Below are 142,756 nucleotides of genomic sequence, written 5' to 3'. Positions count from 1 at the left end.
ATGCAAAAGGAAGAAAAAATGCTTCAAAGAGAAGGTATATATGTTTTTTAAATATCAGAGAAAACTGGATTGCTGAATTCTGATAAGATTAACAGATTTTAAAAGTAAATACAAATGTAAAAATTCATGGTATGATATAAACTACTGCATTCAGCAATCTAGCAAGAGAACAATCCGCTGGTTTATTAGGATTGACCTCAGGAACATAAGAATCATTTACTATGAGGCAGTCCAATGATGTAATATGGCATTTCAATGTCAATTTTTATTTTTATGTTTTGTAGAGATAAAGTCTCACTATATTGCCCAGGCTGGTCTCAAACTCCTGGGCTCAAGTGATCTGCCCATCTTGGCCTAAAATATTTTAATTAACTTATGTTTGATAACAATTATTCAATGAATTTAAACATATTCTGAATTCAAATCTCAGAAAATTAAGAAAAAAATATATGTATAAAAAAATATTTCTAACATGGCAAAGAATATCTCTCTCGGCCAAGCATGGTGGCTCACGCCTGTTATCCCCGCATTTTGGGAGGCTGAGGCAGGTAGATCACAAGGTCAAGAGATTGAGACCCTCCTTGCCAACATGGTGAAACCCCGTCTCTACTAAAAATACAAAAATTAGCCTGGCGTGGCGGCACATGCCTGTAGTCCCAGCTGCTCAGGAGGCTGAGGCAGGAGAATCACTTGAACCTGGGAGGCAGAGGTTGCAGTGACCCATTGCGCCACTGCACTCCAGCCTGGCGACAGAGTGAGACTCCGTCTCAAAAAAACAACAACAACAGCAACAACAACAAAAGAATATCTCTCTCAAACCAACAGCCAAATTAAACCATTAAAATCAGCTCTAATAGTAATAATAACTGCCGTTTAATTAATCCCTGCTAAGTGGCAGGTGTTCAATAGGTACTATAGAGATTTTATTTAACCCTACAGCAGTGCAGCGAAGCCAACGCATTTGACAGATGAGGAAACTGAGACCGATAAGGACCATTGGACAACAATCACAGATCTTTGTAAAGAGCCTGATATGAGTGGAGGGTGTACTCAGCTCCTAAAAGGACCTCTAATTGACCTCCTACTGTGTGCCAGTCGCAGGCATTCTGGGATGACAGCAGCAGCAACCAAGACAATAGGAGCCAAGCTGGAGTGCCAGAGGGGCCATGCATGGAGAGTGTTCAGCACCCAGGGAGGACTGTGTACCCAGGAGGCACCAGAGGGGCCATGCATGGAGACTGTTCAGCACCCAGGGAGGACTGTGTACCCAGGAGGCTTTTGGGAGCCAATAGGGGTTTCTGAGGTGGGAGTGGTGGTCAGAGTAGTTAAACAGTGGACAACATTGACAATATTTTAAAATCTCTAGTTAAATGGTAAAACGTTGTCGGGGGTGAGAATGACAGGCTCGGAGGTGCAAGTATATCAGTAAAGGTTGGTATAGTCAGGGGAGGGCACCCAGAACAAGTGGGACAGGAACTCAAGACTGGAAGGGAGACCCAGGTTGGGAGGTAGAGAGGCCGGCGTCACAGCAGTTCTCTGCAGTTCATAAACCTGAAAAGTAGAAGGAAGTGGACGGGCCATCTGTAGAGAGTGGTGCTGCCTTCATATATAGGTTGGGGCAAACGTAATTGTGGTTTTTGCCGTTAAAAGTCATGGCAAATACTTTAGCACTAACCTAATACAACACTCTATAGATTTTTTTTTAATGTGGCAACAAATACAGAGCAGTGTCTTAAATTGAGCCATGTGAAATCGCCATTTGGTAGATTATAAAGCACTGGCATGTCAGCAATTGCAAATTGTTCGATCTAACAGATAGTATGATTTCTTTCTTATTTTATTTTCTAATTTTTGTATTTTAGAAACAGGGTCTTGCTATGTTGCCCAGGCTAGTCTTGAAATCCTGGCCTCAAGCAGTCCTCCTGCCTCAGTCTCACAAGTAGCTGGGATTGCAGGCTCATTCTTGTTTTCAAAAAAGGAAAAGGCAATTGTGCATATTCATAGGCATCTATGGGATAATAGCAGGAAAGGACTGGAGTGGGGATGGAATGGGGGTGAGCTGAGGAGGTAAATTTATTTTCATTTGAACAATACACTTCTATATGGAAGAAAGGAAGAAAGAAACCAGCAGGTCTGGGAAGATGCGTTTGACCCGTCTCTTCCCAGGTAACTCTGATGATCAGCCAGGTATGGGAATCAAACCTCTGGCCTCAAGGTTCCATAATCCTCTGGCTCTAACATTATTCCATGTCGGTTGTCTTCATCTTTCCCTCTTTAACCAACTTTATCTCCAATCCAATAAGATATCCAAGTCCATATGACAGAAAAGTCTTAAAAATCCTTCTAGCACCCAATCCTCCCAGCAAGGAAGGACTGAAACCAGGGCAAAAAAACATATATTTTAATGTTCAAATGCTTCAAATAGATTAAGCATTTGGTTTTACTTGGATTATTATTTTTTCTACGAATATAAACCATTTTGCATTTTGGAATCCTTCTGCAAACAGAGCAGTTTGTCTTTGTGTTTGCTCATTTAAAAACAAATATTTGCCTGCCAAGCAAATACTGTCTCTTAGGATGTGCTATTAATAGGATAATTAGGCAGCCGGTAATGAAAAGGATTGCTGGTAATTATGGCAAGATTTGTTTTGGCATTTGAAGGCAGCGATGGAGGCTGGAGTGCTAAAATCTACCTTAGAGTTAATTAGTACAATTAGAACACACCTGAAAAAATAGCCCAGCTAATGAACACTTCACTTTACTTTTAAAGTGACAGCACTCAGAGCTTCCCAGGCTGCTTGGGCAGTCCCAGCCCTAGCATTTCTAATGTGACAGAGAGTCGCGAACGAAACAACTTGAATTCGCCTAACCTCCGTTTTCAAAAGCGCTTGTTCTCTGTAAGCGCTTTCCTCTTTCCTCTCCACACCACCCCTACCCATCTCACCAGTTTGAAAGCAATTTCTCCTCTATGTTCTCCTTGGAACCTCATGATAAGCCTTCGAGATGGATAAGCAAGGTTTAGTTCTTTTCTCATTTTTCAGATAGGAAAGTTGAAGAGGACCAGAGATGCCCAGGGGTTGCCCAAGGACACAGATGAAGAGGTCATAGATGAGGTCAGCAGTCGCAGCCTAGGCCTTGGGAACGTTGGAGAACGATTCAGAGAAAAGTAGCTTTCTGATTCGTTTAGGGGTCCCTGTGTCTGCAAGAAATGCTGGGCTTGCCGAGTCACTCCATAAAGTGGGTCTTCACGGCCCACCAACCTGTGGCCCTGCTTGACTTTATTGGTGGTAACATGACCTGAGCCTGAAATAACAAAAATCATCCAGTTTGGAAAACATTCTCAAACTTAGCCTTTTTTCCCTCTTTTCTGTTGGACGTCTCCTTTCTGCGGCTCATCCTCAGGAAGGTTTTCCACTGTGAGCAGGCACTGGCAGGGCAGGCTGGGCATTGATGGACCAAAGCAGACGTGTGACATTCCTGCCGGGATGCATATGGCAGCATGAGTGCTTGGGGGGATGTGTGTGTTAGCATATATGGGGACTTGAGTAGGAGGTACACACACACACACACACACACACACACACACACACCAGAGGGAAGACATTAGAGGAATGAGGAGAGGGAGGAAAAAGGTAGTCAATCTAAGGGAAGCTCTGCAGTGTAAGGCAGGCCATTCAATCTTTCAATTCTTAGTTTCCTTATTTTAAAAATGGGGATAGAATTGGTACCGACAAACCTACGTCGTAGGTTTGTCATTAAGGATACAGTGAGACAAAGTCCACAGCATGCCTGGCCCATCCTCATCCCTATTCTTATCACCACAATTATTATTATTATTATTATTATTATTATTATTATTGTCGTCTTTATGGATATTGTTATAAAATGTGTTTTCCCCCTGACCCTTTGCATGGCCAACACTTGAGGTATCCTCCTTCAGACCTGTTCCCTTGTTCCTGCCCCAGGGTTCTTTTCAAGGCACCACCCTGCTCACGTCTGCACCAAGAAACTCCCTCTGCCTCCATGACTCCTAACTCCATGTTTTACAGTTTGGAGGTGCCATTGGGGCCCTTGGAAATCACAGAATGTGCCCTTTTGTGATAATATATCCAACGTAAGAGAGTGAGAGTGTGTGTGTGTGTGTGTGTGTGTGTGTGTGTGTGTGTGTGTGTGTAGGTTGGTGGGACAATGAGGAAAGGAGGTCTGAAAAATCCGGGGAGACCACACCCCTCCTGGATTCATGAACTCTGTTCTCTATACAAGGCAAATACTAATACACAAGTCAGAAGAAAGCAGGAGACTCAGGCCTGAGATTATTGACTATCTCTTCCTGCACTGAACCTTCGAAAACCTTTGTCTTCAATTGCAAACAATAATAATAGTCACCAATGCACCAGATGCCATGCTATGCACTTTCAAACATGGTATTTAATCTCCACAGTAACCCCAGGAGGCAGGTCTCATCATCTTATTAAGAATGAGGAAATTGGGGCCCAGAGTGGTTAGGTAACATGTCCTAGGCCTCACATCCAGGATCAAAGCTGACCTGACTGGCCCTAAGCTCAGATTCTTTCCATTGTCCACGGCTCAAAATCTCCTGCTGAGAACTCAAGGACTTGGGGCCATGACAGGCACATTATTGGAAACTGTTAAACCTCTTGATCACCCAATGAACATTAACACTAGGAATCACGGGAACAGAACTTGCATTTGTGAACTGAACTCAAAGAAGAAAACCTCTCACATAAAAACTGAAACCGATGTCCCCCACAGTAGCTGGATTTGCACTGATTAATTAGAAAATTGCATTTATATAACCCTTTAATCTGTATTTATGTGTTGCTAAGGATGCAGCGAGCTGGACAGGGAATTACATCCAGATTAGCCTTGATCCATAAGCAGCCTGAATTGGAGCTGCTTTCTGTACTGAAAGGAGAGAATCAAAAGGATTTGGGACAGGGATCCTCAATGAAGACTCGCTCTCTCTCTCTCCTTCCTTGGACTCAAGGAGTCTGAGACTTTCCAGGGCTACCCAAGGAATCCTGCCTGGTCTGCTTGGTCAAAATAAGGGGTAAGATTACCCAAAGAGCTAATTTCCAGCTGAGTGTGGCACTTGGTTTCCTAAACAAAATTGGTTTTATTCTCCTCAACATGTGTTCAGCAAGATTAAAGATCCATCAACTGCACAGCTTAATATGAGCTACGCTGGAAGCAGCCCATGTTCTCCTGGAGTAAGGGTAGGAAAGAGGGAGGGGGCAGAGCCTGAAATCCTGTTTACTGAATCAGAAAGACCATTAATGGATAGAGGGTATTGGAGTAGGGATGGCAATGCTTTGTGATATTTCAGGGAAAGAGATTTGGTCACACACACACACACACACACACACACAAAACACACACAATGTTTTAAAGTATTTCCGTTTTTTCTTTTTTTTCTTTTTTTTTTTAAGTTGGATTAACAGATAAGCATGGGTGGGGGAGATGTGGCTGGGAGTGTCAGTTCGATTCTTCAGCATGAAAGGCAGTTTGACTCTGGAGCCATGTGGGTGTGAGACTCAATGAACAATGCTCGGTCCAGGCTGCCAGGTGGGCCAAGTGGGGCCAAGTTGAGTCTGGAGGTGAAGGAGGGGGAGAGACAACAAGGCTGGAGTTTGACTCAGGGCAGGGAGACACTGGCTATTCCCATCATTGTCAGGAAGTTCAATTTCATTGAGTGTAGTATGGCTGAACGTTGTTGACCTTGGCCAGTCTGTTGCCCTACCTGGCCTCTCCTACATCAGTTATAATGGAGTAGACTGAATGACTGAGGAAGCTTTTTCCAGCTCTAATATTCTGCTTTTATGACCATCTCTATGGATGTCAGAGCCAATCAAAGCAGCATTTTCCACATCTCTCTAATACTACCTAGCAGTGGTACAGCATTGTGGCTTAAAAGTGCAGGTTCCACAGTCAGCCTGCTGGAGTGACATCCATCCTGGCTCTACTGCTTATGGGTCCCACGGCCTTGGACAAGCCCTTTAACCTTTCTTTGCTTTGTTGTCCTCCTCTATAATATTGCAGTGACAGTGACAGCACCTATATGACAGAGCTGATGTGAGAACTAGATGAGTGAATATGTGCAAAGCTGCTAGAACAGTCCCTGAAGACCAGCAGCTATTTCATAATGGTAGATCGAATTATATTCACCCTTATTCCTGCAAACCACAGCACCCTCACCACCGGGTATGACTCATCTGGGCCTCAGAACACATACCTTGGACAGCTCCTGGGTTGTCCTTCAACCTGACATGTGTATGGACCGTGCTCCTGGAGCACACAGCAGGCTCTCACAAAGGAGGTGAGTGAGCCATTGGCAGCCTCTGCTTCATAAGCTGCATCTCAGTTTCTATCGTGGGATAGATAGACCTCACTCCCTCTGGTCTGGTCCTAGATGTAAACAAATACCAAATGTCTTTCCTCACTCAGCATTCTTGATCGCATTCATACTCTCCCTTACTTTGGATATTTTGCCAAGAAAGTGCACATTCTCTTATTTCCAAGGGGCCCAATGGCACCTCCAAATTGTAAAACAACCCGCACTTTCATGGAAGCAGAGTGTCTTGCGGCAGATGTGAGCAGGTCGGTGCTTTGGAAAGAGACCCAGGGCAGGGGCAAGGAATGGGTCTCTGCTCCACCTGACTTTCCTTGCTGGGCCTCCCTGCCCCCATCTGTGAAATCAGGGCATGACATTCAATTGCTGTGTCCCTCCATGTGTTCACGGGGACACTGGTCCCAAAAACACTGTCAAAGGAAAAAAATGGCCCAAAAAATTGGGGAAATGTGGCTGCTATATCCCCTTACTGATAACAAGCAACATATTGAAGGCTCTGAGAGGCCCTGCAGTTTAAAAACAAAATTACTGAGTTTCACGTTAGCCTGGGGTTTCTAAGAGTGTCTACCAGTAGAGTCCTCCCTTCCTGTAACCTCTCATTGGCCTCCTATGGAACTGGATGGCAATCTCTCATCACTTCCAATTCCAACGGACTGTGTCTCCTCCCCCAGGAAACAATAAATAAACTTGTAAGATTCTGTCATCCCAAGAAGAAGTAGTTCAGTGTCCTCATTTCTTGGCCTGCAGGAGAAAGAAGAGAAGAGAAAACCAGAACCATGTGGCCAGCTTTACACACAGTCAGAAAAGGAACCCGTGACCCCCCGACCCAGGGCAGCAGGGACAGAGGTGAAAGGCTGTCTAAAGAAGATTCAGGAAGCCCAGCATGAGCTGCCTGACATAAATAAATAAATCAGGAGGCCACCCTGCAAAGCAGGTTGTATTGCATTATTTGAGCAAGGCTGCTAGACATCTGGACGTTTCTGTTAGCCCCCATCCCTCCTGTTGCCATAAATTTAAGCTAATCCTATGGGGCCCAGGATCATAAGAATAATCCTCACATCTGTGTGGGCTTTTCAGCTTTCAAAAGCTCATTCACAGAATTATCTCATTAGTTCCACTCAATGCCTATGGGAGGGACTCAGGACGATCATCGCCATTTGGCAGATAAATGTTAAAACCCAGAGAAGGAAAGTGACTTTCTCAAGGTCACACAGGAAGGCAGTGGAGAATTAAGATAAATGCACCAGGTCTCCTGATCCCCAGCCCAGGACTCTCCCATGAGAATACTACTGCCTTACAAAAATAGCCCTGAGACCCAGACATCTATCCCACAGCCACCCAGGGCTATGTCTGGTCCCAGAGAAATCACTTGTTCACTCTCTTACTGCTGTATGGGAATGGAACATTGTCAGGAAGTGGTAGTGGAAAGACCATAGGCTTCACAGTTGAATTGTCCAGGTTCAAATCCCATCTTCTTGGTCATCAAACCTCAGACCATGTGGTGAAGGCCTGAGGTCCCTGAATTTGCTCTTCACCTTGAAAGGTGGGAATGATAATTTTGCAGTGAGTGTCACTTGCTTTATCTGCTCTCCATCTCACCTTCTGACAATGACTCCCCACCTTCTGGGAACTGTTCCTCCTCCAACTCCAACCAGGTGGCTCTGAATGAAGCTTCCCATCACAGCATCCCTACCTGCCTGGCTACAGGAGCAGGCATGTGGCCCCAGCCAGGCCAGTCAGAGGCCTTCCCTGAGATTTCTCTCAAAATGAAATAGAGAGCCCCTTCCTTTCTAAGGGTGAAGCTGAGTAGCTGTGACTCCAGCCTCATGGAGAAAGGTGGCCTGAGATATCAAAGCTGGTGTGCAGAGAAAAGCAGAAGAGAGGTGGGGAGAGAGTCCTGGAGGCATCCAAGGCCTAGGATGCAATCAGCCCTGGGGCCCTGATGCCCCTGCCCTGCCCGTGGGTGGGTAACATAAGCCTGTGAATCATCTGGGCAGCCCCTTCTGAGTGCCTTCCTGAGTACCCAGGCTGTCCTTAATGTGTAGCAAACAGGAATGATCACCCCTGCCACTCACTTTGAGGAGCCCCACCAGCACAAATGCCAGGAAAGCAGGCAGTGGTCCAGGAGACCCCTTAAATAGGCTCCATATGACAAACAAAGACCCAGGTCTCCCCAGCTTTCCGAGACTCCTGGAAATTCAGAGCTTATAGGGGTTTAACGACTGGAGTCCAGGCGGGTGGATCACTTGAGGTCAGGAGTTCGAGACCAGCCTGTGCAATATGGTGAAACCCCGTCTCATTTGAACATAAGGGTGAGAGAGTCCGTTTCATGTTCCTGAATGTTGAACCATAAGAGAACTTACCTAGTTAGAAAGTCTCAGGCAGCAGAATCCCTGGTCTAGGCTCTTGGTCTGGGTGCTGTTTGGGCTGCCTTTCCCTATCTTAGAAGACAAAAAGGAAGAAGATGCTAGTGGGTGCCCTGGACAATGGGAATGCACCTGGATCCTCTGCTTTTCTCAAAAAGGGATATGAAGATCAAGCCCAGTTATATACTATGTAGGCATAAAAGGACCTGTCAAAGTCTAAATACTGTCTAAAATCAAGACATTATTGTTATTATGAAATTATGAGCTCCAGACTCCCTTGACACAAAGCCTGACTTTCTCCAGTGAAATAATGGAAAGCCAGTGTGTGTGCAGGAATTGGATGAGAGGTAGTTAGAAAACTAAGCCAAAATCATTTCCCAGTGAATCCTGGCCAGGCAGCCAACAACTGAGCCCCCTGCCTCCCCATGCCCCCTACCTACTGCCCTCTAGTTGCATAAACTTGGGGAATCAGGTGACCAGCCGACCGTCCTGGTTTGTCCGGTGGGCATGGAACCACCCCTCTGCATGCTCCTTCACAATGCCTGTCATCACATAGTATGTGGGAGAAATGGCTGAGGATCAGGCTCTGGAACAGGAGGGAGTGTAGCATTTCGTCTCCCTCATAGGGTGGCCAGCTCTCCTGTTTGTCTGGGACTGAGGGCTTCCTGAGTTAATAGGTGCCTGGCTAGACTCACTAGCACCATGTCAGGGGCATCTTCCTCTACACATCTGTCTTGTGCTGTACCCCTAAGCTACTGTTCTCATTGTTACCCCAGGGCCTGTCATATCCATAGCTTGACTCAAATACTGCCGCATCCTGTGCCTCTGTCCATGGTTCTGAACCGTTCTTTATGCACTGGGGTGAGGCTAATTCTCCTAATGTGAGATACTCGTTGGTTCATCAAGGTATTCATTCAATAAATATCTTTATAATTTAGCTTTGCCTATATAACAAACCACCCCAAAACATAGTGGCTTAAAGTTTTTTTTTAATTATCAGTTCTTATAATTATATGGGTCACCTGGACCATTTTGGTCTGGACAAATCCTGCTGATCTGTAGTCAGCTGGTGGTTTGGCTGGGGCTGGGTTATCTAGGATGGCCTCACACATATGTCTGGTAATTGATAATCTGTTGGCTGGGGCACCTCAGTTATCCTTCATACAGTCTTTCCATCACATTAGCTCAAGCTAATTTGAATGGTGGACACAGGGTCCACCATTGGAGCTTGCAATAGAAGGCAAGCTCCAATACTCAAGTTCCTTTGATAAGTCTACATCACATTTTCTACCATTCTGTTGTCCAAAGCAAATTGCATGGATAAGCCTAGAGTCAGTGTTGGAGGCACTGGGCACAGGTAGGAGAATGATTGTAGCCATTTTTTATAACAGTTTACCACTTCTCCAAATCTCCTGCATCCCCAAAGCACTATAACGCTGCAAATAATGGGATGACCCTCTGGTGAACCTGCAGAGAAATGACTTTACCCATAGAGCTGTTTTAAACTCAGAGTCCACTTGGCCTCTGCCAAAATCACTTTCATAATTGTATCAGGAGCAGTTGAAAGTCTCTTCGAACCCTCCTTCACAACATTCAGAGGCACACTTCGAGATCTTGCTGAACCACAAAACTAATTGTTTTGCTTCTAAATGAACAAAAACCCTCCTGAATTGTAAGCCTTTTTGACAATCTTCAGCAATAATTTTTTGAGTTGTGCATGACTGGACAATAAACCTCTAGTTACCTTCCTGGGTGAAGGCAGAAGAGCTCCAGAGTACAGTAGAATTCCTGAGTCCCCCACTTCTCTGAAGGGAGAAGATTTTAGAGAGCATCTCCTAGGGTCCAGACCCTTCCGTAAATTTTCCCTCAATACTCACAACACTCCTTGAGAGTGGTGTTGTCTCTGTTTTATGGAGAAAGAAGCTGAGGCTGGGGAGATTAAGTATCTTGGTCAAAGTCACAGAGATGGCAAGTTGCACGGCAAGAATTCAAACTCAAGCATTTGGACCTCAAAGTCAGAGCTCTTTCCACTACACCTCATCATGTCAGAGCTGCAGAGCATTTAGACTTGGGTGTGGGGCACAGGGTTTTGATCCTAGCTCTGCCCCCATTTCTGTAGCACCTTGAGACACTCACTTGTTCTCGCTAAGCTTCTGTTGTCTCATATGCAATAGGAACATTACCTGCACCTAATCCAGGCTCAATCAAGGTGAGTGCAAACATGCTTATCCCTGAGCTGTAGAGAGGACAGACAACTGGTATTTTGGGAGGGTGATTTTGACAGCATCTTTCAAAATTTTAATGTGTGTGTTCTTTCATCTGGCGGTTCTACTTCTAGGAATTCATGTTGAAGCAACATATTCACATGTGAGTAAGAATGCACGTAAAAAGATGTTTATTTTGGCATTGTTTATAATAGCAAAAAAATGGAAATCATATAAAGGCCCAAACAAATTATGTATATCCATGATACAAAATGCTATTTATCATTGAAAAGGATCTACTGATGCAAAAATGTCCAAGACATATTACTTTAAAATAATAAAGCAGATTTCTATATGATGGCACAGGAAGATCACAGGAACATATTTTAAGTGAAAAAAATAAATTTTAAGATGATCAATAAACGTACATATGCTTATTTGTGTTTATATATAGAGAAAAAAATCATTTCTAAGGAAACACACCAAACTATTTACAAAGGCTTCCTCTATCAGCAATAAGAAGATGATGACTTCATTTTTTGATTGTTTATATTTACTTTCTGTATTGTTGAAAATGTTCACAAGTATGTATTCCATTTGCAATGCCAAGAAAGAGAGAATTCTAGTGCTGGAAGAAACTTTGAAGATCACCACGGCCCAGAGAGAGAAGCCAATTTCTCTCTGTCATGCAGCCAGTCATTGGCTCTCAGGCTGAAACCCTCTTGATGCCCAGTCCAGGCCGTCTTCAGCATCAGGGCAAGCTCTTTGGAAATCACAGAAGCCACAGAAGGTTGAGGAATTGATGATATAACACAAAGGAAACTGCCCCCATCAGAGAGCAGAGACCAGCATGTGGGCCTGGCTCGGCCACTTTCCTTCTGGCCTGGGCTTGAAGCAGGGGTAAGACCTTTCCCAGCCCTTGTAATACCCAAAGGAATGCCACCCTGAGGTCTCAGGTCAGGCCTCTGCTCAACACATGACCATCATGCTCCCCAGCAAGTCCCCTTCGTTCCCCTCAGCCCCCGCCTTTACTCTCCTCCTTGAGTGCCTGGGACACAGCAGATGCACAATACAGGCAGCCTCGAATTCTACCAGGGAGGCCAGGAATGGCTGAGGGGCCTGTCCTCATGACCTGCCAGCAGCTGGATTGGAAGAGAGGACTTCTGGGCTCTGCAACTGACGCCACAGGGGCATGACTTTGCATTACCTGCAGCCAGTTTTTCCCTCCAGAAAATGGGTATAAGGGTGACCCATTCAAGCCATCAAAAATAACGTACCACTTACAAAGCCAACCTTTCTAACTGTCCTGGGCTCACGTGACATTTTGTCAAAAGCCCATCATGTCCTCAGTGTGTGTGGGTCCCTGAGGGACAATCTCACTCCACTCCCCTTCCAGTCACCCCGCACTGTCTCCTCCTAGAGCTGTGACCACCTGGGAAAACAGGACATGAACGCATGAAGCCATGGTGAGTCAGCAGATGGCGTGTCGTTCTGTCTGAGCATGGCAGGAGGTCAGAGAAGGGAAAGCCCCAAAGATGCCAGAATGCAGAGCCCTGGCCTCTACCTCCCAGCAAGAGCCGGACCCAGCCTGCAAGCATGAGCAGCATGATTTCTGACGAAGCTCCCAACAGCAGTGGCTTTCCAGGTTCAGGTATTTGCATTAAGGAAGAGGTAGGGAGGTATGTGAAGCAGTAAACGGAGATGCCAAAAGTTCTAAGTGTATAAAGTAAACATAAAGGAAATGTATATTTGGGAGAAAAGGTGAAATAGCTCTCTGAGTTTTCCTCTGATGTGAAGCCTTTGCTTGAATTTTTAGACATGGTCTTTGTGTTTGTGTCGCATGTTCTCAGGAGGACTTGCTGCTGTGTTTCTGTAGACATTCTTGCCCTACCCCGACAATAGGGAGCTGGACACCCCATGTGCCCTTGTTACACCAACTGGGGTCTGTGGACCAGCAGAATAGGCATCTCCTGGGACCTTGTCAGAAACAGCGAATCTCAGGCCCCACCCGGACCTACTGAATTCGATTTGCATTTTTGCAAGGTCTCCAGGTGTTTCCGGTACACAGTCATGCTTGAGAAGCGGCCTGGCTCCAGGACGCAGGTTTCCCCTGGGGGTGTGCACTCATGCAACAGCGGGCATGTACCCTGACTTTAGGTGGTACAAGAGTGAACATTTACTATTTTCATGGGTTTTAAATTTAATGCCCATTTATAGTAAATAGCGTATCATGTACAGAAATGGTAAGTTGACATAAATGGTATGTTTTAAAAGTGAATCAATTTAAAGAAAATATTCACTCACTAATAGTCTGGAGTTCTGAGAAATGACACCTTCAAAGGTGAGACAAGAATGACTATTTCCAGAAGTGATGATCCAGTTTAGGCCCCTCAAGGAGGTAGGAATGAAGGGGCTGCTGCAGAGAGATGGGGGCTTGTCCAAGGCCAACAGTGGGATTGTGGTGACAGAAACAGACTGGAACTCAGCCCCATCCAGGTCCGCAGTGCCCCTTCCTCCCTCTGCCCTGGTTGCACCGCTCGGCCTGAGGTTGGATCTGCAGCCACGGTGACGTCGGGAACTGGGACATCTGCAGGTGACACCATGCACATCCACAGTGTGCATGGCTGTTACTACAAACAAAGGGAATGTGTGGTCAGTGGAGCCCAAGGCTGAGCCATTTGGAGATGAACTGTCTCCCCTCCACCCAGGAACCACGGGGCATCCAACTCTTCCTTCATGAACAAACATTGTAAGCTGCTCTGTGCAGGCTGAGAAGTCTAATGTTTTCTAGGTTTTCTAGGCATTGGTGAGGTTTTGCAAATAGGAAATCTGAGGTTAGAAAGGAATTGGTCATTTATCTTTCCGGCCATCTCATGGACTTTGCTCAAATCTCTTAGATGGAGTCATTCACACACACACACACACACACACACACACACACACACAACTTCATGATACGTTTAGGTTTTCCCTAAAGTTTTCTCAGCTGTGTTTGTACTCCCTGTGGTTTAGGGCTGTCAGTGTCTGTTTTTTCACTTCTTCTACAGCACAGAATCAAGTGGTAAATTCTCTAGTCTCCTGTCCCCTTCCCATTGTCTTGTGCGTAGCTACTTATCCTGGCATTTGAGGCTGCCATGGTTATGGCCTCAGTCTAACTTTCCAGGCTGTTTCCCATTGGTACCCTCTGCACACCATGTTCCAACCAAAATATCCCATGAACCACATGTTAAGTTCAAGACCAGCCTGGGCAACAGGTCAAGACTCAGTCTCTATTAAAAAATAAAAATAAAAAAAGAGTAAACCACATGTGGTCAAACCACGCCCACGCTCTGCAACCTTCACACCTAGCTTTCCACAAAAGCTGTGCCTTTGCCTAGAATTCCCCTCCACCTTTGCAATTCTTCTCCCTTAGAGCCCTTCTTAAATGCCCTCTCCTCCATGAAGCCTCTGAATTGTCCCCAAGCCCTTGAAACTGCCATAGCCCTCTATTGCTACCTTGTTGTGACATTTAGAACAGACCTTGAGTTTCAGCCTCCACGGCTGTGGGAGAGTATTCCCTTATCTCTGTGTTCCAGGCTGCCCGGTCCAGGACCTGACTCATAGAAATCTCACCAGGTAAAAGACTTTGGCCCTAGGTAAGTCCTGAGTTTGATTCCCAGCTCTGTTGGGACTACTAGTCAGGGTTGATGCTGGGTAAATTACCTAACCTATTTACTCAGCTATAAAATAGAAATATGAATCATGCCTTCATAGGGAAGGCACGATAGTAAAATGAGGCAACATGTACTATATGCTTAACATTCTGCCTGGCACCTATTAAGTGTTTAATATATTATAGCTCTTATTAGTGTTATGGATAATAATAAAAGCAAACATTAAGTGGATTGAAAGATAAAGCCATAAAATCTAGAACTGGATGGCCTCTGCAGGTGTCTGGGCCACTGGCCCATTCTGCCCACCTGCCCACAGGCCCCTTTGCCCTGCTGTGCCTCCCTCACATTCTAGCCCCAAAGTGGTTCCTCCTGGCTGCTCCCTGCAACCAGGCCTGCCAGAAACCCTCTCCTTTTCCTTTACCCTGTGTCCTCAGGAGAGATCACAGGCATGTTAGGGGTCTGCAGTCTTCTTTGGGTTAAGAAGCAATGATCTGGTGCTAGCTCTCATTTTATGGGGAAGGAACCTGACCTGGAGGGAAGGAGGTGTTTGCAATGGAGGGGGTGCTCACCAGGAGGTGTCTGGGAGAGCTCATCAGGGAGGAGGTGCTCACCAGGAGGGGGTGGTCCCCAGGGAGGGGGTGCTCACCAAGGAGGAGGTGCTCATCAGGGAGGGGTGCTCACCAGGGAGGAGGTGCTCACCAGGGAGGAGGTGCTCACCAGGGAGGGGTACTCACCAGGAGAGGTGCCCACCAGGAGGAGTGCCCCACCAGGAGGGGTGGTCCCCAGAGGGGGTGGAATGGTGGAGGTAGCCAATTAGGGAGGAAAACAATGGGAGGAAGCCCAGGGAAGCCACCAGGGAGGGAGGGAATGGGGGGGGACCAGGGAGGGTGTTAGGGGGGAAACAGGAAGGGGGAAATGAAGGGAAATGAGGAGGAAATGGAGGGGGGGAAACACAGGGATAATGGAAGAGGGGGGGGGAATGGAGGGGTGGAATGGACCATTCCAGAGTGGCATTTCCCCTTCTAGGTCGGGCACAGATGTAGCTGCTGAGAGGCTGCCTCACTTATTTCTCTGTTTTCAAACAACAATGACCCTTTCCTCATCCATATCTTTCTTAACAAATGTACTTGTCTGACAGAAGCATAACTTCCAAGTCTTCCTTCCCTGAATTGGGAGGAGACTCAGGGAGAGCAAACTTTCCAAGGACCAGCCCCAGGGGCGACCCTCAAATAGAATTCCCAGCAGGCAGTCAGCCCCTTCCTTTCCATGGAGGGATCAAAGCCTGCTCAGGACTATGCTCACAGGAGCTCCTCTGGGAATGAGCAGGGCACTTCCCCTCCTAGGTGTTGGGATGACCTCACAGATGGGCGGGAGAGGGTTGGAGGCAGCTAAGACACTGGACAGGTGTGTCAGGCTGGAGTCAACCCTGAGGAGCAGAGGCAGGGTGGGACACCCTGAGCCAGACACCAGGGACAAAAGAGGAGCTGATGTGAGCCAGCCTCCTCTGAAAGCGAGGAAGCAGGGGGACAGGTCAGTTGACAGCTATAGGAATATAATAGATGGTCGGATTTTTCAAGAGCTCGCAGTGAGCACCAGCTCCTCTAACCCCTGGAGCACCCCTAGGAGGGAGACTCCCCTATCATCCCCACTCCACTGTTGCAGTCAAGGCAAGACACTGGTTCCATTTCAAATACCACTCAGCTCCACTTGGGAAAGACAAATACTAAGTCTGAAAAAACGAAAAGCTGCCCAGTGTTTGCTTGAGAGTGGGACAGGAGATGGGGTTTGGGGACCAGGAACGTCTGCACAAGTCCAGCCTGAAATGCTTACCCCTAGAGTCACTCCTTTGGGTTAAAGTGATGCAAGGATAATTCAAGGAGGTAAATGGGAGAGGGAAAGCAAGCTCTTCTAGTTGCTTACCAGGAAAGTGATGACCAGATAAGCTGCCTGCCCTTCCCCAGCAGAGCTCTGGGACCCCCAGTTTAGGTGCGGGAACAAAAGGCAGGGTCTGGCTCAACAGAGTAGAGACTTCAGGAAAAACCTAGAGAGGATTCCCAATAGGGAGGACCTGGGTAGGTTTTCTTGTAAGCCAGTCAACCATCTGGCTTTTTTAACATACCAAGGAATGCCCTTTATGAGCTTAGGATCAGCAGACAGGGTGAAGGTTAGAGCTGTCAGTTTACACGGTCCCCACAGGCTTTTACCGTGTATTGTACTATTTCAGCAGTACCACAATACAGGCAAAAGTTAATAAAGAAGCCAGATTTGAAGGGCAACCTTTTCCTCTGCTATGGCAGGCTGCATTTGAAGAAGTCTTGATCTTAGTATGGTAGATTGACTGCTTGAATGGCCCTGACAGTTTGCACACATCCACCCCATATCCGCAGCCATTGCCCCGGGACTTTGCAGTTCCTCTCACTAAAAGGGGGGAGACTACTTTCCCACCCTTAAGTCTGGATTAGGCCAATAGAATGTTACAGAAGTGACATGACAGTGAGTCATTTTCCAGTCCAAGTTTCAGGGACATGTGCCTCTGTAACCAGCGTGAGAAGCTGCCCAAGGTAGGCTGCTGAGGATGAGGAGCAGAATCCACTTGCCCCACTGCCCAGGTGGGGCCACGTTAGCTCAGCTGACAGCCAGTCAACCCCAGGTGTGTTCAAGAACCCAGCCTAGAGGAGCAAAGCTGCTGGCCTACCTGCAGCTGAGCCCGCTCATGCAAGCCATAGACAGTTATTATGTGCCTTTGAGGTCACGTGGTTGTTTGGAATGCAGCATTATGGTGGCAATAGGTAACATACGGTTAGTCCACTTATTTTCCTCTGATAGTTGACCATGAGTAGTTGTGTCCCTGACTCTCTTCCATCCCAAGTACGGATTTCTAAGAAAATGTAGCCAAAAAGTACTTGGAGAGAAAAAGCTATTTGTTGGCTTCTGAATTTTAAATTAAGGCTAAGATACATTTTCCCCATTCAGAGAAAATATATGACCTAAAGAATCAATTATTACACTCATTAAACATTCTTAAAATAAATCAATTGGACTTCCAGCTCATCTTTGCTCTCTCAAAACCTTTACTTAAATTATAGTCAGGAAGTTTAAAGAAAGATAAACTCCAAAAAAAGAGATTGGGAGAATAAAAAAGAAGATGGCAAATGAGGTTTGAAGAAAAGTTTGGAAAATAAGAAACAGAGGGACAACTGATGAATGACTTCCATTTCAGCTTTGTCTCTCTACAAGTACCGGTAAGAGCTAAACTAGAAGAAGCAAGCCAATTTAGGCATCAAAATTCTAGAAAGTCTCCGGAGTTGGAAACACCAGGCACTCCTGAAGGCAACAGTGCTGGGAGAAGCTGAAAATGTAGATTTGGTGGGAAGTTGTGTTCAACCACAGTAATAGAGTAAACCAAGAGAGAGGAAAGATGGTGTCCAAGAAATGGGAACTCAAACGCAGGAGAGAGGCCCTCAAAATAAACAAACAAAAACCGCCAGGACGATGCTGGAGGGAGACCTACGATGATAGCCATGTATACAGTGGACTCGAAGAGCACCAGTCCAGATTGGGGCAGAAGATCAAGAGCTCTAGAAGGGATGTCTTCATAGAAAAAACAAGACTGACCCACTATCTAATGTCTTTATATATATATAAAGACATTATATATGTATGTAATGTCTCTGAGTAGATGAAATATTTATTTTTTATATATATATAAAATATTATATATATATAAATAGTCTCACTCTGTCGCCCAGGCTGGAGTGCAGTGGCACAATCTCAGCTCACTAATTTTTTGTATTTCTAGTAGAGGCGGGTTTTCACCTTGTTAGGCAAGATGATCTCGATCTCCTGACCTCGTGATCCGCCCGCCTCAGCCTCCCAAAGAGCTGGGATTACAGGAGTGAGCCACCGCGCCCGGCCTTTAGTCATGTTTAGAAGAGTTTGACAATTCCTCTGAAGAATGTAGAGAGAAATTCCTGATAAAAGGCAATTATTAGTTGCAGGAAAAATTGAAATTGTAAAGGAAAGGAAATATAATTATAATACATTGCGTGACTCAGCTGCAAACCATATTCAAATTGTCATAATGGCATAAACACCAAATATTGATGTTACCAAAGCTTGTGGTAGAACTATATTGGGAAGGTAGGGGGAGAAGAGTGTGTGTGTGTGTGTGTGTGTGTGTGTGTGTGTGTAAGCTAAATTCTAATATGTGAAGCCAATAGATGATATATAAAATTGAAAAAAAGTCAGAAAACAGAGGCAAAATTGTATTAATCAAAATATGGATGTGCATGTTCCACCCATGTATCCCAGAACTTAAAGTAAAATAAAATATATATATATAGAACTGAAAATTAGAGAAAAAAAGTAGTGAAAATGATTGCCTAAAGGAAGCAGGACTGGAGGCTGGGGAAGAGGATGGCAGGGAACTGCTTTCTTCCCCTGGAAGTATCGTAATATCAGTGAGCTTTGTAGACAATATGCACATATACAGATAAACACACAGTGTATTTTATTTTATGTATGTATATATAACTGTGACAAAATCTTACATTGTAAAAATCAATGGAGGTTCACATGTGCTAAAATTACGGAACGTAGTATATATTTATTAGGCGAATATTTACTAGCCACCTGCAGAAACAGTGGAGCGGGACACCTTTCCCACCTCCACAGCTCACCACCTGGTTAGGAAAACGGGCCTACTAAGTGACCATGTCTGTGTAGCACACATGAGTGTTCTGACAGGGCAGGGACGGTGTGTGGTAATGGCACTGAGCAGAGAAAGCTCCACAGAGACAGTGATGGTACTCCTGGGTTTGTTTTTTTTTTTTCTTCTACTTACCTGCCTCTTAACAACAGAGAACTTAAGATCTTCTTTCCAGCAGCATCGCCTTCTTAACACATCTTGTACAGAAGTAAGGGATGATTCTCATTCTCATCATTGTCACAGTGTCTCCGCGTCAACAGGCTAAACAGCTCTCTAACACTAAGAAGCATTCAAAAGTGGAGAGCTAGTGAGCTCCCAGGCACTGGGGTGTTCAGACTGAGCCTCTGAGGTCAGCAGATATTTATCATGAAGCCTAGGAAAAGGAGGGTGGTGGGTACTTCCTGGATGAGAGACTGAACTCATGGACCCCAGGGGCCTCCCGTGGACGGCGGGGAGCCCACGCAGCACACAGATCAGCCTGCGCTCTGCCATCCCTGACAGCCCCAGCAGGATCACAGGGTGAGACAGCAGCTCCTGCCCAGCAGCCCTGACCCGGAACAATGGCAGGTCTGGTTCAACATCCCAAAGCTGTCCTCTGGTTCATTTTGAAATCAGACATCCTCCAATCGATCCCTCCTGGAGAGCTGTCAGGCTGGCTGTTTCCTGGTGTCAGCTGAGAGGAGGGAAGCAATTCATTTGTTGGGTCTGACTGCGGCTAAATGAAATCAAAGACAGAGAGGGCACCTTCTGCCAGAGAAGGAAGCCTTTAACTCAGGGCAGCCACAAAGAACCACAGACAAAAGGTGGCATGGAGGTGGGAGGGCAGTGAAGGAAGATTGGGACTCGGGAATTCTCAAAGCTATCCCTCCTCATTTCACAGATGGGGAAACCAAGGCACAGAGAGAGCAGTCCATCTCCTCAAGTTCACACAGTGGTTTAGGGAAAGTCTGCAACCTACAGTGACAAGACCTTGCATTTATAGAGGGCTGATAGTGCACTAAGCATTTAATATTCATCACTTCACATAACCTTTCCAAAACTATGAGGTAAGGATCCTCATCTATTACACGAGATATGCATTTTATTTTTTTTTTTTATTTTTATTTTTATTTTTATTTTTTTTTTCTTTCTTTGTCGCCCAGGCTGGAGTGCAGTGGCGCGATCTCGGCTCACTGCAAGCTCCACCTCCCGGGCTCACGCCATTCTCCCGCCTCAGCCTCCGAGTAGCTGGGACTACAGGCGCCCGCCACCGCGCCCGGCTAGTTTTTTGTATTTTTAGTAGAGACGGGGTTTCACCATGTTAGCCAGGATGGTCTCGATCTCCTGACCTCGTGATCCACCCGCCTCGGCCTCCCAAAGTGCTGGGATTACAGGCTTGAGCCACCGCGCCCGACCTGAGATATGCATTTTAAAGATGAAGAAACTGAGTTAGTAGTCCAATACCACAAACCTTTAAAATGTGGGAGGCTGCGACTTGAACTCCATCTAATTTCTAAGCTCTGAATCTTAACCACTGAGCAACACTACCCCTTGCAGATAAAACTAGGTAGGGTCCCTGTTCCAGACCAGAGCCTGGCCCACTGCTTTTCGATGCACAATTGCGCCCAAACCCTGCCGGTGCCCTCCTGCTGTGGGGTTTATCTGTTTTCCCTTCACCTGCCTCTCTTTCTCTATATATTTCCTTCTCTGAGGGTGTCAGCATCTCCATCTCTGTCTCTCCCTATGTCTTTTTATCGCTGTTTCTCTGTGGCTATGGAAGTGCTTATCTTTACTCTGGTGTGCATGTCTCTGAGTGTGAATGTGTATCTGTCTGTTGCTCTCTGAATAGCTGAGGAATGAAATTCCACAGTGGGTGGAAGGATGGATGGATGGATGATGGATGAATGGGGGACAGCCTCCATCCACAAACGACAGACATGGTAATGAGCAAGCATCTCCCAGCCCAAGTACCTCTGGCAGCCAAGTCTCCCAGAGCCATTGATCTGTCTCCCCCTCTAATGCCCTCTCTCCCCAAGGCCTGCATATTCCATTTCCATCTTAACCCAAAGCTGTTTCCCCAGGGCTTGGTGGCTTGTATCCAGTTTTATTGTTGATACAGATCTTTAACTGCCCTGGGCTTATAACTGACATTTAAATTACTCTGCAAGCAATGAATCAATATTTATGGATTCCTGGACCAATGCATTTGCCAAACCTGGTGTCCTGAGTTTCTTCCAGGCCAAAGGGGCATATGAGTCAAGGTCAAGGCTTCTTCTAGTTAAAAAATGGGGAAACCAGGTCTGTCTCTAAGCAAAGGTCTCTGATTAAAATAGAGCTGTGTACCCCCCAGACTATCTAACTGGACCAAGGTAATTCCCCATTGAAAATTCAAATCACTTCATTCACACTTAGGAGGCATTTCTATGTATGCAGAGCACCATGTTAAGCCTGTATGAGCAACAAGGATGAATCAAATCAGGTCCCCATCTTTGAAGGGTTCTCACAGTAGGAGGAGACAGAGGCACACATAGGCAACGATGAGCAATCCAAACACAGTCTGTGACGATAAAAAGAAGGGAAAACTAATTCTAACAAATGGAACTTCTTAGAGGGCTCCCTAGAGGAGAAAGTACATTCCAGGAGGGGAAGACAGCCAGGACCAACAAGGACCTGGAGATACTGAACAGGTTTTTAGGGGTGGGAAAAAAGGTTCATGGGAAAATGTCATAAAAAAGTAAACTGAGCCCTGATCCTGGAAAGTCCTGGATAATGAAGCTGGGGCATGTGGCTTTCCTTCTGCAGGCAAAGGGGTGGCACCAAAGGTCTTTGAGATAGGGAGGCACCCCAACAGAGCTGTGGTCTCCAGAGCTCTTTGGAAGCAGTGGGAAGTGGGGCCTTATGCTGATAATGGTCAGGGGTTGGCCACTGGGGCACATTAACATGGAATTCCAGCATTCCAAGCCTCACCACCCCCCCAGGGCCCAGCAGGAGGGCTGGACCAGTTTTTTCTCCATCCTTTAAGTGTGGCCCTCGCCTGCCTCAAGACAAACAACGAAAACGAGACTGATGTTTCTGGGGCCTCTTTGGTGCTCTGAGTTATGGAGGTAGCCTTAATAGTGGAGGCCAAACCATTTATCACGCCGATGAATTTAAGCTCTGGTTCCAGGAAAAAAGACAAGCAATCTCTTGTCCCTGCGTCAGCACCGACACACATTCCCAGGCAGCCAATTTATTTGTCCAGCTGCCCTCAGCAGCTCGACTTTAAAGCTAGGTGAGCTAAAGCCTCCCCAGTGGCATGTCTCCCGGTGCCGGGCTCAGTCTGGGAGTTTGGTGAGGGAGGATGAGCTCCTGGAATTTTGGGAGGTCATTGCAGGATCTGGAGGAGTGACAAGGTACTTCTGGAGGGAATGCTCCCCAGGAGGGCTGATCTATTCTTTAGGCACAGTCAGCACAGTGCCCAGGGCCACCACGCATTCAGGGATCTGTGAAAATGTTTTCATTGCTCTAAAATCAGAAGATAATGAATATAATCTAGCTTGGATTAGGTTTATCTTTATACCAGTGCAGATATACATATATGGAGGAAGGGGCCCGTGAAGGCAAAAGGCCCAGAGCCCATGACCCAGGCACTCAGTATCAAGGTCTCTCAGTGAGGAGAGAAAAAGCCAGGCAGAGCTAGGGCCAAATCCTGCTTCCATTATGCACTGGTTCTAATTCCCTGTCTGCACCTCAGTTTCCTCTGCTATGAAATGGGCTAGTGCTCTGACACTTACAGGCAGGTAGAGAAGGCTGTAAGCATGCACAGTGCCTGGCAGAAAAGCAGTAGTATCCAAAATTATTACCCATTTGTCCAGTTCAGTCAATGTTCCCTCCTCCCTGGGAAGTTTCCTGACCATGCCAAGCCTCCTGTTACCTCCTCCTGAATGTCTGAGATTGTCAGTGGTAAGGAGACCCCAGGAGCCTCAGCTTATCTCTGCACTTCCCTGCTAGGCTAGATCCAGGTCCCACCCACAAGGTGCTGGGTGTGGAGAGGCCATCCATGCCAAAGCAGGCTGTCACCAGGGTGAGGCCAGGGGCCACACGCGCATCATTCTGTTACCCATAGCATTTGGCTCAGAGCTACACCCAGGAGCTACTCAGTGACCATTAGTTGGTTGAAAATCCCTAAATTTGGAGTTGAGATTCCTTGTGGTTTTCTGTGTTTGCCTGTGCTTTAAACTCTAACAACTGATGTTCATTCGTTCATTTAAACTCCCCATGGCTGCATGCTGGGGTCCTGCTAAACTTGCCAAGCTCACCTTGCCCCACTCTCCCTCCTTCTCCTTGCTAAGACCACACATGAACCTCTGGGCCCTGGCACATGCTGTCCTCTGCTCCAGGAATGTCCCTCCACCCTGTGTTTGCATGGCAGATTCCTCATCCTTCAGGAGTCATTTAGACATCACCTGCACAGGGAGGCCTTCCCTGACGACCTTCTTACAGTAGGTCCTTCCACTGTCTCTTTTATCACTGAAACTGACCAATTTCTTCATGGCACTTAACATAAGTTTTCTTGTCTCATCTCTCAACCCACGTAAGTCCCTTGAGAACCTTGGCCAATTTAAATCATTACTGTGTTACGTAACACCTAGCACGGGGCCAGACACTCCAAAATACTTGTTAAATGAATACATGAGTGGATGAATAAATGAATGATCTTATTTAAAAGATATCACGTGCTCACTCTGTACTGCATAGGCACTGAGGGGCCGTTGGAGGTTTCTGTCCCCGAATCCACACCGTGTGTTAGCCAGGTGCCTCCTACTGCCTGTGCTTGAGGAGCTGGGATGGCCAGTGCAGGAGACTGCGGCCACCCAACGTGCCTTATTCAAGGAGCTGCTCGTGCAGGAGGGGATGTCAGTTATGTTGAGAGTCACCTGGACGGCCTTGTGACCTCCTCTGATTTGCTACTGCACCCTGCTCACACAGGGCAGGGGTGGCGGGAGCACAGGAGGCCAGGGTAGGGGGCTGTGGGGAGGAGGGGATCGGGTGGAAAACCCCTGGCACAACACCTGGGCCTTAGAAACCAATGCAGCACTTGGCTACTGCGCCTTCTGCCTACATGGGCTATCAGCTAGTGTGTGTGTGCGTGTGGGTGTATGTGTATGTGTGTGAATATTCGTGCAAATATAAACGTGTGAGTGGGAATGTGTGTTTGTGGGTGGCTATGTGTGAATAAATGTGTGTGAATGTGTCGGCGAGTGTGTGAATGGATACATGGGCTGTGCATGTGCAGACGGACCGTGTGAATGTGTGTGAGTGTGCGAGTGTGAGTGTGACAGAGTGAGTGTGAATGTGCACTCGACTGGCCCCAGCTGGGCCCCTCCCTCCCTCTCTCCCTTCCTCTCTCCCTGCCTCTCTCCCTCCCTCTCTCCCTCCTCTCTGGAAGGAAGCTGCGGGGAAGGGGCCAGATGGTCTCCCCTGACCTGCTATTTATCATCCCGGCAAAAGCTTATTCAGTTTAATGCTGTTGGGCAATTCATTTAAGGGCTCTGTTTGTTTCTGCTGATGAGGACTGTTAATTTGCACAGCGGTCTCATTAGGCCTAAACCACCAATTAATTCCTTTTGTTCTCATTAAATGGCTGATTCCTAAACATTTCGTGGGCAACAATAGGCTACCCAGCCAAGCCACCACCCCAGGCAGCAGCGGGTGGGGAGTAGGGGGGAAGGTGTGGATTGGGGGTATGGCATGGGGCAGGTATCCATGGGGGCTCTCTTGGCCCCCAGACCCCTGGCATGACCACCCCAGCCACACGCTGCAAACTGCTCTGCAAACCCTTGGGACCCGCCAGTCATAGCTCGGCCCAAAATCCAGACCCCGAACACCATTGCCCAGGAGGGTCTAGGCAGCCCATCAGAACAGGTCCCCAGTGTGAAGCTCTGAGCACCTGCCTTGCAGGCAGGCTGAGGCTCAGGGCCTGCTCTCCCTGCCGGGTGTGCTGGGCAGGCCCTTGGGGAGCCCTTGATGCTTCTCAGCAGTTGAGCCAAGTGCCTTTGCCTGATGGAGATGCCAGGCCAGCCCACTGCTTCCTTAGACGCAGGTGCCATGGAGTCCCGGGGAGCAGAGAATATGGGAGTGGGAAGTGGTCCTCAGGCTTCACAAAACTGAGAGCTGGAGACCCCACGGCCCTAGCAAGCATGTCACCCCTACTCAACCCCTCCTAGAGCTCAGCTTTCTCTTCTGGAAAAGGAGGGAGTTGGGTCACCAGCAAGATGCTTATTTTGAAAGGTACCGAGCGGTTTATTCAAGTGCAGCATGTCACAGATGCCCAGTACAAACCGTGCATAAAAGCAGAGGTACTCCAGCTGGAGTCCTGTGCATTTTCAGTCTCCACTTGCAAGGTTCCCTCAAAGAGGGACACCTCAGCTCCCATAAGGACACCTGGGTGTAGGGTGTGGACACCTCTGGACTAGCTGTCCTCTGAGAGTGGGGGGTCCCTGCTTTTAAGGCACTTGCCTGGGCCTCCGCACACTCTCTCCTCTGTTTAGGGTAACTCCATGATTGTTGGCCCTGCCCATTGTCACCATCATCATAGGAAGATGGAGAGAATGAGATAAGGCCCAGGAAGGCCCATGAAAAATTCCAATGAGGTACAGCCTGGCCTACACCAGGGTTTGCATCCGACTCCACCACTGCCTGGCTGTTTCTTAACTTTTGGATTTCCTCATCAGTGAAATGGGAATAATACAAGCACCTCCCTCCTAGTGATGGCGTGAGAATTAAGTGAGTCAATACTGAAGTGCTTGACAGAGTTCCCAGCACATGGTAATTGCTCCAATAACTGTTGGATAATAGATACTCCTAATCAGTATTAAGCAAACAATGCCTTGCCCTTCCTCCTTTCCCAGCCTTACCCCCACACCCCTTCCGAACACCCCTCCTCACTCACTCCAGCTTGCCAACCTATATTCAGCTCCCCCTCCCGTGGACTTCTCTAGTGAGTTCCTCATGCCTGGAATGCCCTCACCCCCCACATAAAGTTACCAGATTTAGCAAATAAAAATACAGGAGGCTAGGTGAATTTGAATTTCAGATAAACTACAAATAGTTTCTTAGTGTAAGTATGCTCCAAATACTACATGAACTATACTTACACTAAAATTATACCTAGTTTACCTAAAATTGAAATTTAGACTGGGTGCGGTGGCTCACGCCCATAATCCCAACACTTTGGGAGGCCAAGGTAGATGGATCACTTGAGGTCAGGAGTTCAAGACTAGCCTGGGCAACATGGTGAAACCCCGTCTCTACCAAAAATACAAATATTAGCCAGGCATGGTGGCATGCGCCTGTAGTACCAGCTATTCAGGAGACTGGGCCAGGAGCATTGCTTAAACCCAGGAGGCAGAGGCTGCAGTGAGCTAAGATCGCACCACTGCGCTCCAGCCTGGGCAACAGAGTGAGGTTACATCTCAAAAAACAAAAAGAAAAGAAAAGAAAAAGAAATTTAACTGAGCATTCTGTATTTTATCTGGTAGCCCTACTCCAAACCCATGAGTCGGTGAAGTTGTACTCATCCTTCCAGACTCAAGTTAAACATCGTCTCCTCCAGGAAGCCTTCCCTAATCCCCAGTTAATGTAGCCATCCCTTGTCAGTGCACCTTCAACTTCCTAGGCTGGCTGACCTCAACCTAGCTCTGATCACTACTTTTCCCCATGCTTTGTGATTCATGACCCACATGCCCATCCATCCATGTAGCTTTTGAGCCCCCGGGGTGGAACAGAGGGTGTTTTATTTGGCTGAGAGTGGGTAAGGCAACTAGTGCACCCTTCCCTAAACTTGGTTACCATGGGGCCTCCTCTCCCCTTCTTCATCCTCAGCAGGTGCTGTGCTCAGATGAGGAACTCTTTCCTGTCTCTACCACGCGACTAGGAACAACAGCAGGAGGTGGGGACTGGGACAGAGATTGCTAGTTGCCACCCATCAGGTTCCTTCTCCCTTCTTCAGTAGTAACAAAGCCCTGCCTGGGACAGCTTTGCACTGTGCCTAAAGACTACATTGTCTTGGCTGGGCGTGGTGGCTCACATCTGTAATCCTAGCAGTTTGGGAGGCCAAGATGGGTGGATTACTTCAGGTCAAGTCTTCGAGACCAGCCTCGGCAACATGGTGAAACCCTGTCTCTACCAAAAATACAAAAAAAATGAGCTAGGTGTGGTGGCACATACCTGTAATCCCAGCTATTCCAGAGACTGAGGCAGGAGAATAGCTTGAACCTGGGAAATGGAGGTTGCAGTGAGCCAAGATAACTCCACTGCACTCCAGCCTGGGCGACAGAGTGAGACTTCAAAAAAATAAAAATAAAAATAAAAAGACTACATTTCCAAGCTAGGCAAGGCCAAATAATAAAGTGATGGCCAGTGAGAGGCATATGGAGTATTGTGTGGAAATCCAGGAGGTCTGGGAGATGTTGCCTTTGTCCTTCCTCTTTCCTCTTTTCTGCTGCTGGGAATACAGATGTGCTGACTGGAGCTCTGGCAGCCATCTTGGACCATGAACTAATCTTGAGAATGGTAAAGCAAAAGAAACCTGGCCTAGATTACTTTGTGGAGTCAGCATGTCAGCCCTTTACTGTATAGTGTCAAGAACTGTGAAAGGTCTGAAATTTTACCCTACTTGCAAGTTAACAAGTTAACCTGCCAGAGTGTCATGCATACTAGCAGAAGACATGAGACTGCTGGTCAGAGACCATGGACTTTATCACTCACGATACAGCAAGCGGCATGAAGTTCATGTTCATGTCAGTTTGCATTGGTTCCTCTTGTCCCCAGGTCCCTTGGGGCAATGCAAAGCAGTCCAGGTAGATGCTGCAAATGCAGGAGGTTTAGGTCACAGCTGAGGAACCCAAGCTTGGGAAGTCCCAATCCTTTATAACAGGGCTGGTAATGAACCTTCCCCACCCGTGCCCTGAGCAAGACATTATCTTTATCATACTGGACAGCAAGCAAATCCACCCTTTGACACAGAGAATGACACTATCTGTATGTTCTGAGCCTATAAAATATCTTTGCAAAGACGACCTGGAACAAAAGCCACCCATGGCTCTGCTTATAAGACAAGTGAAAATGTGGGAGACTTATGGAGCATCGTCCCCCAGGATATGCTTCCAAACTTCTGAGTAAGACACAACCCCAGTGCGTTTAAGACATTATTATTCAATGTTATATGCAGCTGAACCTGGTGCTAAGTGATACAATAATACGGCTTGTTCTTTGTTCCTCATGTCAGGTAAAGCATGTGTTCTCTATGTAAAGAGGCCCTTAGAGGAGAATAGTCCGCCCCAACTTTGTCCTCAGAAACAGAATATTTGTCTTTAACAACTCTGAAATAAAAAATCAACCTCATTCATTCTGTAAAAATTAATTTTTTCCCCAAGTTGAATCATTAAAGACATAAAACTACTGAGATGGACTTCAGGGCAGCAGGAGGAGGTGAGGACATGACTGGGCCGGCGTAGTGAGCTACATTTCGGTTGGCATGGATAACCGACTCATGGATGGAGTTTGAATTCATGTTGGGCTTTAAGGAAGAGTAGAAATAACTCAAGAAATCCCCATTATGACTTCCATGGCCCCACAGGGTAACAGCAGTGTTGTCTGCCCACTGCTTTTCACCTTTGTGGCGACAGCACTCTCACTTCTTTTGGGAGCTGTCCCTTCCCTTCATCCACCCACCAGTGAGGTTACAGAGGAGACAGTGTACAGAGGAGACAGTGAACCAGTGCACCCATGGCCGGCCACGGCACTGGGGTGGGAGATGTGACTCAAGCTGGGCCTGCAGAGCCCTCCCTAGGGATTTTTCAATTGGGAACTAAGGAAAGAGGGTCTTTTCCCCTTGTTGGCAAAACCAGAAATCTATGGTTGGGAATTATGAGCAGTCCGGTGCTCAGTCTCAGAGAGGGATGCTGACATGGGAGAAAGACTCTGAGAGCCACATTGGTGATGGCAGCTGACGGAGCCCATTGCCCCTGCTCCTTCTGTAGGTGAATCCCACAGCTCAGTGAATCTCCCCTTTTGCCTGATTGATTTGAAGTGGATGCCAGAACTGTAACTGAGAATCCAAACTACTATCTCCAAATTGAGTCTGGCGACCTTAGACAGAGGCTGGCCTCCTATGTGCGCATTCTGTGACAGCATTTGGGGAAAGACAAAAAAAACAAACAAACAATGAAACAAAACAATCAGCCTGGCTTATCTGAACATGCGCAACACTGTAGAGACGGCGCCAGTGGAGGCATGCCTCAGACCATGCCATTAACAGAGGACCCAAAAGTTCTCAGCCCCGTCTCCATCCCACGGCACAGAACTGCACCAGCAGAGTGAGCCAGCCAGGGAGGCCTCGGCTGACCTCTGCTACCTGCTGGTGTGTACACAATATCAACTCAAGCCCCCTCAAAGCCCGCGTGAGAAAGCAGGTGCTGCCTGCCTGCTCCATATTATTAGAATTCATTTCCATATGTTCCTTTCATCTTCTCTCCAGGATAATTGTTCTTCTGGGGCTCAGGGCGTGGGAGGGCAGGAGGTGCACACTCCTGTTTATCAACTCACTAAATGCCTGCTTTAAATTAAAACCCACACCACATGCTGGCTCACACAGGAATAATATTAAGACCAACTGTTTTCCTGTCTCCTGCTATCAATGCCAAACTGATTTAAACCCACGTTTCCTTTCCATCTAGGGACATTTATTCTGGAAGTATCTAGCAATAACCTAGTTCCTACAGCTCCCAATCATTTTTTTTTTTCTTTTCTCTTCTTTTTTTTTTCTCTTTTGAGAGACCCTCTGCATTTAAGAGGACACACAGCCTGAAAGATCCTTTTATACCCTTTACCGTCAGCCAAACCCTAGTCCAAACAGTGTGTCTGTTTAATCAGTCAACAAGCCATTATTGTACCTTCTCAGTGCCAGGACCAGTGCTAAGTCCTTCATATGCATAGTCTCATCTAATCTGATCTAATCCTCCCAATAAACCTGAGAGAGGTATTATCATCCCTTTCCAGAGGAGAAGCAGAAGTCCAGAGAGGAAGAGTGACCTGCTCAAGGTTAGGTGGCTGCAGGCGGTGGAGCTGGCAGCCCTGCCCACGCTATCTCACATTGGAGCCCCGCCCTCTGCCCAGCGGCTGGCCGCCAATCTGTTCTCTCTTATCCCAGCTGCTCCTCTCACCCGACCTGTGGCCAATAGGCCTGGATCATTGCCTGTACTGTCTGCACACTGGATCCAGACTGCACTGGCAGTTATTCACCTAGAATGATTTGATCAACAGGAAGGATTCTGCTGCTGCTGCAAAATCCACTTCAACGGCCTTCCTTTGACTGAGGCGAGCCCACTAATCCTTTGGGTTAAAACATATGGTCCTGTTCTATAGTGAGTAGGTCTATGCAAACCTAGCCCCAAAGCCTGAGGAAGCTGAGAGGCCAAAGAAAGAGGCCAAGAAACCCAGGTTCTCAGAAAGAAACATTTAATAGGGACTCACGAACAACCTATGTCTTGGGCGGCTGCAAGGCGCAATGGTGGACACCCACACTGCTAGCCGCAGACCCAGGGCTCATATACCATAGGGAATTTGCCTAAGGGCAGGATTTATAGTAAGCATGTGTTTATGGTAACATGAAGGTTGTTTTGATCTAAGGGCAGGATTTACAGCAAGTACATGTAAGTTTAGAGATCTTAGAGGCTTTCCTGAGCTGGGGTTACTCAGAAGTCAGCGTGACACATTCACATCCAAGATAGAGTCACTTCAGCCTCCACAGGTCCTCAGACATCTCCTTTAAAATGCACCTGCTCTCAGTGTAGTCAGTGCAAAACAAACAGCCCCAACATTTAGTAGCTTCAAACAACCACCATTCTATTTCCTCATTCTTCTGTGGGTCAGCAGTTTGGGCTGGGCTCTTCTGGGCGGGTCTTCTGCTGGTCTTGTCTGGAGTCACTCATGCAGCTGCACTCATCTGGCAGCTCGCCCATGACTGTTCCTCATTGCTGCCAGGGGTTCCAAGGGAACAACAGTGGAAGCTGCAGGACCTCTTGAGGCCTGGGCTCAGAAGCTCCATGACATCACTTCCTCCGCATTCAATTGGTCAGTGCAAGTCCCAAGAGGCAGAGAAATCCACTTCACCTCTTACTGGGGTAAAGGGTGTACATACTGGGGTCGGGGGGAATTTGTGCCCCTTTTTTTGCAGTCAGCCACACTTGGGAAGGTTGGTGAATTAAGGTGTCTCTAAACCAGGTTTTCTCAGTCTTGGCACTGCCGACGTGTTGGGACGGATTATTCAGGTGATTCCTGGTTTGGGAGCTGCTCTGTGTAATGCAGGTTTAGCAGCACCCCTGGCCTCTACTAGCTGTCAATAGCACTGCCCCAATTGAGACACACAAAAATGTCTCCAGACATCACCTAATGCCTCCATGGAATGGGAACATTGTATCTGTTTGCTGATGGCTGCTCTAAAGCAAGGGCCCCAGAGAAGTTGCTTCCCAAGCCTCTTGCAGTGGCTCCCCTGGGCCCCGTGATGGGCTCTCCTCAGTGCAGACCAGCCCGGGCAGAGGGGGCTTTGAGAGTGAGAGGCAGGAGGTACAGTTTAGAAACACAGCCCCTGTGTTTTGCCAGCCCTACTCAGCACAGCACTCATAGGCAGGCCAGGGCCAGGGGAGCGTGTCTCAGTCCCACCAGCCCACGGGGGAAGGGGCCCTGCTGAGGCGGGTCCAACTCTGGACTCTGTTCACATCATCCCTGACTTCCTGCCAATCTCCACCCCCACTGTGTGCTCCCCAAACTTCAGCCACCTTTCCACGGGGCTGCCTCACCAGCTCACACAGCAAGGCCAGGAGTGAGTCCAGCTCTGACAGCCTGGGCCTCACACTTGCCAGCTCCTGCCAGCTCTCTCCCTAGGCAATCGGGGGCTCCTGAGTGGACTGACCACTGGAACCACAGGCCTGCAGGCCACCTGGCCATGGGCAGCAACACTGCCTGAGAACCCTCGGCCCGTCTGCTGGCAAACACAGCCAGATCCACTTTCCATCCAGATCCAGAATCTGACCACCTCCCACTTCTCCCAGCCTGGCACCAGCCACCAGCACCTCTCACCTACATGCTCCCAGCAGTCTCCCACCTCGCCTCCCCATTCTATACTTGACCCTACAGCCTAGGCTCCACCCAGTGGCTACCAGATTCTGCTAAAGCTTCAGTGTGATTGTGCTACATCTCTGTAACTCTGAGAATGGTTGCCATTTTCTCAGAGGTAAAGCCCAAATCTCCACTGTGTACAACTGATGAGGCTCTGCCTGACCAGGCCTATTGCTGCTCACCCCACCTCCTATGGCTTCTGCCTCCCTCACTCTGACCCGGCCACACTGCCCCTCACTCCTCCAACACGCCACACATCCACCCACCTCAGGGCCTTGGTCTTTGCCCCTTTGTCTAGAATGTTCTTCCTCCACATGTTCACATGCTCCCCTCTTCACTTTCTCCAGGTCTCTCCTCAAAGTCATCATTTCAAAGAGGCTCTGTCTTAGCTGAGGCTGCTGTAATGACACACCACAGACTGGGTGGCTTAAACCACAGACATGTATTTTCCCCAGTTCTAGAAGCTGAGAAGGCCAAGGTCAAGGCACCTGGCTTGCAGATGGCCACCTTCTTACTGTGTCCTCACATGGTGAAGAGAGAGAGAGCTCTGGTGTCTCATCGCCTCCTTACAGGAACACTAATCCCATCATGGTTGGGGGCAGGGGCACACACATGACCTCATCTAAATCTGATTATCTGCGTCCCAAAGTTCCCACCTCCAGATATGATCACGCTGGGGGTTAGGGCTTCAACATGTGAATTTTAGGTGATGCATCCATCCATCCTCATTTCACCTGCCCTGGCAACTCTTTTGAAAATGTCAACCCTGGACACTCATATTTCTTTTATCTGCTTTATTCTCTCCATAGCACTCATCCACTGTAGCATATAATCCATTCTACTTTCTCTTACCTATGATCTGTCTCCTGCACTAGAATGGAACTCCACATGGACAGGGATTTTCTTTCTTCCATCCACTACTGTGTCCCAGTACCTAGAACAGTGCTAGTTAAATGGAAGGGGATCAATAAAAATGTATTGAATACAAATGATTGATTGAACGAATAAATAAATCCTATGCAGGACAGGGACACCTGTAGGAGGTGGAACTAGTTTGAGTTCTTCAAGCCTCACTGTGCATGGTGTTCAGGTGGCTTGGAGGATCCCTTCCAGCCTGAAGTATTTTGCCCCAGCCCCAGCCAGGCCTCCCAGAATCAGTTTCCACCTCTCATTTCCCCTCCCCTTCCATCCTCCCCTCTCCCTCCTGCTGAGAGCCCTGATGCCTGTTCAGCTCTGCCTGCCCTGAGACAGCAGGCCTCAGTGGGGCTCCATCTGGGTGCTCTGAGCCACCTGTTACTGGGAAGAGAGAAGAAGCAAGAAGAGCCAGGCTAGGCGGTGGGGGCAATGCTGCAGATCAAAGGCTGGGAACAGAGGACACATCACCACAAGGCCAAGGCAAGGGCTTGCACCCTAGCATCTCCAGACACATTTTCACAGGTGCAAACATGCCCATAACACACCCCAGCCAGCACTGGCTCTGGCCTCCCTCTCCAGGGGCTCCCACTCTTTTAGTAGCATGAGAAGTGCTCAGGGTGCCAGTTGCCCAGGCCCAGGCAAGACAACGGGAGCCTCACAGTCTCAGCCCTTCCTGGGTGTGAGTCTCCCCCACTTGATGGGCAGAACAACTGACACTCAGAAGGACTCTGGCTTCTGGACCATGTGCTCATTTGCCCTATCTGAACATTGCCACACAAGCATTGATTTACTTTTGAAATCAGAAAGAAAACTAGTTAAATATTAAATAAATGATTGTTGGATAAAAGAATAACCCAGTTTTTTGGCCAGGCACAGTGGCTCACACCTGAAATCCCAGCACTTTGGGAGGCTGAGGTGGGCTGATCGTTTGAGGTCAGGAGTTTGGGACCAGCCTGGACAACATAGCAAAACCCTGTCTCTACAAAAAACACAAAAAATTAGCCAGGCGTCACAGCAGGTGTCTGTAGTCCAAGCTATTCAGGAGGCTGAGGTGGGAGGATGGCTTGAGCCCAGGAGGCAGAGGTTGCAGTGAACCGAGATCACACCACTGCCCTCCAGCCTGGGTGACAGAGTGAGACCCTGTCTCAAGAAAGAAAAAAAAAGAATAACCCAGTTTTTCAAACAGAAGAAAGGGAGACAGACAGATAGGAAGAGAGCAAGAGAGAGAGGAAAGAAGGAAGGGAGGGAGGAAAGAGACAGGGGGAGGGAGGAAGAGGAAAGGAGGAAGGCAAGAAGGGAGTGAGGGAAGAAGGGAGGGAGAAAGAGAGGGAAGATGGCTATCGTTTTTCCACAAGAGAATGGATACTTCCCACCCTCAACACTGATCACATATAAACACTGAAAATGATTACTTCTGCTGGTATTGCCATGTTCATACAAATTAATTCAACAGACCAAAAATATATGAAGGTGGTCATGCTCACCAACCTCCCTCAGCCCCAGCCAATCCCCCAGGGAAAATTTCCTCATTCTCCATTCAGTTACCCCCTTTTTCCCCCTCCTGGCATTGTTGGGGGAGGGAGAGAACTAACTCTATACATAATATAAGGCTGAGAGAGAGGGAAGAGGAAGAGGAGGAAAGAAGGCCCCCTGGCCTGGGGGAAGAGGGAGGTTTAGGGGATTTGAGGGAAGGGGGTTAATACATGTAGTTGTGGACTGTGTATTTGAATCCCTTTTAACATCTTTGAGAAATTTAAGTAAAAAATACATTTAAAAAAAAATTACTTGGGATTGTGTAACTCTGCCTCCTACATGTCACGCTCACTGAGGCTCATAACAGCTATCTGGGTATTTAAACAGCACCTTCCTATTGACCAAAGACTTCGCATAATCACTTCACAGCCACAGCAAACAGTGAAGCAGAGGGCATCTTTACTCCCATTTTTCAAGTCAGGAAACTGAGCTTCAGAGCAGGACAACTAGAATCAGATGGTTAAACAAGAATAAGAGGTAAACCTGGGCTATGATGCAAAGTCCCACTGCCTCCCATGTCCCACACTGCCTCCCTCTAACCTGTGCACTCAGAGAAGTGGCCCTTGGTGGTAGGTACATCATAGCCACCTGGGGAGTCTGCAGAAATGCATATTCCCTGCTTCCTGCCCCTGGAGATCCCAATTCAGTGTGTCTGAGGGAGGGCCTGGGAAACTTAATTTTTATCAATTAAAAATCTAATGTTGGTTGGCCCATGGATCAAACTTCAAGAACCACTGGGATAAGGTATGAGGATAATATGTCCTCTACAATGGGTCAGGTCACTCCTCTGATGATGAGAGGTGAATTCACACAGAAAGGGTCAGTGTGGAGCAGGCAGGGCTGGTGGTCTGGATGGACAGTGTGGGTCATTCACTGTGCCCAGACCACTGCCTATCCAGGGAGCTCAGGGCAAAGGGCAGGCCCCAGGACATCATTTGAACAGGAGATAGGGGCTTGTGGTGTCAGGAGAGACTGAGACCATCGAGATGTCACACAGATGCATCAGGAGCACAGGGATATGGGCCTCAGGACTGGGAAGCAGAGGGAGCAGAGCCAAATTTCAGCAGACATGGTGGTCATGCCTTTGGGCCTAAGGCTGTTGTTTTTAGAGGGTCCACACGGGGTGGCCCCGCCATCCACTTTTAGTCTCAGTTCCCTCTTGGTTCTTGCAAGGGTTTAGTAAAGTTCCTTTTGACAATTCCTTTTATCAATTTCTCTGGGAGGCACCATCACAAGGGCATTCAATTGAATTAAATAATCAATTGTTGTGTGGGAAAGTGTCAATTTGCTCACCCACGACGTATTCCCACCTCTTCCTCTGAGTGGCTCTTCCTGGAGAGCTACAACTTGTGCACACTGACTCCCTTGCAGCTAGGGTTCCACATTGATTTGGGTTCTGCTAATGGATGGACTCACATGAAACTGAAATTCAGAACTGAGCCAAGAGAGAAGAGAGGCAGCATGAAGCTTCCACCTTGATGCAGAGGAATAAGATTCTAGAACATGCAGCTGTGGAAGTAACAGCATTGGGGCCTAAAAAGAGGCGATTAGGTCTGAATGCAACTTTCATATGAGTGGATTGATGTTGTTATGGTGGGAGTGAGCTAGTCATCACCAGAATGGTCTTGTTATAAAAGCAAATTGGGCTCCTTATTGCTCCCTCTCGTGCTCTCTTGCCCTTCTGCCTTCTGGAATAGGACAATGCAAGGCCACTCGACCTTCGACCTCCCAGCCTCCAGAACTGTAAGAAACAAATTTCTGTTCTTTATAAATCACACAATCTCAAGTATTCTGTAATAGCAGCACAAAACAAACTAAGACACTTTGGGAGGCCGAGGCAGGCAGATCACTTGAGGTTGGGAGCTCGAGACCAGCCTGGCCAAGATAGCCAAACCATGTCTCTGCCAAAAGTACAAAAATTAGCTGGGCATGCTGGCAGGTGCCTGTAATCCCAGCTACTCGGGAGGCTGAGGCAGGAGAATCACTTGAACCCAGGAGGTGGAGGTTGCAGTGAGCCAAGATCGTGCCTCTGCACTTCAGCCTGGGCGACAGAGTAAGACTGTCTCAAAAACAAACAAACAAACAAACAAAAACAGACTAAGACAGGAACATTCTCAGTGGCTTGGCTGTTAAGAGTCACTCCCAGACGCTCAGCCTAATGCTCTTTTCTCCAGACTTCCCTGGGATTCTGAAGGCCATTGAATACTCTATGATGAACCCCTTTCTGCATAAATAACCAAAGTGGATTCAGTTCTTGGTAGCTGCATCCTGCCTGACTCAGTCATTTAACGCCAGTGTCTCCATGAGGGCAGAGGCCACAGCTCTCTTGTTCACCATTGAAACCCCAGTCACTATCTGGAGCCTGGCACGTAGTAAATGCCCAAGAAACATTTGAGACATATTACCTAGGAGAATGAATTCCCAGACTACTTTACTGCTGCAGAGATAAATCTGGAGAAAAAGGCTGCTTCTACTCTGGGTCAGGAGACAACCCTCTGGACTGGAGGGGGCAGCTTGGCAGCCAGCCCTTCCCACCTGCTATTTTATGTTTTGGGTTTTTTTTCCCCCTACACACCCAGTAGTGCTCGGGTGAGCTCGGGGGTGTAGAAAAGGAGAGCAACCAGTTGCCCCTCTGTGCCCGGTCCCTGCTCCTCCGGCCATCCATGAGTGATGGTTTGAAGTATGTTTGATTTCACCTCACCTAAATTTTCCTTCACACAGTGAGTCATTTGGGACCCCCATCACCTCACAACAAAACAAACCCAACCAGTGTACAAATTGGTTCTATTGATTTGCAATTAGAAAAAAAATATTACAACAGTTTCTAATCCCTGCCGTAAAAATCACTCCAATTGAAAGCTCCTGAGTGGTCAGGTCCCTCCCTGGGCTTCAGAACTGCCCTGTCTCCCCCTATAGCCATTGTACTCAGAGACCACCAAGGCTAGGAGAAAGGAGCTGGGGCCTGAGAGGGTGCAAGCTCCCTTCTGGGCCAGCCTCTAGGCCCGCCTCCTCTGGTCCCATGAATGATAACACAGCATCAGCACAACTCACCATTCTCACTCCCACCCGGTAAGGCACGACCCCAGCCCTCAAAGAGGTCCCCAAGTGTTTCTGAGCATTTCCAGAAGGAATCTCACAGGTGCTCATGAACAAGCCCTGTTGGGACCCACAGCAAACCCCCTGGTCCAGGTTTTGGTAAGGACTCTTCTTTCTCCCTGTCCTGGCCCTGGGCCCTGGAGCAGCTCTGTTGGGCTATTCGTGTGGAGGGAAATGAGGGCTGCACTTCCAGCGAGCTCTGAAGCAGAACCGCTAGGCACCAGGGTTGATCTGGATTGACTTATGGTGGGCCTTGCCATTCACCCCAACGGGGTCAGCCATGAGTCCCTGGGAACTGGGCTAAGAGAGAAACCAAGTGACAGGTTCTAGAACATTAGGAATGCCCATTTCCTCCCAAAAGCTAAGACTTGGGCATTTACTGGGTGAGGACCCTAGCGTAAGGATCTCCCAGGAGGCACTTCTGCCCGCCCTGCACATGTATTTCATGTCTGCTTCGCCTGCTCATCATTGCCACATCCTGACCCTCATAGTTGACACAATTTAGGTTCTAATTAGGGTCCTTAAAAGAATAACACCAGCACTTACATTTGCTCAGAACTTTACCATTTAAAGAAGACTCCTACCTGCACAGGTTCTACAGAGATACTGTTGGCCACATATAACAGAAAACCTGACTCAGATTGGCTGAACAGTAATGCAAATGTATTATCCGCCTCCAGAAGAGGTTGGGGATGAGGTGAGCAGCTCCAGCTATGATTAATTCAGCATCTCCACAATGCCATCGAGGACCCAGTCACTCTCGGTTCTTTCTCCCTGCCATCCCCTGTAGGTTGGCATTGGTCTTCAGGTACATCCCTTCATGCTTGTGAGAAGCTTGTGAGATGCTGCTGCAGCTCCCAGCATCACACTCTCACATAGCAGTGTCCAGAAGTAGGAAGCAAGATGTCCCTTCTTGGTGTAACTTTTTAGGAGCAAGAGGAATTTTCCAGAAGCCCCAGTAGGCTCTCTGCCTTCTGGCCACAATGGCATCATATGGCCTCTCCTGACCCACCACTGGCCAGCTTGCACTGAGCACCTTTTACTCTCTAGGCTGGAGAGGGGCCGTGCACTGTCCTGCAGGACCTGACACCCCAGCCTGGGTTCTGCTAGCAAAGAAGGAGCAGAGGGGATGGGTACTTGGATAGGAAATGTCTGCCTCTGGCCTCATAGTGCCTTGGGGAGGCAGGGCACAGGCTTGTACTAATTTTCGGTGGGAAGTTGCCAAGAGGGTGGGTGTCTGGCCCAAGGTCACACAGATACAGCAGAGCAGGGTCAGCTCTTGACCTCTGACTGTATCTCCTGCTCTATCCTAATATGTCCTTCTGGTAATATGTCCTAGGGCACACAGCCAGGGCAGGAAGCAAGACCCCAGCCCTGCCACCCAGGGGTAGGGCCCCCAAAGCAAGGTGGGGAATAACCATGTTCCTCCCAGACACCCCTGACAGGTGGAGAAATCCTTTCTAAGAAACACAGACATTACCTTGTTAATAAAATTCTGCCAATTAACCTTAGGTCCATGCTCCACCCTCCTTGCATTTATTCCCTGCCCTCCTTGCATTTATGCCCCACCCTCCCTGCATCCATGCCCCACCTGCACTGGCCTGGAATCCGTTTCAGCTCTGGCTGCAGCAAGCAGGACAGTGTAAATTGTCCCCCGTTACATTAACATCCGACCAAGCAGTCATTAAGAGAGTCACAATCAATTTTTCCAGAATGATTGCTATTGCGCAGGGAACTTAATGGAATCACACAGTCATTTGAAAAGAAAGATGGGGGGAAGGGTGGTGGTAGCAAAAGGAGGAAGGTTGCCCCTCCCGTGGCGACTGCCAAGCGCCGGATGGGATCTCATGGTATTCTGACTGGTTAATCACCCAGCAGAATGGAGACTGAGGCTTATTAGGCAAATGAAACATGATGGATGTTTTATTTCAACAGTGGAATTGGGAGGGGAGGCAGGCAGGGTCTTGCAGCGAATGCTGGGTAAGCCTGGTCAGGAGGAGCCAGGTTCTGGCATGTGGGCAAGTGGGGACGGCCACTGGGGGACCCCAACATGTAGGAAAAACAGGTTTAGGGAGTTGTTTGAAGCAGAATTGCAGGCTTAACCGACCACAGATTAAACTGGAAACCTGTCCAAAATTACTTTGTGCCCACTGAGACCATGTCCCCAGAAGGCAAGACCTAAAGCAGATTGGGGCCAGCACACACTTTCTGCGTCTCCAGGGAATATGGGGCTCTTTACTCTGCAGAAGGGAGCACCTGCTGGATGTGTATAGCAGAAGGAAGGCAGCTGTGGGCTGCAGTGAGCTGGGTGGACAAGGGGCACGGGTGCTGTGACCATGGTCTCTCTAGTCTCGCTCTCCCTGGAGCCTAGGAGGAAGCTATGACTCGAAGGCTTTGCAGAGAGGAGGCTCAGCAGTAGCTTGCAAGATCCTGTTCTGGGCACTGGGGAATTCCTCATGGGTGACTGGAGGAGCCCATTTTCCCATGCTCGGGAGAAGGTGGCAGGAAGTCCCTGGGAAAAAGAAGTTGGTTAGTTCAGCTCCAGCTGTCCTTGAGTGCTACAGGCCCTGGGTCCCCTCACCAAATTTGCCCCCAAGACCCTGCCAAGTACGGTGGCTATATGAGGCAGAATTGTTATTACCCTCATTCACAGGGATGATGAAACTCAGGCTCAAGCAGGTCAGGGACTGGCTTAGGGTCCGCTTGTAAGTGGGCTTGGACAGAGTCAGAAACGGGCCCAACTCAGCTTGACTTCATCTTGGGTGCAGATGGCAGGGCACCTTGGGAGGCTCCTAGGGGGACAGTTCTCATCGAGTTCACCGTTTTTTCTCCAAGTCTCCTTGAGGAGCTGCTTGCCCGTCCAAGAGGATTCCATGTCTTTTGCTCATGGCTGCCGTCGTTCATTCAGTGGACCTTCACTGGGCAAGGGGGGTGTGTTCAGGTCTCTGAGGGACAACACTGAACCAGACACAGGCTCTCGGGAGCCTTGGGGATCTGACCACCTAGGAGGCCTGCAGAGGAGGCCACTGTCAGGTCTGCAGTCAGAGGTCAGGGCTTGAGTCTGGGCCGTGCTGTGTACCTGCCATGGCATCCGGGACATGTTCTTTAACTCCTCCAAGCCTAAGTGCCTCTATCTATACAATGGGAACAAAGGGCATTTACTTTTCAGGATTATTGGAAGAACTGAAAGAGAGAGCTTAGGACAATAATAACTTATTGAAATTCCTTGAGACCAGAAGTGTTTCAGGATTTAGAATACTTTTTGGATTTCAGAAATGAAATATGGCGGATGTGCCACAATTTTGTCACCCCTGCATGATCTGGGACAGTGCCCTGTAATCAAACTCACTAACACTTCTGCAGGGAAACTAATGAATATTCACAGTCCATGGGATAAATAAAGACTTAAAATAGTTGCCAAATGAATTTTCAAAAAGCTCTCTGTGTTCAGAGTGTTTGGGATCTCAGGATTGTGGATAAAGGCTCTGGATAGTAATGATAATAGTAGTGACTATTTGCTGAGCATTTACTGATTTACATGCATTTGCTCATTGAATCCTCACAGCAACTCCATGAGAGCAGAGACTGTCATTATCCCTGTTTTGTAGCAGAGGCTGAGGGCCTAGAGAGGTTAATTCACTTGCCTGTAATCATACAGTTGCTCAGTAGCAGAGCTGAGATTGGACCCAGGCAGTCAGGCTTCAGCATCTGTGTCTTTGTTCAGGTTAGAAATTCAGGATGATGGTGGGGCTGCTGGCAGGACCTCAGAGAGCACCTAGCTAGCCTTCCTGATGCAACAGAGTGCGACGAGGAAGTGTGACTCTCCAAGTCCCCTGCCTTCTTTGCACCAGAGCCTGGGAATACAGCCATGTTCCTAGGCTCCCAATCTAGTGTGCTATCACACACGCACACACGCACACACACACAACCTCTCAGCCTCCACGCCCCCAGCACTACCAGAAGCCAGAAAAACATGCTTGGCCAGACTGAGGTGCTGGGAAGGAGAGCTTGACATTCACAGCACTCAGCCTCCTTCTGCCTCTTCTTCCCCCTGAGTGACACCCCCTCCTCTCCTGAGGCCCTCAGCACCCTCCTTCTGAGCGAGGGGGCAGTAGCTTCATGGGGATGTCCCTGGGCAGTAGAGCCCTCTTGGGTTGCACTTAATCATGAATACACAGATTGAGGCTAGGGAAGGCCCCAGAACACTAGACTTGGAGTCAGATAGGTCTGGATTTCAATTTCTCCTTCTTTTCTCATGGGGCAAATGGTCTTCAACAAGTGATTCCAGTTCCCTGAGGCCAGCAAAGTAACAGGTGCTTGGTAGTTAACATGAGACCTGATGGGTGCCCAAGGGCAGCTTCCCTCCAGACTCCAGGTAGAGTGAGGCTGGCGGGCCTAGACCAGGGCCACAGCTCCTGTGGCTCCCCTAGTTCACGGCAGCCCACTGCCCTCCCTGCTGAAAAGATGAGCACCCCCGGCATGGCAGGGCTCCCTTCTATGGAGGAAATAGCTCCACGAGGAAGGGCTTCCTGGGGAAACAGAAGTGTGTGGTGTCCCCAGACTGCTTTAAGTCTTGCCACGTGGAGACATGGATGTGATGGGCACTGTCATTTTCCTCATCCACAAGCCTTTTTTGCAGGACCTCTCAGGCAACTGACCAACTGGTGCTCCCCCGAAAGCTGAGCAGCTGGGCCTTGGGGCCATTCCACCCACATTCTCTCATGGGGTGGGGGACACTCAGGGCATGAAGCCCTGGGAAGTGGGGTTCTAGTCTTCTATCTGTCAAGAGAAAGATCACTCCCTGGCAGGATGATGTGACTCATGGCACAGATTCATGAGTCAGGAACCTGAATCTGACCTTTAATCCCACCATTTCTAGCTTGGCGACCCTGTTTATCTCTCTGAATCTTCATTTCTTCATCTGTAAAATGAAGATGATAATATCTGTTACTTCAAAGGGCTGTTGTGAGCATTAAACCAGGTAGCTAATTCACACAAGGATTAGCTGAGCCCATGGCTCAGCTAAGTGCTTTCAGGGGAGTCCGGAGCAGACAGACATGGCCCTGGCCTCACAGGCCTTACAGTCTGGTAGGTGAGTTGATGATCAATGTGGAAAATAAAACAAAATATAAGGTCTTGGCTTAAACAATAGTTCTTATCATCCTCCGTTGAGTGTGGCTATGCTTAATTAACATGAATGTGTTAAAGCATTACCATGTATCAGTATTTATTATTTATTTGTGGGCTATTAAGAGACATGTAAATAGAGAGATTTTATGTAAATAAACATAATGCATATGTATAGATGCAGAGCCTCAATGGACCCTCATAAAGATTCTATGTAGCAGGTATTTTCCCCATTCCTCAGGTAACGAGAGCAAGGCTTAGGAAGGTGAAGTGATTCGCCCGTGGCTCCACAGCAAGGAAGGCGTGGAAGAGAGACGTGAACCTGAGTTAGTGTGCCCCAAGGACCCGTGTTCTTATTCACAGGGTCTCTGCCTCCCTGTTAGCTCAGAGGCCATGGGGTATGTGAAATGGCTGCTTGCAAATTACAAGGGCCAGGCAAGTATAAGGGATTATTATGGCTCCGTTCCCTGCATCACATCTGGTCCCTTGAACATGGGCAACTGAGCCTAGGATGGGAGCCAGGGAGACAAGGACATGGGGATTCCAGAGGAGGAACTGGCTCCCCTTACCATTTGGGGGACACTTGGTGAGTAGAGGTGGCATCCCCCTGGTTGATGCTTCTTTGGGGTTTCTTGGAGCTGCTCAGCCCAAAGGGAACCATCTCTGGAGAGCTTATATTGTCCTCGAGAGGACCGTTAGCAGGTCACTGTCTCCATTGTGCAAGGTCAGCGCCATTCCAGAGAATCCCCTAAGCCCTGGATCTGCCATCTGGGAGGCCTGGGCTTTAGTGACAGACATACTTGGTCCTGAATTCCAGCTCAGTGTTTCCTAATTATGTGACCTCAGGCAAGCCATCCAAACTCTCAGAGGCTCCACTGCCTTATCTGCAAGGTAGGGAAAAAGTCCTGTCCGCAGAGCTGTCTTCAGAATTGAAGAGAATGTCTGCAAAGCACCCAGGATGGTGCTGGCTCAGAATTGACCCTCCATAGATGGTAGGAGATGAAGAAGAGGGGCCCGGTGGGCACCGGCAGAGAGAAGTCATGCCTGGTAATGCCTATCCGTGCTGCAAGAAGCAGGATGACATTGAATCCAGTCAATTAGGAGAATTTCCCATAAAAATTTAATTCTTCTATAAAATAATAGTGCAAAGTGAAATAGGTGAAGCATTTTTAAACTGTAAATTAATGATCTATAGTTACAGCCATAATAATAATAATAGCTACCAATTACAGAATACGGAAGGCCAAATCTGGGCCAGGAGCTAAACACGTTGCAAGCTCCCCGCTTTCTGAGACAAAGATGCTTTGCTGCATTTTGCAGGCCAGGAGACCGGGGTCCAGCAAGGCCAGTGGTGTGCCCAGCACCCCACAGACACTGGGTGGCAAAGCTACAGCTTCTCACTCCTGTGTCATCCTCTCTCCTGTGTTCAGGCCTTTTCAAATACACTTACAGCAAATGTAAAGAAAAAATCGGAACAAGAGCCACCTCTCTTTCAGTGTATCTGTCTCCGATTCGAGGTTAAATGGAATTTAATCTTCCCTCTCCAGACTTCTGTTTCCTGGTGCCAGCTCTGCTTCCAGGCCAGGAACACCTTATGAGCCAGGCATACCCTCAGGCACCTGTCTGCAGCCCTTTGAGAAAGGCAATTAAAGCCCCCCAGGTTTTTCTCCTGCATCTTTGCATGGTGAGAAACTGATAACTCAGGCTTCCCATCTGTTCCCCTCAAGACTTCCCTGTCCTCAGAGCCAGTCTGCTCTCAGGCAACCCTTTGGAGCCTTCTCTAAAGTCACCCCCACTGCTACTGACTCCTCTTCAGGGTTAGAAACAGATAAGATGCTGCAGTCTGGAGTGTAGTTGAATTAGTGAGCACTGGAGTCAGGCTACCAGGTTCAAACCCTGACTTGGCAGTTACTGTGTGGCCTTGGGAGAGGCACTCAACCTCTCATTTATAAAATGAGGTTGATAATAATATCACCTACCTTCTAGGATTTTTGTGAGATTAAACAAATTAACACATGCAAAACACTTAGAGCACTGTCTAGCACTTAGTAACTACTCAAGAGCTATTAGCTACTACTGTTATTTTCTATGCCCTAAATGTTCATTTCCCATCCATGGCCATAATGATTTCTGCTCAATAATAAAGATAAGAAGCAGGATAGCTCTCATGTAGAAAGCTGTACACAGCAATAAACTCTTTCAATGCACCAGCTCCTAAAAGTGCAAAGCACAGTGATCGGCACATAGTAGGTGCTCAGTAAATGTCAAGATCCTTAAGCACCCAAATCACCCAAATTACTTTTTTACTCACTTAACTTTTAACCCCTCTTTGTCTTTTAAGCATATATGTATATATATATATATGCTTGTATATAGACAGAGTCTCTAATACATATCTAATATGTTGCCCAGGCTAATCTCGAATTCCTATGCTCAAGGACCCTTTCCTACCTCAACCTCCCAAAACACTGTGATTATAGGCTAGAGTAACCTTTCCCAGACTAATTGTAATTCAAATTGCCCTCAACAGTGTGCTTCTTAAAGAAAACAAATTTTTTTCCTGTGTATATTAAAATGGACAGAATCATTTTACAGGTCACTCAATGATGGACTGCCATCTTCCTGGGTTGCCTTTCTTTGTGGTACCTCCCCTTGCCATTATTCCAAACCTCAATGCTCACATGCCCCATATCCAGCCAGCCCCCAAATCCTGTTGATTTTCCTTAAATGGCTCTCTTTCCCAGGCCTTGCTCATGGTTCCTGTTCAGCATTTTTGTTACTCCTGAACTGTGACAGCTCCCTCTAGATCCTCCCCTTCCCAGCCAACCCCATGTCATAAATCTCCCCTTTCTAGGGATCCATCATGGGCGACCCCTCTGCTGCCCCACCCTGTTCCTGGCCCGGTCAGGCTGTCTTTCCGACACAACCTTATTCTGGGCAGCTTTTCTTGCTTGCCCAGCTCAGTTGAAAACTCTTGAAGGAGACATCACATTGTAGGTACTCCATGGATTTTCCAGTACATTCACATCTAACATAGGGTGAGCACAAAAAGAGGCCTGCAACACACACTTCCCGGTGACCAATGGAGTGGTTAGAGCCATGCTTTCAAATCCAGTTGAGCTGGCCCTGTTTTTAGTTTGAGAAATATTCTGGGGCCTGATTTGCCAGTCTGAGTAACTAGGTGTGGCACCAAGTGTCGGCAGCTAATTACTTTTAACCATTATTAATAGGTCTGCACTAATTATCTCTTGCACAGAGGCAAGATTTTACAGATGAGAGAGGGAGGGAGAGGAGGAGGAAAGGGATGTGCCCAAGGCTAAGAGATGAGTGGATTGTCAGCATGGGGGCTAGAACCCAGGGATTTGGGGTCCTAGGTCAGGGGATACCCCCTGCCTCCAGGTAGGGGTGGAGTGGAGAGGGTTGGTTTGGGGGCTGCAGGGCTGGGACCAGGGAGAACAGCTTTGTGCACGCAGGTTGGTGAAGCTACCATCTTGCCTTCCCCCTCTCCCCACTCCCGGAATGCAATCTACCGAAACCTCTTATTAAAAGTATTCTGGGGGTGATAAAAGTGTCACTAAAGATTTGTTCATTTTCTAAACTGTCATTAAAAAGAAATTTATGGTCAGGGGAAATATAGGCAGTGGAGGATGGAGGGTGGGCAGGGAGAGAGGGAGGATGATTTAAAATCAGTCCCTTAATAAATTAAAGATGCTCACTTGCAAGAGGGGCTTGGAAAAGGAAATTGCTAGAAAGTCATGGCTTTCTCCATTCCAGCTGGCCGGTGTCCTCCTCCTGTACTCTTCATCTCAACTACACTCCCATTCACATCCCCCCTCCCCTCCTGACTAATCCACAGGGAAAATGCTTCCTCCGTGCAGGCCCACGCCATCCCCTGTCCTCCTCCAGGAAGGCCTCCAGCTCCCGTCCCCAAGGCTTCGGCAGCCCCATTGTCTGAATATTAAATAGACTATGTCTCACTCCTACTATACTGTAAGATCTTTGAAGGCAGGAGTCCTGCCTCAAACTATTGCATGAATCTTAATCAAGGAAGGTGAAGTGATCTCATTCCTTTAAATTAGGAAATGTTAACCGAGAAAAGGGAATGAAGAACCCAAGGAGTTCAGTCCTCATTTCACACGCGAGGAGCCTGAAGCTCAGAGGGGAAATGGAACTCACCCCAGGTCACAGGGGAGCTGCCAGAACCCGCCTCTCCTGGGGTCCAGCAGTGTGCCCAGAGCTTACACTCAGAGTCCAACCGTGCCCTCCCCACTCACTAGCTTGGGGGACCTTGAGAAAGTCACCAAGCCTCCTGTGCCTCAGGCACCAGAGTTGTTGTGGGTGTCAGCTGTGATACTGTTGGTGCTTTGCTCAGCGATATTTTTATTTTACATCACCTTGTCATTGGCATCATGATGGCAGGAAGGAAGGCAGTGCAGCTCGAAGCTGTCAGGGCTTCAGTCTTTCACCTGGACCCTCTTCACCTGCTCAGCAATGGTCCAAGCATTCACTAAGTGCCAAGTCCCAGGCTGGGCTTGGGAGATACAGAGACCAGCAGAAATGGCCGCAGCCTTAGAGACACTCCATTCTGGTGGGGAAACTACTGCTGGGAATGTGGGAGTCCCTGATGGCCTGGCTCTCACTCCTTCTGGCTGGGTAGTGGGTTCACATTTCTCCCCCCACTGGACTTTGAGTGGCCCTGCATCTGGCTTTGGCCAAGCAGGACCAGCCCAGAAGGAGGCCTCTGGGGAAAGGAAGAGGGTGTGCCTGGCAGGGGTGGGAACAAGGGTGTGGGGAGCTCAGCAGGTGCTGACCACTGAGAAAGGGAAGTGAGAGAGCAGGTTCGGGCCAGTGGGGATGAGGCTCTCAGGTCTGAGCCAGGCCCGCAAGGTGGAATAACCCCGCCTCCCGCTAACGCAGGTGCTCAGCTCTTGTCCTGAGTGAGGTTCAGGAAGAGAGGCTGGAGGCAGGAGGCAGCCTGTGACAAAAGGCTGAGAGCTGAGCCTGCCTCAGACCCACTCTGCTACCTCCGTAAGCTGCCTGCGTGGGCCTCCTTCTCCCGTTGGGTAGGCACAATGCTGTCCTCCACTTCCTACCCTCCAAAATGAGGATCAGCTGAAGGCGGTCAAGGAATGAGCACTCTCTGAACGAAAATAGCACATTTCAGAACCTCATGGAAGCTTTTTAGTGCACATGCCGTGAGGCCTGGGTGGAGAGGGGAGGGAAGAGGAAAGGGAAGAGAATTTGACATCTAGAAAGAGGGAACAGAGAACTTTTGTGCATGGCATTTAGAACACAAACACTGCATAACCGAGCCATGAGGCTGCCATGCAGACAAAAGAAGCCTGGAGAAATCCCTGGGGGCCACGGTCCCGGTGGGCTTCTTGGAGGAGGGGAAGGCTGGTTTGGGCTTCGCAGGTTTGGTGCACACAGGTAGAGGAGAGGAAGGAAGGCACAGGCCACAGCAGGAGGGCTTGGGACCATGGGGGCCCTGCAGGCCTGGCCAGGCCATGAGCAGAGGAGGGGTTGGGGGGCTTCCAGTCTCTAAGGGGCCTGAGGACCCAGGTCTCCGCAGCCCTCCTGACCCCCAGGGAGCCCCTCCAGCCTGTTTGGTGGGTTGTTTGCCAGTCTCTGCCCGGGAGCCTTGGCCTTCCATCTAGACATCAGGCCAGCCTCCACGTGGAGGCAAAGGACGGTAGATCAAGGATGGGCTGACGGGCGGGGGGCGGCCTCAGTGGAAAGTTCCGCCTGCACAACAGCACACTGATACCTCTGGGGCCAGCCGTGTCCTGCTGCGCTCATGCTTTCTCCCAGCCTGGCTCGGCCTCTGCTTCACTCCGACACTCTATTTTTATGCCTCGATACCTCACTTTGCATCTGTCGCTCTCTCTCTCTCTCTCTCTCTCCCCCTCTCTCCCTCTCCCTCTCTCTCTGTCTCTCTCTCTCTCTTTCCCCCTCCCTCCCTCCCTCTCTCTCTCTCATCTCTCTTCTCTGCCTCGCTCTGAACACCTATGTCTGGTTCGCTGTGTCTTGCTTTCCCTGTGTGTCTCTCTCCATCTCTGTCCCTCTCTCTCTCCCTCTCTCTCAGGACCTCCTGACCTGCTCTGTGTGACTCTGCCCATCTGTGACCCGCCCTCTGTACTACAGCATTAGCTGACAGACGCTGAGATTCCAGGCTGGAGAAGATTTTCGGGTTCCATGTAGGCCTCCTGGAGACTTTAGCCTGCAGGGAGTGCAGCTCCTTTTGCTTTAATCTGGGGGGGAATCTGATGTTGGCTTCTTTGACCTACTCTGCCTTTGATCTTTATCTTTGAAACCCTGTGTTGTTAGAATGCGATTGACTTCAGATGTTCTCATCCTCCCCAGAAACCTGAGGGAACACAGTGCAGGGGTCTGGCTGGGTGATACCCCAACATCGCATGGGCAAAGATCCTTCAAGGGCTCCGGGCTTCAGGCTGGACACCTCCAGCAGGCTAAGCGAGAGGCTGTTCGTGAAGCCTGCAAGCTCTCGTACAGTGGAGAGCCATGTGGTACATGGGAACACCCGGGGCGTCAGGAGACAGACCTTCCTGGGTTCTAACCCCAGCCCTGCCATTGCTGCCTGAGTGACTCGGGACAGGTCGTAAGTCTGAGTTTCTGTTTTCTCTTCTGGGATTTCCATTTTCTCATTTCATGGGGGTAAAACTGAGCATGAGAACTTGATGCACTGATACGTGAAAGTGCCCCATGGATTACTTAGTATGTAGTCAGTGCTCCAAAATGTTCCATTTCCTCTACCTTTCTCGTTCCTCTCTCTAAGACTTAATTCACGTCCAGGCTTCACTGGAGCAACAGAACATCCCTGTAATAATTACAGGGCCTTGCTCATCATCCCTGCTTAGTAGGGCACAAAGACATTGATAGATACACCACTCTCACCCCACATCTTGTGCATGACCAGCATGTGGCTATTTTTACAGCATCTCCAGGGCTTATCAGCCCTCCAGCTCTCTACTCGCATTCATTCACTGAGGCATCAGGTCATAGCAGGACCCACAGAGTGTAAATGACAAGCACAAAACCAACAATAACAATAAAGTAACCAACTTATACAGCGCCTTTGTGTCTGCGAAGTCTTCCTCCAGACAGACTTTGTTGCTTTTCAGGAGGCTCCTCAAGAGGTTACAGATAAGAGGCCAGACCCCTCAACAGTGACCTAGCAAGTCAGGGACAGAGCTAGGACTCAAGCCCTGGTCTTCTGACTCTCAGACTAGCCCAACGTGTGTCACCAGGAGGCTTCAAGATAGCCTTTAGAGACTGCAACTCAGCTGGTGTGTGCTGGGGCCTGTGAATCTGCATTTTAGTAAGCTCTCAAGAATTCTCACGTAGGTGGTCTCCTCCAATCTGAGAAACATCCCACCCCAACACGTGGAGGAAAGAAAATGATTCTTGCTCAGGTCTCTCCCTAAGGCGGCAGCAGAGGTTTGGCTGGTGGTGATGCAACTCTGCCCCTTGCTGTGGGCAGTTAGGGTCAAGGGTTGATTAGACAAGCTGAAGGGAGACTGGCTGGGCCTGGAAACGTGAGTTCTGTATCTGGTGCTGGAGTGCCTCTCTGTAATTCACTCTATGGGGCTCCTTCCTGGGTGAGGAAATAAATTGGGGGTCACTGGTTCTCAACCTCGGCTGCACATCGAAGTCACCTAGGGGCTTTAAAAAATGTTGGTGTCTGGAAGCAGCCTGTAGAGACTGTGATGCAATGAGTCTGGGGTGTGGTCTGAGCATGTGGGATTTTCAGAAGCTCCCAGAGGATTCTAAGTGGAGTCATGTTTGAGGATCACTGAACCAGGACACTGAGGTCAGTTCTACAAAATTCCAGCCTGTGACTGAGAGCAGATGTGGCACAAGAAATGTTGTCTTCATATGTCTGTGTGTCTGTGGGTATGTGTATAAGTGTGTCCCTGCTTGTGTCTGTGAATGTGCCTGTGTGTATGTTTGTGTGTGTCTGCATGTGTTGTCTGTGTATGTTTCTGTGAATGCACCTGTGCGTGTGAGTCTGTGTGTGTGACGGAGAGACCTAGAGGGCAGGGCAGAGGGGATAGGAGGGGCTGTAGAGGTGAAGAAGGGTTCTCTGGGGACACGAGCACCCTCTTTTTACAGATAGAGCTCAGAGAGGGTAAATGACCAAGCCTGGACCCTAGGCCTCCGCAGCACCATATCCACAACCCAAGGTCTAAGATAAGAGGCAGAAAGGAAAATCAGAGCTGGTGTATGGCTCCAGGTTTTGCTGGCTGACATGAATGTTGTGTTTGTTTGTTTCTGAGATGGAGTCTCACTCTGTTGCCCAGGCTGGAGTGCAGTGGTGTGATCTTGGCTCACTGCAACCTCCGCCTCCCACGTTCAAGCAATTCTCCTGCCTCAGCCTCCTGAGTAGATGCCACCATGCCCTGCTAATTTTTGTATTTTTAGTAGAGACGGGGTTTCACCAGAGACAGTTGGCCAGGCTGGTCTCAAACTCCTGATCCACCTGCAGTGATCCACCTGCCTTGACCTCCCAAAGTGTTGGGATTATAGGCATGAGCCACCGTGTTTGGCTGACATGAACTTTTGCTTTGCTTCTTTACCTGCTGCAAAATGCTGGGCTCAGGCCAGTTCAGCCAGATGTGCTGCCATGAGAGGGCTGGGCCAACCTCTCTGAGAACCACCAGCTCCCTGAAGCTGCTCCCCAACCAGTAAACCCTGCTTTCTCCCCCACAAATATTTCATGCATACAGGCTATGCCAGTGTGAGAAAGAGCCAAGTCCAGGCCCCTCACCAGGGAGCAAACATTCCAAATGACACTCCAACATCTTGGGGCTGAAGGCTTTTGGACAGAGTGCTTGCCCCAATGCTACCTAGAGAAAGCCCCTGGGGAACTGAAAGTGCTCAGGACTGGGGCTGAAGAACCTTCCTCTTACCAGCTCTGTGATCTTAGGCACTGGCAAGCCCTGGTTTCTGCATCTGGCAGATGGGCATGCAACACCTGCCCAGCCTCCTGAACAGGGGAGCTGGAGGCACAAGCAGGGGAATGCAGGTGAAGGCACTCAGCAAATTAGGCAGGATCCACTTGTGCAAGAGGTTATTTCCAGGCATGACCTGAGGACTGCCCCAGCTACTCTTCAGCCTAGATGTCCTCCTCAACTGCCTGCTGATCCCTGCCATTTTTATCCTTAGATCTAGCCTCTGGGTTAAGGATATTCAGAAGATTCTGCTGATTTACAACCAAGGATTCTGACAGAAGCAGAGGCAGGGGTGATGGTACACTTCGCACCATTCATGATGCTAGTGTGACTTGTAAGCAGGTCAGCGTCAGGAGGTGGCACAAGCTAGGAGGGAGGAGGCTCCTGCAGGGATGGACCCAGAGGGCCTTTCCAGGAAAGGCCAAGGGAGAAGGCCGCTGGTTGCTCTGAGGCTTCCTGGGCAGAGAGGGTGAGCTGCTGACTTAAGTGCCCTAGGGACCTGGGAGTGACTGGTGGGGAAAAGAGGCTTGGGAAGCCAGAGGGGACCCAGGAAGGCCATACCAGCTTGACTTACCGCAGCCTGGCCCAGTGTCAAGGACTTGGGGCCTGGAACCTGGCAGGTCGAGCTCTGCACAACTGTGTGGCATATTTCTGAACCTCTCTAAATATCATTTTGTCATTTATAAAATGGAGATAAGAACAATTCCTTTTGGGAGCCTTTTATATACATAAAAGCAGACTAGCTGTTATTATTACTTACAGTTTCGCTGAGACCTTAGCACAGGCAGAGTGTGTGTGTGTGTGTGTGTGTGTGTGTGTGTTCTGCCCCCTATCTGAGTGTTCACCCCATCTTTGCTGTATTATCTCTCTCCAGACTGAATGGAGTGCAGTAGAAAGGAGAAGAGTCAGGAGTCAGAAGACCTGGATTCAAATTCTGCCTTTGTACTGGATGAAGAACTGTAGACAAGTCCTCACTGTCGCTCAGAGTCTCACATATAAGGACAATAGATGGGATGATAATCACTACACCATGAGGTTGCTGTGAGAATTATATAAAATAATCTATCAACAATAATAGCCCACGTTTGCCCCACACTTACCAGTGTGCCAGGCACCGTTAAGGGCTTCACATGCATAATTTCAACCACTACAACCTTTTAATTATTCTTCTGTAGATGTCCCTACTTCTATAGATGAGAAAACTAAGGCTCAGAGAGGTTAAGCAATGTGGCCAAAGGTCACACAGCTTGTATGTGGCAGAGCATGAGTCTGAATCCAAATGGTGACTACTTCACTACTTTACTAGGCACAGGATCCCAGCACATCCAAGTTGGAAGATACCTTAAAAGCACACCAGGTCCAACCTGCTGCTGACTGCTGAGGAGCCTGAGAGCCCTGCTCCCAAATAGCATCACGAATCAAATTTCCTTTTCACCCTGACCTGCATCGTAACTTCCCAGATGATTCTCTGCATCTGAAGGCCTTCACCAGCCACATGGCATCCATAGAGCGAGTATGGTTCCATTCAGAGGAGGGCATTGACACCCAAAGAAGTCAAGTAATCTGCCCAGGACCACACAGCAAGTCTGAGGCTGAGCTGGGAGTCCAGCCTCCTCCTGCAGGCTTTTTTGCTGCAAAGCCTTGTATTACATGTACTTGGTGGGGCTGGGGGCATTTGATGCTGGAGAGAGGGTAGTGTTTCTGAGACCTCTGAGTCCTTAAAAGCATCTAGGTATGACCCTTGATGCCTTGTGATCTAGATTCTGATGAGACGTGGGCAATAATTTCTCCTCTTCTCCCTGAGATCCAGCCCAGTGTGGAGCTTTGTATCCAGTACGGCTGCATTCCTGCTGTGCCCATCCCAGTGTCAGCTACAGCCTGGGTGGCCCATGGAGTGGCTCACACTGCTGGTTGTCTACTCAATATTCATTCCGATTTTTGTATCAATGTGATATCAGCATGCCCAGCCTCAAGTGATGAAATGTGATGGGTCTAAATCCATCATGGTAATCCGTTTCCTCTTTGCCAGTGATGGGCTTGTGAGTTGCTGAATGACACAGTTCCAATTAACAAGATGGGAAGGAAGTAAATGGGAACCTCCAGGAAAGATTTTCCTCCTGAATGAAGACACATATGAGAAAAGAACCCTGGGTCCTCTCTCTCCCACTCCCCCTTCCTTCCTACTGGTGATGCTTTTGGGAAGGATATAATGCCTGGAACCAGGGTGACTGCCTTGTGACCATGGGGCAACACCTGCTGAGGATGTCACAGCAGGAGGATAGAGAGAGCCTGGGCCCTCGCTGACATTGTTGAGTTGCTGCACCAGCCTTGGAACCACCTGTCTTGTCAACTAAGATCACATATATATGTACAGGTTATGCCATTATCTGTTTGGTATTGTTACTTGCAGTCAGCATGTCCTAACCAATAAAAGGGATAATAAAGGAACTGAGCGTGGTGGCTCATACCTGTAATCCCAGCACTTTGGAAGGCCAAGGAGGGGTGTATCATCTGAAGTCAGGAGTTCAAGACCAGCCTGGAAAACATACCGAAACCTGTCTCTACTAAAAATACAAAAATTAGCTGGGTGTGGTGGTGGGCACCTATAATCTCAGCTACTTGGGAGGCTGAGGCAGGAGAATCACTTAAATCCAGGAGGTGGAGGTTGCAGTGAGCCAAAATTGCACCACTACACTCCAGTCTGGGTGACAGAGCGAGACTCTGTCTCAATAATAATAATAATAATAATAATAATAATAATAATAAGGGGATCTACTTTATGAAGTCAACACTCTGATATCTGTTTTACATTTAAAAAAAGCTAAGTTTTGGAGAGGACACTGTGATGCAGGGCAGGTAAGCCTCGCAGAGCAGGGATACTCTGGGCACACTGCCCATGGGGTAGCCCTGCTCTGCAAGAAGCAGTACCTCTGCTGCTGCTGTCCACTGCTACATGGATTTAAAAATGCTGTCTAACACCCCAGCTTGCCTTTGAATTCTTTCCTGGGCAAAGCCAAGAACCCTCCTGGGCTAAGCCCCAATTTTGGGGCTCACCTGCTCTGCCTCAACTCAACTTTCCCACTTTATCCACCCCTCCCTAGCTAGTAGAGACAAAGGGATTTAGACCTCGTTCCATCTGACTCTCAGGTCTGTGTGCCAAACCACCACACAGAGAGGGCTGGCTCCTGCTGTAAGGATATCAGATAAAAAGCTGATTTCTCCTCCTCTCCTAGATCTGTCTCTAAATTACCCTATGTCCAAGTACCCAGTGAACATCCCTGTTGGAAAACGTCCTGTCAGACAGATGATGTGTTTCGGAGTTGAGAAAAAATAGAGATGAATGGATGGGGTCTGTGTAGGATGAAATGAGTCCTGCCCGTCAAAGCCTTGTGCTAGCTTTGGGGACCCAGGACACTCACCTGGGAAGAAGCAGTGAAAAACACCAGGGAGAACACATTTTCCACTCTCTCCTGTCTGGATCCTTCAAGGCTAGTTCAAGTGACCTTTCTTCTAAGAAGTCTGCCCTGACTGTGCCAAACAGAACTGGGCTCCCAGGGCATATGTTTGCACACTTCTTATAATGGGCAGATTTTAAAAGTTATTTATGTGCCTATGTACCCCTTCTCATAACTGAGTGCGAGCTCCTGGAAGGTCAGACTGTGTCTTAGCCCATGAGGGTTCTTGTCTTCACCCAGGAAAGAATTCAAGGGCAAGTGGGTGGTGGGATAGAAGAAAACAGCTTTCTTGAAGCAGCAGTGTTATGCTGGCATAGGCAGAGAGTAGCAGCTCAGGGCAGTCCTGCAGTCATATATATATACCTACTTTTAATTGTATGCAGATTAAAGGGTGGTCAATGCAGAAATTTCAAAGGGTATTTCTGAGTCATCAGGTCATTGCTATGGGAAGGGGTGGTAACTCCTGGGTGTTGCCATGGCAATGGTAAACTGACATGACACACTGGTGGGCATGTCTTATGAAAGCTGCTTCCACCTGATCTCTCTCTTAGCTAGTCCTCAATTTGGTCCAGTGTCTGAGCCCTGCCTCTGGAGACAAGTCCCACCTCCTACCTCAGCAGTGCAGGAAATGCTTTCTGGTTTAACATGACAACATTCAGTGCTAACCACACACCCTGTAAGGGCAGCTCCCTCAGGTTGGGTTCATCCCCTGTTGTGACACACACACAACCCCAGGGCTCAATACAAATCCTTGTCCACCAAAGGGAGCTTCTTCCATCAAAATGTGGGGTGTTTGTTACGGGACACGCCGAGAAGCACAGTGATCACGTAAACCTCGGGGAACCCAAGACATCAAACAGTCATCACAAAAGACAGCCGAGAATCTTGGTCTTGGCTGAGGTCCAGGCAAGAGTGAGAGGTGGAGGGAGCAGTGAGGGGTGGGGTGGGGGGGTGCTGGTGGGGGGTGGCGATTCCTTGAGAGGAGCCCAGTAGGAACCACATGTGTGGACCTACGGGACAGCTGGGGCTGGCTTCAGAGAGCACCAGGCACCATAGAAATGGCAGCTTCACAGCTTCTTTCCTTGCTTCCACCAGGCACCCCTGCCTTGGCCCAGGCCTGCGGAATGTTCCAGAAGCTGGCAATGCCCTTTGTCTGGGCCTTACCCTTCCCTAGAACACAATGGCTTGTTCTTGAAGGGCTCAGGGTTTGTGATTCCTCAAGTAAGCCAAAGAATCAACAGCTTCCGGGGGCTGCCCCTCAGCAGCTCCTATCCACGGTTATTTTTAGTCACATTTAATTTGGCAGCTAGGAGCACTTTTGATTTCACAATGATTAGTTAGAGCTTGTGTGTGCGCTGTTTTTCTTCTTACCACCCGCCTGTCTCCCCCAAGGGGACTGGGTGTTGTTTTGACTTTTATGTGTTACAATAAAAACTTTCATTGTAGCAAAATGTTTGCTCGTCAAAATTAGCTTGGTTAATTCCAAAGAATTGTTTCATCTTGGCTCCACAGACACCAGGGATCTTTTTTACAAGAGGAATTGGCCACCAGCCAGCTATCTCCGGGACAATTCCTCTACAGTGTTCATCCCCCTGGAATTTACCTTTAAAGAGGAAAGACCTGCCTTCGCTTTCCAGAGGAAAGCCGAATGCGTCCCCGGGTTCATGTGCTCCACAGCAGGGCAGGGAAAGCCGGCGACGAGTGTAGATTTGGTTGTGTTGATTTTAGAATCACAGGCCTGAAGGAAATCCCCACAAAGAGAAAGACACATGTGAGGGTGTACACAGACACAGCTCACACAAGCACACACCCACAGGTGTCACACTCATGGCATGAATACACACACGTTCACAAACCCATAGACCCGCCAGGGCAGCGCAGCTGACTCTGCACACACAGGAAGAGAGAGACGCAGAGGCCTGAGCTCCACGCCAGTCCAGGTAGAAACGCTTGAGCCACCTCACCTGCATTTGCAGGGCTCAGCAGGCAAGCCCAGCCTCACCCCTCTGAGACCCACCCACGTAAGCAAGGGTTGGGGCGCCACCTCCAAACAGTCTCAGTTATCCTGGGGCCTGGGCTCAATGCTCCCTTGCATGACTGACCTCCCACTCCTCGGGGAAGCTGACACTCCTGAGCCCGAACCCAGGCCAAGCGGACCCCGCTGACAGCTCTACCACATGCCACCACCACTCCCTTGCCACAAGCTGAGATCGTTGTTAAACAAGAAGGCACAGAAAACTCACAGATGTCCATGACAGTCAGCAGACCAACGTTAAATGGAGTCGTTGCACAAACTGTTGGGGAGGCTCAGATGAGAGGCTCACCACAGCAGGGATGGAGGGACAGGCAAAGTCACATAGAGTTGGAAAGTTGTCTGACCTGCGTCTACACCTCTGGGATAAAAAGGGGTTGGGGGAGATATCATTGCCAGACAGACTCGCTGGTAACACCGCTCCTTCTCTCCCCTGTGCCTCTCCACACCCCATCACAACTCTCCTTACTTGGAGAAAAGGGACAGTCAACATCTAAACATCTAAAGGGGAAATTGGTCTCTAGACCATGTAAGCATTCCTTAAATTTTTATCAGGTGCCTACCCTGGGCCAGGAACTGGAGATGTAACAGAGTACAAAAGCCATGCCTTGTGGGCACTGGTAGGGAGAGAAGCAACCAAGGGCTACGGAGCAACATGCAGCACCGACCAAGGTGATGAAGAAGAAACACACCACCCACCCCACGGGTGACGGCAAGTGGTGAAGGAACAGGCCCATCATGCAGGAGGTCTGGAGGCACCAAAGGGATTGGGGAGAGGAAGAATGTGAGTGGGAGCCGAGTGGGTGTCTGGGAAGGGCAATTCCAAGCCAGTCAATCAGAGCTGATGAAGCTCCAAGGCTGGGCAGGCTGGGTAGGCTTTAGGAAGTCGATGTGGCAGTGCTGAGAGAGCGGAGAGGAGAGCGGAGTAGGGGCAATGAGCCTGGAGAAGTAGCTGGAAGCCAGGTCTTGTAAGGTTTCGTGGACACGGTGAGGGCTTTCGAGGTCAGCCTTCATCTCTAAGCACCAGAAACCAGGCAGCCTGGCGGCAGCTTGCAAAACTCTGACCCACCCTTCAGCTGCTGGTGCTCTTCAATCTAGAGGTTTCCGTGGCCAGAACTTTCAGTTCCCAGGCTTAGAGACTAAGCCCTCCTTCTTAGTCCCCGTTAGGGAAGGGACATGCCGAAGCTGCTGGAAAACTCTTCCTTCCCTGCTGTGTGCCAGCCAGGGTTGAGGACTGTGGCAAGGACCTGGCTTCAGAACCCAGCTGAGTAGAGGGGCAAGAGCAAGCTGTGGATGGCGTCCTGTGTATGGCTTCCCTTGCCCAACTGTGTGGCCTTGAGTAACTCACTCGCCCTCTCTGAGTCTCAGGTTCCATCGTTGTCAAATAGAGATACTTCACTACAGAGCCACAAGGGTCAAATGAGCAGCAGAAGTCATTGTAAAATGTGAGAATCCCTTACATCTGTAAGTTTTTACTTTAAAACTGTTTCTCCCCTGCAGGCTCAGGACGGGATGCTGGCTGCTGTGTAGGGAAAGCAGAAGGCTTCTCTGATGAGGGACCTGTGCCTCCCTCCCCTGCCCCAGCCCCCATTCTCCCTGCTCTACAACTAAGTGGTTTCAACTAAAGGCTGAGGCCAACTTAGAGATCCTGCACAGCCCTCTGGTATCCAGTTTCTCACCCAAGATTTCTGCCCAGGCGTGGGTTTCTTGTTCCTTTCAGACCCAGAGCCACAGCCCAAAGAGCAAACCAGCTGTGCTCTCTGACTGGCAGCTGGAAGAGCCCTGAGGAGCCCAGGTCCAGCCTATGTCCAGGATTCAGAAACGGGAGGATGAGGCCACCAGGGTTCTTCCCATGTCCCCCAGTAGCCAATAGCCTGATTGCAGCTTTAGGGCCGGCTTCCTCTCTGCATTCCTTAATTACTTTTTTAAAAAGTCGATGATTCTTAAAATTGATGCTGCTAAATCACCTCATTTTTAGATCCTAAGGATGTGTATCAATGGGTAAGTGGGTAAAATACAAGAAAACATGAGGGGATGCTGAGGGAATAACTAATACAGATAATCAAGGAATTCTGCAGACCTAAAATTCATTACGCCTCAAAGAGACAAGACTTGGGTGGAGAGCGAGCGAGAGTGTAGGGACAGTCACACCTGGGGACTTGTGGCTGGGCACATGAGCAAGAATCTGCTTTTAAAGAGTGCTGGGGAGTGGGACAGGGGCCCACCAGGCTCTGGGCGCCCAACCTGATACCTTTCAGTCTCCTGCCTTCATTCTGAACCACCTGAGCTCCAGCTGGTGCTTCTCCACTCACCACAACTCCACCAGCCTTTCCTGGAAGCGCTGGCCGCTCAGAGGAGCAGCAAGGTTCAGGGAAGTCAAGGTAACACAAAACCGTGAATCTGCCTGGGCCCCATGCCCGATGTGGCATAAGCCCCTGCTGAGCAAAGACAATACACTGAGAAGCCAAATCCCCAGCAAGAGATCAGCAGTCCTCACCTTTCCTTCCCTGCCCAGCTGGTGTCCCCAGACCCTGCACTGGGCACTGGAGGTACAAGATGAACAAGACCCCATCTCTGCCTTCAAGAAGGTCAGTGTCCCTCTCTGAAAACCAAGTGTCTGGACCCCAGTGGCTGGAGAGAGAAGAGGACTGCATCGTCGGGGAGGGAGGGATGACAGAGGGAGGCTGGCCTTCCCAATCCCTGAACGATTTGAGGTTCTTTTCTCATAACCAGGAGGTCCTTCAGGGCCCTGTGGATGAGCCTCAGACAAAGCACCTGCCTCCATGTTTTCTCCTCTTAATTATTTACTAAGCAGTTACGTGCCAGACAGTGTGCCAAGTGCTTTACACATATGAATTCATCTAATTCTCCCAATAATTCCATGGGAAAGGTGTTATTGTGTATCTATCTCTATTGGACAGGTGAGGAAGATGGAGCACAGAGAGGTGAAGTAACTGGCTCAAGGTCACACAGCTATTAGATGCTGGAACTATACTAGACACAGCAGCCAGGTCCAGGGCTGCACTTTCACTGACTGTGGTAATGGCTTCTCTAACAGCGATGGCATGAATAGCACAGGTGACCACAAAGTGTCAGTGTTGGGAATCTTCCTAACATGCCTTTTGCTCTATTTTATACTTGAGAAGTTAAGCTGCTAGTATAATAATCCTTAATATTCATTGATTCATTTGTAGGTGCCAAGAACTGCTCAAAATACTTTATATACTTTAACTAACTCGATCCTCACACCAACTCCATGGGGTGGACACTATTATTACCTCTATTTTACAAAGGAAGAAACTGAGGCAGAGAGGGGTTAGGCATCTTTATCAGTCAAGAGTTTTCCAGAGAAACACAGAACCAATAGGATAGATTGATTGTTTGATAAATCGATAGATAGATTGATTATAGGAACTGACTCACGCAATTACGGAAGCTAAGAAGTCCCACTATCTGTCATCCGCAAGCTAGAGAACCAGGAAGACTGGTGGTGTAATTCAGTCTGAGTCCAAGTTCAAAGGCCTAAGAGCGGGTGGGTGGGGTGGGGATGGGGGCCTAAGTTCTCGTCCGAGGCCCAAGGCCTGAGAATCAGGAGTGCCAATGTCCACAGGCAGGAGAAGATGAATGTCCCAGCTCAAACAGAAAATAAATTCTCCCTCTCTCCTGCCTTTTCATTCTATTCAGGCCCTCAGTGGACTGGATGGTGCCCACCTGCACTGGTGAGGGTGGTCTTCTCACTCACTTGATTGATTCAAATGCTGGCCTCTTCTGGAAACACCCTCACAGATACACGTGGACATAGTTTTACCAGCTCTCTGGGCATTCCTTAGCCCAGTCAAGCTGACACATAAAATCAACCATCACAGCACCTGGGTGATGCCCCAGGTGATCACTGGCAAAGCTACCATTTGAACCCAGGCAGTCTGGCTCTAGAATCTGTGTTCACAGCCACTCCACTCCACTGCCTATAAATGTGGAAAGTTAGTGAAGAGAAGAGCCACAGCTCAAAGCCAGGTCTGTAGACTACCTGTGCCTGAGCTTAGCCATTATGCCGTGATACCTGCTCTGCCCTATCTGTGACACTTTTCCAGGTTAGGGATTCCAAGCAGAACCCCAAGCCTCTAGTTCTCTACCTGCCAAGGCAGCGAGTCCATTCTTCCTGGGCTTCTCTTCCTCCAAACAGGCTAGAAGCCTTTCAGGGTTTCTCCCACCTGCCTTGCTTACCTGGGCCCGCGCTGTCCTGAAGCTTACCTGTCCTCCCAGCCTTCTGGTCAGATATGAGCTCCTGCTAGACCCCTGGGTTGTGAATCTCTGACTGTGGAGCCATCCATAGTTCATTTGGGGAGTTCTGGACCCTTTCCCAGGTTTGTGCCCATAGACAGAATCCGAGCTCTTTTTTCTTGGTCCAGCTCCTAAAATCAGGAGGCCTTTTCTACTGACAAGGGTCTGGCTTTCCCTCTCTTCTGAAGCTTCTGGGCCACTTTTTCCCTTGCCCTACCCCTGCTTTACTTCACCCACCAGTTTCTCCTAAGGTCACATAATCAGGCTGAACCATGGTGCCCTGGTCACTCCTCACCCTCCTGAGTGAAGCTGTGGGTGGCATCAAGCCCACTGGGAAAGAGGCCACGTCGAATGGAAGCAGCTGTGGCAGCTGCCTCCTGTGCCTCATCCTGCGCAGCTGGGCCCAGGTCAGCCTGACCCAGAGTGGTACTGTGGCTTAGCTGAGCACTTGACGGCCAAGGGTATCCTGGCAGAGTCAGACAAGAGGAGGCTTCCCCAGCATCCTCTAGAGGCAGCACAAAGGAGGGGCCAGACAGATGGCACTCTCCAGGCCTCAGATCCTGCTCCATGATCTTGGGCATGACCTAATCTATGTTCCAGTTTCGTCTTCTGAAAAATGGGGGACATGATAAACACCTCCAGGGCAGCTGTGAAGATTAAGTCCTGACTGCTTGGCAGAAGGTGAAAGGACTCTTGGAGGTCTCTTTCAGCTCCACCAGCTAAGCATTCTGTGAAAACCAGGGAGGGAGTCTGTGGTCAGGCTGCATAATGTAGGCATCACATTTCCTGAAAACCCAAAAGACAAGAGGTCACTTACCATTGCCATTTGCGACACTCTTCAAGAGGAAGTTCTAGCTTCTTCCCAAAATACCTCTGTGCAGGAGTCGGGGGTGCCACTGCAGAGCCTGCCCTGGAGTTAAGCATTGTCCTGTCTAGGCATCTCGTTTGAAAAGAAATGTGTCCTGTCTTAGGAGAGGCAGCAACACAGCAATGGGGGCACCTATGTGGGAGGGAGGCACAGGACTGAAAGTCAGGATAAAGCACAAAGCGGGGCTGAGCTCAACTTGGAAGACAAACCTCACCAACTCCCATGGCGGCTGAGGGCCAGCTTGGGGTGGCCACACACCTAAGTTCCTCGTCCTTCCTTCGGGCAGTACTTGACGGTTCACAAAGCCCCTTTTGACCTATGCACTCCTCAAACCTTGTAACCCTAGGAGATAGCTTTATTTAGGCCCACTTCACAGATGAGGACACTCAGAACCAGACAAACTGACTCCCCTGTTGTCAACAGTGTATTAGGGGCAGATCCGGGTCTTGGACACAGCTCTGACTCCAAGCCCAATACTCTGCCCCCTACACTGCTCACTGCCTGGACCTACCAAGAAGAAGCCGTGTCCGGCTGCCCAATCCCAGTGCCATTGCATCCCCTATGGGGAAAACTTGTATGAGTCCAAAGGTAGTAGGCCAGCAATCATGTGTCTACAGCACAACTAGTTAGGATTCTTCAGGTCCAGTTAGAGGCCTACATCCAAAATTCTGGGTGCCAATGAGAGAAATAAAAACTGCAGTGAGTGGTCAAGCTCCAGCCACCTCCTTTTCCCTCTGTCTTTCCCCTCAGGAGACCTCAGATAGTTTCCAAGAGAAGAGTAACGAATGAACACCTTCTAAGACAGTGGATTACGCCAGGCTGTCAGGATAACACTGGCAGCAGGGCTAGAGGAAGAGCCCATAATGAAGTCAACCAAGTCACTAGAAAGGATATAGGGACATAGGAGACTGCCAGCCTCACCCCAATCAGGGGTCCTCCTTGGCTCATGGGAATGGCCACCTCCTTCTTCCTCCCTCCTTTCTGTATTGCTGGCCTATGCTGAACACCCTACAGCAGAACCTACACCCCACACCCTACGTATTCCTGACACCCTACAGCAGAAGCCCCAGAGGCTGGGGGCCAGCGTGCTGTGTCTAGAGTATGGGGACTGAAGGAAAGGTAAGACCTGCTCCCCAGCCCTGGAGAAAGCAGCAGCAGCTCCAGAGGGCAGGCCTGACGCTGGGGATGGAAGGAGGTGACTGGCCAAGCACTACGACCTGACATCTTCTGGGCCAGCAGTGGCTTATATGAGCTCCCTGCATTGTGGGTCTGTCTGTGGCATCCATCTGTAAGAGGAGGGTCTTAGTCTCTAGGAGTTGCACAGCTTTGGGATCCATGTGATCTTCCTAAGGCAGGGGAGAAGAATCCCTCCCCTTCAGGTTAAAGGCCTTGCCTTGCCAGTGAAGTCCAGATGGACAAGTCCAGTACCGGGCAGTGCACAGTGGAGAGGGCAACCACTATGCTGCAGGGATTAGTGATGTCGTGGCTATGGCCACACATGTGTGGGGTGTGTCTGCAGGGGTGATGCATGGGGATAGGTCAACTGTCCAGGAAAACCCCTAAGTGTGTAAAGAATGGGGCTGTGTGGGCCGGGCGCGGTGGCTCAAGCCTGTAATCCCAGCACTTTGGGAGGCCGAGACGGGCGGATCACGAGGTCAGGAGATGGAGACCATCCTGGCTAATACGGTGAAACCCCGTCTCTACTAAAAATACAAAAAACTAGCCGGGCGAGGTGGCGGGCGCCTGTAATCCCAGCTACTCGGGAGGCTGAGGCAGGAGAATGGCGTAAACCCGGGAGGCGGAGCTTGCAGTGAGCTGAGATCCGGCCACTGCATTCCAGCCTGGGTGACAGAGCGAGACTCCGTCTCAAAAAAAAAAAAAAAAAAAAAAGAATGGGGCTGTGTGTGTCTCGTTCATCCCCCAGTGCCAACCACAGTGCATGGGAAGCATTAGGCTGCACCATCGCCTAGCTGTGTGACCCTGGGCAAGTTACTTACCCTCTCTTGCTTCAGATTCCTCTTCTGTAAAACGCAGCTGGTGCTGGGGTTGTGGGGAGGATTTGATGAGACAGTGAGAGGGCCCAGTATGCTTTCCTTACCAATGTCCCTTGTGCCCACAGAGCATCAGGAAACATGGAGCCTGACACCTGGGGTCCCACTGGGAGAGAAGGGACTTTTGATCCTAGAAACCAGAACCGTCGTCAAAAGAGAAGGCCAAAGGCACTGGAAACCTGAAACCTGGAGAATGCTGTTTACTGAGAACACTTCACAAAAGTCATCATTGTTTTCTCTGAGAAGCAGTTCTCTAAAGGGCCCTTGAAATACCTTACCAAGAAATACTCCAAGAAGAACAATCATTGCAACTTCCTTGGAGAGCTGCCTCAAACAAGAAGACTCACAAATCACCTTCCATCTAGATGCGGAGAGCTGAAGGTGGGTCGGAGGCAGAGGGCTGAGTTGAGTTCTGCTGGAGAGCTTGGCTTTAAAAACGCAGGATTGAAGGCACTGAAACATCTATTTATAAAGGGCTTTTACTTTGTTGGTGTTGAAAAGGACTGTACTCTGTCACAAAAGAAAATAAACTTAGCACAGAAGCATTAAGCCTAACACATACTAAGTGCTCAATAAATGCCACGTGTAATCACAATTATGTGCATTATAAAATATTACTATTATTTATAGACATAAGTATTTGTATATAAGTATACACAATATGTATATTGATAATAACAATACTATTGTCACTCAATAAAAAATAAACGCTGCTATCTGGAAGAGTGGGAGAAACAATCAGGCGACCTTGAAATTTATTATTTTAGAACAGAGAATCAGTGCTCAGAGGAGAAATCTGGCAGGATGAGACCGGCCAAGGTGGTGCAGACAGTCAGGCTGGAGCTGGGAGAAGCCCTGTCTGCTGTCCACCATACTCCAGCCCTGCCCCAGGACCACAGCCTGCAAAGGGATCAGCACCCCCAACCCCGACCCGATGGTGTCTCTGGGCCAGGGCGACTGCTGTTGGTCTCACTAGCACCTCCCTCTGCCCTTGCTCGGGGAGCCTCTCTGGAGGTTAATCTGTGTCAGCTCAGCCCTGCAGCCACACCAGCTGCTGGCCCACCCTCCTGGGACCCCAACACCACCAGAGCTGGCAGACCACCCCAGAAGGCTCCCCTTACCCTTCACTTACAGATGGGCAGTGTCTTGCCTAGGGCCCCCCAAATCATAAGGGGCAGCAGCTCAAAGGGCCATGGGAACCAGGGACAGTCCTATCCAGAGATGCCACAGGGGACTTGGTGGCTACTCTCCTGAAATAGGCAAACCTAGTCCCACCACTCCCTCTCCCTGGATGGACACTATCATGTTGTAATGAAAAAGAACACTACAGTTTGAAAGACAATTTTGCTTTTATCCTGGGCACCAGGGGACTGGGGAAAGCATAGAGAAGGGTGTTCAAAATTTATTTTATTTGCATACTTCGCAGGGGGCCAACAGACTCAGTCCCCCCACCGGGTTTGAAGCAGGGCAGCCCACTTGCTGGCTGCTTGTGTTTGGGAGGTCCATTGAGCTCCCTGGGCCTCAGTTGCCTCCTCTGTAAAATGGGAGTAATTGGGAGTCACTTCCCAGATTAGCCTCTGGAAGTCAACTGAGGCTAGACTTGTAGCAAGGCACTGGGCACAGACGCACAGGGACAGGTGCGGGAAGCAGCGGCTGTCATTCCATTGGCATGGTGAAACGTCTGAAAGAATATTCACCAAAATGTAAAGTAGGAGGGCAGGGAGGTTATCGCCGAGCGGCAGGATTTCGGTGATGCTCATTCTTTTTCTTCTTTTCCTTTTCTTTTGGTTTATCTGAATTTCCCAAATATTCCACAATGTTCCTGAATGCATTGTGTCATTTGAAAATGATAATAAGGGAAAAACAAGCACTAAGCCCTGCTGTGATGTGTGGCCGCCTCCAGGCTGGGGGAAGGGAGCCCAGGGCAGTGGCAAAGCCCAGGACCAGCGCCCCAGGCGCGGGGGAAGGCGACGCCCCCTCCCCGGGGCAGGGAGGACCCCCTACCCCAGCGGGCGGGCGGGCCCAGCGCCGCTAGCTCGCTCCGGCTGCGCCTGGCTCAGACAATGCGAACACACAATCATTCATTATAACTCAATTACAGTGATTAAAGCTGGTGGCATGCAGAGGCAGGAGGGAGTGTTGCCAACAAAATTTACACTCCGTGTCATCAGCGAGAGATAACAGCAGCTGACGCGGCCGATCGCCTCCTCTGCCATCTGCTCAGTGCGGGGGCCGCCCGAGGGGCGAGGGCCGCTGCGCGCTAATGGTGGACCGTGGAGCAGAGAGCGGCGGAGATGGGCTGCCTCGGGCTGGGACTGGGATAGCAGCAGCGCTGGCTAGGGAAGCCAGCCGCGACCCCTCCCTGCAGACTTGGCCGCCCCCGGAAACTCGGCATCTGGAATGGGGGTGTGGGAAGGCCAAGGTGCTACTGTTCTGGGTTGGGCCCACCATGGCAGAGGCTGGGATTCTGACGTCTGATTTCCATCCCCCTGTTTCAGATGAGGAAACTGAGGCATAGATGTGCAAAGAATCACACCCTGTCATCCTGGGGCACAGCCTAAATTCAGGCCTGCTCTGGGAATGGCGCAGAGAGGGAGGCAGGGAGCTGAGGACACTCTGGACTACAGGGGAAGGGAAGTTGGTCAGGGTGAGGCCTGAGACCCTGGGGGCCCAGAAGGCATCAAGGGTGGTGGCAGGAGGGCCCACGGGGCAATGCAAGGAGCACTAGGCACAGGGCAGGGCTGCTGGGGGAATGTCGTGGGTTGGGGAGAGACGGTTGGCCTGTGTCAGGTGGGCTCTGGCCGCAGTGACCAAGAGAAACTCATGGGGCAGGGTTGGAGGCAGAAGCCCACAGCTGACATCTGTGCTACCACAAGGTAGAAGGTTGAGGAGGGTAAGCTGCCTTTCAAGGGGTAGCAATGACGCAGGCCATCCCAGAACACTAGGCTTCCAGCTTTGTCAGCCGCAGGAAACAGGGCACCTGTTCAATGGACCAGCAGATGTAGTTGGTCTCCCATCTAGGAGAGTCTCCCTTCTGAGCCCTGTTGAGCAGCAGTGGGACATGGGAGGTGAAGGATGGGTTCAGGCCCCTCTTCCCCTGGTTATGCACTGGGTACATTTTTCTGGCTGTGGCATGCTCTGAGGCTACCATCACCATGCTAGTGTCCATGCTGCCAGCTGCCTGGCGCTCTCCTCTCTGCCTCACCCTGTCTGACTCCACAAGTAGACCTTGTTTCCCAATGGCAGAATTCCACCCAGAGTCTCCTTGTTATACTGTCGGAGGCTCCTTGGTTCCCCCAGAGTCCATCTCAGTCCTCAGCATTCTCCTGTCACCCTCACCGTCCCTCAGGAGCCTCTGCACATGCCACACTGCCCCTCCTCCATGGCCTTCCTCATCCCCCTCATCCTTCAGAGCCCAGCTCAGACCTTACCTCTTCCAGGAAGCCATCCTGGCCCTGGGGGCCCGTGGGTGCCTATCCTTTGGACTTCCATACCCCTGTGTCAGTTCGTGCCCTGGGAGCGCTGATCATGGAACATTGGGGTCATCTGGGGATGGAGCCGTTCCCCACCCCCAATCCTGGCAGCAGCTTGCGGGCAGGGGCTGTGTCTTGTTCATCTCTGAAGTCTGGGGCCCAAGCCGAGTGGGTCTCCGGAAATGTCTGTTGGCTGGATAGAGTCTGAATGAGTATGTGCCAGGGTGGCTAGACAGGACCTGACACACGGACTGTCTCACGAGGCCTGGCTCAGGACAGTGCAGAACAGAGCCCACAGATGGGAGCAGAGATCAGTGTCCTCAGAGTGAAAAGCAAGGGCAGGAAGCTCAAGGGACAGGAGCCACCCTCCTGCCGGCTCGGGCCTCTCCTCACATCTATTTGAAGCCCCTCAGTTCCTGCCCATACAACCCCACTCTGTGCTCACCAGCTCTCCCACCCTAGGTGGCAGGGCAGGGCTGTTGGCTCAGAATGGACCCTCAGAGCTGCTGACTGTGGAGGCCGGAAGAAAGAGGGAAGAGGGAGGCAGTTGCCCTCTCTCTCCCGCTGCACATCACAGGTCTGGCCACCTAGAGACCAGGACATAACCAGCTGGGGACAGCATAGAAAGAATGAGATCCAGGCAGGGCCACACAGCCCTGCTCAAGATGCACAATCCCCTGAATTCCCCAAGAAGAACTGAAAGAGGAAGCTGAGGAGGGGTGGTGGAGGCTGGGGATGGGGTGAGAAGCTCTGGGACACAGAAACACTCAAGAGTCAAGAAGCCTGGGTTTTCGTTTCAGTCTTGACTGGAGGTTGTGTGAAGTTACCCATTCCTTCGTTCTGCACACGGTGCAAGGCATGTGCACTGATGATACCAGAGGGACTGAGCCTGACAGAGGTCCTGCTTCCATGAAACTTTCTATTCCAAGTCTCTGTGCTCTCTGGACCGCAGTGTCCCCATCTGTAACAAAGATATTGGACTAGATCTGGCTTTCCCAAGCTGTGGCACGGAGGAGAGTTTTGTAAGAAAGATGACAAGGCATTGAAAACCATGGGCTGCAGAGCAGGAAATTATTCTCTTCCCAATTCTCATTCAATCGTTTCTGATTTGGACAAGGAGCAAGTTTCACTTGGGTGCGAATGGGTCCAGCGCAGCTCTCAAACACTGGGTCATCTCCCTCTTTTAAAAAGGAAGGAGTGAGAAGAACTTGAGGCACAGCTATTTAGATTTATTTTCTTTGCATTTACAAGTATGCAGGCTTTTAAATTTAAGGTAAGGAATATTGGTATTTTATTTATGATAATATATAAAATTTCCTTTTAAAATACTTACATTTAGGCTTTAAAAAGGAAATTTATTTTTAAAAACCTATCAGGTAAATCATAGGCAAATATCATTAGATGACTGTGATTCTTTGATTGAGTAGATCTAGGTAGCTCTGCCCATGTTGGTGGGCAGGACTTAGCGTCCTGAACACCTGCGCCTCCTGGAACTGAGCCAGCAGGGCCAGAGGAGGGTGCCTCACACTGATAGAAAGGTGATGGTGAGTCAAGAAGCACTCTTGGGTAACATCTGTCCTTAGGGCTTCCTGGAGACTAGGGAGTGTGTCCCCAAACAAGCTTGAATGCAAATTACTTTCGTCGACAAACAAGCTGATCTACATAGTGCATGCACAGCAGTTGGCAGCAGTTTCCAAATAGTGCCCTGCACAGAGGGATGGCCTCTCTGCGGTGTTCAGCAAAGTGATTCAGTACTGTGGGCTTCCTCCCTCCTCTCTTCCTCCCTCCCTCCACCTGCTGACCCTCCTGGGAGGCACTAGAGGTTCTCTAAGGAGTAGCTCCAGCTCTAGCACAAGGAATCTACAAACTCTTCAGGCTCATCCAAGGACAAACTAGCTCAGAACTGCAGAGAGGTAAGCAGTTCAGGGACTGGCATGTTTAAAATGCCTTTCCCTCTCTAAACCTACAACTCCGATGCACCCTTAAACACCGAGTCAAATGTGACCTCCTCTGGAAAGCCTTCATGAATACTTGCCCTTTTTTACCCTTCTGAGAGTTGCCTCTTTCCCCCTGATGAGGATCCCCACAATATGCTGTCCAGGCCACTAATTATTAATTAGTAGTATTTGTTTTTTTCACTAACAAGTGCATCCTGCAAGGGTATAGATCACTTATCTCTATATTTCATGCCCCTAGCCTCCAACACCGGGTCTGCTCTGTCTATATTTATTGAATTAACGCATGGGTGTATGGGTCGATATGCTTGGCTTACAATCCTGAGCTAATTTTCAGATTCTATTCACTCTACTTCTCCTTTTAAGGAAAGGAAACTTTTCATTGAAAGCATTCTTTTGGGCATTTAGTAACTATTTACCAAACACCTATCACATGACAGGTACTCCATTAGGAACTGGGAATAGAGAAGTGAACCAAACTTGATCTCTGCCCTCAAGAAATTCACGGTTGGTTGGAAAAATGAGGCAAGCAGCAAATGAATAGCAACAAGGGAGGGATTTGAAATTCATCTTCACTTAGATGTAAACCACTCAGAATTTAATCTACTTAGCAAGGAGATACAGATAGCAGATCAATGAGGTTAAGTAAAAAACCCTGTAACCCTGAATTTGAATTAGAAGCCTCAGTAGACCTCATGGTGTTAACAAATATATAAATACGCACATATGCATTTCTCAGCTTTGCTACTGAAAAGGCCTAGAAACGATGATCATTTCATTAGCATCAAGCACCCAGATTATGGTCTCTGAATACCATTTTCCACTAAAAAGAACCAAGGTTCATTGGAAAAATGGCCAATTCCACATCCAGGATGGAAAATGTACAAGATAAGCCAGGGACATTGTCTTTTACCAGAAAGCATGGAAGCTCTCAAAGACTAGTATGGTCATATTATAAAGACTCAGGAGGCATCTTCAAGAGGATCCCCAAAGAGGATGATTTCAGAAGCAATAAAGATAACTCCACTTGCCTCAAACATATCAAATATGTTTAAATTCACACATTCATAATGTTTTAAAAAAGAATACCTCATTGGTCAATTGTTGAGGATACTAAAGAATTAACTTATTATTTTGAAAATTGGCAAATAAAACAAATGAATCAAGCATTCATCTTGCCTTTCCTGTACGAACTGTACTTCAAGGTAAACAAATGGTTGGTGAGGGGCAGTTTCTCTTTATAGCAATATTCAAGCAAATATTGCAATTCGAATCATCCTTATGCAGCCCCAAATGAGTTAATGAATCTACACAATGGTCATCAGTGACCGCTAACATACAAAAGGAGAAATATCTAGCTACTATGTGTTTCCTAATGAATCTATGAAGAATTCTGCCTCCCTCCAAAATCAAGCCTGGATCTAATCAAGCTCCAAGATCTAACTACAATTTAGCAATCAGCAAAATTCAGATTATGTGAAGCTCTAAGGACAATTTTTTTTTTTCCCAGTAAATAAATGTGTGTATGGTTGTGGTATGAGAGACAGAATGTGGTATGAAGGAGGAATCTAAAAGACATATCAATTGTGCTTGCTCTGCGTGGATCTTATTTGGATTCTAATTCAAATAAATATACTTTGTAAAAAGACTTATGAGACAATTGGGGATCTCTGAATACAGATTGGATATTTGATGATATGAGAAGTTATTTTTTAGGTTTAGTGGTATTTGGTTACATTTTCAAAACAGGTCTTACCTTTTGGAAATAGTAAAATATGTGCTAATTTAATGATGAAATGTCTGGAATTAGATGCATAACACTCCAGCGGTGGTGACTGGTGGAGATGAGTGGGGTATAGATAAAAGAAGATTAGCCCTGAGTTGATAACTATTGAAGCTGGTTGATGGGCACATGGAGATTCATTATTCTGTTCTCTCTACTTCTCTATCTGTTTGGCATTTTTCATAATGAAAAGCTAAACAAGTCTAATCCATGCTGTCTCTGCATGAGAGCACTGCCCCTGCACACACACAAAATCATTAGAACCACAAAACAGCCACGCTGGAGAGGACCCAGGGATTGATTATTCACCTGCCTTCAAGCAACACATAAAGGATGAGAAGATCAAGGACCGGAGAGATCCTGTGTTGTGACTAAGGTGATGTGGTGAGCCCGGGGCTTTCCTCTCTGCCACTGGGCTTGGGCACCCCCACCCAAGGCCCCCTTTGAGTCACCAGAAACTATAACGGGGGCGAGTTCTTTTTGGCTTTTTAAAAAAATCTTTAATTATGAAATATTTCAAGCATCGCAAAGTACAGAAAATAACACGACACTTCTAAAGCCACCACGCAGATTTTTAAAATGTGAACATTTTAACATTCTCTACAGAGTTTCTAAAAAGTAATAAAATGTGATAGGTACAGCTGGACTCTCACTGACCCTTCCCTTTCTTCCCTCCCCACAGATAACCATTATCCTGGTGGTGTGGGGTGCTCTTTCTACTCATATATATATACATACACATATTACTCATATATATATATATATGCTCAAATATAGAATTGTTTTGTGGATTTCTATTTTATATAAATAGTATCACATCATGTATTTCCTTCCACAACTTGCTCTTTTCACACAACATTGTGTTTTTGAGATTTATCCAAACTGATACAGAAAGATCTAGCTTATGCATTTTAATGCCTATGTACAATTTTATTATAGGAAAATGCATAGATCTTTTAAAATCCATTTATCCATTAATGGACAGGTTGTTTCTAATTATTTTTGCTCAAACAAGGAGGCAATGAAGATTCTGTACATATCTCTTCATGGAGTTGTTGACGAGTTTCTCCAGGGTGCATACCTGGAAGTAGATTTGGTGGGTCACAGGGTTGTGCTGTTCCTCCTTCATGATTGCCAAATTGCTTGGCAAGGGTAACATATTAGTAATAGTAATAGTTGTTTGGCAACCACAAAGTGGTTGAACCAATTTATGCTCCCAAAGTGTTTGACAATACTAGTCATTCACCACCCTCGTGGAAGCTTCATATGATCAAACTCGAAAACTTGCCAGTCTAATGGGAACAGGTCGTTCCATTTCATTTTGTTTTGTAAATTTGCATTTCCCTGCTAGCTGGTGAGATGAGGCATTTTCACGTGTTTATTGAGCATTTCTGCTTCCTCTCCTGTGAATCACCTGTTTCTGTCCCCTACCCATTTTCCTCTCGAGTTGTTGGCTTTCAGTGTACTGATTTGGAATAATTCATTATCTATTCCAGACACCACTTTCTTCGGTCAGTTATAGGTATTGTGTTTATGTTTTTTCATGTTTTGTTACTTTATAGTATCTCTTGTTGTACAGGTATTTTAAAATTTAATATCATCAAATTGATCTCTCTTTATTTTATTATAGCTTTTGCTTACTGTCTTGTTCAATAATTTTTCCCATCCTCTGAGTCCTCAGGTTGTTCTCCAATATTCTGTACTATAAGCTTAAAAACCTTAATCCTTTGAGAATTTATTTTTGTGTACTGTGTGAGGTAGGGATCCATTTTCCCACCATGAAGATGGCCTGTTGCTCCAGAACTTTTTGCTGAATAGTGCTTTTCTCCACTGATGCATAATACCATCTATGTGATAGTCACATTCTCACCTATACAGCAGTCTACTTATGGACTCTCTATTCAGCTCCATTGGTCTATTTGTCTACACACGCAGCAAGAGCACACTTTCCTGCCTACTGTAGCTTTACAGTAAGTCTTGATATCTGGCAGGCCAAGTCCTCCTCCCTTATTTCTTTTCAAAATTATATTTGCTATTCTTGGTCCCTTACTCTTCATATAAATTTTGGTATCAGATTATCAAATTACACAGAAAACATTCCATTTGGATTTGTTTAACATTGTATTTATAAATAGCTGTAAAAGACAGCTTCTTAAATGAAAAAACTCATAAATGACTTTCTTATAAATTACTATGGCATAATTTGTGATCTACAGAGGTCTTTTTACATTTAAATCTTTAATATAATTTTGTATTTTTATCCTTAAAGATCTTACATAGCTTTACTTGGATTGACTCATAGGTAGCATTTATTGCTATTATAAATGCATTTTTCTTCACATTTTCTAATTGGTTGCTGCTTATGAATAGGAATGCTATTGATTAATGAAATTTGATCTGGGATCCAGCAACTTGACTAAACTCTCTTATTAAACAGTTTTATATTCTGTTTATATCTAGTCACATTATCTGCAATTAATTACAACTTTTTTTCTTTTGCTTCAATCATGATACTTTTATTTATTCTTTTTTTTTTATGTTATCCTATTGCATTGGCTAGATCCTCCAGCACAACGTTGAACAGAAGCAGTAATAATGAATAATCTTGTGTTTAAAAAAATTTTTTTAGAGATGGGATCTTGCTACATTGCCCAGGGTAGTCTCAAACTCCTGGGCTCAGGTGATCCTCCTGCCTCAGACTCCCACGTAGCTAGAACAACAGGTACACACTGCTGTCCTGGCTTATTGTTTTTATGACCTTAATATGATGCTTCTGAAACTTCACTGTTATCTATTATTTGGCTGCAGGTCTGATATAGCTCTCCATTGTCAGACTAAAGTTTTCTTTGATTCCTGGTTTGTAACTTTAAGGGAGTCATGAATGGGTGTTAAATTTTGTAAAATGCTCTATCTGCTTCTTTTTACTGGTAAAACTTCCCAAGACTTCCAGGTGTTCTAGAAAATAATTTGTGGCCTCCAATAGTTGCTTGTAGGGTTCTATGTCTCAAGCTTGTTAATTATGTTGTTCATATCTTTTATAACCTTATAAATTTCTCTCAGCTTGATCTACCGGTTCCTCTTAGTGGTATGATAAAACTTCCCATTCCTCCTTGTAATTCTGTCCATTTTTGCTTTATGTAGTTTTTCGGTATTGTTCTGAGCTAGGGATCCCCACTCTGCCTTTAAAGTCTTTTATTTATCATATTAAATGATTCCCTTTTCTTTCATGTAGGCTAGCAAAATTGTTTTATTTTAATTGTATACAATATGTCTGTGTTCACATGGTCAAAGGGAATCCTTATTAGCTTGCTGTTTCATTTTTCTGAATTGGAAATTCTAGGCCCAATCTTTTCATCTTCCAACCTGTTGCCACCAAACACTTGCACAGGGCAGCTTCCATCTGTGATACCCTGGAGAGACAAGGCCACAGCCCCCTCCTCACTCCCTCTCTTGCCTCAGCAGTCAGCAGCTCCCAAGGGCCCACTTCTGACCTGTCTGAGAGGGGCACTGAGTCCGGGTCAGGTTGAGCACACGTAGGGTTTTCTGGGCATTCACAGAGGTACTCAAATGGATGTAAGGAAGGTCTGATCTAGGCAGGGGAGCTTCTGTCTCTTGGCTTTTCTTCCCATACTCTTCCACTTAAGATCACTGATCTCCTCTGCCCGTGGGATCAGTTCTGTCCAAGCTTCTGATCCAGTCCTCATGAGGCAGGCAGTCCACCAGTCATCCTCCACTCACCCACCAATCCTCTCATCCACTCATCCATCTTATCTACTCTATCTTATTTATTGATTATTTCTACCTAATGTATCTATTTGTCTATCTTATTCTACTATCTATTTTATCTATCTTATCTATTTTACTTATCTATCTATCTACTTATTTATCTATCTATCTATCTATCTATTTCATTTATTTTATCTATCTATTTATATCGATCGACGACATCTATCTATCTATCTATCTATCGACTATCTATCTACTTCTATCTATCTATCTATCTACTTAATGACGACATCTACTGGACATCTATCTATCTATCTTATCCATCCATCCATCCATCCATCCATCCATCCATCCAGCAGCAGTGTCATAGAAACCTTACAAGTCGTGTGACTTTGGGGAACTTGAACTTCGGTTCTCTCATCCATAAAATGAGTATAATAATAGCAATGACCTCATAAGTCAGTTATGAGAATTAAATTAAACAATATTTATGAAGCACTGATTGACATGCACTAGCACCTAGAAATATTAGTGTATTATCTTCATCACACACTCACTGATTCACCCAACTAACATTTTCCTGAGTACCTACAATGCACTAAGCACTGGAAATACAAGACAAAGTCGCTGTTCTGAGAGTCCACTGTGTGGTGGGAGGGTCAGTTGGGCATCAGGAGACAACATATCATTAAAGTAATACAGATGGTCTTTGACTTACAGTGGGGTTATGTCCCAATAAACCCATTGTAAGTTGAAAAAATTCTAAGTCAAAAATGCATTTAACGTCTGTAATTTGGGAGGCTGAGGCAGGTGGATCATGAGGTCAGGAGTTCGAGACAAGCCTGGCCAAGATGGTGAAACCCCATCTCTACTAAAAAATACAAAAATTAGCCGTGTACGGTGGCGGGCACTGTAATCCCAGCTACTCGGGAGGCTAAGGCAGGAGAATCTCTTGAACTCGGGAGGTGAAATTTGCAGTGAGCCAAGATTGTGCCACTGCACTCTAGCCTGGGCGACAAAGCAAGACTCCATCTCAAAAAAAAAAAAAAAAGCATTTAATACCCAATAAACCCATCATAAAATCGAAAGTCCTAAGTAGAACCATCTGTAGTCATACTAACATTGTGCTTGGTATGTGCTACCTAAAGTTGGGAGAGAACACTCTGAGAGCACCAAGGAGTAGGGAAGTGGGCAGTCAGGGAAGGCTTCCTGGAAGAAGTGACATTAAGGCCTACTCCTGAAGAATGAGCAGAAATTCAAAGAAGGATGCACCGCATTCCAAGCTGAAAGAGAAGCACATGCAAAACCTAAAATGGGAGAGCATTGCTTTTCAGGGCATTGGAAGTACTGTGCTGCTGGTGTGTGAAGGGAAACAAGATAAGTGGGGAGGGATGACTTTAAAGATACAGAGCCCACACCTGGATGAGTTAAGGGTGAGTTGTGCTGTGCAGAGGGCCAGTGAGGGGCTCCGAGCCGGGCAATGATGGGGCCAGATGTGCAGTTTATAAAGGTAACTGTGTGAGCGTGGTGAGAGCTTAGAATAGGTATATTACCCAAGTAAGGAACTGATCATACACCATGATCCAGTCACAGATCCCCGGGTCTTCTAATGCCAATTGTGTTAGGGACTCAGAGCCCTGGGGCATTATCATGGGCATTCTCAGACATGGAATTTCAGCCTCCCTCCATCTTCTCCCCATTCCGCTGCCTCTTCCGGTTCAGGCTGGAACTGTGGTCTCTGCCCAGCTCCCTCCTCTGGTTTCACCTGCCTGCTCAGCAAGAATCCTAGCCCAGCTTCTGGCCTGGAGGATACTGGTGGGGGTGAGGGGTGGGGAAGTTGCAGCAAGAACTGGGACGTAAGAAGGCTGGATGGAGCTGGAGGGAGGAGCAAGAACTACATGGGTTAGGTAGGGATGCATTGTTGGGACCGTGCTCTCTTTTACCCCAGGCCTTAGCACATGCTGTTCCTTCTACCTGGAACACTTTTCTTTGAACTTTTCATTGCCATGCCCATGGTATTCTTCACTTCTGTTTAACTCTTGGTCCTTCCAGGACCCTCTTGCTCTGCCCTTCCATACTCAAGTCAATGCTTCAGCTATGTGTGGTGGCATCTGGTTTGCACCTTCACGTATCTCATAGAGTGGGAATTGTCAGTTTCTATGTTTTCTCCCAGTTGGCTGAGAGCTCTGAGGGCAGGCACTATTTTTGCATCTTAGCATCGAGAACCATGCCAGGTACATATTAGATTCTCACGATATAAACATTGGTAGGATGGATGGGTGAATAGGATGGCAGATGGATGGAAGAGTGAATGAAGGGGTGTATGGATAAATGTGCAGGTAGGTAATAGATGGGTGGATAAATAGATGGATAGAAGGCTGGGCAAGATGGGTGGGTGGGTGAGTTCTAGGAAGTTCTTGAGGCAGGAGGCTGGTTTCCATGACTGTTCTGGGCCATCTCCTTTCCATGAGTCATTTCCTTACCAGTCCTGTTGGTAGAGCAGCAGGAAGACTCATTCCCTGGATATTTATCCTCCAAGCAACATCGAGTCCTATAAGCTGGGCAGCTCCCTCCCAGCTTTCTGTCCTCCAAATGAGTGTGCTAAGGGTTTAGGGGAGGGGGATGTGTTTCATCATAATGTTGGCTTGGACTCTGTGAGTCATGGTAAGTCACTTGCTCATGGTAAGTCACTTGCCCTCTCTGGGACTTAATTGCCCCATCTATAAAATTGGGCTTAGTATAGATGTCTCTTCAAATATGAAAGGTCCAATTTTGGTATAATGTTTTAAAATGCTCCATTAATCATACAATTTTTTTAAAAGTTCAGATTTGTTTGCTTTATATTAAAAATGATGCTCATTTGTAAACACTGAATAAGTTATCGGGGGAAAAAATTACACTTGTATCATCATGGGCTATTTGACGGCCAGTATCTAACATTCAGCAGGTTTGCTAAGGACTCTTCTCACTCCAGCATCCAGATCTCTGTGTCTCCATACCTTCTCAGAGACCCTACAAGTTACATAATTACTGCCCACGCTGGGGTTGGGGCCACCTGGGGGCAGGGAACAGTGCTGTGACTCAGAGGGAAGCTAGAAAGGGTGGCTTTTTCAGCTCTTGCCAGAGATGACCCAAATATTTTTTTTGAGACAGTCGTGCTCTGTCACCTAGACTGAAGTACAATGGCATGATCTGGGTTCACTGCAACCTCTGTCTCCCGAGTTCAAGTGATTCTCCTGCGTCAGCCTCCTGAGTAGCTGGGATTACAGGCGCCTGCCACCAGGCCCAGCTGATTTTCATTTTTTCAGTAGAGATGGGGTTTCACCATGTTGGCCAGGCTAGTCTCAAACTCCTGACCTCAGGTGATCTGCCCACCTCGGCCTCCCAAAGTGCTGGGATTACAGGAACAAGCTACCTCGCCCAGCCCATTTGTTTATAATTTGATGGGAACTAAAACCATTAAACCTGGCCTCTGACAACTATGGTCCTCCATTTTTAAAAAAACATATATTGCTTTGAGCAAAAACAGCACAATAGAATTGAAAACACTCCAGACATCATTTCCCTTCTCTGGGCTCCAGTTACTGAGCATCCGATGCCCTGGGTATCACACCAGACACTGCGAATTAGGATAATCTCAAACTGGTGAAAGCTCATCATTCACTAGCACTGCCCTGGGCTGATAAGGTCCTGTGCACTGCCCTCCAGGGAAGCTAGTCTAGGTGGGAAGAGACAAGCAAATAGGTGCAGGGACCATGTTGTCAATGCTATGGTTGCTACAAGCCTGGATTTCTGCATAAGAGGAAAGGAACCCTTAGAGGGTGACAAAGAAAGGCTAGAAAAATGGCATCAAGGCCTCCTGTCATCGTGTTAAGTAAAAAGGGGGTAACGTGGGGGGATTAAGTATGGAAATAACTTTACCATGGAGTGGGCCCCTACTCTTAGACTGGAATGCTTCCCAAATACTGATGTGCACAGGAATCGCGGCAGCGTGTTAAAATGTAGATTCTGCTTCGGTAGGACTGAGGGAGCTCATTCTAGATTTCTAACCAGCTCCCAGATGTGGTTTGTGCCGCCAGCTAGGGTTGGGTGGAAAGCAATGGAGGGGTGGTGGGTGGGGAGAGGCAGCAGGAGGAAGCATGTGCAGTGAGAGGTTCAGTGCAGGGGAGGCGCAGTGTGCTGGCATTAAGGACAGCAGCAGTGGGAACACAGGTCAAATGAAGGAAGGGGCTGTACTGTCTCCCCCATCTCGAACTGTGAGCTTCTATGGCAGGGACTGAATCTTGGTCATCTCTCCATCCTTGACTGTGCCCAGGAAATCTCAGTGAACAGCCTTGCAGAGGTTCAGTCTCTCCTCAAAGAGTAACACTGGTCTTGCTTTCTAGTAGGACAAGCCTAGAGAGCGAGTATTCCCTGAGGGACATTTTCCTCTTCTCCCAAACCTGGGCCTGCAAGCCCCAATTCCACCCTGATCTTGGCACCCATGGGTAACCTCATGCTCTTGACAAACACACAGTCTTATTCTGGCCAGAGCCTGCTCCCAGCCCCCCAGCCCTCTTGCATTGCCCAGAGATGGACACAGAGAAAGGTATGGTCCATGGTGCACCGTTTTCCTCACATCCTTGCAACCAGTTGAGGCAGAGCTGTAACCCACTGCAGCCTCAGTCCGGTCCCTTCTACCTGCTGGCTTTGTCTCCTCCATAAGCCTGAGAGGACCTCCCTCTCCAGCTAAATGACCCCTCTGTGTGGAGAGAGGCCAGCTGTCCTTTCTAGTCATAAAGACTGGGCTGTATGCTGAGATTGTCATTCCTCTTTTTTTTTTAATGCTAGATTCCCTTTCTTGTATGAAATGACAGCAGGCAATTGTGCTGATTGAGAATGACTCTGACAAAATAAGGAGTTGGAAATCATGTTAATCTCCAGTGCCCTGAGCGCGTTCGCTAATGGGTGCACGAAATCCAAGCGCCTGGGTACCGCCCCTGGGAATGGGCACCAGCATTCTCCTCTTCCCTCCCAGCCCCCAACTCCCTCCCTGGGGACAATGACCTGCATTTCTGGGTCTGCCCCTTCTGCAAATGCTTCCTTCTGAATCATCCAAAAACACGCCTTTGTGAACTAGAGATCGAAGATCTCCTTGTCCCACCTAAACATGTTAAGTTTAAAATAAAATGGTGCAGGTTTCCAGGGTCCAGATGCTCACAGACACTTTGCAGTTTCGCTTCAAGTTCATTACATTTAATTTTTTTCCAAAAAAGTTTTGCATTGACAGCTGTACAATACTTTGGTGTTAACCTGTGGTCTTCCTTCCCCTCAGTGAACTCTGCCCTGTCCATCTGCCCAGAGGAAGTCTTAGCTCCTACCCCACACCCTCCCTGGCGCTTGGATGGGAGGTGACGCAGTGTGGGATTGTGAAACCCCCGCTGCGCTGTTGGGTAACTGGGGGGCGGGGGGAGCAGCGCGTGGGAATGCTGTGAGATAAGAAGAGCTCACATGGACGGGAAATGGCCCAGGCTCCAGAATGTGAGAGCGACATTGGCCTGGCTGTTTTCCTGCGGTGGGGACTGACAAACTGGGGGGAGAGGCAATTAAGACGCAACAATCAAACCAACCTTTAAATAGTAACTTTTAAAAATATAAAAACAGTTCAGTACAATGACTTTTCATTCTTTTTTTCTTCAGGAATAACTTTCTTCTACCCTCACCCTCCCTTCTGGCTAGAGCCTTAGCAAGAGGTGGCAGACGGACATCTGAGGCCCAGAGAGACTCCGGATGCCCCACGCGCCCAGCCTTGGAGAGGCACAGGGTGTGGCGCCAGCCTCCACATCCCATGCCCGGTGCGCTCAGCTGGGGAGCAACCTCACTGAAGGTGGGTGGCGTTCCCTGGAGCCCCTCCCTCCTCCTCAGCAGACGGAATCACGCATTACAAAATAATCCATAAAAATGCGGTATAAAAATTATCTTCGATATGCTACATCCATGGAGAGCCCGCCACCAGGACTCACAGCGGCCTTTAGCTTTTCTTTAAAAGAAGAATAAGAAAAAAAGACCAAAAGGAAAAGAAACAAGAAAACAACCCAAATCCTAACACCTCAGAACATGGTACCGAAAGGTGGCACCTGCCAGAGGCAATAGTCTACCTAACCTGTTTGGGCCACGAGAGACTGCAATCTGCAAGAAATATCCACAGTGTGCCAGATCTGTGTCCCCCTCTCCCAGCCCCCAACCCCCACTGCCCTGCCCAGGGCGGGGGTGAGGGAGATCCTCCTTTCAAACTCACAACCCTGTAGGTTTAAACACTTTCCCCCCTCTAAGGGGAGACGAAGAGGCTGTAGGCAGGAAGGGGGAGAAGGCATTTTATAAAAGGACATCACTTCTAATTCTTTTTATTCAAATTAAAAAAAAAAAAAAAGCACCCACATCAGTTGCTATTTTTCTCTGGTAGCTCCCTGAGCTGAGTTGCTATGCTGTCTTCTAACTTTTTGTCCTTTTTAGGCTGTGTCCCAAGATTCAGAAGAGCTGGAGAGGGAGTTCCTTTGAACTTCCATTGCTCATAACAATAACTAAGTGTGCACCAAAGAGAAAGACCAGGCTGAGGAGGAGAGAGGGAAAGACCAAGAAAGAGAGACACAGAGAGGGCAAGAGGCAGCCAGAGTGCAAGAGATCACAGAAAGCTCTGTTTCTGCAGGCGTCTGCCCGAACAGGCCCCCATCTCAGTGCCTTCCATCCCTCAGTCTGGCCGGCTGGTGCTCAGTCCAGATGCCCAGACCCGTGTGGACGGACAGGCATTCCAGCAGGTACCTTGCGGCCAACCTGGTTGCCTTTTCCACAATCTAAGACTTTTCTCCTCATTCTTCAATTGGTTCCTCTCCCTGTCTCCTCTTCCCAGGTGAGAACATCTGTTTATTTAAAAAAAAAAAAAAAAAAAAGCCACCACCACGAGTGGATTACAAATACAGCAGGCGAAACACACGGTCAGAGTTTCCGGTGGGAAGGGGCCTCTCCCACTGGTCAGTCCGCAATAGGAGTCTGTTATTTACATTTTTCACAAAACTTGTGCACTGCACAATCGGCAAAAAGAGACCCCCTCCCCCAGCACAACAATGTGGTCCACTCCAGCATCCCCGACCCAAGGTGGGGCACAGGGCAAAAGAAAGGGGAAGAACAAAGAGACTCATGAGCGGGTCTGTGGGGAACCGGAGCCATAAGCCTCCAATAAATCTATTTGTAGCAACTGCCAGCATTGTTCAGGGGGAGGAGGAGGAGCAGAACCCATCCGAGTCTGTGAGACACATCAATCTAGGCCCAGAAGTCCAGATCGTGATGGGGCACGCGCCCTCTCAGCCGGCCGGAGCGCAGCCCCGAACGCGCGGCTGCCTGCGGCCCATCCTCCGCCATCCTCAGGGCCCCTCGCCTGGGGGTCTCCCTGTCAGAGCCGAGTCGGTTTCTCCCAGAGTTTGACAGCCCTGCTGGAGTTCTTGTTTAGTAGATGACCTCATAAACTGTGGCCTTCTTGTCACCAGAGCCTGTTACAATGTATTTGTCATCCGCCGAAATGTCACAACTCAAGACAGACGAGGATTCTTTAGACTGGAGGAGGAAGACGAGGAGAAGCAGCAGGAAGGCGTGGGGTGCGGGGAGAAAAAAGACAGGAATTCATTTTCCAGTGCTCAACACCATCTCGGTTCTCTTGGAAACAATCGCCCTCCTCTGCCCCTCTCTGATGCTCCAACCTGGAGCACAGTGCAGTGAAGAGGAGGTGGGGAGGCTTTAAACCACCCATGAAGCATTTTCAGGTAGAGCTCCCCTCCCACCTGCTTTTCCACAATGAAAAGCTCAGCAACAGTCTCCCATGTGATCTTTACAGTAAGTCATAATGATCACAACAGGACGCTTTAGCACGAGCTTCTCTGAGTTTACAAATAGGAAGAAGCATTTCCGAGCTAGGAGCTGGCGTCAGCAGCTCAGGCCCACAGCCTGATGAGTTAGGAAAAGGATTGGCACCTGATGTTTGAAGCATGTGCTGTAACTAAAGACCCTAACAATGAGGTTTGACATGCTAGACACCAGACATTTCAGTCTGAGTCCAGAAAGTGGTATGTTGGCTGAGGGAGCGAGAGAGAACACAAGTGTGTGTGTGTGTGCGCGCGCGCGAGAGAGAGAGAGAGGAAGAAAGTGTGTGTGGGAGACTGAGTGTGCATGAGTAAATGAGTGTGAGTTTGATGTGTGGGAAAGAGTGCACGTGTGTGTGTGCATACGTGTGTATGCCAAAGTGCAGTATGGCAGGCCCCAGATCCTGGTAGATTATAAAAAGCCTCTTCCTTTCCTCCTCTCTTTCCTGTCCATGTCCCTGCTGGTGCTGAATGGAGGTGGAAACACTCACTCGAGGAGGGAAGCTGCCCAGCGCACCTCCTGCAGGTGCTCAGCATCCAGCCCAGAGCAGAAACATTTATGCTACTCCTCGCTCTCCAAATCCGACAAGCGCCCCTGCTTAAAAGCCCTTGCCCTCGGGGGTCAGAAGCCATTAGTAGCAGATGGTATGTCTTGCTGGAGTCCCCAGGTCCTTGGGAGAACCCATCTTGCTCCCCCATCAGGTAGGGGTGGGGAGGGGACCAGGGCAGGTCTGATCCTGGCTCCAGGCTCCTCCTGTTCTTCCTCCTGCTATCCTCACTCCCATCACCACCGCCAAGTTTCAACTCTGGGTGGAACCCAGAGGAGGGCTCAGATGGTGGGCAGTACCTGGAATATGCTGGCTCCATAAGGCGTCCTCCAGGCGTTGAGAAGGTTATCTTTCCCAGTGCTCACGAACCACTTGCCTGCAGGTGGGATGCAAAGGCATGATCAGGTTGTAGCTCACTGCCCTCTAAAGCAAGACCAGCCCCAGACATGACCAGCTGCCATAGAAAAGCAGTGAGAACTGCTAACTAGTATGACTCTTCAATTTCGAGAGGCATTTTGCAAATGACACGTGGATACCTGGAGAAGGCCTTTCTTTGAAATCCAGGGAGAGGGCTGGGCGGGGCTAGGGTGGGAAAAGGTAGGATTTGAAGTTAATTGCAGTGATAACACTGCCCCGAAAGACTCTTGTTAAAGCCACTAAGGTTGACTGGCCTTTCTAAATTCTACTACTGGAAGGTGGCGGGAAATACCGAAAATATCCAAGCCCTGGGAGACTGGAGACCTGGCTGAAGACAGCAGTCAGTGGGCGCCCTTCCTCCAAGCAGGCACTCGGCCAGGGCTCTACATGTGTTAAAGCTCTGTTGCTCCCTGAAAGCCATGAACACCATGCTATTCCCGACCTCAGAGGAAAATCCACTAGAGTACAGAGAGGGTGAGATGTCCAAGACTGCACAGCTTGTCAGTGGAGGAGCAGACATTCCCATCCAAGGCTATCAGATGTCAAAGCCAGTGGTTGTAACCACCAAGAGGAACTACCTGCACTGCTACTGTCCTGTTCCTTTGCCCCAAGCCTGCAAGAACTGGCTCTGGCCTAGTGTCCTGAGAGTTATCAATAACTCATGGTGACATCTGCATCCAAGAAACAAGGATGGGGAACAAGATCACTAAAGGGTGCTGAAGGGGCACCAGCCCAGGGGTTAGGAGGCCTGGTTCTGGGGCCTGGCTCATTCTATAAGCTTTAGGCCCCTCTTCTGTCCTGTTGGGTCAGGCTGCCCTGGGCTCCCCACCCTACTCCATCAGGCCTGGGCCCATCCCAGGCTCACCGCAGTAGGCGAACTTGAGGGAGAGCACGCAGCTCTCGTGCAGGTGCAGCTGGTACTTGTCAGGCTTGGTGTGGTGCAGCACCTCCACGTTGCTGCTCTCCATGCCCACGGCCAGCCACTCCCCAGTGGGGCAGTAGCCCAGCGAGAAGATCTGCAGGCAGTGGGAGGGGAGACGGACTGAGCTCAGCATTCTTTGCCCTCAAGAGGAGGGCGGCTCCCAAAGGTGCTGCTCAGGTCCTCTGAGGCTCAGGGTCCCTCCCTACCCACCCAATAACCCAGGAGTATGGGAGGTCATTTTCCATCCCATTTTATAGGTGAGAAAGCACAGACATTTTGCATTCAAAGTTACTCTGTCTCTGTGACTTTCGTCTTTCCTTAAGAAAAAATTGAGTTAAAAAAAAAGGCCTACTAAAATATTAAACATTTAAGATTAAAATATTAAAGTGGGGAATGCAAATAAGAAATAATAATCCCTGGCATTTACTGAATGCTTTCTGTGAGTCGGGTTTATGGCTACGGTGCCGAGGACAAAGTGCTCAACAGCAGCGGAGAAAGAAATCGAATTCCTACAGTTGGGCCAAAAGTGTCCAACCCCAGGATCATCTCTGTCTGTTTCATTGCTGCTTCCTCCCAGAAGCCTTCCCAGATGGCTCAGGTTGGTCCCGAGTCCCTTGGCAATGGCCACTCTGTGAGGATCCCTTTGTCCCTGACCCAGCCACTGGGGCCCTGGAGGGAGGGAACACACTGCTCTTTGGGAAGGGAGGAGTCTTGGGCCGCACACCTGGGAAGTGAAGTCATGCTGCTGTAGCTGCCGGCCCTCCCGCAGGTCCCAGGAGCGCACCGTGTTGTCCAGGCCCCCTGTCCACAGTTTGGTGCCATCGTGGGAGATGTCTATGCAGCTGGCCCCGTCCGTGTGGCCCTGGAACTGCCTATGAAAGTCAAGCAGAGAGGAGGATGAGCCCCGGGAACCACAGACTGCCAGGTGGCAGCCATCCCAGGGGCAGTCTGAGCAGAAGAGGAAACTGAGGCCCAGAAGAGTGCACTATGCACATGGTCCCTTAGTGAGCTTGCAGCAAAGCTAGCTCTGGCCTCTTTCCAGTTCCACAGAAGGGTTTGCCCCGGGACAAGTCCCATGGGAAATGGGGGGTGAAAAGGGGACCTCACACCAGGCTTCTGAGACTGAATCCCTCCAGGGTGGGCCTCTGGAGAAGGTGGAGCTGGAGGCTCAGGAAGGCCCTGGGGAAGCCATGTGTGAGATGACTGATAAAGAGAATGCAGGGCCTCACTGCCTTTAGGACACAGCTCCTTAGCCCGCACTCCATGTGCCCTCAATTTACCCTCTTAATCTATCTCTTCACCCTGCATGAACTATGGGGCTGAGGCCATCCATGAACACGTTGAATAACACACACAGCCCATGTATAAGAGTCAGCTGGGCCAGGCACCCCGTCTGCTTTTGCACTGTAGCACAGTCAGAGGCAGATGCTCCATTGTCACTGTTTTACACAGGAAGAAACTGAGCCGCAGGGGTTCAGCAACTTGCACTAGGTCATAGTGGAGGCAGGATTCAAACCCAGCAGTTTTGTCCTGAGGCTTGTCTAGACACCACATGATATGGCTTCCCAGTCAGGTCTCCCCAATCTGGTCTCTGGGCCTCTGCTCCCAGCCTCTCTGCTTGCTCCACTAATCTGACCTCCACTTTCCCAGACATGCTCTAGCTCCACTTTCTTCCCAGAGCCCTCTCCAAGCTCCTGGGCCCAACGGCCCTCCCTCCTCTGTCCCTCGCATAAGGCAGGCAGAGCTGTCTTTTCACCTGTGCATCCCTCATCCCAACGATTATGGCCACCCCATGGCACCTCAGACAAGGCCAAGGTCACAGCAAACAAGACCAGGCAGGGTGGGTAAAAACTTCCCCAGGACGAGGCACTAATGCTCCCTCCTGACGGCTCACCTGACCAGGGTCTGGTTGTGCAGGTCCCAGACAGCTATGTTCCCGTCGCTGCAGCAGGAGAAGCAGACTTTGGCATCAGGGCTGATGGCCAGGGCATAACAGGCGGGAGCCGAGGACGTCAGCTCGGCCTTGATGCGGGGCGTGGGCGAGGCCAGGTCCCAGATGGTGAGCGTGCTGGCCTCGCCGCCCACGATGAGCGTGCGCCCGTCAGGAAGCAGCTTGCAGGAGCGGATGTAATTGTCCCTGTTCTGGAGGGAGAAGGGGCAGGGCTGAGTGCTGCCTACTTCCCCTCGTGGGCACCAGAAGAGTCCTGTCCAGCAATACTGAGCACCCTCACCAGCCCTGCTTACAGCCTCCCCTATACCCAGCAACTGCCTGGCTGTCCCCATTCCTCAAATTCACAAGCCTTTGATCTTTCATGAATACCAGGTGGTCAGTATCAGCCCCATACACAGAAGGCACAACTGGGGCTCAGAGAGGTTAGTCAGCTTGCCTAAAGTTGCTCAGCCAATATGATGCTGAGCCGGGCCCTGGGGCTCTCCCCCGTGGCCCAGGCTACCCCATCCTCCTACACCAGCTGGAGGAGGTGCGGCGGCCCTGGGATTCTCACCAGGCAGTCCAGCTGGGAGATGGGGCTCTTGCTGCCTGGCTGGCTGATGTCCCAGATCTTCACGCAGCCCTTGCCACCTGTGTAGACGTGCCTCGTGGGGTTGCTGATGGTCACGGCACACACCACCTCCCCGTGGCTGAGTGTGTTAATCTGCCGGGCGTGCCTCGGGATGCCGGGGCCTGCCAGGGCGTCGTGGGGGAAGGGCACGGGCTGCATCTGCCCATCAGCGCTCACATGGAATGAGTACGCTCTGAAAAGGTGAGAACCGTCACTGCTGCCATCCACCCCGGCCCCTCAGAGTTCCCACAGGCCTGGCCCAGGTCACCTGCACCGCCCCCGACTGGCTGCCCTGCCTCCAGGCCCCTCTGCTCTGAAACCTTTCGAACCCAGTAACCCCATGTACTGGGAGGGCTCCACCAGGGTGGAGAGTGCTTAACAGACCAGCTTTGATTTTTACACCCGGTTATATATCCTTGCTCCAAATCAGACCAGAAACCCACAGATGTCCTGAAATGCCCTTTCCCACGATCCATACATTCCCCCAACAAGCCAGCCCTGGAAAGGGCATGGTTGAAATGCCACCTCTTGCTTTAGGAGCCGGCGGTATTAGGGAAGGGATCTGCTTGCCCCTCAATAGCAAATGGGAAAGTCCGTGTCAGAGTTGGTGGGGGCCAGCCTGGCCTGCCTGCTGTTTCCGGCTCTGGTGGGCGCCCTCTCAATCAGCATCTAGATTCTCGGGACAATTAGAGGACTGTGTCAGGCAGTGTCTCCGCATTATCTATAGGCTCAATCTTTTAGTTTCCTAGCAACCCGAGGAAGTGAAGGGCTGGGGAGAGTGTGCCCTCCAGGGGAGGAAAGCACTGCTGACAGGGAAGGGCCTGCGACCAGCGGCACTGGGGCCTTCCCAGCAGGTAGAGCCCAAAGGAGTCGGCAAGGCCCACCGCAGCTCCAGGTGACTCGGTGAGGAGTGTTCCTTGTCTCCCAGCCCAGGGGCCATGTACTTAGCTAACCCCATGGCTCCTCTGTTGGAGGGAGCTTCTTCTGTGGGTGCTGAGAAGCATGGCTTGGCTATAGTTTTCTGGGGTTGCAACCAGGCCTCGGTGCCTCCAGAGGGACAGATACCTTTCCAAAGGGACATGCACCAGGGCAAATTCGTCGTCAGGGGATGACGTGTGTTGTTGGAAGGAGGGGTAGAGTGCTCTCTCCTCCCCACCCTACAAAGCATGCAGTAAGTATAGCCAAAGCTTACGGTTTTCCTCCAGGAATGGAGGCCAGGCTTGAGGGGAGGCCTGTGGCCCGCATGGGGGGGTGAGGGTCAAAACCAACCTGTAAAGCAAGGCAAGACAGCCCTCCATCAGCCGTGTTGCCACACACCCCCACCCCTGCCTCCTCCACCACGCACCCGGGGTCCTACCTGCATGGCTCTGCCACTTTATAACCCAAGAGACAAGCTGAGCAGAGCAGAGCCCATTGATTCAGAGGAGACACAGGCCCAGGAAGACCCGTGGCAGGGAGCGGGTGACAGTGTGTAGACCCCACTCTGAACCAGCATCCTCCCTGTTCTGCAAGGCAGAGCTGGCCCTGCCCTACTTCTTTCCTCTCCTGTGGTCCTAGTGGGCCTGCCAGTGGAGAGAAGGCCACCCAAGGTCCAGGAGGTAAAAAGGAAAACTATCTCCTGAAAAAGGGCCCCTCTCTCCGCCAACCCTAACTTTTCTTTTTCTTTTTATTTTTTGAGATGGAGTCTTGCTCTGTCGCCCAAGCTGGAGTACAGTAGCGCAATCTTGGCTCTCTGCAACCTCCGCCTCCCGGGTTCAAGGGATTCTTCTGCCTCTACCTCCCGAATAGCGCCTGCCACCACACCCAGCTAATTTTTGTATTTTTAGTAGAGACAGGCTTTCACCATGTTGGCTGGCCAGGCTGGTCTCGATCTCCTGACCTCAGGTGATCCACCCGCCTTGGCCTCCCAAAGTACTGGGATTACTGAGCCACCATGCCAGGCCCCTAACTCTTATTATTCATTCACCACAATAGAAAGTCTTGTAACGACCAGTCCCATCTACGAGACCCCTGCTCCATGAACGTCACCTGACTCGCCTGGGATTCCCACCCCCCAGAGCTGGGAAAGGCAGGGTCAGCCCCGTTTCGCAGACTGAAAGGGAGGCTGCCTAGCGTGAGGTCACAGGGCAGTTTGTAGGCCAGTGGGGGATGGAACCCAGGTCTGCTGGCCCCAAAGCATGTGCCCTTCCAGCTAAGTCTCAATTGTTTCCGATACACGTTCTCTCCACAGGGTCAGCTGCCTGGCCTCGAGACCCTGAGGGGCCCCCAGGCCCCCTTTGGCATGTGGAGAGCACCCCTCCAACCCCCACCAGCTCCCCACACCGCGCCCAGTCCCCAAGAAAGGAGCCAAAAGGTCTACGTACAGCTCCAAAGCTCACCATTGGTGATCGGCCGTAGGCAGCGGCTGCAGCGGCGGCGGCGGCACTCATCTGGGGTGGGATGTTGTGCAGGCTGGCGTAGGCGCCAGGACTGGTGAGGGAGCCGTTCATCTCGTGGTGGCTCATCATGGCGAAGGGCGCTGCATAGGAGCTGGTGATGGAGATGGGCGTGCGCAGAGCCGAGGCTGCGAGGGGGTGAGCATCAGGGAGGTGGGCCTTAGGGGGATTGGGACATGGCCACGGCCGCCTCACCCAGCAATAACCCTCCCTGCATTCTCAAGCTGCCTGCTCCTCAGACTGAACCCACCCAACTGGGATCCCTGCCTTCAGAGCCAAAGAAACTTAGAGCTTGGCAGATGCACCCACCTGTTTTTACAGAGCAGGATATGGAGGCCCAAACGGGCTTGCATAGAGCCTCACTGGACTAATGACAGGGGTGGGAACAGATCTTGGGAGCCCTGACCTGTCTGATGCTGTTTTCATATGTCTGGCCCAGCAGGGGCCCCAGAGGCCTTGGTGTCACCTCCTCCTCAAATCTGACCATGAAGTCCCCAAGGGCAGGCCCTGGGAGACACTGCCTGTGCTCTATCCCATGGGTGTGTGTGACCCCTGCCCTGGCCAGGGGCAGACCCCCTCCCCCCAATCAGATCAACCCAGCCCATGGTGCCTACCCATTATACCTATCGGGTCCATGCCCGGAGGTTTACCCGGCATCGACCTGAGCCCTGGGGTCGTGCTGGTGCCTGGAGTTGGGGCGTCGTTCCTTGGGGTTGGTGTGTTGGACTTGAGCCCAGGGGTAGAGGATTTGTCGTTCTGAAGAGGGGAGATGCACAACAAGGGAGGCCATGAGGCTTCCATTCTCCTAGGAGCCGGGCACAACTGGTGCCAGTCCCAACATGAAGCCCAGAGCCAGCCCCGTAGGAAGCTTCTGCCGAACAGCCTCTCAATCCTTACCCAACCTTGTTTGGCAGGGACTGGGGTGATCACTCCCATTATACAGATGTAGCAACCAAGGCTCAGAAAATGTTAACTCATTAGCACAGGCCCAGCAGGCACAGGAGGTAAACCTGGGCCAATCACCCATCCAGCTTCTTCCACTCCACCCCTCTGCCCGCCAATTGGCACCATCCCAGCTCTGGTCCCTGCTGCTCCCTTTCCATTCCCTTCCACCCAGACCCCACATACATGACCAAGGTCTTTGGTCTTGGAGGAAGGTGTGCTACTGGAAGAGGCCACCGAGGCGGGGCTGGTGGGGGCATCCTTTTTCAGGCTACGGGCCTTATCCAGCCCATTTTCAGGAGGGGAGTGTGCCGGGCTGACCCGGGGCGTTGCGGGGTCCTGAAAACACAAGCGATGCAGAGATGCACTGAAAGCAACAGCCAGCCTTGAGGCTTCCCTGCTCTGGGAGTGAGAAGGGAAAGGGCATGGGTGTGGGAAGAAGAGCTTGGCTCAAAGACTGGGGGTCCCACAGTGAGGGGAAACTAACTCTTAACCATCTGGTCCGACTGAGGCCTGGGGAGGGTGGAAGGGTGATCTGCCCAATGTCAAACACAAGTTCAGGACTTCAATCAGCCTGCCTGGGTTTGGCCGAGTGTGGATGCTCTCCAGCTCCTCCTCCTCAGGCCCCTGAGGCTGAGCCCCTGGGGGGGATGGAGGATCACTCACGGGGAATAGAAGATGGCCCCTATCTGGGATCTTTGGGGGTGTCTCTCTGGAGACGCATTGCAGGAGGCCCTCCGGGCCCATAAATGCCTGGACACCATGCAGCAAAGCCCTGCCCTGCTCCTCTTGGCCCCCTGAGACCTCAAGACTGGAGGCCTTGTCTCCCTGCTCAGGCTGCCAGCAATATTAGAACAGACAGAACAGATCCCACCCTGGGGAGGAACAATCCCAAACCATCCCCAACCAAGAGCCCCCTTCAACCGGGCCTGCCCATACCTCATTGGAAACATCCACCACCAGATCATCACTCTTGTCCCCATCACTGTCCTGCAACCAAGAGAGAAGCCAAATGGTAAGAGGCCACACTTTCCCCACCCCTGACCGGGCCCAAACCACCCTATCCTTCTACTGGCCAGGACCTGACGCCGGGCCAAACTCCAAAGTCCATGCTTTCTACTCCAGCCCTGCCCTTCCACAGGCTCCACTCCACCTCAACACGGTCCCCCTGTGAGGCTGTCCCCTACCCCAGCCCCTAGGTTACTCCACTCCTGTGCCCACTGGGCAGCCACACTGACACCCACCCCATCATAACAGTTCTAAGCCCCTGCCCCCACAGCCTGCCCTTCTGCTTCTCTCTGAAGCCAGAACCTTCTTCCCAGCTGGTTTTACATTCACCATCCTTCACAGTCAGTGTGCTGCTCTCACCTGGTCATTCCCCCCGCTCCGTGTGGGATAGTGACTTGCCTTCTCTCCCAGAAACACAGCTGAGTGCCCTTTGGGTGTGCAATGTGCCCGAAGCCACAGAGCAGCCATGTAGCTGAAGAGGGCTGGGTGCAAGACTGCAGAGGCCCTGATCATATCCTCCCCTTCCCTCTGTCTCAGCTCTCAGCCCTGCACAGTCTGGCACAGGGGAAACACAACAGCCATGCTTCCACTAGGGTCTCATGTGCCGGGGGCCTCCCATTAAAAGGCTAATGAAAGACATGACTGGGTGGCCAAGTGAGTGCGTGCCTGGGGCTGACTGAGAGGACTGTAGGGTCCACATTTTGTGGGGCATCGGGAGCAGCTCCTTAGAGCCAAGTGGGATTCTGGCAGCACCGTGACAGCAGCATGGGTTTGTTGGCCCATCTGTGGGAAGAGACCCCATGAAGGCCAGGACGACCTCCCCGTCCACCTTTGCCCTGGAGTGGCTCACACACTCACAGTGTGTGAACTTCACCCTAGCCCCGTCCCCACCCTGCCCTCCTCAATGGGGCCGCCTATTGCCACCTGTGCTGCTCTGACTCCCTGCCAGCCATAAGAGGACCCTGGCCATAGCTTGGGCCCTGCAGACACCCCCTGCCCTACCCAACAGAAACCCCAGTGGCGCCACGGCCCCTCGGACATACATATCGGCTCAAGCTGTCCTTCTCCTCCGCCTTCCGCTTCTTGGCTTCCATGCTGTAGTCCGCAGAGCCCCGGTGCTTTTCACTGGCCCGGAGGCTTTCCGAGGGTGACACAGAGTTATTCTGGAAGGAAGAAGAGGGTTTGGGGCTAAAACTTTCTGCTGTGTGTAACAACTCACACATCCACACACTGCTAAGTGCAGGTGACAGGGAGGTCAGAGGAGGGAAGAGAAGCTGAACTCCTCTCTGCCCTGCAGATCGTGGCTCCATCAGAGCCTTGCCAGGGAAGCCTTCCCCACTCCCCAGACTGAGTTCCTGGGGAGATGCCCTGGGAGCACCCCCAATTCTCTTTTGCAGCTCCGAACTGCTATTAAATAATTAACCCCGCAGTGAGCCGTCTGCCTTCTGGCCTGTGAGACTACGCTCCGTGAGGGCGAGGGTCACCTGGGTCTCGTTCACCACCCATCTCGAGCCTGCCGCACTCATTTGCTCAAAGGACGGGTAAGTGGAATTTGCACTGAGTCTTGTAAGACGGATCCGAGCTGACAGGCGGGGGCCATGAGCAATACTTCATTTGCTGAGCTCAATAGGAATGGGGAGATTGACAGGGAAGGAGGGTGTCAGGCAGCCACCAACTTCCCAGTGGAGATGAGCAGCTGAGCATTCGGTGTGAACACCCCCGCCTCCATGGCAAGGCTGTCAGCACTCTGGAGAAACACCAGGGTTGTGAAAAAACAAAAATGCCACGTCATGAAGCCTTCCCCTGTGACAGAGACAGGAAAAGGCGCAAGGGCAGGGACAGTCACCGCCTCTGTAGCCATTACCAAGTGGAGACCCTGAGAGGTTGGCGAATGTGCCCAAGCTCCCCTAGCAGAAGGTGGCACAAAGGGAACCCCAAATTTTCGTGAGTTCTCCCTCAACTATAAAGCAAATGAGGATGAGAAGCCTTTGGGATGGGAGGCCTGGGAAGAGGGAAGATGATGGAGCAGTCCTGGGGGTTGATAGTGGTCAGAAATCACCATGTGGCTGTTACCACCAAGCTGGGGAGCAGGGAGGGAAGTGCTACTGGCAAAGGCACCTGCCAGCAAACCTCTGTGTCCAGAGAATAACATCAGGACCAACGCCCCTCTACAATATTGGTGAAGTTTACTCCTTCCTAAGAGCCCAAACTTTACCTTCACCCACCCACCAATTTCCAAGCAGCTGCCCTGGGTCAGGTCTGGTGCTGCAGGCCAGGAGTGGCAGAATGAACGAGACACAATCCTGGCCCTCCAAAGCAGCTATGGTCCAGCTATGATGGAGCTGGAAGAAAAGGACAGGCCATCCCCAGTCCCAGTCCCCATGCAACACAGGAGGTCACATGGAGACACAGAGGGACATCTGTTCAGAAGAGAAGAGCATCAGAGGGCAAGTGGAATGAGGCTTCACTTCTCCACTTTCTCAGAGGCCAAGGGTGGCTCAGGGGTAAGGGCCACTTGGAGGGAACAGAGCTGGGCAGTATTCGGTGGGAATAGTGCGGCAACCAGCCTCAGAACTTAATTTCCTTTCCTAAGCCGGTTTCTGGGCAGCCCTTCCCTGCCAAGTTTCTGCCTGAAGCAAATTAAAATGGCAGAGTTATCAAGCCTTGAAGAAAAAATGGAGGTTATAATGGAACTGCAGCTCAACCTTCCCCACAGCCGTGCAGGAGCGGCGGCGATGCGCGCACAGCCGCAATTCAATTAGCTGCTGCAATCGCCGGCAGAAAAATCACCGTCATTTCATTTCATTTCCTCTGACGGTGGCGGCCACCCTGTGCTAAGCAGAAATGCTTCCAGCCCCTCGCACTGGCTGCCCCTTGCAAGCGGGCGGGCAGGGGAGGGGGCGTGCGGCTGCTCGTGTTTCTCCTTGCGACCCGGTGCTCGGCTCGGGAGAACAGCGAGCTCTTTCTTCTCATGCAGTCAGGCTGAAAACCCTCGCCGCTACCGGAGAGTCATGTCAGGCATTTAGCGGCATCGATCCAGCCCGCCTCTGGCTGGCAGGCGGCCAAAAAACTAAGTATTTTTTATTGCTTCGGCTAGGCAAGGAAATATGAATGAAGCTACCTCTAATTGGACTCCAGACTAACCCCTCTGGGACAGCTTCCAGCCCGTCCCCCATCCCCCCTCCCACTCTGACACAGCCTTGTCCTTCCTGCCGTAGGCCTCATCTGTTGACAACCTGGTTTCCAAAGCCTGATTATTTCAGTCTACACCGCCCCTGACACCGTCACCACACCACATGCCATGCGCACAGCCTCAGCCCTGAGCTACCCACTGCTGCCTCTGCCCAGCATCTTGATTCATTCCCATTGGAGTTTCCTGTGGCCCATGTGTGCCATGCCTGAACCTCAGTGAGCATGGTAAAGAGCCCAGCTCTTGGGGGTTCCCAGAGAGGGTCTTTTAGCAGAAAACTTTCACAGATGGGGCACAAAGCCAGAAGCCAATAGGGATGAGGATGAGGTAAAGACTCACGCTCTTTAGAGAGTGCTGGCCTTCCCACTCCCCCACCAGTTCCACTGCAGTGGGTCCCTGATAGCCAGGTAATCTGGATCCTCAGTCAAGTTACCATGGGTCTTCCTAAACAAAGCTGAGAGGTTGGCCAAGCAGGAATTACTCCCATGGTATAGATAAGGAAACTGAGGCTCTGAGAGGCCAAGGGAACTACGCAGGGTCTCATAAAGCTGGGACCAGACCTCAGTCTTAAAATGTCCAATCCAGTCCTCCTTCTATCTAGGCAAACTGCCTCTCCAAAAATGCCACTGTTGGAGGATCAGTACGGAGGCAGTGAACATGGATTTTCAGCTTCAATGACTCCTCTTTTAGGTACCTAGCCATTCCTCAGCCCAAATGTGGTCCTGGATTCCTGAGCATGTAGGCAGGGCAAGAGGCGACGCCAGCCTCACTGCCAATGGGAGGTTTAAAAAGTCAGCCTGGGTTGGGGGAGGGCCAGGAAGGGAAGGAGGGTTGGACTGGAGAGAGTTGCCCAAGGAAGGTGCTGTCTAGATGGTTAGTTAACTGCCTGACCTTCCAAGTCCTACTTAACACGAGGTAATAACCAAAGCCATCCTAACAGATTAGATGGCCCCAGATATAAGGACGGCGATGAGGAATAAAATAGCTTTGCTAATCGCTGGAGGATTTTTTTTATCCGGACTCCACTGCGCTTATTCAGAAGGCTTATTCACTTGAAACAGAACCTCGGAGCCTCAGTGTGATCAGAAAGATTTACAACAAATCTCAGAGCTGGCAGACACGCAGGCGGCCTGGCCTTAATGCTCGCCTGCTAGCACTTTCTTAAATCGAGTGAAAGCCCAGAGCAGGGAGAAACTGCAGGCGTTTGAAGGGAATGAGGTGGATGCAAGATGATACAGAGGCATCCTAGCTGGGGGTGGGTAAGAACCTTGGCCCTCAACATGGGACACCTCGGTCCTTAGACCTGGGTTTAGCCCAGAGACTCTACAAAGCCCCTTGCAATGGAAGACCCAGGGCTAGTCAGCTGACCTCTCAGAGTATCACCTCTCATATGAAAGGGAGTTAGAGCTCATTTAGCCCAAGCTCTTCATTTGACAAATGGCAGACTTAAAGCCTGGGGAGATGAAGGGCTTCCACAACTGAAGGTCACTATCAACAGGTGACGACAGCAGCTCCCATTTTATTACAGTAACTACCCCTCACCCTGCCACTACCACCACTGGCTCTGGACTAAGACATCAGCACTGAAGCCAGGTCTCCTAGCTCGGCAAGAGTAAACAAACAACAAAACCCCCCGTTTCAACCCACAGAGCAGAACCGGGAACCCGGAAGCCAGCTTTGGACACCAACTGACTGGTCTCAGGCCCACGATTCTGGGAGCCCCAAGTCCCACCTCCTCCCAGCACCCAAACACCCCTCCGGCTTCCGGAGTGCCAACACTTACCGCACTGGATTCTCTCTCTTTGGGGAAGGAAGGCCAGGACAGGAGGAAGGTCAGGCACCCCGAGACAAAAACACAAAAAAGAAAGGAAAAAGGTCAGTCTAAGTCCAGCTGGCTTTTGTGATTTGCTAGTGCACTGGTTTTAAAATGGGCAGAAGGCCTGGATCGCTGTCTCCGTGGATCAGCCAAGGCAGGGCCATTAGGTGGCGTTTCTCGGTTTGGAAATTCGCCACCCAAATTCCAGTGCTGCCCCCACCCCTCCAGTCCCCAGGGTGGGGAAGGGAGGCCTTTGACCCAGTTCTCCCTGTCATGCCAAAGGGCATCAAGTTTACTCTTTAGCAGACTAGGGGTCTTAAGACCACAAGCTTGGGAAGGATCATGCCATACAAAATACCAGCAGGACCTGGGAATTAAGAACTTTATTGTAAAAATAAAAAGGAATTTAGGAGTGGCTTCTTTAATTTTGTTTTTGAAATTAACACCATTCTCTGATTCTTTGTCAGGATGCCCCTAAAAGCTGAAGCCTCTGATAATTTTCCCAGCTAAGCACTAGCTCCCCAGTTCTCCTGTCTGCTGTGGAGAGGCCCCTCTTCCTCTGCCAAAAGGACCATCCCACTGTAAGACAAAAAAATGTAGCCTCAGTTCTCGGGACCGGCTACCACCCTGTGGCCTGGGCCAAGGCAGGATGGTGACATTCCAGGTCCCTAGTGCTCAGAAGGTGTTGGCTACGTGCCCTGGTAAATACCGTATCTAAGGGCACAGTGCATTTGGCACCAGTTTTTGAAAAGAGCCTCCCAGGGAGCCAGGCGTTTCTCTTTTCTGATCCAATGAACCACTCTTGAGACCACGCTCAGTGCAGCTTCCTGGGTCCTCATGGTAAGGGCTCACAGAGGGTCAGGGAACAAGTTCTGACTCCAAGTCAATGTGATCTCTTGCTGGGGTGTGCACTACCCCCACGTACAGGCAGCCAGCTAACAAACCTTTACCTGAGCACTGACTGTGCACCTTTCCCAGGTTTCTGCATTGGTGAGATGTAGATGTAAGGAAAACACCCAAGAACTTGGCCCTGTGCTAGGGAACTAATGATCATGGTAAGCACAAGACATTTTCCAGTGGTAGAATGTAAGAGGACAGTAACAAGGACTTAGCCTTGGCTTCCCAACTCTTTTTTTTTTTTTTTTTTTTTTTTTTTGAGCCGGGGTCTCCCAGGAAAGCATCCTGAAGGGGTGGACTGGGGCTGGCCCCTGAAGGCCAGGCATAGGTGTCGTAGGAAGATGGGAGGGAGCTCCAGATGGACAGACAGGGTTTTCAGGACAGGGAGTTCCTACACCAAGGATTAGGAAAAGGTGCATGGGATGCGGATGGCGCTGGCTTCCATGCACCAAGTATTCAACAGATGGCTCCAAATCCTGGGTAACTCTTGGTCCTAGGGTGACAGCACTTGTTGGGTCCACTCACTGTGAGGCCTATGAGTGCCCATGCCCAGCCTTGCCCCACCCCACCCTCTGCCCCAGCCCAGCCGCACCTCTGTGATCGAGTTCATGGTGGTTCTTCTCATCCTTCACCGTCAGATGGGCCTGGCTGCCCAGGGCGCCCAATGCCAGCAGCCCGGAGCTGCTCCCTGTCACTGGGGGTATTCCTGGAGGCTGGAGACCTGACGGGTGGGGTGGCAACTGGACCGGGGGGCCGTGTGTGGCATGGGAGAGGTGCTGCGCCTGGAGCTGCTGCTGCTGCAATGAAGTCGGTGGTGAGTACAGCTGAGCTGGGGAGGGCAGGGGAGGCGTGGCCACCTCAGGAGGGAGGGAGGGAGGGAGTGGCTCTTCCCATTCCTCTTGCTCCTTCATTGGGTGGGTGGTAGGGGGAAGCACCCCCAAAACCTTTGCCCCCAGCTGAGTCCACATGAATGTCTCACTGAAGGAAGTCTGTTAATAGACTGCAATGTAAAGATTTAGGTCTTCAAGCACCCCCCAACCCGTTGTACCCCAGTTTCAGGAAGAATTTCTCAATGTTTGTTTCCAAGCCTGAGATAAATAATGCATGCATCAAAAAACCACAGAGTCACGGGGTTCCCTCTGAGTAGAGAGGGATCCATTTTTAAGCTCGCAGCCCTGGCAGTGTTTGCTCATGCATACATGCCTTCAGCATTAGCTGCCGGCAGCTCCCACCCTGAGGCTGGACTCTGGGGAGGTCTCCTTATTTCTTAGGAACTCCAAGCCTGCCTTACAGAGCAGGGGCAGGACAGGTCATCACAGCAAAGGCCCCAGAGCCAGATGAGCTGGAGGCCAGTGGAATGAGAGCTAACGTCATCGGACATCGGAGAACGGGGTAACTGGAACAGTGGAGGCTTTGGAACTAGACAGACCAGGATTGGAATCCCAGCTCTGGCACTTCCTAGCTGTGTGGCCTGGGGCAGGTTACCTCAAGTCTTGGACCTCAAATTTCCTCATCTGTAAAAGGGGAAAGCAGCAGACCCCAGAGGATTATTGTAAGATAATGTTTGCAGCAGCTCACGGCACACAGCTACTAAGCCTCATGGCAGCAGCTAATATTTACAAAGAGTTTAAAATGGATTCCTGAACCCTTCTAAAAACTTGCCATGCAGCAAGTCAGTATTACCAACAACAACAATGCAATTCTCTCTGTCTCCTCCCCAGTCAAGGACTCGGCTGCCCTGGCTCCAGAGGCCCAGCTTCCCTACTCAACACTAGCCTCAGGGGCTTCTCTTTCCTCTCCCTTCGCCACACCCAACTTCTTCTCCACTACTGCAAGGGAAGTTAGGTATGCTGGTATTCACCTATGCACACATCTTTCTTCTCAACTTGTGCAAGAGAAGAAAACTAACACTTACTGGATGCCTGAATGAATGCCTGGGCACCTTCCAACCACCTGGCAAGGGAGGGGTTGTGCCCATTTAATAGATGCTTAGGGGGCTGGAGTAGGTAGCTAGTAATTGGCCAAATCCCACCACTAGTAAATCTGTCAACCACCACCCCTCACCCTAAGAATGTTCGTTCCTAACAAGATCCTCAAAGCAAGAGGGGTTGGCGGAGAGTGCCATACAGAATAGATCTGAGAAGCTTCCAGATCTCACGCCTTACTAAGGGAGCTCGCCTGTCCATATGAGATGGTTTTCTGGCAACTGTGAACAGATAACAGAACACAGTGAAGGCCCACGGCTCCGGCAGGAGGAGGCAGTAAGTATTTCAGGTGATGGATAAAGGGCCCCACTCTCCACCAGCTAAGCTGCAAACTGCCACCTGGCCTCATCCTAAAGTTAATGGCAGCCACAGTAGCCATGGCTCTCCTGGCCCCAGAGGGCTCCCTTTGTCAGTTCTGGGTGAAAGGCGGGCACTGCAGCCGTCGCTCAAAGCTGTTAGAGCACTTCTGTGATGTCTGCTGCTAGGCAGTTCACGTGCACTGTCCCAGGGTGGTCCGACCCCACATCTGCACTGAGACACTATGGCTGACACAAAGCTATGGGGCCGCTGGAGCCAGCATCACAGAGTCCAATGCGGAGATCCAACCCCTCCCAGCTAAGAAACTCCAGCTCCTCTAGGATGGGAGCTTGCTCTGAGCTCCTCCACTTTTTCTTTTTTAAGAAAATGTAATTTTTTATATCTCATTACAAAACTAATACATGCTCATTTTAAGAAAATACTAAAAATAAGTAGACGTTAAAAAGTTTTTTAAATTACCCTTCAATCCTACCCTTGGAAGATTCTACTATTAAATCTGCCTAGGTTTTTATTTATGAAAATCTACACATTTCAAATGCATTTATACAGAAATGAACTCTTGTGAACCATACCGCTATACAGCTTGATTTTAATTTAGGAATGTTTTGAAGAAATTTTCTTGACCTTTTTAATGGCTACCTAGTATTCCCTGGTGTGGTTGGACAATACAATTTTATCTGGATACCTGGTTTTAAAGTGAGTCTCCAGTAGGGCCCCTTTGTTTAGACCAATTGTTAGTAGGCCTGTTAATTCTGCTGGTGGTAACTATTTAGTAAAATCCCAGAAAGCAAGGGCTGAGGTATTTAAGCCGCATTTTATAGTGCAGAGCCAATAAGATCCCTCGAGGAAGACACAAGGAAGAGGAGGGGAAAGAAGGCTTCAAAGAAGTAGCTTTGCTGCCTGTAGACACAGCTAACTCCTTTCACGAACAAGTCTGTTTCTAGAGAAAATGTGCATTGAACATTTGTACCCAAGGAAAGATGGAGTTGAATAGCTCCACGCACCCTGACTCTTCTCTTACCAGGAAAGGTCTCTTCTCCTACCCAACCCTCTAGGCTCAGCTTTGCCCAGTTCAAAGGCTGTCTCCCTCTGGATGCCCTCCCACCTCAGGTTAGAATGGATTTCTCTGTTCTACAAGCTCTAACGGCTCAGACAATGGAGCCAGGCAGAATAAGGCGGACTTCCAGCTCTATCCTTTATCAGCTATGAGTCCTTGGACAAGTCAGCCGACCTCTCTGTGTTGTGCAAGGATCACATGTGTAACTACAGGTAAAAACGGAGTAGGTGCTCAGTCTTAGCAAATGGACAGATCCCAGGTGAAAACTGTTTCTTTTGCCTTTGTGCACTGCTTGGCAACCTGTGAGTTCCAGAAACAGAAACTGTGTCTTCTCCACCCTAGCACCTCTAACAGTGCCTAGCATATTTGCTTAGTACATGCCTTCTAAGTAAATTAGTGAAAATTTTGGAAAAGGTGTATGAAGAGGCTGAGAAATAGTGTCCACAGGTGCCAACCGCCTCTCAGCTCCACGCCTTCCCTCCAAGGCCAGTTAGATGCAGCCAGAACAGTTAGTTGGGACAGGAAGCATCAATGGGGTCATGAGGTGTCCTGCTTGCCCAAAACATGAACCAGAGAACCAATGTCAGAAACTTGGAACAGAGGCAGCAGCGGCTGTTTGGCAGGCAGTGGCTTTCAAAGCTGTTAAGCTTCCGAGGCTGAGAGGCTGGTTTTCTGCCTTAGTGTTGTCAGGTAAGAGCGTCCTCTTTGCAAAAGAGAAAAGGAATCTCCCATGCAAACTGAAGCGTTCCTCATTTCCGAGTGCAAGAGCAACCTGCTGCAAAGAGCCAGAAACTCCCTCGAGGTCTCCTTGGGGTGGTTTGAAGGCACAGCGAGGACCGGCCCAGCAGACTCTGGGAAGCAGGGACAGGAGAGCCAAACTCCAAGGCTCCTTCCTCAGTGCGAGAGCAGATGCCAGGGCTTGTCAGATGGAGGGTCTGCTAACAACAATCTTGGGTACAACGGAAAGTGAAACGAAGATTTTTCCCTGACAGGTCTGGGGGCCAGCGGGCAACACCCCACCTGACCCCCGTCCCTATCACAGCTCAGCACCTCCGCAGGCAGGCGGGCACAGCTGTCCTCAGGCTGTATTCCTATCCCCTGCAACACGTCTGTTGGCTTCAGAGCACAATGTGCTCAAACACAGTGATGTCTGAGTGGGAGGCTGATACTGTTTGCAACTGGGTAGCTTTCCCCATGGCAGAGAAATGGAATCAATTCCACCATCAGAGAATGCCTGTCTCCAGCTTATACCATTCCTTCCAATATGGGAACTTCTCCATCCACAATATGAAAGGAAGTCAATAATTCCCTCTTGCACCCCTAACCCCAAAGAGGGGCTAGGAGCCTGGAACCAAGCCCATGCATGGGCGTTCACTTTTCCCTCCTTGAACATTTCCTGCCAGAGCATAAACAGGACAACGAACATGTACTCCACAAAAGTGATAAGCGCCTGTGACCTGGCTCAGAAGGTGCGGTCACTTCCAGGAGAGGCTGAAGGGAAGATCTTGCTTGCAGAGTATGTGTAACTGGATTATGCACATCACGCCTTAGGCCTTCGCTAGGTAACTTAATGCTGCGTTTCTCAGGTTCACAATTTGGGTTGAACTTAGTTAGTGAAGCTGTCTAAGCATTTCCAGAGCCAAGACACACCAAGGGCTCCCACCAGAGGAGGCAAAGACGGAGTCCCGACTGCATAAAATGAACACTTCTGCTCTCCAAGGACAGCGAGAACAGCTCCAGGCCTCCAACTGCTCCTTCTCTTTCACATCACTCAGTGGGCACCATAGCTCCGTGCGCATTGAGCTTCTGGGGTTGGCAATAGCTTTTAGTGCTCACAACAACCCTTGTGATCCCCACTTCAGAGATGGCGAACAGGCTCGGGAGGCTGAACAGCTTCATGAAGTCAGCAGCAACCAGAGCCCAGACTCAAATTCGGCGTTACCCCCCTCCACCACAGCTGCCTGGCTGAAAGACGGATCCTAAGGCACATTCTCTTGGCCATCCTTTCCCTCATACAAAATTCAGTCAATTGAATGCAGCTCATCCACATCTTGGAGTGAATGCAAGAACCTTAGGTATGGCTTCAAAATATCCTGTGTATTCTGTGACAAGCTACAACCTCCCTCTTCCTCCCCTCCCTCCCACTTAAAAAAAAAAATCAAGTCAAAGCTCTGTGACATCTCCCCTACTATTAATTTCCAAGGGAATGAAGACCAAATTGTCAGTGGGTAAGCAGATGAGACCTCCTCCGCTTTCCAGTCCCAAGACCTTGGGCCATGATACAGCAATTTTAAAAAGAAGGTTCCAGAAATGGGTGATACATCAGCTCACAGGGTCTTAAATCTGCCTGGGAAAGACAGATGTTGCCTTCTGCAAGTTGCTGACCAAGGGTCAAATTTCCCTCCTCGTGCTCAGGAATCTTGTCCTTCTAAAGCCCCTCCTGTTAATTTTATCCAAGAAGCATGTAAAAGAAACAGGGCTACTATAACCAAGTCTCGCCAGGCCCCAACTAGAAGACAGACAGTCTTCTTCCTCTCTTCCCTTGGTGGACACCTGAGTTCCCTGTGGTCCAGCAGGGAGTGGGTAGGCTTGGCTCGAGAACCCAGTTCCCTGTATCTGTTTTTCCTTCCCCTTTTCACACACACCATCCTGACCTTGGATCCTGCCCTTTCTCACCAGGAAGGAAGACCCCAGGAATACGCTAATCCTCATGATAAATACGCCACTGGATACCTCCCAGCCCATGCCAGAGGCATCTGATATTCTCTTTGAGTTGAGCTGAGCCACGACCTCAGAATCTTTCAACTCCACGAGCAAGAAAGCCACTAAACAAGTAGGGCAGATGGAAAAACTGAGGCTTGGAGGAACAAAGCGACTTGCCCAAAGCCCTCCTCTAAGTCCAAGACCAGGGTCTCCTTCCGGAGCAGCAAATCCAACAGTGCAGTGGGGGTAGCCACTGGAAGCTGCCAAGAGCCTCCTGGGACCCTCTTTCTCCTGCCCTTTCCTGCTGGGGCCAGGATGCCTGCCCTTTTGCTCAGCCGGTGGCTCTGCATCCCCTGTTATCCTTCTTCACCTCGCTTCCCAGAGGCAGCTCAGCTGCAGGCTCGCTCTCTGCTCTCCTCGAGGAGGAGATAAAGAACGCCCTGACTAGATTAGCGGCCTCCTTCGCTGGAGTGCAGTCAAGCACGGCTCCCCAGCGCGAGCACGCCTCGGCTGTCCGTAATTCCTGCCTTGTGAGGCTCTGTCAGGCGCAGCGATTAGACGGCTGCCTGCTTAATGACAGGGCGATGGCTGCATTCACTCAGAGCTGGAGAAGCAATTACCTTGAAAATGGGGGTCACAGGCCCCACTCGTTGGCTTTAATTGAATTCCAATGTCTGCCTCGAGCTGCCTCGACCTAACTTGTAGCTTCCTAAATACTACTTAAAGGAAGTACAGCTAATCCAAGCAGTGCTTCTCTCCCAATTTTACTCCTTTCTTAAAACTTAAAAAAAAATTATTTTCATAACAGGATTTTAATCCCAGCACTTTGGGAGGCCGAGACGGGCAGATCATGAGGTCAGGAGATCGAGACCATCCTGGCTAACACAGTGAAACCCCGTCTCTACTAAGAAATACAAAAACCTAGCCGGGCGAGGTGGCGAGCGCCTGTGGTCCCAGCTACTTGGCAGGCTGAGGCAGGAGAATGGCGTAAACCCGGGAGGCGGAGCTTGCAGTGAGCTGAGATCCAGCCACTGCACTCCAGCCTGGGCGACAGAGCAAGACTCCGTCTCAAAAAAAAAAAAAAAAAAAAAAAAAGAGGATTTTAATCCCAAAGAGGGAGGGAGGCAGAGGGGGAGAGGGGACCCTGCTGTGGCCACTGCAGGGGTAGGAGGAGTTGGCCTGGAAACCTCAAGAAGATGGTTGGAAACGGGATAGGGGTAAGGAGCTGGAAGAGAAGTGTCAGAAAACAGAATTCACAAGGTATGTCCTACTCCTGCAGTCCCCTGCCACCACTAGCAGAAGAACCACCAAGCTGAGAGCTGGTCACTGAGACAGATGACACAGGCCACCCTCCAGGGCCGCACCAGAGTCAGGGGAAGAGTCCTGGGCTGCGAGTCAGCCACCCAGGCCTCTGGCCTGGCTTTGCTCCTAAACATCATAATCACCTCCCCTCTCGGTAAAACCAGGGCATTGAGCTAGATCAGAGGTTCTTAACCAAGGGCCATTTTGCCTCCTACAAATATTTGGCAACATCTAGAGATGTTTTGGGGTGTCACAAGTGTCGGGGGTGTTATTGATATCTAGTGGCTACAGGCCAAGGATGCTGCTGACCATCCTACAACGCACAGGATGGCAAAGAATGATCTGGCCCCAAATTTCAACAGTGTCAAGGTTGACGATCCCTGGGCTAGATGATCTCTGATGATACTTCAAACATTAAAATATCATGATTTCTCCTCTTGGGGTGCTGCCTTCCAGCACTGAACACTTCTTCACGTTCCAGTTTTAAGATTCCTCTCTGCCCATTCCACACAGTAGGCCAGGATTCAAACCAGGCCAATGCTTGCAACCCCCACCTGCCCAAGCAGCAATGAGAAGTGTCCCTATGGGCTCAGCCCAGAAGGGCAAACCCACTGGGCTGCCTTCACCAAAGGACTCTGCAACCATCACGGGTCCTGACAGCGTGATGGAGGGGTCGGTGCCCGTAAGTGTCATTCTGTGATTCCAGCCTCCCAGCATTCCTGGTAGGAGTCAGGAGTGCCCAAAGAGATGAGCCGGTGTACATTCTCCCTTTACAGATACAGGAACTGAGGCCCAAGGAAGAGAAGGGACTTGCCAAAGGTCACATGGGGGAACAACTATGACTAAAACACAGACCTCCAGGTTTCTGCCCCAGGCAGAAAAGTCAAGAGTTATCATGTATCCCATCAAGCAGAGGAAAATTCTGGGGCCTTAGTTCCACCTTGAAATAGTGACTTCCCATAAGAACAGAAAGAGGAAAGAAGACCAACCAGGTTCCCAGAATGTTAGAGATGAATCAGTCTACTGCTTCCCAAGCCTAACTACACTTCAGAATGATTTAGAAATCATTAGGAACACAGATTTCCAGTCCGATCACCAGACATTTTGGAAAAGACCTCTGGTGCAAGTGCCCCTGAATCTGTACTGTCCAGAAGCTCCTCCGTGGACTGGGAAGCAGTGACCCCGTCCACCCGCTTCATTTTAGAGATGAAAGATGGACAGCTACACCCCAAGGGTAAGAGCCTTGCCCAAAGTCACACTTAAAAGACTCTTCTTCCTCAGGTGCTTATCTTAAATGTCACTAGCCTCACACCAAAGCAGCAAGTAGGAGAAAGACGCCACTTGAACCTAAGAAATGCATTAAAGATACAAGCCAGGTAGATCCAGCTTCCCCTTTCCACTAAGGGGCCAGTCTGGAAGTGGGCCTCACAGAGCACTCTTGGGTATGTCTTCCTGTGTAAAGGGGAGATGGGACTTCTAGAAAGTCAGGAAAACTGGTCTAGGCTCCCCAGCTGGAGTTCACAAGCGTACGTGATGAATGCTCAGCCAGGCAGCTTCGCACATGGGACAGCAAGACGTAAACCCAAATTCCACAGCACGATGCACATCAACAGTACAGCAGAGACTGTTCTGATCCCAGCGGCCAAAGAAGGGCAGACTTCTGCCAGGGAGGAGGCAGACAGGCGCCGGGGTAAGTGTGAGGAGGTGGCCAGGTACTGGCCAGTTGGCCTGGCCTTGAAGGTGACCCTAGGCCCCCACCCTCCTCAATGGCAAGGACACCAAAAGCCAGTGGAAGATGAGGCAGATGGCTGAAGAGGTGGATTTGAGGCATGCCTGGCTCCCCTTTAGTTTGAGGCCTAGGAGGCAACTGGGAGTCAATAGGGAAACAGTCCCACAGAGGTCCAAGCCCTTGGGGTGTTTGTAGAAGCCGGAGCCCTGGGGCTGCCATTCTTTGAGGCCAGCTAAGGTCAGGGTCAATCTCTGGTTATGATAAATGAGAGGAATAAAAGGGCTATACACACGGTAAGAGGCAGATTGGGGAGTCCACGTACCCCGATGATGGCGTTCAGCTCCGTCATGGTGACCTGCTTGGCGCGTTCCACTGCCTGCGCCACCTGCTGCTGGTGCTGGAGGGAAGAGGGTGTGTGTTAGATGCAGCCACTCTCCTGGACAGAGGAGGTGACGGACTGTGCAGCACTGGCAGGGACTCTCGGAGAGGCCCAGAGCAGACAGAGGAGCCCCATTGAACAGGCATAGGACACAAGCAGCGGGGAGGGTGACAGGCGATTTTCCTTTCTCTTTTAGACCTTTGTCAATGAGCATGTATTAGTTTTGTAATTGAAACTTCTTTTTAAGTTTTAAAATAAAGACGCACGCCAAAAGATGGCTATTAGTCAATCATACACACACAAATTTTTCCATGCAATTTGCATATGAGCTGGATATCAGATGGTATTACAGGATGATTATTAGTTTTCTAAACACGGTAACAATACTGTAATCATGAAGGACGGTATCCCTGTTTTTAGGAGATGCAGTTATAGTTTTAGTGGTGAATTGTCAGAATATCTGCAATTTACACTCAAAGGATTTGGGGAAAAAGTGTATCTACATATACCTTACCCATATCTGTTTAAATAGAGAGAAAACAAAGTATGTTTCCAGATAAACAGATAAAGAAAGAAAAAGTGGTAAAATAAACCCTAACTTAAACCACGGACTTTGAGTGATGATGTGTCAATGTAGATTCATCAGTTTCAACAAATGTACTACTCTGGTGAGGATGTTGATAGTTGGGGAGGATATGGGAAATCTCTGTGAAGCTAAAACTGCTCTTAAAAAAATAAAGTCTATTTTAAAAAGTGGTTGCATTAATTCCCTTTGGCCTTGAGGTAGTACCAGCCACACACACAGCTTTCTCCCCTACTGGGCTGCAAGCTCCGAGGGCATTGTCGTATCTGATTCTTACATATTAATTCAATCATTTATTGGTCACCACTCTGTGTCCAAGACCCAGGAGTCCATGATGGAGCTGACACGGTCCCAGCCACTGAGTGGGAGTAGAGGGCAGGGCCTGCCCTGGCTGGAGTGAAATCGGGACAGAAACAGAGCCTGCTAAAGTCGGCCCATCTGTCTGGTCGGCACCAGGGGACTTCTTTGGAGGCATTTATCTCAAATCAGGCACTGGTCCAGCCGCTGTCCCAAATGGAGGTCCCTTGGAAGGCAGGCTTAGAAGGTGGCATGACCACCTGGTCATGCTCCCAGCAAGGACACTCTGTACCAGGAACTAAGGTCCCCTTTGGGCTGGGGATGCTAGTTTGGATGGGAAAGAGGAACCCACTGCCCACTGATGGTTAGGTCGCACGCCAGAACCCCCATCTCTGGACTCAGGCAATGGTAGAGAAACAATTCTATCAGAAGAAGGAGCAAATGGTCCCTCTGATACGGCCCCCTGCCTTCAGACTGGCCGGAGAAGGCTCTGGAAATCTCCAGGTTGTCAGCTCAGTCAGTATGAATGGACAGGGGCTGAGGCTGGGGCTAGGGCTGGGGCTCAGGCTCCAGTGAGACCCCACCAGCCACTGGGCTGATTTGGAAAGAAAAGGAAGAAATAATAAAAGAAGGTCTTACCTCTTGTGACAGGAAAGGCATGATCTGTGCTAAAATTGTATTCAGTCTCTTCGCAATCTCCGTCTGCAAAGGCAAGGAGACCACATGAAGCTCAGGCAAATAAATTAAGTCACTGAAATGTCACAGACAAGTGGAAATGCAAACTCCCCCCCAAACCACAGCCCCTCTCCACAGGGCTCCATCCTTTCTGCCCTCAGTCTGCCTCCTGCCAGGAGGCTCTAGCTAAATCCACAGCATGAAGAAATCTCTTTCAACTCCCTCACAGCCAGGCTGCCTACATTTTGGGGAGCTCCAATTTCCATCAGAGGTGGTATATATGTCTGGATCAGAATATAGTTTGCATCCTCTGGATGGAATCCCTAATTAAAGCAAAATGAAATAAAAATCACCCCCAACAACCCAGCAAAATCCATTATACGAGTGAAACACAGTTTAGTGAGACAGGGACTGCTCTGCCCGCTGGTGCCCAGTGCCAATAGGACACGAGCTCTGAGACAAATGGGACAGAGCTGATAAGTGGTCCTATGTGGCAAAGGGTTCCCTGGGACTAGCCTCTCCCTCACCAAGATCAATCCATACCCCATATATATGCTACCAGCCTAAAATCCTACCATTAAACCTTCTTCTTTTTTTTTTTTTTTTCCAGTGAGACACGGTCTCACTGTCACCCAGGCTGGTGTGCAGTGGTACGATTTTGGCTCACTGCAGCCTCGACTTCCTGGGCTCAAGTGATTCTCTCACCTCAGCCTCCCAAATATCTGGGACTACAGGTGCACCGCCATGCCCAGCTAATTTTTGTATTTTTGTAGAGACTGGGTTTTGCCATGTTGTCCAGGCTGGTTTCAAACTTCTGGGCTCAAGTGATCTGCCCACCTTGGCCTCCCAAAGTGCTGGGACTACAGGCATGAGCCACCGCACCCGGCCAACACTTCATTTTTTAGGATACAGCATTGCCTTGTCTAAGAAGCCGCTCAGAGACGTAATTCATTAGATCCCTAATCCCTCACAGAAGTCAATCTTAGAAAGGCAGATCAATTCTCTGCCTCATCTCCCAACACCCCAGAAAAGACTGCATTTAGAAAGTCAACAGTTTCCACCAGCATCCTATGTAAACTTTAGATCTCAGATCAAGAGTGGTGCTATAAGGGTTAACTGAGTCCAGATAGAAAGGCCTAGAACCACTGACAGATGACTCTCAGAATTGCTTTTCTTATCTCATTCTGAATCCTGAGCCCGCCAGGACTAAGGTCCCAAAGCTGGCTTCAAAGCTCTCATCAGCACATAGCAATCTTTCAGAGACAAAACCATGACAACAGCCTTTAAAAATCTGTGAGTATCTGCATGTCAAATGATTCTGGATGAGAAATCCTTGTGCACTTAAAATAAAAACAATCTGAAGGCGCACAAATAGACCCTGGACTTCAAGAGAATTCCTGGGGCTAACACCCTCCACCCCCTCCACCCTTGGCCACTAAAGAGGACATCTCTGGTTTGTGGAAAGGCAAGCCATCAACTAAAGAGCCTTATGGGCTTTTGCAGGCCTGCGTGCTGGGCTGCCAGCCATGGTGGCAGGGCTCGCCAACCTACAGAGCCTGTCCGCAACAGTGGGGGATCCTGGTGGGGAGAGGATCAGGAATCACTGCTGTCAGCTTTCTGCCTGGAACACTCCAGCTCCTCAGGAACAGAGTCAGTGTTTCCCAGCCGGCACCACTGTTGGCATTTGGGGAGAGACAATTCCTGTGATGAAGGACTGTCACTCACATCCCAGGCCAACTGTGTCAACAATGGCCCCCACTTCCGAACTGCCCAGCTCAGACCCACTGGGACTTCACATTGACACATGTGTGGGGCACTCTAGCCAGGACACCATACATCAGGCTTCCTCAAACGCCATGCTATTGACATCTGAGGTTAGATAACTCACTGCTGTGTAGAGCTGTTCTGTGCACTGTAGGGCTTTTAACAGCATCCCTGGCTTCTCCGCCTCCTAGACACCCGTCATTCATACTCTAAGGAACCCAGGATTACTACTAAATAATCATTATATAAATTATTAATCTAGTTAAGTGGGAAGAACTCTCCCAAACAGAGTCCTTCCTCACTCTGCTTATTTTTTCCCCGCCTAAATCAACTGATAGTAGGAATGGGGTTCAATGAAGCAAAAAAGTCCGGGTTGGATAGGGCAGGAGTTCTAGAAACAAGCATAGGCTGCACCTCACTCCAAACCTGCACAGAGTAACAAGTTCGCTCACCTTTGAGTTCCCATGCCAAATAAGAATAGAAAGATATGTAAAAATAAAAAGCAAACAAAAGTAAACAAAAGAAACCAACCTGACTGTTCAGGAAGCTCACAGGTCCAAGGCCCGTTATCTCAAACAATGATAGAACAGTGCCTGGCACACAGTAAGTGCTCCATAAATGTTTGGCCGAACGAATAGTATCACTGGCATCTACGCATTTATTGAGACTTCATATTGCAGTGACCCCTGGCTGTGGATCTGGGCCTGCCCCAGCGTGGGCAGCATCCGTGGGAGGGGCCATGGTGGATGGAGTGTTGACATACAACTGGCTGGTGGGTAGCCAGTGGCCCAAGCCCTTCACCAATGGTGTGGGGCGGCACCTCCAAGCCAGGCCAATCGCAAGCCACCTAGATGAGTCTCTGGCCACTGCCCCTCCCCATGGCCAGGAAGGCAGGGGGCAAGTTCAGAACATCCCCAGTCACTCTGGCCTCCTCAGCAACTATTAACTTTCACAGTCTTTGGGAGGGCAGGGTGATTATAAAAAGGTTCTGACTGTGGCCTCCTTCCACTGGCAAACAGGCCAAGGGTCAGGGTCTTGGGAGTTGACAAAAAAGAAAAGTAGCTGACCTTGCCCTTCCCCACACCCTTCAGCAAACACATGGCCAAAGGCTTCCCACAGACAGGATCTTCCCATAGGGCTGGTCTGGAGCCCAGCTCACTCTGGTTATGAGGACAAGGGATCTCCCAGGATTTATGTAGCCATCTGGGCCACCAGGTGACCACAGCTGGGTGGCTCAGGCCAAGTTCTCTCTCATTCTCACCCCTCCACCCTTCTAGAGTAGTTCCTGCCTCCCAGCACCACAAACAAGCATCAACTGAGGGCTATCACAACAACGCCACACAGATTCAGAACCTTCCACGAGCCTGGGGTAGTGGCGTTCAGGCTGTGTTTCCTGAGGCCCACGTTCCATGAAGAGAGGCCTCTCTGCATGGCAGGAAGGCCTTTGGCACGTCACAAGACAGGACTCTGTAGGGTTGAGGCAGACAGAGGGGAGGGGCTGGGTTTACGTTGGGAGAACCTCCTGGTTCATGGTAAAAGTTGTCCTAACATAAACCCAGCCCCTCCCTTGGGAAAGGGGTGTGAAGCAAGCACATCCCATCCCTCCCAGCTGTCACTGTGCCATCATCTCCTAGTACCCTCTTGGGGTCTCCCCACAAAGTAGAAGCAGGGATTGGTCCTCCCCCATCTCTACAAAGGCTGCCCAACCCTGAGAATGGGCTGCGTGTACTCTGCAGAGTCAAAGCATGAACAGGAAAGCTGTTTGCTCAACATTTTTAAGACATGTTTATTTTTTGGAGGGTGGCGCTTGGGGGAGGGGAAGTTCCTGGAAAGGAAAAGCTGGCTTAACAGAAGCCCTCCTAACAACAGTAATGGCCGCTGACATCGCCCACCCAACTTGCCATGTGTGCATCCACAATAACCCCACAGAGAAGGCGCTTGTCAACATCTCCACTTTTCAGATGGGGAAACTGATGCCCAGCCATTAAGTGACTTCACTAAATGACTTCTTACCAAGAAGCCGAATTTTGACATTTCAAGAGAGCTTAGAGAAATATTTTTGAAAGAAAAACCACCATTAAGGTTAATAATTGACAGCACTTCTGATTAGAACAGCTGTTAAAACAGCATTGGATCCAACTCAAACAAGCTCTAAACATCAGTTCCAAAAAAGGGAAAAAAAAAATTGTTGAAGTGTGACTTCAACAATTGGGACAGGTCACAAATCACAAACTGGAACTCGATCATACGTTGGAAAATTCCTTTTGGCAACTCGGCACAATCCGTTGTTATCAATAAGCCGGCTGTAGTTTCCAGAGGCCGACCTCCATCCTTCCCTCCATCCCGGTCCCACAAAGCCACTGCTTTTGAGCCGGGTCTTCAGAAGCGAACCTGAGACGTGGTGGGAGGTGGGAAGACGGCTCCCTTTGGAAAGCACTTTGGAAAAGGTGTTCAAGGAGGCTGGTGCCGCCTTTGAAAGTTTCTTTTCAAGTATGGTTCAAAGCAGGCGGCTTTGTTGGTGGAACAACATTGTTCCTCAGAAGGAACTAATCTACTAGATACAGACAGAGAAGCAGTTCAGAGAAATGGGGACAGAGGTCCTGCTACATTCAGAATCTGCACTACCAACTGGGCGCTGGGAGTAACATCTGCCCTGCATCTCTGCAGGTTGTTAGGCAAATAAATGACAAATGCAGATTGTTAGGCAAATAAATGACAGAAAACAAGATAGTGGGGGGCAAGGGTAATTTCCCAAAGAGCAATCTGTTCCATGCGTCTTAGTAGCTCCCATTTGCATGATCATCTCCTCATTAAAGCAGGACCTCTGAACATCTTGCTGTAAACCGAGGGTACTTGAGCATTCTAAAAGTCTATTTCTCTAACCACAGTCTAGTATTCACGTTTGCTGCTACTTCGGACTATCCTTGGCCCTTGACCCAAGACACTAAATTAAGGCAGATGGAGCCTGCTCTTGATCTGTACCCCCCAGCAACCTCCTGCTCCTGGGCTTGCGGCACCCAGCCAGTCCTTGCCCTTATTTTTAATTTAGGTGACTGTGTTCAACACACAGTCGAGAGTGACTTCCACCAGAGGGTCTGTCTGCTAGTTAGTTTTAAACTGCCCTGTCCTGTGTACCTGTGGACTCTGAATGCACAATCCCTTTTAAACTCAGCCAAATAAGGGCAAGGAGAAGAGAAAGCTGCCCCTTTAAAGAATGTGGCATGCTGCAGTGCCACACAGAAATAAGCTGGCCTCTACCTCCAATTCTGCCCCCATTTAGTTGTGTGGCTTGGGGCAAATCACTTCCCTTCTCTGGGCATTAATTTTGCCGTCTGCAAAATGAAGGGATTAACTAGATAATGTATTAAGATCCAGGAGCGCTAACTTATAGAGTTTTAGAACCCTAAATATTCCCAAATTGCTGTGCAGCTTATAATTTCCTCCATAAAGATCCATAAAACAGAGCATCACATGAATTTACAAAGGACCAGTGGAGAAGAGCCAAGCCACCTTGAGATGTGGATGGATGCTGGCTGCTCGCTGGGCAGCTGGCTGACCTGGGCTGGGTCCCAAGGACCAGCCTTCAGAGCACGAGCCATTCAAATTTGTCCATCAGCAAAACTGCGCTTCGCTGCGGAAGAGCCTCTAGGCAAGAACAATGATATCATATTTCTAAGTGTCAAGCCCCTACTGTGCAGTTTCTGTGATTCACAAGGGAAGACTGGTTGGTGAGGCTAAGACAACCAGGCCAGGGTTCTCCAAGTTGTTGCATTCAGTGGGAAGGAATTCCATGTCTGTTAGACAGGCAAGCGGCCATCCCATGCTACTAGGTGTTTAGTTACATTTGTGAAATGAGGATTTCTTCTTCGGAAAATCAGGGCAGTGTCATGCAAAGAGCATGGTACTGTGAGTCTAGAGACCGTTTGTGGATGTGCCTGAAAGACGAGATGAGGAAGGGACCTGCCCATTTGAAAGGTGAATTACATTGCAAAGCCATGGGGAAGTGATGATTTCCATCCCAGCAGGCCTCTGGGCCTCAGGTTACTCCCCTAGAAAATGCGTGTGTTTAGGGGTGTCATCTCAGTCAGCTCTGAGGTTCTTAAATTTTAACCAGGTTTTACCTGGTTCTCTGACTGAGTCCTTGGGATTTGAAAACAGTCTGCTTCATCTCGAATTAAATCTCAGAGCTGCAGGGAGAGGCTGGGGTGGGAGGCTGTGCAGAAAGAGGTGGCCCTGGCCCCAACCTTCCCAGCAGCCTCCCAGCAGCCAGGCGCCAATCACCCAGATTCAGAACACCATGTCTGGGGATTTAACTTAAAATATCCCATTGCATTTCCTAGGCCATACTGAATGGATAGCCCCTGAATGATCTGACTAAAAGAGGATATTCCTTGCCAGGTAGTTTCTCCTTAGGCCGAGCTCAGAGAACACTGAAATAAAGCAAGCGGGTGTTTTATCAACAGAGGAAGAAATCCATGGGGGGCCGGGGGACAGCCAACAAAAGCTGGGATGGGGTTCCCAGGCCCTGTTCCATGCACGCCATGGGCTCTGAGAGGAAGCAGTGCTACAATATAAGAAGGGGAGGAGGGTCAACAAATGATCCATGCAGTAGCCTTGGGAAATGTAGCCCCTCCCGCTACTGGAGGGGCTGGTGAAGGTTCACATCACAGATCACTCAATGATAGGTGAGCCTTCTTAAAGGCCCTTTTAGCACTGACATATTGATCAAATTATATATAACTACAACGCCATTAAATATTTATGCCCTCCGAGGAAGCTTGCTGAATTCTTTATGCAGGGAGGACTTGGTACAAGAAAGGCCCAGCCCCCTCAGCGTGACCCTGAGGATCTGTCTCCTCGGGGAGGGACAGGGATGCTGGCGTGGGCCAGCCTGTGAGGACACTCTGGGCACCAGCCCCTGTGCCCTCCACAGGCGGGTAAGGATGACAGTGAGGATCCAGGGCAGGGAGAAGGAAACGCACTCACTCTTCCCCAGCTAGGACCAACCAACGGCAAGGGACTCCGGGGTTGCTGGGGTTGGGACGACCCTTCCGCACACTTCCCTGAAAGGAATCCCACCTCCCCTTTTCTTCCAGGGGTCTACGGTGTAAGGGAACTGGGGATAGTGAGGCTGAGTGAGCATGCATCCAGGCAACCCAATCCCAGAAAGAGGTGCCAACATATAGTCTAGAGTCCTGTATTCCTAGCCCAGATCCACCCTGCACTTGGGCCTCAGTTTCCACTGAATAAAGAAGGCCGATCTCAGTCCAGTGTAATAATCGGAGCTCTCAAAAATGAATTAGGTGCTGTGTGAGTGCCCTGCCCTTGGGAGCATTCCATGGAGACCCAACAGAGACTTGGAGGCAGGCACCATAGGGCCCATATGACAGCTCAAGTCCCTCTCGGCTTTGGGACTCTTTAAGAGTTCATTCTTCAGACTCTCAGTTTCCATCTACCGGGCTTCCTGTTAACAAGATCCAATAATCTTTAAATATTTGTTCACTTTAATTTCTTGGTTCCCAAACACTAAACTCTGCTTGCCTCCCACCCCTACTTGTGGGGGGAGATGGCTCTCAAAGAGCTTGCTTGTACAGACAGAACAGGGAGTGCTTTTTCAGATTACACCTTCCCCCAACACTGCCCATTCATCCCAGGCACACCACCCCCACCCTTCCCTCTCTCCTTCTCCTCCTCCCTCCCCTCAGATAACCCCCTGCCCCCTCCCCCACCTTCCCAGACTCCATTGGCCAACTCCTGCCAGGAGGAAAAATTCTCAATTCATCCCTGTGGGGTTGCCATGGCAACCCCCAGCCACCTAATCCCCCTTGGAACATTATGCAAATCTCCCCTTGCCCCTCAACAGGCTGTAAAAGTCACATTACCCTTGCAGAGACAGCTCATTAAATTTTGGGGGTCTCCCCACATCAGGTCAGCACTACAAATGAAATGCTGGCTAGGATTTTTTAAGGGCATGGATTCTTTGGGAAACCCAAGTGGCATGAGGGAAGACTAAGGTGAGGGGAAGAGGAAAGACTGACTGTGGGCAGAGACAGAGCCCCATTCTATCTACCCACCATCTTATTCACAACCAAAGAGCATACCTCTTCCATAAATTAAAAGAAAAAGGGTTAGAGGGTCTTCTTTCTCCAAATAAGGAAGGCAGGAGTGATGGCATTTCTTAGGCTATGAAAATCAAGATCAGTCATTTAGAAACTTATTTTATATGATAAGCTCCTTCTCAAACTGACCTCCTCCCAAGTCACACCATTTGACCTCTCATTTTACAGATGAGGCAAATGAGGCCCAGAGTGGGCAAGAAGCTGTCACACAGGAAGACCACACAGGAAGACCAGGTGGTAAGCAGATCTCCCAGGTTAGAGCCAGACTTCTTCCCTCTATATCAAGGCCTCTCAACCAATAGTAATTGTTTCCCCAAGGGATTCTGGCAATGCCCAGAGACATTTCTGGATGTCACAAACTGGGGCACTGATAACTAGTGGGAAGAGATTAGAAATGCTGTTAAACATCCTAAACACAGAGGACAACCTCACCACAAAAAAGTATCCAGCCCCAAATGTAAACAGCACCCAGGTTGGGAATCCCTGATCCACATGTGGCTGACACTCAGGTTTTACTGAATTCTTCAAGGGTTCATCTGGTTTCTTCCTAGCACTGGAATCAATGCCTATAGTACGGTGGTCTGGGGGTGGACACGGGGGAAGATCACAGAAGGCCTCATCTTGATATGGTCTGTGGATAAAGATCACTGAGGTCCACGAGGGAAGCAGGCCTGGTTTCCAGTTCTGAACTGGCCGCTGGTCCGCTGTGCAACAATGAGCAAGTTACTCAACCTCTTTAACCGTCAGTGCTGCTATCTGATGCGTGGCGCCCGTGGTGCCTATGCTGCAGGATTGTAGAGCCAACAAGTCACATATGGGAAAGGGCTCTGAGGAATCTTACAACATATGCAACACCAAGGATCTTGTCCTCTATGTCTGAGGTCTTGACAATTTGGAGACTCTGTTCCTTTGTGAGAATACCTTGCTTCGGCCTTTCCATGTGCCAGGTATTGTGCTAAGCAGGCTATATGCATCCTTCGTGGCACTCCCTATAACTGTAACTATACAATTTATGAAGCCACCAGCCACCTGTGGCTAGCTAAATTTAATTAAAATTAAATGTCAAACTCAGTTCCTCAGTCACAGTAGCCATATTTCAAGTGCTTACGAGCCACACGTGGCTGGTGGCTGCCTTACTGAAGAGTGCAGACACACAGCATTTCCATCACTGAAGAAAGTTCTACTGGGCAGCACTGCCCCAACAGGCAGATGTTATTATTATCTCCACTGCAAACTGAAGATCACAGAGGTCAGTCTGCTCAAAGTCACACACCAACAGGAATTGATCTGGGACTCAAACTCACATTTGTCTGACTCCCAAGTCAACCTCTTAGCCATAGAGACAAATCTCCCAGCTCCTGGTGCTCTACACGTAACTCTCCAGGATCACCTGGCAAGAACCTGTGATCTTCTGAGGGAGAAATGGAATTCACTGGGCAAGAAAAACCCCACCCATCACCCAGTAGGCCTGGAAAATGCCCAATGGGCATTCAGCGTCCCGGGAGTTTAAGAAGGGAGTTTGCCCAATATCCCTGGGCAAATGGATAGTGAGGAAGAGCTGGGTAGGGGTCTCTTGAGAAGTAAGGTAAAAAACTAGGTAACAGAACAGTGAGAAAACCCAAGACGCAAAGAGAAAGGGGTATCTAGACACTTCTCAAGTTCCTGCAGGCCGGGCCTGTGGGTGCCACACACAAGGACTGGGTGACATGGAGGCTGAAACCAGGCCAACAGCGGAAAGACCCTGTGGGGGAGCGGCAGGTCTTTCGAGCTCTAAACCAGGCTGCTTCTCCCCCATTTCAAGTCTGGCTTCATGGAGATCCCCCGTTTCTCTGGGATAAAGTATGAGATCCCAGGAATTGAGGGACGGGAGATGGGAAATTCTTCCCGTCTTTCCCCAGGGCTTCTGCTGTTAGGCAAAGCAAAATAAGAACTGGACTTTAGCTTTCTTCACTGGAGATGGAGATCAGAGGAAGGGGCCTCCTTCTAGGAAAATAGGCAAGTAAGGGTTTAAGGATGAGCTAAAGACCTATTTTGACCAATCAGTACCAACAGGCTCACTTCCTCTATCTCCCCTGCTCCTCCTTCCTCTATCCCACCCAACCAGTTAGACCCTCATTCCAGACCATCTGGCATCACCTGCTGCTTCTGAGCCCTCTGAGTGTCCTACTTTTCCCTGGACAGAGGCCAGGAAGGTTAATAGAAGTTCTTGTACCCCACCCCCACCAGAAAGCTAGAACAGACTTCCATCCCTTGTCCACTAGTCCGCACTGAACTGCCTTCCTCTTCTAATTTTCCCCAGCAGAAATCGCAAAGCATCACTGGTTCCAAAGGATGCCCCTGCCAGTATTATCAGAATTAATCAGTTTCAGATCCAAACTCAGCAAAGACCTGTTGAGGGCTAGCCCAAGGGAAAGATTTGGGGAGTGGGTGAAGAGTCGCCTCCTCCAACCTTTTGGTCATATAGCTGGCTGGGTGATGTAGGAGTCTAAACCTCAAGTCTTCATGGCTGACCAGGAAGGGAGAGCCCTCTCCTGTACCCAAATTGCATATGGTACTCAGTGCTAAAACACTAGTGGGAAGAGCTCTTCTGCATTTGAGTCTCCATTTGAAGAAAGGATCAGCCTTCAGTGCAAACAAAAAAGCAACTTCTATTGGCCTGCGGTAGTTTTCATTCAAAATTAACAAACAAAAATAGCAGTAGAAGAGCTGTGAACAATAGTCAGACTTAAAAGCCTCATGAGATCAGGCCACACACAACACTTGGAACTCCCTGCCCAAACAGCCAAGGCCTGGCAAGCCGAGTTTACCAATTCACCCACTCAGCACTTGTCTCTTCCCCATCTCCGCTTTGTCATCTCTCCCTCCCAGTTATCTCTTCCCACCCCACCCTGCCTTCTTCCCCTTTTGCACTTAAACTGTCCATAGTGTGAGATGAAAAGAAAAAGATGCCTAAGATACATTAAAGACACTTTTAAATAAAGATTCATGACACCTTTACAACTCTTTCTATAATCACAACGTCTGCAGCCTACAGGCCTCTGTCAGAAAACTAATAAAGCTTCTGTCCTTCCCAAAGAGTCCGTAACACTCTTCAGGGTAAGAGAGAACCCTGAGCTGGAATATTACCTTCCCTCCTCAAGTCCCCACAAAATGCACACTGTATATCCAGTATGGGCCAAGCACTGCTCAGGGTTCAGGGCCCTTAGTGAAAAATACAAAATGGTCCTGTCCCTCATGGAACTCACAGTCCTGTCACAGCACAGGCCTCACCTCCCCCACCCCAATTTGAGAACATAGCCCTCTAGTACCCAGGTCATCTTCACATTCCAAGCTTTCAGGGTATGCTCTGATGCTTTTATCCTATGTCTGTCTGTCCTGGACCCAAATACCCATTATTTTAGCTGCTAAGATGAAAATGTCAAATCTGCTTTGCAATCAAGTGCTACAGAAATTCTAAGGGGTCACATCATTATAATCTGTAATACCTGGAAGATCAAATTTTTCAAGCAGTTTGTCCTCAGGAAAGTACTTCCCCTGGGACTGTTTGGTGGTGGCAGCAGCCAGAACACTGGATCCTATCATTCACACGGTGATGGAAGGAACCACCTAAGACACCAGCCAAGCCCATCCATGCTCCTACCCTTTACCAACAGCAGCCAGCCTGAGAGAGAACAGGACGACATGGACTCCAGGCCCTAACAGGGTTTCTCTGGCCTCTCAGGCCCCACAGATGGGAACTTGATTCTCTCTTCTCCCTTCACAGGACACATTGGCAATGGGAGGCTTTGGTGACAGAAAGGCAAAGGAAACCTCTTCCAAAGGACTGCATCTTCAAAGCAATAATGAAGTCGGCTGGTGTGAAGGGGAGAAAGGTATTTGTTCTCAGATAAAATCTTCGGGGTGGACTAGACGGGCCCCTTGGTTAACCCTCCAAGCCTGGTATGAACCTCTACTTAAGAATAGAGGTCCTTGTCCTACCCACCCTGTTGATTTCCAGATGGGCCTCTTGGGCCGTCAACTCTGCAGTGAACAGCCTCCTAGAATCTAATTCCTTAGCAGTCCTGCCCTGACTCTCCAACAAGGTGACCCCTCTCCTCCAGCCCTCCCCCAGAAGGTGGCCTCTGCCTAAACATTCAGTGACAGCTCCGCAGCCCACTGATTGTGCAACATCCTTAGCAAACGAAAGAATTCAAAATCAATGCTGATGCGAATTCAGACTCCCCCATTACCTCGAGAAACGCAAGGTGCTAAGGACTCTCAGTAGGGCAAGGCTAACCCACAGTTTGCTGCCTGCAAAGGACGATGCTTCAAAACAACAAACCCACCAAATATTCCCAGCTTACATGGCGGCAGGACATTTCCCCCTTCCTTAAGTTTCTCCTTAACCCCAACTTGAAGGGAACAATTATTTTATAAAGAATTTTTTTAAACTATGTATTTTGAAAGAGAAGAGAAAGTCAAAAGAAGAAAGGAAAAAAAGGAAGAAAGTATCTTGGCTGTGCGTCTCAGAGAGCATTTGTTGAAAACAAGATATTGTCCCTTTAAGCATATAAAAACAAGGCCCTTGAGCACGCAGTTCTCACTCTGGTACACAATTATGGGTGCTTTCAGCTGTCTAGCACTACTTCAAGTGCTCTCTTAAACCAGACTGTCAATGGCATGTTGAAAGCTATTTTGCTGGCTGCTATCATTAATAGCAAAGTGGAGAGCTGGGCTGATGAGAATTAAATATGGGGGAGGGGGCGGGTCATAACCAGTCATTACAGAATTACCAATATGAGAAAGGAGACAATGCCACTTTGGGGAATAAAGTTCAAAGCAGCGCATTACGGTAGGAAAGCAGGCAGGGCAGGCCACAGACGGCCCAGAGCAGGCCCCTGCCCCCACCCCGCGGCAGATGGACTCAGGCCAGCCCTGGAGAGCCAGCCATGCAGGGATGGAGGGAGCCACGGAGTTGGGAGCCGCGACTGCAAGGGCAGAGGGGCCTTGGAGATCACTGTGCTGCAAAATGTCACCACCTCGCCTCACTTCCCAAGTGCAGTCCCCGCCCCACATCATTCCAAAGACATGTGGCTTCCAGAACATATCTCACTGCCTTGCCACGAGCTGTTGCCACCCTGGAGGGGCCTCCGCTGCCGACTTCTGCCTCATAAACCCTCCCTTTAAGACTCGCCTCAAGTAAAGCCCTCAGTGAAGTCCGCTCTCACCCCACTCTCCCCTCCCAGGAAGAATAAGCTGTTCTGTGCTGGGTGCTCCTCCTGTGACACTCGGGCCACACTAGCACTTACCTCACTGCATTGCAATTACTTATTTAGACATCCGACTCCCCCGCAGAGGGAATGGTGTCTTATTCGGCTGTGTAACCAACCTCTGCCCACACCCAGCACATCCCAGGCCCCTAATAACCGCTTTGGGAATGAATCCAACCCCCTCATTTCACTGATGAAGAAACTGGATGCCGGGCCATAGGAGGAAGCCTGCAGAGCGGGCGGCCAGCCCACAACTAAAATCCCCACTTCCTACTCAGAGTTCAGGGAATCGCAACTCTATTCTCAGATAACCTGAGGAAATTTTGAAGAAAAACCAAGATGTCTACTGAGCACCTATTATATACTAAGTGCTATAGAGACCTCAGCAGAGGGGCTTCTTTCGTACCTACAAAAATGAGATGAGGAATGAGTGCCAGATCACAGGGGAAAACACTGCCGAGGTTAGGTCTTTGTCACCTTTTTGCCCCTGGTGTCCCAGTATTTTGTACAATGAGATAGAAGGACTTTCTCCCACAGAGAAAGCAAAGGGAGATTTATTCCTTGAGGGACTCCTCCTTCAACAAAATAGAAACAAACAGCCTAGAGCCTTCCTCTGCAAGGTGGGAAGGAGGAGTTCAAGCAAAGGAAGAACGCTGCCGTCTGCCGTGGGCTCCTGGTCCAAAAGAGTTCAGAGAATGAGTCCTGAATTAGGAGCCAGGTTCCCACCCCTTGATTTGTAAAGTAAGGACAAGGGGTCATTTGCTCATCTCCCAGGGTCATTTCAATGACAAATGCACAAGAAGGAAAAGACCCCAAAAGCACTGAAACCGCCACTCTACCACTCCCACTGGCAACTAGAGAAAAGGGGTCCAAAGGCAGTCTTGAGGGGTTGGGCAGCCTCCCTCTAGCTAGACAGCGTGCAGGGAGCTTGGAGCCCCCAGACCCCAAAGTTGAGCAAGGCAGGCACCCCCTCAGTGAGAGGACTCGTGATTACAGTCTGTTCCAGGGAAGATCAATATGGCAGGAAAAGTCAGATGGATACCAGGGCATAGAACTCTGGCAAAAAAGAAAAAAAAATGTCACAGTTCAACTCAGATGCCACACAAATAGGCACTTCCCTAGTCTAAGGACCTTTGACCCCTTCTACTTTGCAAGTGGTCCCACATTCCCCTACCAAGACAGGCTCAACTCCTTGGCAGAGTCTTTTGTAACCTCATCGCCTGGTAGCTCCCTCTGGCCACCTGTACCTTGCACCTTCACCGTGGTCACAGAACTTCTGTGTGCCTCAAGATCTTCCAGCCGAGCCCCTTATCCTTTAGATGAGAAGATCCACAGCGGGGAGGGGAGGGGAGTGACAAATGGGGATTTTCCATTTCCCACCTCAGCTCTGTGTTTATGGCACCCCATGGCTAGGGTAAAAAGTTCACAGGTTGTACCTCCCTTCTCTGTCAATGAATCTTTCCTCTGGGATTGCTAGTTATGCATTATGTATTATTATTACACACATCAAATCATTAGTTGTGCAAATAGCTGGCAATTCAAAACAGGACTGTGGACAATAAGGGTTCGGCGATATGATTATACAACCCGAAATGGGGCACTTTGGACTCTGGTGGGGCCAGGTTTGTAGTCTTAGCCTGTTTGGATAATAATGCAGAAAGAAGCAATAGTAATTAAAGACACAGAGTACATTAGAAAAGGAGCACTCTTCATTTCTTGAGTCTGACAGAAAAGAGTCCCGGGCTGGAAGGGAAGCAGCGGTAGCAGCTTTACCACTAACGTGGGACTGTATGACTGGATACATCAGCTTCCCTTCTCTGGGCCTCTGTTTCCTCATCTGTAACTTGAAAAGTTTGCATGAGAACCCAAAGGGCTCTTCCAGTTCCAAGATTCAAAAAGAAACTTACAGGAAAGGTTGTTCAGTTTACAGAAAAAAAGGTGACTGTATCGTGTTGGCACAACACTGCCCCAAAATCAAAATGGCTCAAGTCCACTTTCAAAACATCAGTGCTCACCAACAGTGGGTGAAAAGGCTGCCTGACCCAGCTTCTCAGAGCGTCAGTGCCTCAAATCCAACGCATGGCAGTCGCTCTGGGGCCCCTGGTTCTAAGCTGGCTTTGTTATTTGTGGCTGACACTGGAAAGCCTCTGCACAAACAAGATGGCAGCTGATGAGCCAGTCAGTCATCACTGCCTCCCCAGCCTCTCTGAACCACCCTCGACATTTGGCCGGGAAGCAGGGGGCTTGGTGGAGGTGGGTGACCTCTTGAAGTCCTGGGCCAGGCCTGTGATCCTGTAATCTTTGCTTTACCGTAATTAGGGAGGGAGGCAGAAGAGTAGGAGGAGAAACCATTTATTACTTCTCTGGGATTTTGACAGCTTGGAAAAAGAGAGAGACAGAGAAACAGCCAGAGAAGGAGCCAGCCACAGTGAGTTTAACCTCTCAGTAAAATAAAAATGGGCTGGACGCACCTCATCAGCTGCCCTCTGTCAATACCCGGGCCCATCTGGCAGGACTCGAGGTTCCCAGCTAATTGGCATTTCCCATAGAGCCAGCAAAGGAGAGTTTTTAAAAAAATATGTGGTGGTGATGGTGGAGTGCGTGTGAGCGTATGCGCACGCAGGCTGAGGACTGCCACACTTCCCAAGGTGCTAGCTCTGTAGATCATCTATTATATAAAAGTACAGACAGTCCCCACCCCCACCCCAGCTTAAAGATGAAGAATCCAGCCTGTTTGTTCCAGGCAGATGTAATCACACGAACAGTCAAGTCTAGAGGGCAGGACACTGCATGAATAATTCAAGCACTCCAGTCACTTGATTGTGTGTGCAGATAAAACACCAGTCAACCGCTAAACAGGTCAGCTGATAAACTTGTTTGCTCAGGCCTAACCACCATTCGCCAAATGCACCCAAGACCCACACTTCAATTAGTGGCAGGGCTTTCTTCTCCAGAACCCTCGCAAACCTAGGGAGTGGCCAACTCCATTAGGTTAGGGTTGCATTTCATGGCACAGGTTTCTTCACCTCCTTGCCTCTTTGTTCCTCCACAGCCACAGGGTGATTTCACCCAACTCAGAGACTGCCATAAGCTTGAGAAGCCACTGCATTCAGAGCACACATGTTCAGGCTGGGAACTCAGGCTAGAGGGCAAAGGTGAGTGGCAAGCAAGGTAAAGTGCCCAGTGGGAAAGCCAGAGGGCTGGATTTGAGTCCCAGCTCTGACTTCCTGGCCTCCCTGAAGCCTCAGTTTCCTCACCTATAAAAAGGGGGCAAAGAATCCCTCTTTCCACCACCGGCAGTTGAGAGGATTAAATGAGACAATGTAGCCAAACCCCAGGCATTCTCCCCTTAAGAACCTTGTTTGGGGAATGGCCAGAAATCCCAGATGTACACAGCTGCTCTTTATATAAACCCCACTATCAAATGCGTTAAGATATTTAACTCTTCCTGCGTTCACAGCATCCCCAGGACTCACAGAACAGATCTGCTGCGAGCCAAGGTGGGTTTCTTAGTGCCAAAGCACCATCCATTCACAGACATGCGGAACACCACCCATGCAGACCTCAACATGCAACGAGACATTACACCTTAATTACCAAGCTCTTACAATAACTGCGGCTATAAATTTTAAACCTGGGTGCAATTACCTTCTTTAAACACACCCAAGATACTAAGCGTTGAGAAAAAAAAAAGAGGGGGGTAGACAAAGGGAGGAAGTGGCACCCTGCATACACCCCAAGGTCCTTGAAACACCTGGGACCCCAGTTCCATTTCAAGCATTCTTCCGGGACCTGGCCCGTTCCAGTCGCAGAACCTGTCTCGATTCTATTTTCCCGAGGAGAAATATCTTTACGTATAAAGCCCTGTCTGTTTATTATTTCTGTGTGTCAAGAAGTAAAAACATGGTAGCCTTCATATGCCTTCCTAAGGGACTAACTAATCCCTCAGGAAGCCACAAGTTGGCTTCCCACACATTGCTCAATAAACTCAGGCCCCTTTCTGGCTTCCCTTCACCCAACACTGGGGCTCCCTCCAGGAGGGGAAAGGAAACTACAGATCCCAAAGGCTCTACAGGAAGCCACTCAAGTGGGTAGGAATCTGCCCACTTTCCAGGGTCACCTGCCCTTCTCACCTGCCCTGGGTCCTGCCTCTTTAAAGAGCAAAATTGAAACCTTGTAAACGACTGTTAATTTACAGCAGAAAATCCATTCAAGTCACGGTCACCAAAGGCTAGAATGAGTCAACAGTCTTCTGAGATTTCATGAACACCAATTGTTAAAAAGAACAACCGGCCTGCCTGCTCCATTTATACATGCCAAGTCAACTCTAATCGTTGGCCAAGCCAAATTATAGGCAGCCTTTCCTCAGAACACAAATACACAAACAGGCCTCTCCCACAGCCCAGCCTAGCACCGGGACTAGTTACTGATATGCACTGAGATAAAGGGTGTTTGTATTTGCTCGGTTTGAGGTATACTGTTATTAGAAGAGTGACAATACCAGGTAGTTTACATATCCATCAAACGACACCACACTAGCTAAACTGGTTTGACTTCAGGATTTCAAAGCTGAGCTCAACCCCCAGCCATCTCAAAAGTCCTGGCTAGGCTGCCCCTGGGCAAGTTACTTCACCCAGAAGCTTTAGCTTCCTTCTCTGTAAAATGGGAATTCGGCTGCCTTCAAATCAAGACAGAGATGAAAAAACCACCTTGTCAATGCAAGGCATTAAAGTTGTATTTCATTCTGGCTTTATATTTTTAAGCAGTTAGCAGCTTCATTCCCTTAAATTTCGACAGCTCAGCCTGGCTTTTAAGGCTCTTGAAGTTTAATCTTATCAACGCAGAACATCACATTTTTGCAAAAAGAAAAAAAAGAGAGAGAGAAAGAAAAAAAAACCCTCCTGTATTTCCTCTTGAGAATTTTACATTAAAACAGATAAAAGCAGCCAGCTTTCAGGAGTTTGTAAAGCAGTTCCTGGAGGTACAACTTTCCCTTTGGTCCTTTATCCTCCACCAGGATCCAAGACCAGGACTAATTTCACAAGCTCGAATGCTAAAAGCTCAACGTGTCTAAAAAAAAAATCAGCAAAGCCTCAGACCTTGCATTTCAAGGACTTGATCCATTCACTCTTCAAGGAGAAGGGGGAGGAATAGAAGAACCAGGCTCATTTTCAAACAAGAGAGAACATAAGACGTCCACATATGTAAGTTTTTAAAAAATGAAATATATTTTTCAAAAGAGAAAAGCACTTACCTGCTTGTGCATTTCAATGTTCAAGCCATAGGACATCTCATAGTACTAAAAGTAAAAAGAATGGCTATTAACAGACAACACAGAAATCTGATCATTTTTGAAAATCAGTTTTTTCTTGGAAAGGTTTTGCCCAAGTCATACTTTTACAATACATTTGCTAAAGAAGTTTAAATCAAACCCCAAAGCCAGCTTACAGAGCGGTTTAAGAGCTGACAAGGGCGAGTGTTCCTCTCATCTCAACAGAATGTTATATATGTGGTAGTAAGGGGAGCTGGGTCCTCCCTCCCACAAGCACCACATGTGCCCTATATCCTGTTTATACAAGGTTCAGGTTCAACAGGGAATCGTGTGTACACTGGGACCCCTCTTGTCCTCTGAGAGTTATTTAGCACTGTGTCGAAGGCCTCTTATGTGGAAAGCAGTGCAGGCAGCCGTGCCCTCTCACAAACGAAGATTAAAACTTGCTGAAACGGACACTGGGCAAAAGGAAGACAGTCTGCCTACTGCCCCAGCGTGGACAAGATACCCAGCTGGGGGATCCCTGAGGAGGGGAGTGAAAGCAGAGGGCTTTATAAGGCCTCTCCACTCCTCACAACATCCTGGGGAAGGAGGGCTTCTGTCCCCCTCTGGCTAGATCCCAGCTGCAAAGCAGAAAAGTTTCTAAACACTCCCAGGAGGTCACTAAGAGAGATTTTTAGCAATCCTAATTTCACATGGGCTGGTCCAACCCGATCTTACTAGCCAAGATAGGGCAATGGCAATCGGCCCCTGGGCAACTTTCAAAACACAAATTAAAGGCACACAAAGATAGTACAGAAGTCGCCGGCCTGGAATCGGGGTTTCTCTTTCTGTCCCTCCCCTCACTCACCCTCCTCCAAGTGGCCCCGGCAATGGAAGCTGGGGAAGGGGAGGGCAAGACCAGATTATGCCCTCTACTAAGGCCGCCCTGCGGCTGGGCGGTGGTGGGGACCTGGCGCTCATCTCCTCAGATACACGCCGCGCCCCCGGCCGGGGTCGGCGCCCCCACTGCCCCCCAGGCCCACTGCCGCATCTCACCATCACATAATGGCGCTGCATCTCCGTCTTCTCGTTTGCCAGCTTGTCGTACTCCACTTTGAGGCTGCGAGGGCAGAAAAAGCCGGCTCAGGCCTGGCGCCTGGGCAGCCTCCTCTGAGGCCCCGACCCAAGGGCCTCGGGAGCCACTTTTCCACTTCCCTGACACCCTCCGGGGACGCCCTCTTATCCCACAGCCAGGGGACGCGGGGGGATTTGGGTCCCCGCCGTGGGGAGGGGGATGTGAAACAATTCGAAACTTCCCGCGGCCCAGTCAGAGGACTTATCACGGCCGCAGGGGAGCAGGACCCTGACGCTGGCTCCCCACACCCAGAACCCGGAGTGAATCCGCTCGCCGCGACCTAGACCCTCATTCGGGGATCCCACAGGCGGCGCTGGGAGCCGGGCGGCTGCGGGCAATAAAGGGTTAAGGCGGCGCGCTCAGAAAGGGGAAACAAAAGGCGGAGGCCCGGGCTGCCCCGCCGCCCCTGGGTCAGGAGCCCCCTCCGTCCCCGCGGGGGATGGCAGGAGCCGCGCAGGGGCCGCCCCTCCCCGCCAGCCCCGGGGCGGCCCCCACCGGCCTTACCTGTGATACTGAGCTTGCAGGAACTGGAATTCGTCTTTGATCCTGTCACAAGACTCAGCCACCGTGAATTTAAATCCCGGCTGCCCGGGTTGATGGGGAGCCTGGAGCCCGCGAAGACAAGACAGGGGAGGGGGCGGGGGCATGAGACGGCTCTCAGAGCGGCCGCGGCCCCGGCCCCTCCCCGACGGCGCCCAACCAGAGAGGCCACCCTCAGCCCAGAACCTTCCCAGCAAGTTTCTCAGCTCTCCGACAGGGAGGAGGGGGGGCGCCCCATCTCTCCCCGTCGGCAGCGGGGCTCCCATGCCTTTCACCAAGGGCCTCCCTCTCCCCAGTAAGGCGGGGGTGGGAGACAAGCCGGGTGAGTTGGGAGACTTAAGAGCTGGGCCGGGGACCGCGTGAACAGCTCCCCCTGGAACACAGGCAGCCCCCCGCGCCACTCGCGCGGAATTAACCTCCTCTCTCAACGGCGCCCCCCGGCCGCATCCCCTTTGTGTGAGAGCACACGCACAAACACACACCATAAAGGTAGCAACAAGCAAAATGGAGGTGCCAGATAAACTGCCTCGTTTACCCTGCCATGATAGATGCTTAAATAAACCGAGTTGCAATTACTCACCGGATGTCTGCCCTGCGGATACATGGCAGGGAGGGGTCGTGATTCCGAGAGCGTGGAAGCGCCGAGAGCCCGGGCCGGGGAGGTGCGGGGGAGGGGGGAGCCGAGCCCGAGCGGGGGGCGGCCGGGAAACCGAGAGCTCGCCCCCGGCCCCCCCAGCTCGTTCTCGCAGCGAAATCCCAGAGTCGGGCGCCCGCCCCAAGTGGAGACAAAGAGCCGCGGAGCAGGCGGCAAAGTCGTCGGCGGGCGCCGGGGCCGGGCGGCGGGCGCGGGCTTTGTGCGCCTAGGGCTCGGCGGGCAGCGGCCGGCCGCCCTCCCTGGGCTGCGTTGAGCGCGTCAGTGCCCGGGACTGCGCGGACATCGTCGGCACCCCGGCAGGTCCGGCGCGGGGTCCCGAGGCCGGGGGCCCCTCCTGGGGCGAGCTCGGGCCCCCTCTGGGTCAGTCAGCGCGTCGCGCCTGTAGGGGGGCGCGCCGGGGCAGCCCCAAGCATCCAAGACGCGCGGGTCGGATCCTAGAGGCGGCCGGGCCTGGGGCTCGCTGCGAGAAGAGGAAGGAGGCGGGCTACGAGGTGGTGGCTTGGGGCCGCAGGAGCGCCGGAGGGTGAGGGCGGGAGCCCGGCGCCGGCGCTTCGACGCCCCCCCTCGGAGAGGAGAGCCTGCTGTTCCGTCTGCTACTGACGCTGCCGCCGCCGCCGCCGCCGCCGCTGCTGCAAGCCCTTCCCAGGGCCGGGGAGGAACTCCGGGCTCAGTAGGTGCAAATCAAACGCCCTGGCATCCTAACTCCAGCGGGTACGGGAAGCCTCCACAAAGGGTTCTCGCTGCTCCCAGCTTGAGCGCCGCGTCCCCAGCGAGGAGCGCTCGGCGCCACCGCCGCTGCCGCCTTGGAGCGCACAAGAAGGAGAGCGCTGGAAGGGAGACGCAGCCCGAGACCGGGGAGCTCTGCGGCTTCCTTCCTTTCCCTCGGCCCGGCTCTCCTCTCCGCGCCCCGACAAACCCCCAAAACACACACACCCAACACACACACGCGCGCACACACACACACACCAAAAAAAAGTGCCCCGGACCTACGGATACCACACACAGACAGGCGAGGGGGACGAGCACGAGGTCTGAACTGCCGCGAGAGCAGTTCCAAATAGGGACTGAAAAGTAACAAAATAATGTGGCAGCTTCGTCCGGCGCTGGCCAATGGGAGCGGGGGGCCCCCACGTGGGGCTGCGGGACTCGGCCTACGACTGGGTGCCGCTGGGCGCGACGTCACAATGCCCTCTTGTGTCTAAAACTATGCATGAAAAGTAGCAATCAGGCCCTACCCGCTGGTGATTTTCGCATGGGAGTGAAAAACAGCGCTCCTCAGATCAGGAATTAACCGAAAGACATATAATAAATAGATATATATTATAGTCCTGGGCTGCTAGAGTTTTTTTCCTCCTCTTTTTTTTTCCCACGATCTACTAGCAAATAATTATTTGGCGGGAGGAGGAAAGAGGGAAGACAGAGGAATAACAACAAAAGAAAATAAGACAGGCTGTACAATCTTCAAAACCTGTGGCTGGTAGTAATGTATCAGTTTATTCTGCAGCGGCGGCGAACGATTCCTCCCTCTAATCTCATTAGGTCTGCAAAGCAGCCCAATTAGATACTATAAAACAAACAATCACTTTGTCACTTTAATGTTTTCACTTCAAAAGATTTAGGACTGATAAAATGGTGGCTCCTAAAGTTGCCTCCGACCTTTAAAAATTTGCTTGTAACTGAGGATGTCCCCTTTTCTTCACCCCTTCTTCTGCCCGCCTCCCCCCCATAGCCCCCAGCTCTCCTTTGTTCACTCGCCCTTCTTTTCAGAAAGCCAAATAAACATCTCCTTTGATGTGCGGCGGCTGCCTGCGAGGAGAAGTCTGAGGGACTCTGGCTTGGCGGGCAGCGCAGATGGAAGGGCCTGGCTGCCCCTGGACAACAGGCTCAGCCACGGCTGGCCCCATTCGGGGCGCCTTCCCGGTGGGGACAACTTCACCCTCGCCGTAGCCTCGCCGCTCGGGCTCCTCACTGCATCCCCAGGCTGAGGGGGTTGGAGAAGGGGTCGGGACCCTGCTCGGCCGAGGCCCGGGAACTCCGAGTTCCCACCTGGTTTGCTCAGCCTGCTCCCGGCAGCGTCACGGCGTTGGCGGAAGCCTGTAGGTGTCTAGGTCGCCAGCCTGGGCACCCCGGGGGGCGCGGACGCTCCCCCACTCGCGCCTCGCCCACCCCTGCCCCGCGCCCCCCGGACTCCCCGCTTGGTCGCACAGGCCACTCGACTCCCGGGCCAGCTTGCCCGCAAACCGATGGCCTCGCCCTCCCGCGCTCGGGGTTACGGCGGGGCAGACGAGCAAGCAGGGAGTGGCCCTCGAAGCGCGCACGGCCCGGTGGGCTGCCAAGGCGGGACCCCCGGTGCCCTCCCCGGCAAGTCCGCGAGCCCGCACGCACCCCGGGGCCCGCGGCGGGCGCGCGCGAGCCGACCGCGCGCCCCTGGATCTATATTCTCCCCTCATTAGGAGCCAGAGGTTAGCTTTTGCATCTTAATGAGGAGCTGAGAGCTAGCGGGCGCTCGGAGGCCGGAGCGCGGGGAGTTACACGTGAGCACCCGCCTCAGAACTGAACCTCCCCGCGCCCGCTCCGGCCGCCAGCCCCGAACTGCGCTCCCTTCTTCATTTATTTATTCTCCTAAATAAAAACATAAATCGTGTTTCGGCGCGCACCGAAGACGGAGGAGGGAGAAGCACGGCTCGACAGATGCGAGCATCTGGCCGCAGCATTCATTAGACACAAAATGGCTCCTCTTTGGAGCTTCCTTTCCCCCTCCCCCTTCTCTGCCCTCCCCCTTACGTCACGGGTGGGCGCACCCGCTTCTTACCCGCCCCGCCCCTTTCTCGCTCCAGCCCCACGTGGGGGACGCCGACCACGCCTCCGAGCAAGGTGCGCGTCACCAATCACGGACCGCCGAAGGAGCTCTTCGTTGCTGATTGGCGGAGTTGCTGGGCCTTGTCAGTCCGCGGCCAGAGCTGTCAGTCAAAACCACGCGGGGTGGGGGAGCGCTGACAAATGCCGAGGCTTCTGAGCCTCCCGCTTGCAAATAGTGCTTGGAATGGCTGCTTAATTAGCTTTGAATGGCTTTTCCTTCCAGCTCAAACAATCTGTCACTACCATGTGGTATAAAGGAGCCATGCATAAAAAAGTAAGCAGAGGCTAAATATCAATTTGATTTTGTGTATCAAAGGAATATTTTATTTTTCTCCCTAGTAATGAAACGTATCAATTTAAATAATAAAAGGTAAAAACACACACACAAACAAAAAAAAAAAAAAAAGAAGGAAAAGAAAAGAGGGGAAAAAAAGAAAGAAAAAGAAAACCCAAACTCCACGTTGTTGCGACTCCTGCGCACGCCTGAAACAGGTCACTTCTACAGCCCACGTTCTGGAGGAAGCCTGAAGACTCCCCGCTCCCCCCTTTAAACTTGCATTTAGTGTTTTGTTGTCGTCGTCCTCCAGAAGTCTAGAAGGAGTGGTGGAGGAGGGGTGGCCTGTAAAAGGGGACGTGGGGGCGGGGGATGGGGCGAACTTTAAAGAGAGCTCTTTGAAGTTGCCACTCAAAAAGTAGAGGGGGTTTTAAGACCCCGTAAACTGGGGGTCCTAGAGCAGGTCTCGATTTGGGAGCCGAGAGGAGAGGGGGATGAGAGCGGGTGTGCGTCTCGCTTGAATTTATTAAACACAATGCCTTTAAGATGCCAGGGACGCGGCGCCTCGCCGGGCCTCCCTCTCAGTCTCCCTCTGGACTGGCTCCGACGGCGCCCGCCCGCAGGGGGCTGAGAAGCCCCGGGGCCCCCAGGTCGGGTCTTAGAGGACTGTGTACACACAGAAAAGCACAGCAGCTCTGTCTCTGGCCCGGGTGTCCCTCCTGCCCCGATGTCCACGTCCCCGGTGACCACACAAGCCAGAGCGCTCCCGCAGGGCAGACCCACGTCGAGTTCACCTGTGAGCCCCAGCGCCAGCGCCGAGCCCGGTACGCTGGAGGAGTTCGCGGCTGAGTGTCCCCGACGCGGTTTTGCAGAGCGCCGCCTCCTCCGCAGAGCCGGGCGGTAGAACCACTCTACGCAGTCAGGAGGAACAGCGCTTGAGTGCTCACTGGGTACAAGGCAGGGCACTGCTACCCAGGCAGCGCTCTCCTCTCCCTTACCTCACTCCCGAGGGAAGCGGTTTAGCTGGGGACCCCATTTTATAGAGCAAAAAAGAGAGGCTGAGAAAGCTCAGTCATTTGCCCCGAGCTGGGCAGAGGGTCAGGATTCGAATCCAGTTTAATGGTCAACCTCAGCGACCCCTTTGCTTGCGCAAGCTGGATACGTGAGAGTTTTTGCTGAAGAAAAGACATTCATTCATTCATTCATTCCCAGCCCTTACTGAGAGCCTGGTTTTAGGAGTACAGGCCTCTCCTGCCTGTAGCTCCCACTCACTCCTCACCCAGCGTCGCTCCCCGCTCTCACCGGCTGCCTGAACCCTGAGCAGGAAGGGGGCAGGGAGGTAAGGAACCAGGCCAACATCCCTTTAAGCTTACCACCAATATCTCCCCTTCCCCCCACCCCCCACATGCCACCCCACAAATTAGGAAAAACAAGGAGAAAAATGCATGTCTTTTATGCTGGAGAAAGAGAAAAGAAAATAAAAAACATGTATACAACACCCCGTCCAAAGGCTTGACAATTATTTTAAAGAAGGAGGGGAGTCGAGAGAAAGAGTTCAAACGTCTCTGTCTCCAGTTCTAATTGGAAACGTTTCAACTGTTTATGTTACAAGAAGTGTCAGGGTCATTTGCTACCGGAGAGCTGACTTTTCATTGGCTGCTTAATTGAGTACCTCGGAGTCCACCCCACGTGGGAGAGGAATTCCTGGCACATTAAAAAAAAAAAAAAAAAAAAAAAAAAAAAAAAAGTCACCCGGGTGAGACAGAAAGCCCGGCCTGGATTTACAGAGCAGCGGCTCCCCAGCCCCCAGCCCCTCATTTGGGGTGCAAGGTGGCTGGTGAACGACTGTCTGCCAGTCCGAGGAGCCACTTCTCTGATTCTTTTAAAATATTCGTCAAACACTTTAGCTGAGTTAATATATGTTTTACCCCCTTTCTTAGGAATTAAAGGGTATGGCTCAGGCCAGCCACCAGGCTGTGGTCACCTATTTGAGGAACTGATCACAGTGCCATGTGTGGGGTTGCAAACTTTTCCATGTCATCCCTTCTACTGGCTTTGATTTTTGGAAGCCTCTTGTTGGAACTGCTCAGAGAGGACAGAAATCTCCCTCACCATGCCCTGCTCCCTCGGTTGATTCTATAAGGCTCCTCTGATTCTTGGGCTTTGTCTTCATCACTAGAGTAATTCTGTCCCCCCTACCCCACCCCTCCACTCACCAGGCATTCCAGACCTTCCTCCACAAGCAAGGACCTCGACACAGAGCAAAAGGAAGGGAAATTTTTATTTATTTAACAAACTCTTACATAGTGCTCAAGCTGTGTGCAGTGCTATTCTAAGCACTTGACAAATATGAACACATTTAATGCTCACACAAGAAATGAAGTGGGTGCCATGAGTATCACCCCCATTTTACAGATGGCGAAATGGATACACAGAGGTACGATGATGTGCCCAAGATCACGTCAGTGACCGATGGACCCAGGCATTTGGGCATCAGTGTCCCTGCCCTTAACTACTATGCCCTGCTGTATCTACAAGCTTGGCTTTCCTGAGAATGCAGGCCAGGGCTGCAAGAGGGACCACAGGAACCTGGAGGGCCCCAGAGGGTCCCAGAGGGAGCTCATCTTGCAGCCACCTCATCTCAGGGAAGGCAACAGAGGCTAGTAGAGGGAGAGAACTTTCCAGGGTCTCCCAACTCCATCTTACCATTCTCTGACTGATTCAAGTTATGTGACCTTGGGGTACTTATTTAATCTTGCTAAGCCTCCATTTCCTCATCTGTAAAGTGGAGATAACAATCCAGTACCTGAGAGAATTGTCCTGAGAATCAATGGAGATAATGCATGTGGTGTACTTAGTACAGAACCTGGTACATTAAGTGATCGATAACAGTTAGCTGTGGTGGCCATGATGATAACACACAACTATCTGGGTGATTCAACTCCTCCAATATTTTCTGCGTGCCTGGAGAGGCTAGGAAGCCCTGGTGGGAGCAAGCCAGGCAGCAGCCCTAACCTTATTCTGCATAGGCGCAGCCACGCCCAGGTGGGAATACCCAGCTCCTCTCCTCTAGGCTCTCAAGAAGGCCCTCCTGAGGTCACTGGGCCTTCCTCTCCCTCTCTGGGAATCCCATTCTTTATCAGGGTCCTCAGATGACCTTGGGCATCCCTGCAGCCCAAGGACCCTTGGAGCGTGCAGGAGGCGGGAAGGAAGAAATGGGGAGGGGCAATTCAGAGCTAACCCTGGGGTGAGGTGGGAGAGGATAGAGGCAGAGAGAGATCTGTCGGCCACCACAGTGGAATTCATAGCATTTCTGAGAAGACAAGCCACAAGAAATAAGCCTATAAAGTATGAAGTAGGGAAGAACAGTTGTGAGAAGGGCGGTTCTGGAAGGACTTCCTGGAAGGGTGGTGCTTGAGCTCAGCTCAAAAGGATGGACAGAAGTTGCGGTGGGCAGAGGGGGCAGGATGAATAAATATTTCTAACAAAACCCTTCCCTTCCCCCTTCCCCAGCACCTAGGTGGTTTCTGCTTCCTTGGGTCTTGTCTTAGTTTTGCCACCTGACAAGCTGTTTTTGCTCCCTGGGGAACAGAGCTAAGAGCTTGCTTCTCTAAGACCCTGCTCCCATCCCCACTCCCATTTTAGGCTCCAATGAGGATGCCTCTGAACGTTACTACAGCCAGGAGAGAGGGGTCCGCTCATCTGGACTGTATGGCAGCACCAACCTGGGCTTCAAGAGGCCTGAAGATCTGCAAGACCTTGGGCAAGACCCCCAAACTCCTGGGGTCTCCATTTTTACCTCTGAAAAATAAGAATAATGGCACCTAATTTCTTACCTGGCAAGAATTTACGGAAAGCTTACCTCCAAAATCTAAGGAAAGCCCTTGCCTTCGAAAACATACACAAGGCGAGACTGTCCCCAATTCCAGGTTGTATTCCAGGCTGTATCTAGGCCCTCAGAGCTAAATAGAACCTGTGCAGGGAAATAGTATTGGGTAGAAGGGTGGGGGTGGGGGTGAGGGGACCAGGACCATTAGGGAAGCTGCCTGTAGAGGGTGGACCTTGCTGTGGCTCAGTGGGAAGGAAGGAAGAGAGTTCCAGATAGGAGCAAAGGTGCCCAGCCAGGACACTCCAGAGAACACTCACTGGGGAATGGTTTGGTTTGCTCCATGGCCCAATTAGCGGAAGAGGCCACTGCCTCTCTCCAGAAAGCTTTGGAAGCCAGACTACCAGGCGATGATTTACAATGAGGCCCTCGTGCCCACCTGAGACTTTGTGAGGGGCAGGTGTGCAGGGTAGGCATGGAATGTGTTTGTTCACCTGTCTTTAGCAGAAGAATAAGACTGGAAACATTCTCCCCCACACCCGCTCCAAAGCCGAGCTGAATTGCATCCCGCTGTTCCCAAGGTGCACTTTGCTGACCTCTATTGACTAATGGCGCAGGGTTTCCATGCCTCATGCCGGAACCGGGTAAATATTTATCGAAGTGATTGGGCGTTCTAATTAAGAGATTTGTGCCGTTTCTTTCTTTCCTTTTTAAGGATTCAAAGCTGAGGCTTAGGAGATTAAGAAATATTTTGCTGGTATTAATGCATTCAACTTCACAAGGGTGGAGGCCCACGCTGTAAGAATTATCCAGGCCAGTGGAAGGGAGTTCTGGGGTCAGTCTGGATCATTTAGGCGGAACTTGCGCCAGGCACACCTGGTCTTTGATGGAGGTTCTGAGTTGGGGCGGGGAAGGAGGAGGGAACAAGAGATGAGAGAGTATTTGCCTGACAGATTTGATTTTCACTCCCAGATCTGTTATCAGCTTTGTATCTTTTTAATAAATGAATTTATAAATGTGAGTTTGTCACATACAACCAGCAATAGTGAGAGTCTGATCAAGTGTGTTCTCATACACCAGTGGCTCTTAACTGAGGGTGATTTTGCTTCCAAGGGGAATTTGGGCAGTATTTGGAGACATTTTTGGTTTTCACAGCTCAGGGTAGCAGTGCCTTTGGGTACAGAACAGAGATGCCTCTAAACATCCTACAATGCACAGAACACCCTCCTCAACAAAGAATTATCCAGCCCCAAATGCCGATAGTCCTGAAATTGAGAGACCCTGACATATATTATCTCATGTAATCTTAACAAATAGGGCCGTTCTCTATGTCCCTATTTTGCAGGTGAGTAAACTGAGATACAGGAAGCAAAGTGTCACATGTGCAGGAAGGGAAGAAGCTGATTGGTGAGCCCAGTCCCCTCTGTCTCCAAAGCCTACCCTCTGTCCTCTCCTCTCAGTGCCCTCTCTACTAGAAAGTAATTCAAATCCCCCCAGTTCTAGGTTCCTACCTTGTGCCACATTTGAGCCATTTTAAAGATTGCCCTACAAGTTAGCAATTATCTAGTCATTCAGATAAAGTCACTTTATGAAGAGCTAATGCTAGAGAGGTCCTGGGATCCTCTGGCAGCTCCTCCAAGTGGGGACAACAGTCCTAGGTCATTAGGTGCCTGTGTAACATTGGAAAATAGTCACAAAAGTTGCCGTTGGCACATCCCTGAAAGATGTCAGGGTGGAAGGCTAAATGGAATTAGGTTGTACGGAGTTTGGCAGGGAGGTGTGGCCTAGTGATGGGGTATTCTTTGCCTTTTTGGGGAGTGCCCTTCCTGACGTTGAGATTCTGCAGGAGGGAGATAGGGGCAACCACAGAGAGGTGGGTTGAAACAAGGTTGGGGGGCAAACACAAGAGACTGATGGGGACTCTGAAAGTCCAAGCTGCAGGTGGACCTTGGAGTTCTGGAAATAGAGAGAGATAGGGGCAAGAAAGGGGGTAAAGGGGCCTCACTTGCAAGAAAGGCACATAGAAGACTATAGATTTTGATGTTGGAGTGGAATTGAAACCAAAAAAAAGACTCAATTTTGAGGGCTTGGAGTTCCAACTTATTATTTGACCACTAACCTACCATAAAAAATCTATGAGACAAGGTACAAACAAAACCAACGCCATCTTACTTTTGTCTTGTGTTTTCTGCTTAAAGCATTGTCTTGTCTGTGGGTTCCTAGTTAAGACGCAACATGGAGAGTGAGGAAAATGATGCCCATGGCAGATGAAGAAGCTGAGGGCCAGGGAAGGTTAGGTAGTTTGTCCACCACCACACAGTTGATGATGGTGAGTTCTGACCAAACTTAGGCTTTCTGGCACTGGAATTGATTCTTTCTATAAACCAGTCAAGCTTTCAAATTGTGCTCTAAGGAGGTCCTGGGATCCTCAGAAGTTGATGGGGGTGCCAAGAAGATAAGGAAGTAAAGAGAGTGGTCACAGGGATCACTTCCCCCACCTCAATCAGAACAGCCCCAATTTTTACCTGTTTTATAGTTTAGGTGTCCTGGTGATGCCTCATTCAGAGGACCTTGTGTTTCCTCGTGCTTTGGGAGTCTTTTAGCTCTAATTTTGCATCTCATTTGCTCCTGTGAAATGGCCTACTAGAAAAGGGAGACTCTGGGAAGTCCCATTCATACCCCTAGAGCCTCATTGGTAGGGAAAGTAGACTCAAATTCAGGCCTTGTTGTGTGGAAGGGCTGAGCAGCTCAGAAGGGACAGGCTACAGATTATTCTGGGGGCAGCCTCCCACCCTTTTACAGGGAAGGAAAGGAAGACCCGGAGAGGTGGAGTAACCTAGCCAAGTCATACGGCTCATGCATGGTGGGCCTGGGATTCTATGTAAGCCCTGTTGAGCTGCAGAGGCTGTGCCCATCACCACTGCACTACCCTACCCAATACTATCCTGCCTCACTAACCCACCATTCCTTCATGCCAGATCCCAGTGAAATAATGCTCTGTTCTCTGCTAAGTAGGGGCCTGGCACTTCCTAATACATCACCTAATTTATTACCGTGGCCTCCTGGTACTTGTCTTCCATTTGAACCTCCTCACTGGAAATGTTATGCACTGCAGAGGCTGACAGCTGAACATTATGCTTCTAGACTTACTCACTGCAAGGGTTCTGAAGAAAACATGGTTTCCCCATTAGATCCACCCAAGCAAGATGGGAAAACAGCAGTAAGACAGAGACCGTCTCTGGCTACCTGTTCTTTCTGGTTGGTGATATGTTTGCGGAGATGGTGAGTTTTTCTGCACCTATGTTGCAGTATCTAGCCACTACTTTCATAAACGTCCAGTGTAAGTTGTGTGGGTGGAGGGTGCAACTCTCTGAGCTCTGAATTTTGATGACAGACCTCCCTGAAGTCAGAAGTTCTTGAGGTGACCATCTATTTCCCCATCCTCCTGACTATACCGGAAGAGGCAGCCCTCTGACCCTATAAAACTCCTAGAAGAAAACACATGCTAAAGCTTTGTGACATTGGATTTGGCAATGATGTGTTGGCAGTGATGCCAAAATCACAGGCAACAAAAGCAGAAATAGGCAAATGGGACTAGAACTTAAAAACTTCCATGCATGAAAGGAATAGATTAAAAGAGGGGAAAAGGGGGCTGGGTGTGGTGGTTCACACCTGTAATCCCAGCACTTTGGGAGGCTGAGGTGGGAGGATTGCTTGAGCCCCAGGAGTTCAAGATCAGCCTGGGCAACTTGGAGAAACCCCATCTCTACAAACACACACACACACACACACACACACACACACACAAATTAGCTGGGCATGGTGGTGCACACCTGTAGTCCCAGCTACTCAGGAGGCTGAGGTGAGAGAATCAGCTGATCCCAGGAGGTTGAAGCTGCAGTGAGCCATGATCTCGCTGTTGAACTTCACGCTAGGCAACTGGAGTGAGACCCTATCTCAAAAAAAAAAAAAAAAAAAGGAGGGTAAGGGCAACCTACAGAATGGGAGAAATATTTGCAAATCACAAATCTATAAGGAGTTAATATCTAGAATATATAAAGAACTCCTACAACTCAATAATAAAAAACCAAATAACTTAATTTAAAAATGGGCAAAGGACTTGAAAGACATTTTTCCAAAGAAGATACACAAATGGCCAGCAAATATATGAAAAGATGCTCAACGTTACTAATTGTTAGAGGAATGCAAATCAAAACCACAATGCAATATCACCTCATCCCCATTGGGATGGCTGTTATTTAAAAAAAGAATTGTTGATAAGGGTGTGGAGAGATTAGACCCTTGGTGCATTGTTGGGGGGAATGTAAAATGGTACAGCCACTATGCAAAACAGCATGCAGGTTCCTCAAAAAATTACAAATAAAATTACCATATGACCCAGCAATCCCACTTCTGAGTATATACACAAAAGAATCGAAAATAGAATCTCCAAGAGATATTTGCTTACCCATGTTCATGGCAGCATTATTCACAATAGCCAAGAGGTGGAAGCAACCTAAATGTCCATCGACAGATAAGTGAATAAAGAAAATGTGATGTGATGTGGATGTGTGTGTGTGTGTATAGACACACAATGAAATATTATTCAGCTCTAAAAAGGAAGAACATTCTGTCACATGCTACAACATGTATGAACCTTGAGAACGTGATGCTAAATGAAATAATTAAGTTATAAAAAGCCAAACACTGTATAATTTCACTTATTTGAGGAATCTAAAGTAATCACACTCATAGAAACAGAAAGTAGAATGATGGTTGCCAGGGGCTGATGGGAGAGAGGTATGAGGAGTTATTGTTCAATTAGTACAGAGTTTAAGTTTTGCAAGATGAAAAGTCCAAAAATCTGTTGCACAACAACAGGAATATAGTTACTATTGAATTCTATACTTAAAAGTGGTTAAGATGATACATTTTATAGTATGTGTTTTTTACTAGGATTAAAAAATAGATAAAAGGTGGCAGCGCCTCTGGCAGGTGAGTTCTGTGGAGTTCTAGTCATAGTTCCTGCAGGCCAAGCCTCCAGGACTCTCCTCTAGCTTAAGATATTAATTCCTTCTATTAAATGTCTGTTTCAAATAGCTGGGGTGATCCTTGTTCCCAGCACCTGGCCTCTGACTGATATACTCCTGCTTCTTCCAGCAAACCTCCCTACTTGTCAATCTCTGCCTGACTGGTGCTTTTTGGGGTCATTTATGTTTCCTTGATGTTTATCTGTTTTATTAGAATAGTGATATTGAATGTAATGATGACACAAGGCCGTTAAGCATACACACGAACAGGCGACTCCGTGCAACCGAGGCACAGCATGCTACTCAGAGCTTAAGTGCTACTTGCAGATACACAAGTTGGAATCCTGACACCCCAGCTTTTTTTCTTTAGGACCTTAGGCAAGACACTTGTTTTTGCTAAGCCTCAGTTTCCTCATCTGTAAAATTGGGATAATGCTAGTGCCTTGCTCACCGTGTTGTTGTGAGAATTAAGCAGGATAACGCGGCTGGCAGCAAGCCTTCAATGACTGTGAGTGATTCTGAATGAATGGGGACACATCAACCGCTTGGTCTCAATGTGTTCAGACTCCTCAGCCTCTTTATCTAAATCCAAGCTTGGATGCTTTTCTACCTAGAGCCAGATTCTCTGCTCCCAGAATTTAAATATGTCTCACATTAATGGGAGACACAGAGAGATGGGAAGCTGGGCAGCCA

General features: G+C 49.6%; 1 protein-coding gene and 1 long non-coding RNA gene across 27 annotated transcripts; both read right to left on the bottom strand.

Moving 5' to 3' along the window:
- Window positions 1-39,890: 39,890 nt before the first annotated feature.
- LOC110743698 lies at window positions 39,891-64,401 on the bottom strand. 4 transcript variants are annotated; one of them, XR_004185117.1, is made up of 6 exons: window positions 62,667-64,401; window positions 57,780-61,980; window positions 57,140-57,274; window positions 54,550-54,617; window positions 40,624-41,116; window positions 39,891-40,494 (listed from the first exon to the last, which is right to left on the bottom strand). It is a non-coding gene; the product is annotated as an uncharacterized LOC110743698 (long non-coding RNA). The 4 variants fall into 4 exon arrangements; XR_002523096.2 differs by having other exon boundaries at window positions 57,780-57,929; XR_004185116.1 differs by having other exon boundaries at window positions 57,780-64,401.
- Window positions 64,402-64,606: 205 nt separating this feature from the next.
- Window positions 64,607-131,140, bottom strand: TLE3 (TLE family member 3, transcriptional corepressor). Of its 23 annotated transcripts, XR_004185112.1 has the most exons (21): window positions 130,000-130,502; window positions 129,384-129,484; window positions 128,801-128,864; window positions 127,745-127,789; window positions 109,323-109,385; window positions 107,717-107,821; window positions 98,923-99,127; window positions 97,401-97,417; window positions 93,471-93,590; window positions 92,359-92,409; window positions 91,606-91,758; window positions 91,092-91,233; window positions 90,406-90,605; window positions 89,235-89,311; window positions 87,986-88,235; window positions 87,376-87,623; window positions 86,206-86,353; window positions 85,425-85,575; window positions 84,442-84,518; window positions 69,069-69,202; window positions 64,611-68,434 (listed from the first exon to the last, which is right to left on the bottom strand). XR_004185112.1 is itself a non-coding variant. In XM_031668535.1 (20 exons), exons 1-20 carry the CDS (start codon window positions 130,021-130,023, stop codon window positions 68,381-68,383), a joined length of 2,295 nt encoding a protein of 764 aa, XP_031524395.1. In that variant the 5' UTR covers window positions 130,024-130,502; the 3' UTR covers window positions 64,611-68,380. The 23 variants fall into 23 exon arrangements, 19 of the variants coding, with proteins under 19 accessions (XP_031524395.1, XP_031524396.1, XP_009208773.1 ...); XM_031668535.1 differs by lacking the exon at window positions 69,069-69,202; XM_031668536.1 differs by lacking the exon at window positions 64,611-68,434 and having other exon boundaries at window positions 69,015-69,202.
- Between the last annotated feature and the right edge of the window lie 11,616 nt (window positions 131,141-142,756).

This window comes from Papio anubis, chromosome 7 (assembly GCF_008728515.1).
Source record: "Papio anubis isolate 15944 chromosome 7, Panubis1.0, whole genome shotgun sequence".
Taxonomy (NCBI): domain Eukaryota; kingdom Metazoa; phylum Chordata; class Mammalia; order Primates; family Cercopithecidae; genus Papio; species Papio anubis.
This window is presented reverse-complemented; position numbering and strand designations above follow the sequence as displayed.

What these genes read in the sequence shown, in the direction of transcription:
- TLE3 (XM_009210505.4), bottom strand. Translation starts at nt 130,023, where the DNA reads ATGTATCCGCAGGGCAGACATCCG. An exon ending in CTGCAAGCTCAGTATCACAG is followed by an intron (nt 128,865 to 129,383) that starts GTAAGGCCGGTG and finishes CTGCCCTCGCAG; the next exon opens with CCTCAAAGTGGAGTACGACA. An exon ending in AGGACAGCTTGAGCCGATAT is followed by an intron (nt 92,410 to 93,470) that starts GTATGTCCGAGG and finishes TCTTGGTTGCAG; the next exon opens with GACAGTGATGGGGACAAGAG.